The sequence below is a fragment of the Carcharodon carcharias genome, chromosome 11 (assembly GCF_017639515.1).
Source record: "Carcharodon carcharias isolate sCarCar2 chromosome 11, sCarCar2.pri, whole genome shotgun sequence".
Classification (NCBI taxonomy): Eukaryota; Metazoa; Chordata; class Chondrichthyes; order Lamniformes; family Lamnidae; genus Carcharodon; species Carcharodon carcharias.
The window spans coordinates 58402917-58547095 of record NC_054477.1 but is presented as its reverse complement, the minus strand read 5'-3'; the positions used below and the strand labels follow the sequence as shown (position 1 = coordinate 58547095).

General features: G+C 42.4%; 1 protein-coding gene across 1 annotated transcript; it reads right to left on the bottom strand.

Moving 5' to 3' along the window:
* Positions 1-33846: 33846 nt before the first annotated feature.
* cryl1 (crystallin, lambda 1) lies at positions 33847-133971 on the bottom strand. The gene is made up of 8 exons (XM_041199567.1): positions 133860-133971; positions 133625-133732; positions 97063-97189; positions 73246-73407; positions 60107-60301; positions 48212-48317; positions 42246-42352; positions 33847-34769 (listed from the first exon to the last, which is right to left on the bottom strand). Exons 1-8 carry the CDS (start codon positions 133898-133900, stop codon positions 34650-34652), a joined length of 966 nt encoding a protein of 321 aa, XP_041055501.1. The 5' UTR covers positions 133901-133971; the 3' UTR covers positions 33847-34649.
* Between the last annotated feature and the right edge of the window lie 10208 nt (positions 133972-144179).

Below are 144179 nucleotides of genomic sequence, written 5' to 3'. Positions count from 1 at the left end.
GATTGAAAGTTAGCAAATTTAAGAGAGCTGTTCAAAGAAGGAGGAAGGAGAAATAGGAAACTACAGGCCAGTTAGCCTGACATCGGTCATCAGGAAAGTACTAGAATCTATTATTAAGGAAGTCTTAACAATACTTAGAAAAACATAGGGCAGAATTTTACGTCCCGCGGGTGAGTACGTGCCCGACCCAATCGGGTGTAAAATTGCATGCAATGACAACGGGTGTGCGCCCCAATGTCATCACGTGATATTTTGGTCGGTGGACGTGCGCGGGTGCCAGAGCCACGTTCACCATTAATTAAGAGGCCACTTAAAGCCCTTAACAGTCGAATTGATAGCCATTTTTCCTTGCCTGTGCGATTTCACGCTCGTCGCAAGGGCAAAGCGGGCAGCCAGCCAGCATTTTCAAAAACCTCATCCACGAGTGGGGTAAAAAGGGTCAGCAGCATTGCCAGTGTAAGTAGTGAGGAGTTTTGGAGATACTTTGCTGCTGGTTGCTTCTTGGTATATGGCAGCCTCATCTCTGTTCAGAGCTTCATTCTTAGCATTTACAGGCTTCATTTCAGGACTTATTGGTGTCTCTAAGGCTCTGGAGGATTCAGACCATGATATCTTCCAGATATCAGACAGCCTTCCCTTACCCTAGTAATGGGGATTTTGGTCTCCACTGGATGCACCTCCTCTGAGGAGGAAGAGAGGGGAAGAAGGGAGAGGAGGCCAGGTATCTCAATGCAGCTTCCAGGGGAGGGACCTGTGGTTGGAGAGGCGCAGGCACAAGGGGCACAGGACCAGCAGGAACTCCAAGCTGGAAGGGGCTGCAGAAGACGCCACTATCCTGCTGCCAGTGTTACAGGCAGCAATGCAGCTATCTCTATATGTCCGAGGTGCAGTGCCGAATGAGGCTCTGCCTCTCAAGGGAGACTGTGACCTCCACTTGCCAGATGATCGGGCTTCCGATCAGTTCCGACTGTAGGGGGGAACACCCCATGCCAGTGGTTCTGAAGGTCACAATGGCCCTCAACTTCTTTGTCTCTGACTCTTTTCAGAGGTCAGCAGGGGATCTGTGTAGAGTATCCCAATCAGCTGTGCACAGTTGCATCAAGTTGGTGACAGAAGCTCCATTCAGGCGGGTCTTGACCTTTATTCTTTACCATACGGACAAGGCCAGCCAGGCTGAGTGAGCCAGAGATTTCGCAGCGCTTGCTGGGTTCCCCCCTGCTCAGGGTGCATTAAATTGCACACAAGTAGCCATCAAGGTGCCAGCAGGTCAGCCAGATGCCTTTGTCAGCAGGAAGGGATTCCACTCCATGAACGTGTGGGTAGTGTGTGACCACAGGATGCAGATTCTGCAAGTCTGCAAGGTATCCTGGCAGCTCCCATGATGCTTACATCCTCAGAAATTCCCAGATGCCGAGGCTCTTCAGTGCTCCATCCTGACTGCATGGGTGGCTGCTGGGTGACAAGGGCTATCCATTGAAGAAGTGGCTCATGATGCCTCTCCGCCCCCCCAAGAACAGAAGCAGAGAAGCATTACAATACGAGTCATGACACCACAAGGGCAGTCGTAGAGGGGACCATAGTTGTTCTCAAGATGCGTTTCCAATGCCTTGACCTTTCAGGGGGAGTACTACAATTCCCCCAGAGCAGGTGTTACTGATAGTGCTCTCCACAATCTGGCACTGGCAAGGGGACACTCAGTGGAGGAAGAGGATCTTGCCGCAGCTGCACAGGCCACAGATGATGAGTCCAGCAGGGAGTTCGAAGATGAGCATGGTGAGGAGAATGCCGAGGGCATGGAGCCAGGCCTTGGTAACTTGCAGAGCGGCAGAGACACCAGGGATGCCTTCATCTAACACTCCTTCAGCTAGGCTACCAAAGATCAGCTTCAGCCGCATGCCAGGGCTGCCGCCTCCATCCCAGATGTCTGAAATGACCTTATCATTTGAACATAAAGAATACTCAGTGCCTGTGCAATAAAGTTCAGAGCCACCTACATCCAGCATTACATATAGGCGTTCCCTGCACCAATGGAATAAAAAGGTGAAGCATACTCAGGCCATGACGACAAAAGCACAATTTACCTCATTCTGACAGTTCAATAATATTTACATAAACGTTTCTGGTCTTCAACCCCAGACCAGTATACATAAAGTCAACATAAATGAACATAAAATCACCCATGACCTGACCCTCTTGTGCTCATGGTGCCTTTAACTTACGTTTGCGAATGATACGTCTTGGTGCTCCCCACCTCACTGGCACCGGCATTGGAGACAGCCTGATGACCGTACTCTCTTGTTAGCCTTGATGGCCCTGGCGGTCATCCTCTGGCCAGTGGAGCCTGTGCTAGCCCCCCCTGGGAGGGATTGACCAGTGCCATGGCTAGCATCTCCCTAGTCGCCATGGCCTCATCAGATGCCATGGTCATTGGCAGAGAGGCGGAGGATCTGCTGTCGTCATCCAGAGCACCCTGAGGGGAGCTCACAGAGGCAACAAGCAGCTCGTGTGACAATGTGAGGTCTCTCTGGACCTCCCTGCTCACCATTGACAGGCACCTGGCTGGGATACTGAGTGCCTCATCCATCTCCCACACGGACACTGACCACCTGAGCTCATTGCTTTTGTGAGGGCTTGCAGGTCCAAGCGCAACCCCAGAAATCCCTGATTCTGTTCTTGGAGCTGCCTCTCCATGAGAGTCCCCACTCTCACAGTGGAGAAGGCAGTGCACTCGGTCATGATGATCAATGCAGTGCTGATGCTCCGCATGAAGTCCTCCATCAAGGAGATCATGGCATGCATACCCTCATGGATCTCTGCCAGATCCTCCCGCACATCTCGCTGGACATCCAGCATCTGCTGCCTAATGGATGACCCCAGCGGCTCATCATCATCCTCCGACTGCCGGCATCCTGGGCACCCTCTGCCTCTGCCTGCACCTCAAGCGAATGTGAAGTGCCCTTACCAATGCACACCAAGACACTAGCTGCTGATTTAATGCCCACCGAGGTGTTGGTATCTGCGCTGATGCCTGCTTTAGAGAATGGTTGTGACACAGGTGCAACAGAAGCTCCAGTGTCAGGGGTGACCCTTCGGGGTCCGCAGAGCAGAACGAATGCTGGTGAACCTAAAAGGGAGAACAAGGATGTGTCCTTAGTTAAAGTCATCACACTGTCACTGTGCATACTAGGCACCCTGGTGAGACCATGGAGATCTGCATCACTGTGCCCTCATCTTCCAATGATCAATGGGGACTCCAGGTTCAAGGCTCACATCAATGAAGCGTCTACACTAGAATCGTTGCACAATCTGCACTCTCATATTTGTCTGGCACCCCTGCCCATCCACGCCCTCTCCACATACCGACTCTCAAGCTCCAGGGCATCTTGCTCGTATCTGGAAAGGATTAGGAGGCCAGCGGGCCCTCCGCTGGCCCGCGACCTTTCAATATTGCTGTGGACCGTCTTCTCCTGAAACAACAGAAGAGCATTGATTAGTCCACTCTGTACCTGCATCTCCATTGCAGCCTGGCCAACTCCAGCTGAGGAGCTCCTGGCAGGGCACATCCAAGTTGTGCGCCTCGAGGCTGCAAGGCACTCAGTGCAAGCAGCCAGGGCTCACCCTCTTGGCCAGCTCTGGTGTCATTGACAGTTGGCACTCAGACTCTAGCACCCCTGAGGTCCACGGGGGAACGACCACACCTTAACGCTTCTGCATACTGACCCATGCCAACATAGCACACACCCTTCCTGAGGGCAGCAGGTCATTGAAGCACTTCCAGCGCTGGACCCAGGTGCGCCATACCACTTCATGGCTGCTCACCATTGCTGCAACCTCTTCCCATGCCATCTTTGTGAGTTGTGGTGGTCTCCTCTTCCCATCCCTGGGGACAAGGGTGACCCCCCCCGGCAGCCACTTCCTCCAGGAGAACAGCGAGGCAATCATCAGAAAATTGGCGGGGGCCGAGCACCCAGGTCACCATTCCCGGCCAGTGCAGAGCAGCATTTCAGGCTGGGTGGGCTTTAATTGGCCAGTGTGAAAACACGGTCGGGGCCCGATCGCAGGCAGCGGACCGTTTCCCAGCTGCTCGCGGGCCAGCTCACCGTGCCCGCACGACGACCTCAAAATTCTGGGCATAGTTTAAAAAATGTATTGTCTCTTGGGATGTGGGCAATGCTGGCTAGGCCAACGTTTATTGCTCATCTCTAATTGCCCTTGAGAAGGTGGTGGAACATGGTTTTATGAAAGGAAAATATCGTTTGACAAATCTATTAGAGTTTTTTGAGGTATAATTAGTAGGGTAGATAAAGGGGAAAAAGAGGTCTTGGGTTTCCAAAAAGCATTTGATAAAGTGACACACAAAAGGCTAAATACACAAGATAAAGTCTCATGGGGTTGGGAATGATGTATTAGCATGGATAGAAGATTGGTTAACGGACAGGAAGCAGTTAGTAGGATCAAATGGGGCATTTTCAAGTTGCCAGGCTGTGACCAGTGGCATGAAAGCAAGGATCAGTGGTAGGGCCTCAGCTAATTTCAAACTTTATCAATGACTTAGACAAAGGCCGGAATTTTCCAGCCCCTCAGGCCAGGGGGAATTTCAATGGCTCGCCGGCCCCACTGCAAGGGAACAAGCTGCGGCATGGCTGGAAAACTCCGGCCAAAGAGCTGAAGAGTAATATATCTAAATTTGCTGGCAATACAAAGCCAGGTGGGAAAGCACATAAAGAGGCCGCAAAGAGATACAGACAGGTTAAGTGAATGGGGAACATTGTGGTAGATGGAGTATAACGTGGGGAAGTGTGAGGTTATTCACTTTGGTTGTAAGAATGGAAAAGCAGAATCTTTATTCAAAGGTGTGAAACTTGTAAATGTGGATGTTGAGAAAGACTTGGGTTTGCTTGTATTAGGAACACAAAAAGTTAGCATTCAGGTCCATCAAGCAATTAGGGGTACAAATAGCTTGTTGGCTTTTATTGTAAGGGCATTGGAGTATAAGAATAAAGAAGTGTTACTAGAATTGTATGGGACTTTGGTGAGACAACACCTGGAATACTCTGTGCAATTTTGATCTCCAGGTTGTAGGAAGGATATACTTATGTTGGAGGCAGTACAGCAAAGGTTCACTAGCTTGGTCCCTGGGATGAAAGAGTTGTCCTATGACTAAAAGCTGAGTAAATTGGGTTTATATTCTCTGGAGTTTAGAAGAATGAGAGGTGACCTAACTGAAACATGCAAGGTTATTAAGGAGCTTGACAAGGTAGATACTGAGACATTGTTTTTCCCTGGCTGGGGAATCTAGAACAAGGAGGCACAGTTTCAAGATAAGGAGCCAATCATTTAGGACTAAGTTGAGGAGAAATTTCTTCTCTCAAAGGGTTGTGAATCTTTGGAATTCTCTACCCCAGCGGGTTGTGGATATATTTTTGAAGTGGAGATAGATGAATTTTTGGTCTCTCAGGGAATTAAGGGATATGGGGAGCAGGCGGGGAAGTGGAGTTGAAGCCCAAGATCAGTCATGACCATATTGAATGATGGAGCAGGCTTAATGAGCTGCAAGGTATTCCACTGCTCCAATTTTTTATCTTCTTATGTCCTACTTGGTGAAGTAAAAGCATATGACCTATTACTCCTCAGTTAGTCTAAGGTAGGAGAGATACTTCCTGAAGACCCACTGTGGGTATGACCTCCTCCACCATGCCCTTCCTCTCCCTCTTTTCCCACCTGTTCCTCCTTGCTCCTGTCTTCTTTGCTACTCCCCTCATTCTCTAACCCTTGTTCAGATTTCACAAACCCTGATGGCTGCATTAAAACTGTTTTGAATGCAGAAAAAAGCAGTCCAACGCTAGTAAATAATAGCAGAAATTACTTGTATGACAAGTAACTAGTAAGGCAAATGGAATTTTGGCCTTTATTGCAAATGCGATGGAGTTTTGGTCTTCTTACTTAGGGAGGGGCATATTTGCATTGGAAGCAGTTCAGAGAAGATTCACTAGGCTGATTCCTGGAAAATTAGGGTTGTCTTATCAGGAAATGTTGAGCAGGTTGGGCCTGTGCTCATTGGAGTTTAGAAGAATGAGAGGCGATCTTATTGAAACATATAAGATTCTGAGGGGACTTGACAAGGTAAATGCTGAAAGGGCTTTTACTCTGATGGGAGAATCGAAAGCTAGGGGACACAGTTGAAAAATAAAGGATCTCCCATTTAAGATGGTGATGAGGAGGAATTTCTTCTCTTGGAGGGTTATTAGTCATTGGAATTCTCTTCCACAGAGAACAGTAGAGGCTGGTTCATTGAATATATTCAAGGCTGAGCTCGACAGATTTTTGATCTACAAGGGTCAAGAGTTATTGTGGGGGGGGGGAGTCGGCAGGCAGGCAGGATATTTGAGTTAAGGCCATAATCAGATTAGCCATCATCTTATTGAATGGTAGAGGAGATTCGAAGGGCTGAATGGCCTACTTATGATCTTACTATCGAGGTAGAAAGTAGGATTTTTAAAAGCCCAGAAATTAACTAACAGTTTAAAAGGAAAAAGCAAGTATCTTGTATGGAGTGAATGAGCTCTTTAAATAGGGCTGCTGCAGGGTCCTAGATGCTATAAGTTGTTTAGCAAGTCCAGCATGTGGCAAATCAGATGCTGGGGCAGCCCAGTTTCACAAAACGGTGCTACAATAGGCGTAAGCCCTGTACTTAAGTATTTTAATGAGGTCTTTTAATACTACCAGTACGCATCCTGGAAGGCTTGGCCTAAATAGCCAAGTGGTTATGGTACTGGGCTTGTAACCCCAAGATCAAGAGTTTAAATCTCACCATGGCGAACTATGAAACAATGTAACTTCATCTGAATAGGAACAGATGGAAACGTGTTTGTACTCGAAAGAGTTACACGTCCTGGAAACCCTTGAAGGAGCACAATCCAAAATGGTAAGCAATTTACTTCTGGTGCAAAATGAGCCATTTTGAACCCTTTATGTGTACAAAATAGGTGCAGCATGATTGAATTTCTAGGTAATTGAATTTGATCTTATCTTCCTACTGAACACGCTATTTTTGTTTATTAGTGAATTTTCCCATTAACTTTGGGTGCTTAACTCACCTTTCTGCTACCCCTCTGTTAAGGCACAGATGATCTTGTTTGATTCATGGGAAAGAATTTCACAGTCATGATCAAAGCTTCTCATCAGGTGAATGCATTTTACTGAGATCAAAAAATGGCTTTTGTATATGTTGTGTAATATCCCAGACTTAGTTGGAAATTAATCTTATTAGTTAACAAAAGGCACATCTGAAAATCTGCATTTGGCAGACTTAGAGGGCTCAATCACAGTAGAACTGAAAACAAAGCTGCTTTTTAACATGTGGAATGAATGCAAGCATAGTACTACATCCAAATGTTAAATGGGTCATACTAAAAGACTTCTGTGATTTACTGAACAAATATTTAACTAAGCATTTGTTCTCTATGCCATCATATCTACAAAACAATGCTCTTGGCCTTTTTGAATAACTCTTCAGTCTTTACTTTCTCATTTGGTAAATAGTCAAACTTAACAGTTACATTTGGATTTTGTTAAATTTTGTAATTCAAATCTAATTGCTCCAGACTTAAAGTTGTAACCTGTTGCTTCATATATTAGCACAGCACTGAAATTCCTTTATGGATTTTGTCTGACTTCTAACACTGCTCCAAAACATCTAGACAACTGCTTTAATCCTACATTATGAATCTGCACTGATTGCATGGATCTTTTTTCTCTCCGGATACCATGCCCTTAGAGGGCATTGCCAACCATAGACATCCATGTGTTTGTCCATGGCTATGCTTGACAAGGTACTGCACTGGTTTGCCATCGCCTTCTGCAGGTTCTAGCTGACCAGGAGCCTCTCCCACTCTTACTGCCGGCCAGAGGCATATTGGAAGGATTTACCTGTTGATAATCAACCTGTTTGGCCACATCCTGAACACACCTTCCATGGCCATCAATCCCCAGAGTGGGTCTTGAACCTGGAGCTTCTGGCTCAGAGGAAGGGACAGTGCACCACAAAACTTCCATTGATCTACTAATGAAAGGTTAAAATGAACTCCAATGTGAATAATTTATAATAACTACAAATCAATTAGTTTCATTCATGGCATGAACGAATAATATGAAAAAGAGTAAAACCTTTGAGCTTTTAATTTGTGAGACATAACCATTAGAAACTACCTGAATATGATCTCCCAATAATAACACAATCTTAAATATGTCAGTTAACTCGTTTTTAGAAATATTTTATTTCTTCGTGGAGGGCTAAATGCTTAAGAGCACAGCTATTGTTTTCACGACATTAGTGACACTTATCTCTGTACCACATTAATCATATCCAAGTAATTAAATATTATACTCTGACTACTGTTTATAGTCACATAATATAAACAGAATTGTAAGCAGAAAGAAAATGTGATTAAATTCCTTATGACCTAATTAAGAGACCACAGAGCACTGATAAACTTTATAACGAACGCTGAGAAACATCCACATGTCAATGTCTTATTAATTACATTATTAAGAGTTAATAGCAATTACATTGTTTAACAGGTGAAGGGTATTTGTACACCTATAAATGGGGATGGGGATGGAGCACAGTTCACGGCCAGTGGCATCCACAGCCTTAGGACGGTTGTGCTCGGCCCCGGAGGTCATATTGGGTCTCGAGGTGGCACAGGTGTGCGGTGGTCTCCTGACCAAATGTATCCCTGTTCAGACAGAATTTTACATTGGCCCCAAGCCCTGAACCCTCCCTCAGGAGTTGGTGCCCCGCAACCTGAGTCGCCTCGTGGAAATGCCCTCCGTATCCTTTAGCACGGCGTGGAGGGGGTTCCTGTATGGGCTGCTGCTGCACACCCTTAAATCCTTGCCCTCGCCCGCTGCTTGGACACGCCCTGGCCTGCCTTGTTGCTGTCCAGCAGTGGAGGTCCTCTGTGGGGGGCTGTCTACAGGGCGTGTCCTCCCACTTTCCATCGGACTTCTGGGGTGAAAGGTGTTGCACGCAGCAGTCCCATACAACCATAGGTTGTGTCGGTTCATGGACTCCCAAGATACCTTCGTCTTTTGCGGCTTTGTGGAATCCGTGGACTACGTGTGTGTTCGTTGTTGTAGATTGCACCCCCTTTTCAGTTTCCTGAAAAATCTCTTACAGTTGTTTTGTTTGCACTTCAGTCCTACGTTCCTGATCTACAGGCAACCAGTGTAGATGGGGGCCAGGAGGAAGGAGGACCTCCTCATTAACCTGCTCCTGGGCCTGGCCAAGTTGGCCATTAACAGATCCAGGCAGCGGGCAATCAAGTGTGTCGTCCAACCCGACTGTCTGCCCCTCTTCCGCGGCTATGTTCTTAGCCGGTATCTCTGGAGAGGGAGCACGCGGTGTCCGCCGGCACTGTCGAGGCCTTCTGTGCTCAGTTGGGCACTGTAGGGACTGGTGTGTTTTATTGACCCTATGAATCAAATTTTGGTTTAATATTTGTAAGGTTCCATCAAATTTTGGCTTTGTTTCTGCAGTCTCCCTAATTTAACACTTTTGGGGTCAACCAATTAAACTGAATGAACAAAATGAGGGACAAAATAAACACAGCTCCTAAATTAAGGAACTACAAAACCAAAGACAAAATTTAAAGGAAACTTACAAACATCAAACCAAAATGTGATTAAGGGGGTCAATAAAACACACTAGTCCCTGTGGTGCCCACCGAGCACAGAAGGCCTTGATGGTGCCAGCAGACACTGTATGCTCCCTCTCCAGGGACACCCGGCCGCAAACATAGTCGTGGAAGAGAGGCAGACAGTCGGGTCGGACCCCCTCGATCGCCTGCTGTCTGGACCCGCAATCTCCCTAATTTAAGGGGCAGCTTTTCCATTGCCCCTGGTTTTGTTAATTTAGTTTAATTGATTTGACTCAAAAGAGTTATAAGCGGGGATAGGACGCAGTTCACGGCCAGTGGCACCCATGGCCTTAGGACGGTTGTGTTCGGCCCGACATCATACTGAGTCTCGAGGTTGTGCAGGTGCGTGGTGGTCTCCTGACTAAACATATCCCTGTTTGGACAGAATTCCACATTGGCCCCAAATCCAGAACCCTCCCTCGGGAGCCGGTGCCCTCACGGAAATGCCCTCCATGCCCTTTAGCACGGCGGAGACGGGTTTACTGTAGGGACTGCTGCTGCACACCCTTCACTTCCTTACCCTCACCCGCTGCCCAGATATTCCCTGGCGTGCCATGTTGCCATCCAGTACCAGAGATCCCCAGTTTGGGGCCCTCTACGGGGGTGTCCTCCCACTTCCCATCAGGGACCTGGGGTGCAGGGTGTTGCATGCAGCCGACCCATACAATTGTAGGATGTGTTGGTTCACGGACTCCAAAGATGTTTGCGTTTTTTGCGGCAGTGGACCACGCATATGTTACTTGTTGTAGGCTGCATCTCCTTTTTAGTTATTGGAAGAACCTTTTATTGTTATTTTGCTTGCACTTCAGTCCTTGCTTCTGATCTATGGACACCCAGTGCAGATGGGGACTGGGAGGGAGGACCTCCTCGTGAACCTATTCCTGGGCCTGGCCCATTAATTAGTCCAGGCAGTGGGCGATCAAGGGGGTCATCCAGCCCGACTGTCTGCCCCTCTTCTGCGGCTACGTTCACCGCCTGATATCCCTGGAGAGGGAGCATGCGGTGTCCAATGGCACTGTCAAGGCCTTCCATGCTCGATGGGCACCGTGGGGACTGGGGTGTTTTATTGACCCCTTTGATTACCTTTTGGTTTAATGTTTCTAAGTTTCCTTTAAATTTTGTCTTTTATTCCCTGATTTGTTAATTTAATTTATTTGATTTGACTCAAAAAAGAGTTACAAATGGGGGATATAAATGGGGATAGGGTGTAGTTTGCAGCAAATGCCATCCATGACCTTAGAACGGTCGTGCTTGGCTCTGACGCCATACTAGGTCTCGAGGAGGTGCAGATTTGTGATGGACTCCCGTCTGAGTGAACCACTGCTCGAATGGAATTTCACATTGGTCCCAAGCCCTGAACCTTCCCTCGGGAGCCAGAGGCCCGCAACCTGAGTCGCCTCACGGAAATGCCCTCTATGCACTTTAGCTTGGTGTGGAGGGGTTTCCTGTATGGGCTGCTGCTGCACACCCTTCACCTCCTTACCCTAGCCAGCTGTCCAGACAAGCCCTGACATGCCTTGTTGCCATCCAGTGGTGGAGGTCCCCACTGGAGGGCTCTCTACTTGGGAGTCCTTCCCCTTTTCATTGGGGACCTGGGGTGGAGGGTGTTGAAGGTAGCAGTCCCATACAATTGTGGGACGTGTCAGTTCACGGACGCCCAAGATGCTTGCATGTTGTGTGGCCTTGTGGACTCCGTGGACCACGCATATGTAGGCTGTACTGGGCTGCACACCCTTTTCAGTTATTTGAAGAACTTTTACTATTTTGTTTGCCCTTCAATCCCACACTACTGATATTTGGACACCCGGTGCGGAGAGGGGCAGGAAGGGAGGAGGACCTCCTCGTGCACGTGCTCCTTGGCCTGGCCAGTTTGGCCATTAGCAGGTCCAGGCAGCAGGTGATTGAGGGATGTCATCCGGCCCGATTGTCTGCCCCTCTTCCGCGGCTATGTTTGCGGCCGAATGTTCCTGGAGAGGGAGCACGCAATGTCCACTGGCACTGTCGAATCTTTACATGCTCAGTGGGCACTGTGGTTACTGGGTGCTTTATTTACCCCCTTAATCACATTTTGATTAAATGTTTACAAGTTTCCTTTAAGGTTTTTGTTTTTGTTTTATGCTATCCATTTAAGGGGCTGCTTTTTATTTTGTCCCTGATTTTGTTATTTAGTTTAATTGTTTAAATAAAAGAGTAATAAATGGGGAAAGCAGGGACACTGGGGAGGTGGAGGTGGTGGGAGTAGTGTTGACTATGAACTACATCAATAAACTCTCCGGCAAAGAAAGCAGCTGTGTCTTAGCTTTAACTTCGCCAGCTGGCATGGATCTGATTAACATTGGTAACAGAGAATAGTTAGCATAAAGGTGAAGATTGGAAATTAAGATACCTTTTCAGATGGAAGCTTGTTATTGGAGTTACTTTTGAGAAGAATGGCTGAAGCCAAGTATAAGCTATCAGACTTTGATTTTCCACTATGTTCTCTGAAGCTGAAACTTATGACCAATGAAAGAATGAAGTGGATATATGGACATGTCCTTACCAAAGGAAAAGCAAGGTATAGCTTTGGCACTTGTGTTTCCCACCAACAGCAGGATCAGGTGCAAAGTATTTTCAAAGCAAGAGGCAAATAATTTTGACACTGAAGGAGGTTTGGATAATCTCTTAAAATTTATGGACAAAATTTAAAAGAAAGATGACCTGTTAAATACATATGAGCTTTTGTGACACGGTCAGGTTTTGATAAACTTAGGATGGCTGGTTATTCCATAGAAGAATATATCATGGAGTTTAACAGGTTGTATAACAGATTTCAGAAATTCTATTTGGAGATCCCTAATTCAGTTCTTGCCTTCAAATTGTTGGATTGTGCTAAAGTGTTGAATATGGATAGGTTCCTGTCTTGACTGGAGTTAGATTCTCAGAAAGAGATACGCTTAGGAACAGATGTCTGAAGCTTAAAAAACTTTTTTAGGAAAGCATTCATGTCCAGCCACTTTCATGGCACCATTGGAACATTCAGTGGTAACACAAAAGACAGAGGATTCAATGCTGGCAACATTTTGACACTGTTTGGATATGGGGCGCAAGCATCAATATGAAAGGAGAGCCACAAACAAAAGGAGTGAAGATAGATACCCTTTTGGAAGCTCTAACAGACACAGGAATTGGGTAACAATGGCAGGAGAATGAACTCCAGGAATAACCAAGGAATGGTGAACAGATGCTTCATATGTGACTTGAAATATCATTAGGTGATAAACTGTCCAACACGGAATAACAGGGTTTCTGAAATTACACATGACAGGGTAGGATTGGAAGGGGAAAATGATGATATTGATCAGTCAGAAGGACTTGTTCCGGTCACCAGAAGTTTTAGTCCGGTGATGGGTGTTCTGGTGGCAGGCTCATTCAATTGTGCTGTGTTAGACAGTGGGGGAACATCCGCAGTATGTGGAATGAATTGGTTAAAGTGTTATCTGAACTCTCTAAATAGTAAAGGCTGAAGTAAGGTTAAGGAATATGAAAGTTCTAACTACTTCAGGTTCAGGGATGATAACATGTTAAAATCACTGAAGAGAGTGGTGATTCCACGTAACATAGCCGAGTAAACCATTATATCAACACAGATATAGTATCCAGTGAAAGACCCTTATTGTTGAGTAAGCTGTCTATGAAAAAGGCTCAATTGAATTTAGATATGGAACATGATATGACAATTTGTTTTTGGGAAATCTGTAGATTTACAGTTTACACAATCAGGACATTATTATATCCCCTTAACAAGACCTAACATTTCCAATAATAATGTTAAATAAGTATTGATGATGTCAGAGGTTGGGAATTTAAAGGAAAAATGTGAATTGGTTTAAAACCACATCTATGTGTCTGGCTATCTGTCCCCTTTGTTCCAGTCACTCCTGGCAGCTACTTTCAAAACCAAATGAACGTAAACAGCTTCCACATCAAACTGCTAGTTCTAGTTTCTTCTGTGTTTGTCTGTGGGAGGGAGCTGCCTCTCTGGACCCCGGTTGCTAGGCAACAGCCCAGGGTTCTCTACTCTTGTTTTTTTAACTTAGCTGCAACAGTCGTAAAACTCTCATTAGAAATGCAGGCACCTTTTAAAGTGAAACTAAAACTCCATTTGACCTTTTCTTAAAACACAGATACAGAAATACAACTCAAACTTAAACTTTAAAGCTAAAACTCAATCCTAACACCTACAAATACAAATATAACTTACTTAAACTCTATTTCCTAACAGTAGAAAACAAAACTTGCTTAAGGAAGGGGGAATGTGGGATCTAATAATGGTTGGCTTAATATAATGTGAGACATAAAATATGAAAAAACGTATTTCTTTTCGCTAAGTTTGTAAGATTATTCTTGAATTTTCAAAAGTTTTATTTTAAAAGGAAAGAGGGAAATCTGTCAATGTCTTATTACATTGTTAAGGTTTAATTGCAATTACATTGTTATTAAACAGGGGGAGATAGGCATTTTATTAAACAGGGGGAGATAGGCATTTGTACACCTATAAATGGGGAATAGCTAGGGCACTGGAGGATGGGAGTAGTGTTGACTGTGAACTAAGTCAAAACTCTCTCCAGCAAAGAAAGCAGCTGTATCTTAGTTTTAATTTCACTAACCAGTGTGGATCCAATAACACCACATATTGAAAAATGAACCAAGAAAGGAACGAATAAATAGCCAGGGCTGATTTTTAGCTGACTTTCAGAATTGGGTATCAGTAAAGCATCATATATATTATTATTATTATTAATCTAATCCTTAGATTTCTGGCAGCTGTGGGAAATTCCAGGTATCCCGGGCCATTTTAAAAATGTTTTCAGCCTGCATACAATGATTGTGAAATCTAAATATTAATCCTAATTAAACCACAGTATTGGTGTCCTTAATCGAAAAAGGATATAATTGCATTAGAAGCAGTTCAGGGAAGGTTCACTTGATTTATTCCTGGGACGAGGGGTTTATCTTATGAAGAAAGGTTGAAAGGTTGGGCCTATCCACATTGGAGTTTAGATGAATGGGAGGTGATCTTACTAAAACATATAAGATCCTGTGGGGGTTTCATAGGGTAGATACTGGGAGGATATTTCCATTCGTGAGAGAGACTAGAACCAGGGGACACAGTTTAAGAATAAGAGATCCACCGTTCCAGATAGGGATAAGGATAATTTTTTTCTCTCAAAAGGTCATTGGTATGTGGAATTCTCTTCCACAAATAGCAATGGATGCTGGGTCATTGAATTTATTCAAGGCAGAGTTAGACAGATTTTTGATAGTCAAGGGTTATGAGGGGCAGGGGGCAAAGCGTAGTTGAGACCGCAACCCGATCAGCCATGATCATGTTGAATGGTGGAGCAGGCTCAAAGGGCTGAATGACCTACTCCTGCTCCTAAGCCCTATGTTCCTTTCTAATTGTGCTAATAAATCTACGGATATGTCAAAATTAGCTTTATTATTTTAAATTTATTCACACTACTGAAAGAAATACTTATACACTAAGATGCCATAGTGTTACTCATGGTAAATCAGACAAATTAGTGATATTTTGTTTTTAGGAAAAAGTGGCAATATCTCCCACTCAGTCCAAAATCTTTCACTCAGTGCTAGGATGTTTCTCTCGGTGCCAGGGTTTCTCATTCAACACCAATGTCGGTCTCACTTAGTGATAGGGTCCCGCAAGCTCAAATTCAGCTCAGGGTTTCTCATTTAGTGTCAGTGCTAGGTTTCTCTCATTCAGTGCTTCCCATTCTGGGTTTTTGCCTGCACAACCCTACCCAGAGACTACTTCAGGCTATAAATGCCCTTTGGGTGAAGAAATGCCTCTTTACATCATCACTCCTATACTTTCTATTAATAGTTGGTACTTGAGTAATTTGTTGCACAGATATGATTTAATCTTATCTTCCAAACTTTGCAAAATATTCTATGTAGAAGTACCAAAATATTCCTAGTCCACAAATGTAACTTTTAAATGCAATTGGCAAAACCCCCATTCTTTAAGAAACATTACTAGCTGTCCCTGCCTTCCCAGCCATCATCTCAGTTCAGGATGATTCTACAGGAGCTCCTCAGGGCAGTATCCAAGGCCTGACTGCCTTCAGCTGCTTCATCATTGCCCTTCCCTCCATCATAAGGTCAGAAGTGGGCATGTTCACTGATAATCACACACTGTTCATTCCCATTACAATTCCTTGAATAATGAAGCGGTCTGTATCTGCATGCAGAAGACCTGGACAACATTTATGCTTGGACTGATAATTGGCAAGTGACATTCACGGCACACAAGTGCCAGGTAATGACCATCCCCAACAAAAGGGTCTAACCACTTCCTCTCTTCATACACTGACACTACCATTGTTGAATCCCCCACCATCAACATGCTGGGGTCATACTGAATATACAAGCATATGAATTAGGAACAGGAGTGGAGCCTGCTCCACCATTTAATCAGATCATGGCTGATCTGATTGTGGCCTCAACCTCCACTTCTCTTATACCCTTTGACTCCCTTGTTAGTTAAGAATCTATCTACCTATGCCTTAAAAATACTCAGTGACCCTGCCTCCACTGCTCTCTTGGAAAGAGAATTCCACAGATTCATGACCCTCAGAGAAAAAAATGTCTTCTCCTGTCTTAAATGGGAGATCCCTTATTTTTAAACTGTGTCCCCTAGTTCTAGTCTATCCAAAAAGGGGAAACATCCTCTCGGCATCCACCCTGCTGAGACCTCTTAGGATCTTATATGGTTCAATATTGTTCAGAAAAGTAACTGGATCAGCCAGATCAATATGCGATCAGGTCAGAGGCTGGGTATTCTGCAGAAAATCACTTATCTTCTGACTCCCCAAAGCTTTTCCACCATCTACAAGGTGCAATATAGGAATTTAATGGAATACTCTATATTTGTCTGTGTGTGTGCAGAATATTCTACCCAGGACTTGATTGGCATCTCATCTAGTAAGTGGCAGAGGCTGTCTCTTGTTTCAAGGATGACTTTTACTTGGGGTTGCAAGTTTCTGGCGTGAATCTTCATGCAACTGCACAGGCCATTTCTTGACCCCAGATCTTAGGGCACATGGGGCAGGATCCCACAAGGTGGTGGGATCTGGAGTGCAGGGTTTGCTTCCTTTTCTTTCCTTCTCTGCCACCTCTCTGCCTCATCATTAAGACTTTGTGACTCAAAGCCTGATTCAGCTTGATAGACAAATTGTTGCCATTCTGAATGATTGGTAGCAAGTTCCTTCCAGTCATTAAGGTCAATGCTTTTGTGTTTCAAAAAGAGCTTCAGAGAGTCTTTGAAACCTTTTCTTTATCCTCCCCTGGACTTTTGAGAGTTGGAAAAAAGAGGACCTGGCAGGAAGATTTTTACAGCCATCTAGGCACAGTAACCAGTCCATTGAAGTTGATTTTGCAGCCCATGCCACCTTAAGCATTCACTTCCTTCACCATCAATGCAAAGTGGTTGTAATGTGTGCCATTTATAAGATGCATTACAGCAACTTTCCAAGCTTCTTCGACAGAATCTCCTAAACCTGCAACTCTACCACACAGAAAAACAAGGGCAGCAGACGCATGAGAACAAAGACTTTCCAAATTTCCTCCAAATCACACACCATTCTGACTTGGAAATGTATCATTATTACTTTATCTTTGCTAGGTCAAAATCCTGGAATTCTCTACCTAATGGCAGTATGGCAGAATTTTCACGATAAGGGCTGCAGCAGTTCAAGGAGGCAGCTAACAACCACCTTCTCAGGGCAATTAAGGACGTGCAATAAATTCTGGCTTTACCAGCAATGTCTGAATCCCATGAATGAATAAATGCATTAAAAAAAAGATGCACCTAGTTTTAATGGTCAAGGTTAATGCTATAGCCAGAACCTTGGTCAAAATCACAAAATGCAGTGTGGATCCTGTTATAGGTATCTTTGACATTTAATAAGGGTTGCACATATTGGTAACATGTTGTCACAAAGAAGTCCCAAAACATGTTGGAAAATTAGTAGATTTCCTGACCCAGCCATTGCTCGTAAGCCCCATGCCATTGGCAGAACCTTATAAATTCAGCCCCATAAACTTTTACTACATGACAAGAATTGCAAATAGCATATGTTTATCACCTGATGAATTAATTGTATGTTTTATTTATCAAAATTTGATATTATTCTTTTCTCCCTTTCCTTTTCTTTTCCTCTGGATGAATACTTTCACATACCAGGTGAGCTTTAACAAGTTTTCAAATCTGTCACCACAGAGGTGTGAGGTTAAAGACTAGATCCTATAGCATGTGTTGATCTTTAAGTAGAGATTGTCTTGGTGCAGGACGTAGCAGTACTGTACATTTTTTGTTGGCATTACATAAAGTGAGCTTTATAAAAAGTATCTCAGCTACAAAGGACATGAATATGATATAAACAACTCTGGTCACGGCTTTAGAATAACACACTTCCATCACTACAAAACATTCAAGGAGACTGAAAATGTTCGAGAACAGATAGTCAGTCTGGAGAATGATCCTGGTGCCAAGAAATCTATTCCAAGTTCATTGTAAAGTCACATAGACAGATAAATTGACATAACTCACTTGCCAAATCAGTTTCAATCAATCCCAGGCAAGCCTACGAATGTAATGTATGGAATATGAAACTGCTATGCCACTCAATATTAGGTTATTCCAGTCAATAAACTATGTGTTAGGAGGGAGGGAGTTGAAAACACTTTAATTAGCAATTTTGTATACAGAAATGAAACAAACTTAGAATTATACACCTTTTAGTTCCTGTTCATCATTTTCTGTCCAATAAGACTATGTTTTTTCCAGGAAATTGATCTGAAGAAGCACATCATCAAAGCCTAAGACCATCATATGATTAAGGATACAATGTGCAATAATATTTCACAAACTAATAGACTATTATTCAGGAATCAAACGGAGCGAGTTTCTGAAATGCTTAATGTATTCATCTGAAGTTCCTCCCTGTGTTATTTTAACAGAGGTATTAAGCCAATTATTTTAAGCGGGTTAACATCTTCACTAAAGTAGCAAACAAAAATTTCAATAACTTACAACTGTTTGTACAGTAACATCACACAGAAATTTCAATAACTGATATAACTGTACAGTAACATCACAGTAATTTCAATGTCTTTGTCTTAGAAATTGCTTGCGCATAAGAATTACTTAATAGTATATGAACAATGGTGAATTCCTTTGCTGTTTGTCAAATTTTGCATAATATCTGATATTTTTAAATTTTGTATTTATTCATTCATGGGATGTGGGCATTGCTGACAAAGCTATCATTTATTACCCATCCTTAATTGCTCTTTGGAAGGTAGACGTGAACTACAGTGCATATAGTAAAAGTAATTACAGCACTGCTAGGTAGGGAATTCCAGGATTTTGACCCAGTCCAAAACAGATGACTTCACTTTTGCCTGCATTGAAATCTGATTGCCACAGTTTTACTCATTAACTTAACCTATCAGTATCTCTTTGCAATTTTATGCTTCCATCTACACTACTTACAATGCCTTCCATCTTTAAGTCATTGTCAAAGTTATATATGTAGCTTTCTATCCCATCATCTTAGTCGTTAATGAATGCTGTATATTTGTGTCAGGCATTTGCTTGACTAGCTTTGGGACAGCTTTCCCAATTTTGGCACAAGTCTCTAGATGTTCGTGAGGAGGACATTACAGGTTCGACTCAACTTGGTGTGTTGAATTTGCCTTGGCAAATGCTTGGTCGTCCATCCAGTATAGCTTTTCATAGCAATTTGATACAACCGAATGGCTCACTAGGCCATTTCAGAGGGCATTTAAGAGTCAACCATATTGCCGTGGGCTGCATCTATACAACATATGCAGATCAGCTTCCTGCAAAGAGCTGTGACAAACTGTAAAAGTGTGTACATTTGTACTCTTCAAAATTTCATACAAAGTGGTATATGGAGTTCCCTTTTGGAAATCTAATATCAATTTCATTTAGGAAAAGGATGCTTCATCAAAAAATTAAGTCTGCCCAAGCTGTATCAGTTTTACAATGTAGCCTTTATGTAGAGTTCAATGCTTGGCTTCAAACCCGATTTTTCTTTTTTAAATACTTGGCAGAAAATTCTTTGATTCTTCATGTTTGATATTTGTGACTATGTGAGGAGGAAGAAACTTGAGCTAATCCTCAATTTTCTGTAAAATGAGACACCTTCTCTGAATGAATCTTTTGTCACTTTAAAACATTCAATCAAAAAGGATTTCAATTTATTTTATGACTGTAATTGAAAGAAATGTATGAGAAACTTTTCATGTGATTGAACAACAGAAGCACACTATAGTTCTATGGCTAAAGAGCGAAGTTCAAACTTTAAAAATCATTATGCTGTTTCAAATTTTTAAGTTGGCTTTGGTGATTAATACCAGGATCTGACCTTTCATTGAACGGAAGGAAGAAGAGATGATTTACTGTAGAAGCCAAAGTTTGTTCTTTGACCAAGCTTTTGTTCACCTATCTTACTATTTCATTAACAAAAGCAAAATACTGCAGATAACGGGAGTCTAAGATTAAAACAGAAGACACTGGAAATACTCAGCAGATCAGGCAGCATCTGTGTCGAGAGAAAGAATTTCAGGTCAATGAGCTTTCATCAGAAGTTCATCCACTTAAAAGTCAACTGTGTTTCTGCACAGATGCTGCCTGACCTGTTGAGCATCTCCAGTAATTTCTGCTTTTATTTCTGATATCTCCTTATGTAGCTCAGAACCAAATTCTGCTTGATACAACTCCGGTGAAGCACCTTGGGAGGTTTTGCTGTGTTAAAGGTGCTGTACAAATGAAACTCATTGTTTTCTGAAGTGGGTCAATAAGTTGGAAGGTTTTTTGTTAAATAAAACAACAGAGCTAATGTGGAGGCTACCTCAGATATCAGATTTCTCAAACATACTGCAGATGAGTATTTGTCATTGGGTGAGTTACAGAACAGAAGGACACAAGATGATGTGGCACTGGAAGAGGAACTTGATTTTCAGGAGGTTTCGGAAAAATCCCTGACTCTAAGGCAGACGATGGGTCATGCTGTAAAGAGAAGTTATGAGTGAAAGCTGAGTAATATTTCACATGATGCAGCACATTTATTTTTATTCTTTCATGGGAAAGATGCCAAGGCCACCATTTGTTACCCAACTCTAATTGCCCTTGAACTGCGTAGCTTCAGAGGGTAGTTGAGTTTTTTTTACTCGTTAATAGGATGTGGGCGTCTCTGGCTAACCCAGCATTTTTTGCCCATCCCTAATTGCGCTTATTCAGGGGGCATTTAAGAGGTCAACTAGACCAATAAGGACAGCAGACTTCCCTCCCTAAAGGGCATTAGTGAACCAGATGGGGTTTTACAACAATCAACAATGGTTTGATGGTCATCATTAGACTTTTAATTCCAGATTTTTATTGAATTCAATTTTCACCATCTGCCATGGTGGGATTTGAACCCAGGTGCCCAGAGTATTACCCTGGGTCTCTGGAATACTACCACTATGCCACTGCCTTCCCTGTTAAGAGTTGATCACATTGCTGTGGGTCTGGAATCACAAGGGTGGCAGCTTTCCTTCCCTAAAGGACATTAGTGAACCAGATGGGTTTTTACAACAATCAATGATAGTTCCATTGCCACCATTAATGAGACTCTTCAGTTCCAGATTTATTAATTGAATTTAAATTCCACCAACTGGCAATGTGGAAGTTGAACCCATGTCCCCAAAGTATCAGCCTCGGCCTCTGGATTATCAGTTCAGGGGCCTTATCACTGTGCCACCACCTCCCCAATATGACATGGCAGAGTTTAATGTCTTGTGGCAAAATCAAACAGCGATATTGATTGATATAGTGCATTCTGAAATAAATGACAGCTGTAGGAGCATCTGCATATGTTTCTTCACAGGAAATCTACTGGGCCACTAATTACCTGCAATATGCAAGTATTTAGTTATGGTCTGCTGATCTTGAGACACCAAATGAAGACTTCAGTGATTACTAGATTTATATTTCTCCAGAGCACCGTCATGAATTGCTTCAGGATATCTTGTATACTCTCTCTCTCACACTCATTGATTTATGGATATTAGTGAGTCCATTAAGTCTGTTCAGTCAATCACCAACATTCTAACATTGCGTTCAGTGGAATAGCTACAACACTGGCATCTAACCTGACAAGGTGGAAAACTGCCCCCCAATCCTGTCAATTGCCACCTCCTCAGTCTACCCTCAATAATCAGCAAAGTAATGGAAGGTGTTATCGATAGTGCTATCAACAGCACTTACTCATCAATAATATCCTCACGTATGCTCAGTTTGGGTTCTGCCAGGATCACTCGGCTCCTGACTTCAGTACAGCTTTGATCCAAATACGAATAAAAGAGCTGAATTCCAGAGGTGAGGTGAGAGTGACTGTCCTCGACATCAAGGCAGCATTTGACCTAGCGTGGAATTGGGGGACCCAGTGATATTGAACTCAATGGGAGTCAGAGGGAACACTCTTCACTGGTTGGAGTGATACCTGGCACAAAGAAAGATGGTTGTAGTTGCTGTAGACCAAACATTTCAGCTCCGGGACATCGCAGCATGAGTCCTTAGGACACGGTCCTAAACCCAAACATCTTCAAGCTGCTTCATCAATGACCTTCCTGCCACAACAAGGTCAGAAATGGGGATGTTTGCTGATGATTGCACAATGTTCAGTTTCATCCGCAACTCCTCAGATAATGAAGTAGTCTGTGCCTGCATCCAGCAAGACCTGGACAACATTCAGGCTTGAACAGACAAGTGACAATTAACTTTCGTGACACACAAGTACCGGGCGATGACCATTTCCAATGAGAGAGAATCTAACATTGACATTCAATGTTGTTGTCGGGACATTGGTAGAAGCCTGTGCGGGAATTTGTTTAACATGGAGACCTTGAGACGCCATCATTTTTCTCGCGATCTTGATGGGTTGGTGGTCAGGTTTCGGTGATGAGTCAAACCATGATGACCAGACCACCTTGACATTCAACACCATTTTCTTGACTGAATCCCCCATCATCATCATTCTGAAGGGTTACCATTGACCAGAAACTCAATTAGACCAGGCACATAAATACTGTGGCTGCCAGAGCAGGTCAGAGGTTGGGAATTCAGCAGTAAATAACTCAAATCCTGACTCTCCAAAGCCTGCCCATTATCTGCAAAGCACAAGGAGGAGTGTGATGGAATACTCTTCACTTGCCTGGATGAGTGCCACTTGTTAGAGATGGACAATAAATGCTGGCCTTGTCAGTAAGTCCATGTCCATGAACAAATATTAAAAATGCTCCAAGATTCCTACTCACCCTCATAACCAGAGCACTGTTTGGCTCTCAGGATTGTCTCAGATGCCTTCACATTGGGAGATAGTCTATGGACCCAGACCACAGATAATTTACACCAGCCTAAGGGCTCAATAACCCTGAGTTCTGAGGCTTATTATACCAACTAACTATCCACATCACAGTCCCTTAACTAACACTTAGGAGTGTAAGAATAGGGAAAAAAAGATATTGTAAAGGCATAAGGAGTAAGCATGATGGTTTCTATTTATTGTTTTGAAATTTGTTCAAGACTCAGAATTAGGTACTTTAATTTATTTGTATTTCTACATTCCAATATAAACTGAAACTGAAATTGCTAATGTGGATTTCTTTCAGAGGTTCTTACATGTAAATCTAAGCAAATCCATTGAAAAGGGTTCCCAAGACAGTAATTGCCAGTAGCTCACTCAAATAACCCTTAGAAAAAAATTGTCCAGGTGTTACTTTCTCTTGTGTTGTGCAGCCTAACTTTATACTTGATGTAGTTTGGAGCTTGTCCTGCAGCAGAGTGCAAAGATCTTCCAGGGCTTTGGAAGTGGAAGGGGGGCTTTAAAGAGGAAAATCTAATGAGATAATTGGAAAAGGAGCAGAGTGGTCTATAGGTAATATTCTCAAGAAATCTTCACAAATATATAGCTTGTCTCTGGACCTGGTTGATTTGTCTCGCTTCACCATCAATCTTCCACTAATCACCCCCTTCTTCCTCCAAAATATACATCTTATGCACTGCAATTCCATGTTGTAGCCTTTGGTTACCTTTCCAGCAGAATTAAATCAGTGTGAAGTCCTGAAAAATACTCCAAAATAAGCCTAAAGCTCCCAAAGAGTAGATCCAAATTTATGTCTTGATTTACTTTTTCAACCAAAAATATCAACCCAAAGAGAGGTAACAATAGCAGAATGTTTTGAAGATGTTAGGATTGACTATTGCCTAGACCTTCTGAAGACAAAGTCTCATTTTCACAGAGAGGAAACTCTTCATTCTGTAAAATAGTACTACCACCATGTTAGGTGAGGCAGACTAAGCATCTATGCAGCACTATGGGCTATTAGCTGCAATAGCCTGGTACATTTCCCACTCTTCCACCACTGTCTAGACAGGAGACTGTCTTGGATTAATCTGCGATGTAAAAAGGTGTGGCAGCAGTACCAGGCATATTTTAGAATGCTGCATCAATCTAGTGAAGCTACAATACAAGGCTACCTGCCAAACATCAAAAGAAGCAGCCGACAGACACAGCTAAGTCGTTTCACCACCAATGTATCACGGCTAAGCTGTATAACATTATTACAGCCATTCAAAAATGGCAGTGGACAGCCAACTAAGGGAGACTCTATCAACAGCGTCATTGTTAAATATGGTGTAATATAAAATGAGTGCAAGATAAGGCTGATTGGTCCACTGCTGAGGTCTACACCATCATAATGTCAGTGTCCAGCAATGTGATTCATGCCATGTGATATTATGGGGAGAATTTTTCCCCGGGGGGTTGTGCGGCGGCGGACCGGATCGGCGCTCCTAATCGGGTCTGCACTGCCATTTTACGCATGCACGCGAAAGAGCACAGATATCTCCCTGAGCTGCCTCAAGGAGATAAGTTTTAAGTTTTAAATATTATAATAAAGAAAAAAATTTAAGACATGTCCCCTCACGTGACAATGTCACATGAGCTGGGACATGTCAATGAACCTTAATGATAAAATTTAATTAATTTAAAAACCCTTCATGAAACCTCATCCTGCCCGTGGATGAGGTTCCATGAGAAATGTGAAGGCTGCCTAGGCTCTTCGCCTGCCCGCCAATCTTAAGGTTGGATGGGCAGCTTTCTCAATTGCCTTAATTAGTTAAGCTGCGCACCCGCCGAACTGAAAATCTAAATGATACGCAGTGATGTCGGGACGCACGCCCCGCCCCCGCTCGCTGAGCCGAAAATTCTCCCCTATGAACTGCTGAGTACATGGGTCTTACCAAGGCCCATCCTGGCCATAGGGCTGAAGATCTGCACACCAAAAATAGCCAAGCTATTTCAATACAGAATAACACTGGCAGCTTTATTTTATCCATAAAAAAGGACCAATTTAATCTGGTTAATCACTGCCATATCAGCCTCCTCCCAATCATTAGCAAAATGATGGAAAAAGTAATCAATAACTCCATCAATCAACACCAACTTGCAGTTTGGATTCTGTCAGAATGAGAACATAAGAACTAGGAGCAGAAGTAGACCACATGGCCCCTTGAGCCTGCTCTTCCATCAAATGCAATCATAGCTGATTTTTGGCTTCAACTCCAGTTCCTGCCCATTTGTCATATTCCTTGATTCCCTGGAAGACCAAATATCTGTTCATCTCAGCCTTAAATAGATTCACCAATGGAACACCCACAATTCTCTGGGGTAGAGAATTCCAAACATTCACAACCCTTTGAGTGAAGAAATTTCTCATCTCAATCCTAAAGGATCAGCCTTTTAGCCTGAGATGGTGTCCTCATGTTCTAGACTCTCCAGCCAGAGGAAACAACTTCTCAGTGTCTACCCTGTCAAGAACATTTAGTATCTTGTGTTTCAATGAGATCATTTCTCATTCTTCTAAATTAACATACAAACATACGAATTAGGAGCAACAGTAGGCCACCCGGCCCCTCGAGCCTGCTCCGCCATTCAACAAGATCATGGCTGATCTGATTGTAATCTTAATCCCACATTCCTGCCTCCCCGATAACCTTTCACCCCCTTGTGAATCAAGATTCTATCTAGTTCTGCCTTAAAAATATTCAAAGACTCTGCTTCCAACGCCTTTTGAGGAAAAGAGTTCCAAAGACTCACGACCCTGAGAGAAAATTTCTCCTAATCTCTGCCTTATGTGAGTGACCCCTGATTTTTAAACAGTGATCCCTAATTCTAGATTCTCCCACAAGAGGAAACATCCTCTCTACATCAGCCCTGTCAAGACGCCTCAGGATCTTAAAGGTTTCAATCAAGTTGCCTCTTACTCTTCTAAATTCCAGTGGATACAAGCCTAAACTGCCCAACCTTTCCTCATAAGACAACCCGTCCATTCCTAGTAATTCTGAACTGCTTCTAATGCATTTACATCATTCCTTAAATAAGGAGACCAGTACTGTGCACAATACTCCAGATGTCTCACCAGTGCCCAGTACATCTGAAGAATAACCTCCCTACTTTTATAATCAATTCTCCTCACAAAAATGATAACATTCTGATGGCTTTCCTAACTATTTGCTGTACCTACAAACTAGCCTTTTGTCATTCATGCAGTAGGACACCCTGATCCCTCTGAATCTCAGAGCTCTGCAATCTCACCATTTAGATAATGCTTTTTTATTCTCGCTGCCAAAATGAACAATTTCACATTTGCCCAAATTATACACCATTCGCCAGATCTTTGCAACTCACTTAACCTATCCATGTCACTTTGTAGCCTCCTTATGTCCTCTTCACAAAGTACATTCCTACCTAGCTTTGTGTCATCAGCAAATTTAATAACCATTCCTTTGGTCCCTTCATCCAAGTCATTTATATAAATTGTAGAAAATTGAGACCCCAGCACTGATCCCGATGGATCATCACATCCTGCCAACCAGAAAAGACCCATTTATGCTAACTCTCTGCTTCCTGTTACCTAGCCAATCTTCTATCCATGCTAGTGTGTTACCCCCTGTACCATGAGCTTTTATTTTCCGCAATAACCTTTGATGTGACACTTTATCAAATGCCTTCTGGAAATCTAAGTGCAGTACATCCACTGGTTCCCCTTTATCCACTGCACATGCGACTCCTTCAAAGAACTCCAATAAATTGGTTAAACATGATTTCCCTTTCACAAAACCATGTTGACTCTGCCTGATTGCCTTGAATTTTTCGAAGTGACATCTTTAATGTAACATTTTCTCCATCACAGATGTTAGATTAACAGGCCTGCAGTTTCCTGCTTTCTGCCCCCACCCTTTTTGAATAAAGGAGTTATATTTGCCATTTTCCAATCTAATAGAACCTTCCCCGAATCTAAGGAATTTTGGAAAATTAAAATCGATGCATCAACTATCTCACTAGCCACTTCTTTAAAGACCTTAGGGTGAACCTAGGGAAGACCTGGGGATTTTCAGCCCACAGCCCTAACAATTTGCTCAATACCGCTTCCCTGGAGATTGTAGTTTTCTCAAGTTCCTCCCTCCCTTTCATCTCCTGATTTACAGCTATTTCCGGGATGTTACTCGAGTCCTCTATAGCGAAGACCAAAGCAAAATATCTGTTTAATTCATCTGCCATCTCCCTACTTTCCATTATCAATTCCCCAGGCGCATTTTCTATAGGGCCGATGCTCACTTTGTTAACTCTTTTCTTATTTAAATATCTATAGAAAGTCTTACTATCTGTCCTCATATCACTAGCTAGCTTTCTCTTGTCCTCTAATTTTTCCCCCCCTCACATTCCTTGGTGTTCTTTATATTCTTTCCAATCTTCTGAACTGCCACCATAATTATATGCTTTTTCTTTGGGCAGAATTCTCCCTTCGGTGAGCAGGAGCGGGGCCCGCTCGCCAATGTGTAAAATGACGTGCGGTGATGTCGGGCAGGTATCCCACTGTCACCGCACGTCATTTAGATTTTCAGTTCGGTGGGCTCGCAGCCGACTCAGCCGCACACCCGCCGAACTGTCAAAGGCCTATTAAGGCCTATTGAAAAGTAATTAAAATAGTTAAAGGAGCTGCCCAACCTTAAGGTTGGTGGGCAGGCGAAGAGCCCAGGCCTTCAGAAAAAACACGAAACCTCATCCATGGGTGGGATGTAGTTTCATGAGGGTTTTAAAATTTGTATAAAATGTTTAATTAAAAGAAATTGACATGTCCAGCATGAGGGGACATGTCAGGAATATTTTTTTCTGCCTTTGATGAACTTTTGAATCTTGAGCCGATCTCCCTGAGGGAGCACTTTCACATATGCGAAAGAGCGCACTCCTGGCTCAGGGATTTCTCACCTCCACACACCCCACGCACATGGAGCACACAGTGCTTCCAGGCGGACATCATGCTAGGCGGCCTTAATAGGCCCGCCCATGTAAAATGGCTGCACACCCCTGACCAGGGGCGCTGATTGGGAACCCGCCTGCTCCTGCACAATCCCCCTGACCAGGGAAAAATGCTGCCCTTTAAGTTTGATACTATCTTTAATTTTTTAGTTAACCATGGATGGTGGGCTCCGCCCTCTTGGAATTTTTCTTTTTCATTGGAATGTACCTATTCTGTCTATTCTAAAATATCCCTCCAAATGTCTGCCACTTAACCTCATTTGCCAATTCACTTTAGCTAGCTCTGCTTTTATGTTCTCATAATTACCCTTATTTAAGTTTAAGATGCTAGTCTTAAACACCCTCATTTCTCCCTCAAAATGAATGTAAAATTCAATCATATTATGATTGATGCTATGTGGGGTTGCCTTCACTGTGAAGTTATCAATTAATCCTATCTCGTTGCTCAATACCAGGTCTAGTATAGCCTAAAAATATAAAAACAAAAAAACTGCGGATGCTGGAAATCCAAAACAAAAACAGAATTACCTGGAAAAACTCAGCAGGTCTGGCAGCATCGGCGGAGAAGAAAAGAGTTGACGTTTCGAGTCCTCATGACCCTTCGACAGAACTTGAGTTCGAGTCCAGGAAAGAGCTGAAATATAAGCTGGTTTAAGGTGTGTGTGTGGGGGGCGGAGAGATAGAGAGACAGAGAGGTGGAGGGGGTTGGTGTGGTTGTAGGGACAAACAAGCAGTGATAGAAGCAGATCATCAAAAGATGTCAACGACAATAGTACAATAGAACACATAGGTGTTAAAGTTAAAGTTGGTGATATTATCTAAACGAATGTGCTAATTAAGAATGGATGGTAGGGCACTCAAGGTATAGCTCTAGTGGGGTTTTTTTTATATAATGGAAATAGGTGGGAAAAGGAAAATCTTTATAATTTATTGGAAAAAAAAAGGGGGAAACAGAAAGGGGGTGGGGATGGGGGAGGGAGCTCCCTCCCCCATCCCCACCCCCTTTCTGTTTCCCCCTTTTTTTTCCAATAAATTATAAAGATTTTCCTTTTCCCACCTATTTCCATTATATATAAAAAAAACCCCACTAGAGCTATACCTTGAGTGCCCTACCATCCATTCTTAATTAGCACATTCGTTTAGATAATATCACCAACTTTAACTTTAACACCTATGTGTTCTATTGTACTATTGTCGTTGACATCTTTTGATGATCTGCTTCTATCACTGCTTGTTTGTCCCTACAACCACACCAACCCCCTCCACCTCTCTGTCTCTCTATCTCTCCGCCCCCCACACACACACCTTAAACCAGCTTATATTTCAGCTCTTTCCTGGACTCGAACTCAAGTTCTGTCGAAGGGTCATGAGGACTCGAAACGTCAACTCTTTTCTTCTAGTATAGCCTGTTCTCTGGTTGGCTTCAGAATGTACTGTTCTATGAAACTATCCTGAAAACATTCTATAAACTCATCTACGCTATCTTCACCCATCTGATTTTTCCAGTCTATATGTAGATTAAAATCCCACATGATTATTGCTGAATCTTTCCAACAAGCTCCCATTATCTTTTCTATTATACTTTGTCCTACCCTGTAGTTACAATTAGGGGGCCTGTACACCACTCCAAGTGACTTCTTGCCTTTATCATTTCTCATCTCAATCCAAACCACTTCTATTTCCTGGTTTCCTAAACAACTCCAGGTTGTTCAGGTTCAGATGTAGACTTTGTCCCAACGGTACAGATCCCACTTTCCCCAATACTGGTGCCAGTGCCTCACAAAGCAGAACCCAAGTCTCCCACAAGCCTTTGAGCCACACATTAATTTCTCTAACCTTATCTGTTCTATGCCAATTTGCACCAGATTAGGCCCAATTTACTCCATCTCTCATCACAGAACAACACTTTCACCCCATGTTCCAACCTAGTGAACATTCGCTGCACCTCCTCCAATGCAAGTATATCCTTCACAAGTGAGTTGGGCTGGTCATGTAACCAGTATGCCTGATACCTACTTACCAAAGTGCATCTTCTATGAGAGCTTGAATCTGGGTTGCACTCTTAAGTCGGTCAAAGGATGCATTACCAGGACACTCTGATGGACTCACTTAGCAGTTTTGATATCAGCGTTGAGTCCTGGGAGAAGCTCACCCAGGATTGCTGCACCTGGTACAACCAAATAAAAAAGTGTTCCTTCAAATGCAAGTGCACATCAGAGGCAGAGAGAAAATCTCAAGCCAGCAACTCATCCAAAACTCAATTGTCTGCAGTATCCTGTTCTATTATTTGCAGTAGAACCTTACAGGTGCAGATCGGCTTTAGCAGTCACCTACGTACCCACCAGAAGCCTACCAGACACCCCAGATGATGAATGCGGTCATCTTCACCTCGAAAGACAAACAAGATCATCCTTTCTTAAATATGGAGACCAAAGCTGCACAGTACTCCAGGTGTGGTCTCACCAAAGACCTGTACCACAGTCGAAAGACTGCCTTATTCTTGAGCTCCAAGCCCCTCGCAATAAAGGCCAACATGCCATTTGCCTTCCTAATTGCTTGCTGTAAATGTGTGCCAACTTTACATTCCTTGAACGAGTACAACCAAGCACCTCTGAACATCAACATTTACAAGTTTTTGCCTTGTCAAAAATATTGTTTTTCTAAAGAATTTACTAAAAAGCATTTAGTCCCTGGCTGAGCTAGGTTAATATTTAACCAAGTATACCACCAAAATAGCCATAGCAGAAAGCCTTCCAATGGCCTCCATACTATCCAAATTTAGGCTGAAGACTGTGACCATGGTAAACTATCCCTTCTAGTCCTGCTGCAGCCTTTGAAATGGTTGACCACACCCTCCTCCTCCAACAGCTCTCCTCTGTCATTCAGCTGAGTGGGAATACAGTCACTGATTCCATTCTAATCCATCCAATTGTAGCCAGAAAATCACCTGCAATGGCTTCTCTTTTTGCTCCCACATTGTTGCCCTTGGAGACCCCAAGGAACCAACCCTTACCCCTGCCCCTTTCACATCTGGCCGAAGGAGAGTGACATCATCCGAAAACATGCCATGTTCCAAACGTACACTGAAAGCACTCAGCTCTACCTCAGCAATACCTTTCTTGGCCCTTTCACTGTCTCTAATTTGCCATATCGCTCACCCAATATCCAGTAATTGAAATTGCCTCCAACTAAATATTGGGAAGACCAAAGCCAATGTCATTGATTCCCAACAAAAACTCTGCTCCCTAACCACTGATTCACCCCTTTTCCTTGCAAGTGTCTGAGGCTGAACCAGACCGTTCGCAAACTTGGTATCATACTTCACTCTGAGCACCCGGCCACATTTCTGTTCCATCACCAAAACCACCTACTTGTTTTCTTAATATTGACAGGCTCTGTCCTGCTTCAGCTCATTTGCTGTTACAACACTCAGCGATGCCTTTGTTATCTCTAGAAGTGACAACTGCAATGCATTCCTGGCCAAACTCCCAGCTTCCATAAACCTGTACTCATCAAAAATTCTACTGCCCATATCCTAAGTCATACTAAGTCCCATTCATCCGCCACTCCTGTGCTCACTGACCCACAATTGCTCAACGCAGGAGCTTTGGAATTTTTAAATTCTCATCCTTGTTTTCAAATCCCACCAGAGCCTCAGTCCTCCCTATCATTGTAACTTCCTCCATCCTTTCAACGCTCCAAGGTATCTTCATTGCTCCATTCTGGTCTTGCTTACCCCCAATTTTCATTGCTCTACCACTAATAGCTATGCCTTCAGCTGCCTAGGCCCTGGAATTCCCTCCTTCAGACTCAGTTTCCTCCTTTAAGATGCTCCTTAAAACATGCCTCTTCCATCTTATCTCGTGTGGCTCATCTACCTGCTCATCGATCATCCTTCTGCTTGTTGACCTCTTTGTTCCTCTAGCATTTTGAATTTAAAGTACTCATCCTTGTGTTCAAAACCTTTGCCTCTCTACCTTTGTAACATTCAGCAGCCATTACAACCCTCTGAGAACTCTGAAACCTTCAATTCTGGTCTCTCACATCCCCAACTTTCATGACCTCATCAATGGCAGCATTACCTTCAGCTGTCTAGGTTCTACACTTTGGAATTTCCTCCATAAACCCCTCAGCCTCTCCTTTAAGACCCTCCTTAAAACCCATTTCTTTGAGCAAGCATTTAATTACCCATCTTATTCTCTCCTTCTTGGTTCAAAGGCAATTTTTAATTTGATTATGTTCCTGTGATGCAAATCATGTAATGCATTTACTTACATAGGATATGCTGCACAGAAACATTTGATCTGACCAGTCCATGCTGCATTTGAGTCTCCTCTCCTCCCATCTTCCCTCATCTAAATCTGTCATTACAATCTTCCATTCCCTTCTCCCTAATATGCTCGTTTAGCTTCCCCTTAAATGCCATTGAGATGACTCGCTTCAAGCACTCCCCATAGTAGCAAGTTTCACATTCTCATCACTCATTGGGTAAAGAAGTTTCTTCTGAATTCCTAATTGGATTTCTTGGTGACTCTCATGGAAATGCAGAGTCTATCAAAGATATTCGGACTAGATTTAACAAGGGTCTTGGCTTTGTGGACCCATTTAAAAAAATATGGTGTAGCCACAGCATCTTGATTACAGCGAAAATTCATCTTCTGAAAGACCTTGTGTGGTCGGTGACAATGTATGCCTGGCAAAAACTGCACCATGAAGAACAGTGATGAGGTTTGAATAAGAGCATTTGAAATGAAACGACTCAGATGGATATTATGTTTACAATGGATGGCCAAGCTGGCATTAAGAGGAACTTATTTGAGGCAACGACACCAAGGAAGCTCACGTATTTTGGACATGTGACGTGAACAGGAGGAGAGTGTTTGGAAAAAGAGGCAACGCAAGGAAAAACACCTGGAAAACATGCACAAGGGCCAAGATGGCATGATTGGATATCAGAATGTGGACTGGCCTCTCTATGGGACAGGCAATGAGGACAGCAGAGAACAGAAATCGGGGAGAAAGATTGTTCATAGAGCGGCCAACCCTCAGAATAAGGTCAGATGAAAAAGGCAAGGCTTGTATTGATGGTCTCTAGATATGGTCTTCCCCACAAGTGAAAGCATTATCTATGTCTCCACTTCATCAAAACATTTCATAATTTAAAAGACCTCTATAAGGTCACCCTGGTTACTGAACATGAGTGTACAAAGCAAAAATCCTGCGGTCATCACAGTTCTACCTGAGCATTAGTTACTCTAATTGCAACACCTGAATAGTTACAGCAAAATACACAGCTATCAGCTCTAAGGTTCAATCAAGGTGTTCAAGAGGAAATTGGATTGCTACCTGAAAAGAAATAATGTGCAAGGTTATGGGGTTCAGGCAGGGGAGTGGGACTAGGTGGAATGCTCTTTCAGAGAGCCAGTGCAGACTCGATGGGTCGAATGGCCTCCTTCTGCACTGTAAAGATTCTGTGATTACAACCCAAATAGAGAAAATTGCGCTTATAAATTTGTAGTAATGTTTGAACTAGCAAAATAAGACAAAGAACAAAGGGGATGAAGTGCTCTTCATGTAGACAGTGCCTTAAATGTAAGGGAAAATATTGTCCTTTTTTAAAAAAACACTTCTATTAAAATGCTATATATGCAAGTTGTTGTAAATTCTTAGAGAATGAGAATAAACAATGCTTGTACTCAGACAGAACATTTTATTGATGTTTCAATCATATTTAAGGGACTTCCTGAAATGGTATCCACCCAGATTGTGTAATAAGATGAACCATCATGACTTGCATTATTTAATCTATTAATTTAAAGATTTTCATTGGCTAGTAAGGCCATAGGAAAAAGAAACCTCTCACCTGAAAGAATCATCCTTCAACATGTTAGAGATAAAACATAATTGGGTATATTTTCCACAGTATGTTAATTTTAGAAAAATAGTAATTGAGCAAGGAGCAGAGTTCCCCAAATTACAGTCACGATTTTGTTCACTAATTTTAGCAAAAAGGAAGCTTATGGCATTCTGATACAAAAAGAACAAATTATACATCATCTCAATGCATGTTCTTATTTTGTACAACGTAGACAGTGCCAGTTTTGTCTTGTGAATGAAATTAATGTTTTTAACAAAAACAATTATAACTTGGTCTGGTCAAACAGATTTTGTTTTAGTAGAATAATTTAATGTTCAGGACTCGCTAAGTTTTTGTAGAGATTAATAAATCCATTTCTAAAAAGTTTAAAATATTTGTAATCTAAATACAGACAAATATATATTGACAGATATATAGCTCTTAAAACCAAGACTGTCTTTTAAAAAAGGTTAAATCTAATTGCAAATACTAAACACAAATGGTGCAAGTTATAAAGATATTAAATGAAGAGACAAGTCAAAATCAACAATAACTGAAATTGCATCTTTTATATTGCAATATATTTTAAGAGGGCTATATGTGAGATATAAATCTTGACAGAATCTCCAGGGACTTGTTTCATTTGCAATCCGACTTCATACACGTCTTCAACTTGGTAAGAGCAGCTAAACATGAGTCTCTCCATTGTCTTCTTGCATTGAGGTTTTCTGGATCAGGTGGAATCCTTTGAGACATTGCCTAGGTTGTTGAAATTATTCAAGATGATTACATACATGTCATTACATTCCATGTCGAATATGCAAACAAGTTTACTGAGTGCAGTGAGACAGAGTGATTAACTCTGGGCATTTGGTGCAGTGAGGCATTTGGCACAGTGAGGGCATTTGGCGCAGTGAGGGCATTTGGCGCAGTGAGGGCATTTGGCGCAGTGAGGGCATTTGGCGCAGTGAGGGCATTTGGCGCAGTGAGGGCATTTGGCGCAGTGAGGGCATTTGGCGCAGTGAGGGCATTTGGCGCAGTGAGGGATGTGCTGTTCAGTTTTATTTTTTTTAAAAAGGAATAATCCAAGAGAGGGAGACAGAGACGGCAAGGCCTGAGAGCTGAAGACCAGAGACATTAATTAAGTAAGTTGATTGGTTGTTGACATTTAAGTTTTTTTTTTAACTGGGTAGTTGTTCAAACTGGTGGGGAGATACAAGTATTGTATTAAATTTATAGTATAACTAGATAATCTCCATAATATAACTACGGATAATAATTGAGTGATATTTAAAACTTGAAACCTAATTAGTTAAATAAGACAAAATAAAGATGTCAGGGCACGTGATGTGTTGCAGCTGTGGCATGTGGGTGGCTGTGGATACCAGTGAAATCCACAGTAACCACATCTGCAGCAAATGTCCACAGCTCGAGAAACTTCAGTTTAGAGTTGATGAGCTGGAGTCCAAGTTTCAGATAATGTAATGTATCAGGGAGGCGGAAACTTACCCAGACACTTTGTTCCAGGAGACAGTCACACCTCTTAGACTAGGTTCTTCACATTTGGTCCAAGGTCAAGAACAGGAGGATGTGACCACAAGAGAGTCAGGTATCAGGATCCAGAAGGTCGCAATGGAGGAGTCTCAGCCCTTGCAATTGTCCAACAGGTTTGATGTTTTTCAGCTTGTGTGGACCAGAGCAGAGAATGCAGGGAGGATGAGCGCATTGACCACAATACTGTGGTGCTTCGGGCCATTCAAGTTGGGGGGAGTAAAACGGAATGTTGTAGGGGACAGTATGGTGAGGGGATTGGCACTGTCTCTGCAGCTGAGAACATCAGTGCAACAGGCCTGCCCCATGCCAGGGTCAAGGACACCTCATTAGGGCTGGAGAGGAACTTGGAGTGGGAGCAGAAGGATCCAGTCATAGTGGTCCATGTGGGTACCAATAACATTGGTTAAAGAGGCTCTGCTGAGGAAATATGAACAGCTAGGGGCAAAATTGATCAGCAGAACCACAAAGTAATCTCTGGATTACTACCTCAGCCTTGCACAAATTGGCATGGAGTAAACAAGATCAGAATGTAGAATACAAGGCTCGAAGACTGGCTTGGAAGAAATGGGTTTCGATTCAGGGAATACTGGCAGCAGTTCTGGGGGAAAGAGGGAGCTGTACCGTTGGGATGGGCTTCACCTTTATTTTTATTCATTTGTGGGATGTGGGCGTCGCTGGCTAGGCCAGCGTTTTATTGCCCAACCCTAATTGCCCCTGAGAAGGTGGTGGTGAGCTGCCTTCTTGAACTGCTGCAGTCCACGTGGTGTAGGTACATCCACTGTGTTGTTAGGGAGGGAGTTCCAGAATTTTGACCCAGCGACTGTGAAGGAACGATAATATATTTCCAAGTCAGGATGATGAATGGCTTGGATGGGAACTTCGAGGTGTTGGCGTTCCCATGTGTCAACTGCCCTTGTCCCTCTAGATGGTAATGGTAATGGGTTTGGAAGGTGCTGCCTAAGGAGCCTTGGTGTGTGTCTACAGTGCATCTTGTGGATGGTACAAACTGTTGCCACTGTGCATTGGTGGCAGAGGCGTTGAATATTTGTGGAAGGCCTGCCAATCAAGCGGGCTGTTTTGTCCTGGATGATTTCAAGCCTCGAGTGTTTGTGGAGCTGCACTCATCCAGGCAAGTGGAGAGTATTCCATCACACTCCTGGCTTGTGCCTTGTTGATGCTGGACAAGCTTTGGGGAATCAGGAGGTGAGTTACTCACTGCAAGATTCTTAGCCTCTGGCTTGGTCTTGTAACCACATTGATATGGCTAGTCTATTTCAGTTTGGTCAATGGTAACCCCAGGACGTTGATAGTGGGGGATTCAGCGATTGTAATGTCATTGAATGTCAAAGGCGATGATTAAATTCTCTCTTGTTGGAGATGGTCATTGCCTGACATTTGTGTGGCACTTATGCAGTGCGAATGTTACTTGCCACTTGTCAGCCTAAGCCTGGATATTGTCCAGATTTTGTTGCATGTGAACATGGGCTGCTTCAGTATCTGAGGAGTTGCGAATGGTGCTGAAATTGTGCAATCACCAGCGAACATCCCCACTTCTGACCTTATGTTGGAAGGAATGTAACCAAAGATGGTTAGGCCGAGGACACTTCTCTGAGAACTCCTGCAGTCATGTCCTGGAGCTGAGATGATTGACCTCCAACAACCACAACCATCTTCCTTTGTACTAGATATGACACCAAACAGCGGAGAGTTTTCCCTCTCATTCCCATTGAAGCTAGTTTTGCTAAGGCTCCTTGGTATCACACTCTGTCAAATGCGGCCTTGATGTCAAGGGCAGTCACTCTCACCTCACCTCTGGAGTTCAGCTGTTTTATCCATGTTTGAACCAAGGCTGTAATATGGTCAGAAGCTGAGTGACGCTGGCAGAACCCAAACTGAGCATCAGTGGGCACATTATTGCTAAGCAAGTGCCACTTGATAGCACCATTGATGATCCTTTCCATCAGTTTACTATCATCGAGGCTAGACTGATGGGGCGGTAATTGGCTGGGTTAGACTTGTCCTGTTTTTTGTATACAGGACATACTTGGGCAATTTTCCACATTGCCGGATAAGTGCCAGTGTTGCACCTGTATTGGAACCACCTGGCTAGGGGTGTGGCAAGTTCTTGAGCAAAAGTCAGTGCTATTGCCGGAATATTGTCAAGGCCCATAGGTTTTGCAGCATCCAGTGCCTTTAGCCGTTTCTTGATATCACGTGGCGTGATTTGAATTGGCTGAAGACTGTCATTTGTGTTGCGGGGGACCTCCGGAGAGGCCAAGTTGGATCAATCACTTGGGACTTCTGGCTAAAGATTGTTGCAAGAACTTCAATCTTATCTTTTGCACTGATGTGCTGGGCTCCTCCATCATTGAGGATGGGGATATTTGTGGAACCACCTCCTCCTTTTCCAGTGAATTGTTTAAATGTCTACCACCATTCGTGACTGGATGTGGCAGGACGTCTTGTTAATTCATTCATGGGATGTGGGCTTCATTGGTTGGCCAGCATTTGTTGCCCATGAGGTGGTGGTGGTGGTGAGCTGCCTTCTTGAACCACTGCAGCCCATGTGGAGTAGGTACACTCACAGTGCTGTTAGGGAGGGAGTCCCAGGATTTTGACCCAGCGACAGTGAAGGAATGGCGATATATTTCCAAGTCAGGATGGTGAGTGGCTTGGAGGGGAACTTCCAGGTAGTGATGATCCCATCAATCTGCTGCCCTTGTCCTTCTAGATGGTAGTGGTCGTGGGTTGGGAAGGTGCTGTCTAAGGAGTCTTGGTGAATTGCTGCAGTGCATCTTCTAGATGGTACATACTGTTGCTACTGTGTGTCGGTAGTGGAGGGAGTGAACGTTTGTGGATGTGGTGCTAATCAAATGGGCTGGTTTGTCATGGACGGTATCAAGCTTCTTCAGTGTCCTGGGGCCTGCTCTCATCCAGGCAAGTGGGCAGCATTCCAGCACACTCCTGACTTGTGCCTTGTAGACAGTGGACAAGCTTTGGGAAGTCAGGAGGTGAGTTCCTTGTCACAGGATTCCTAGCGTCTGACTTGCGCTTGTAGCCACAGTATTTATATGGCTAGTCCAGTTCAGTTTCTGGTCAATGGTAACCCCCAGGATGTTGATAGTGGGGGATTCAGTGATGGTAATGCCATTGAACATCAAGGGGCAATGATTAGATTCTCTCTTGCTGGAGATGGTCATAGCCTGGCACTTGTGTGGTGCAAATGTTACTTGCCACTTGTCAGCCCAAGCCTGGATATTATCCAGGTCTTGCTGCATTTGGATATGGACTGCTTCGTATTTGAGGAGTCGCACATGGTGCTGAACATTGTGCAATCATCAGCAAACATCCCCACTTCTGACCTTATGATGGAAGGAAGGTCATTGATGAAGCAGCTGAAGATGGTTGGGACGAGGACATTACCCTGAGGAACTGCTGCAGGGTTTAGATCTGATCCATTGGTTGTGAAAGCACTTAGCTCTGTCTATCACTTGCTGCTTATGCTGTTTGGCACGCATGTAGTCCTGTGCTGTAGCTTCACCAGGTTCACACCTCATTTTTAAGTATGTCTGGTGTTGCTCCCTGGCTTGGTGGTAATGGTAGAATGGGGGATATGCTGGGCCATGAGGTTACAGATTGTGGTCAAGTACAATTCTGCTGCTGCAGATAGCCCAAAGCACCTTATGAATGCCCAGTCTTGAGTTGCTAGATCTGTTCAAAATTTATCCCAGTTAGCAGGGTGGTAGTGCCACACAACACATTGGAGGGCATCCTCAATGTGAAGACAGGACCTCGTCTCCACAAAGACTGTCATGAACAGATGCATCTGCAGTAGGCAGGTTGGTGAGGATGAGGTCAAGTATGTTTTTCCCTCTCCACCAGTCTGTCCTGGGACTACCGAGATGGACATTGAAGTCCCCCACCCAGAGTACATTCTGTGCCCATGCCACCTCAGTGTTTCCTCCAAGTGGTGTTATTCATCAGCTGAGGGGGAACGGTACATATTTGACCTGATGCCATGAGACTTCATGGCAGCCACAGTGGATGTTGGCAACTGCCTCTCAAATGTATACAGTGGGGCAGGACATATCTAGGGAGGGTGATTGTGGTGTCTAGGACACAATCTGCAAGATTACGATTCTGTGAGTATGACTATGTTAGGCTGTTGCTTGACTAGTTTGTGAGACAGGTATCCCAATTTTGGCACCAGATGTTAGTAAGGAGGATTTTGTAGGGTCGTTTCTGGTGCCTTGGTCGATGCCAGGTGCTCCATTCCTTTTTAGCGGTTTGATACAACTGAGTGACTCACTAGGACATTTAAGAATCACATGTAGGACACACCAGGTGAGAGCGGCACATTTCCTTCCCTAAAGGGCATTAATGAACCAGATGGGTTTTTTCAGATTTTTATTGAATTCAAACTCTACCATCTGCTGTGGTGGGATTTGAACCTGGATCACTACCCTGGGCGTCTGGATTATCAGTCCAGTGACAATACCACTACACCACTGACTGAACCATGCTGGGACCAGTCTCGTATAATTAGGGCTGTAGAGAGGGCTTTAAGCAAAAGAGTGGCTGGGGGGGGTGCGGTTGGGAGGAAGAAGAGTGCACGTGAGGGGAGATTTGGAAAGTTAAAGAGAAAGGACAAGTCAATATTATAAGATAGCAAGATGAGTAATGATAACCAGAGTGTGACAGGAAGGCAGAGCATACAAACCTAAGAGTGCACCATTAAATAAGGTCAGAGTAGGGAAAAATCGTATAAAGAAAGAATTAAAGGCTCTTCATCTGAATCCACAATTTTTCATAACTAGTTGGATGAATTGATAGCACCAATACAAACAAACGAGTATATGATAGCCATTACAGAGACATGATTGGAAAGCGACCAAGACTGAAACCTGAATACTCAAGGGAAATTGGCATTCAGAAAGACAAAAAGCAAGGGAAAGGAAGTGAAGTACCGCTGTTAATAAAAGATGAGATCCCCTCTGTAGTGAGAAATGATCTTGGTTCAGGGATCAAGATGCATAATCAACTTGGATGGAGTTAAGAAATAGCGATAGAAAGAAGTCACTGGAGGGAGTAGTTTATAGGCACCCTAACAGTGGCTACACTGCTGGACAGAATACAAATCAACAAATATAATGGGAATTTGTAAGAAAGATACTGCAATAATTGTGGGTGATTTTAATCTTCATATAAATTGGACAAATCAAATTGGCAAAGGTAGCTGGGAGGATGAGTTCATAGAGTGTATTCAAGAAAATTTCTTAGAGCAATACGTTCTGGTTCTGGAACCAATCAGGGAACAGGATATTTTAGACCTGGTAATGTGTAATGAGACAGAAGTAATTAATGACTTCATAGTAAAGGATCCCCTAGTAAAGGGCGGTCAAAACATGATAGAATTTCATATTCAGTTTGAGGGTCAGCCTTTTTGGTCTGAAACATAGGAGCAGTAGTAGGCCATTAGGTCCCTTGAGCCCATTCTGCCATTTAACTAGGTCTGGCTGATCTCCTACCTCAATGCCATCTTCCCACACAATCCCTGTATCCCTTGATGTCATTGGTATCCAGAAATCTATTGACCTCTGCTTTGAATATACTCAACCATAAACTAGAATCTTAAACTTAAATAAAGGCAATTACAAGGATATGAAGACAAAGTTGGCTGAAGTGGATTGGGGAAATAGGTTAAAAGGTAATACAGTAGAGAACCAGTGGCAGATATTTAACGAGATATTTCATAACTCTCTTGACTTCAGAGTTAACCCCTATTTTCAGGGGAAGGATCTAATTATGTATTTTCCTAATGGAGCACTTCTTCCTGATGGAAGGACTGGCAGATAGGGAATTCTAACTTGTTTATCTATATAGTGCATTAAAATTGGTATGTCTGTCCCAAAGTATATTGAAAAGTACTATGCAAACATCTTCCTATAAACCTTCCCGTGTTAAATGTGTCCACATCAACCTTTTAAGTTTGGATATAACCCTTGTCTGTGACACCCATACATGGCACTTGAATAGGATTTGGTGTTAATCTGAGCCCTGAGGTGTAAGCCAGTTCCTGTCAAACTATTGAAATGCTTTGAAACTTTATTCTACAGTTACAGATCTTCCCCCCCACAGGTGTGCATGATTAGCCATCCTTGGACAAACAAGGACACTACATGAAAAGAGAAAGGGATATCCCCATCCCCAGTTCTTTGTGAAGTGCCATGTAAAAGCTAGCAGAAAGGAAGAATAATAAAGATAGATTTGGTGGAGGAGAAAAACCAAAAGGAGGTAAGCATAGCAAAATGAACTAACTCATAAAAGAAAAGTGCAGCCAAGGGCAGAAGAAATGGAAAATGTTATTGAAAGTTTACCATCTCCTGTTCAGAAAGCACACTGAACAGGCCACAATGGTAAAAGCCCCACTGCACTCAGTTTTCATGGCTTGTGCTATAGGTGGAGCCCAACTGAAATCTCAAAATCTAAAAGTCCTCCAGAACCTAATCTAAATATGACTTTAAGGCCTGGACATGCTGATGCCTCAAAAGGCTCCCAAAAGTGCTGTCGGAAAACCAGCGCATGGAACACATCCAACTAACAAAGGTGTGGCGTCTGATTTTCTGGTGCCACCAGCTATCACTGCCTCGTCACCAATTCAAACAATGGACTTTTACCTACCTGGTTAATTTTCTCCAAGGCTTCACCGGAAAATTCGGGAACAGGTCCAAAGGATGATGAAACTCTTTTCATACCCACGTCATAGCATTTGAAGTAATTCTTGAGACCTAGCAAATTAATAAACGAATTAAGATGACAATATTGGGGTGTTTCTGGTTGTTTCAATTTATGACATACTCTGAACAGGGAAAAGAGGAACAGGCGTAGAACATTCAGTCCCTCAAGCCCCTTCCACCATTCAATTAGATCATGGCTGACTTGTACCTTAATGACATTTGCCTGCCTATTACTCATATCCTGTGATGCCTTTACCTAATAATGTCAATCTCAGCCTTGAAAATTTCAATTGACCCTGTACCTACAGTCTTTTGGTGCACAGAATTCCACACATTTCTGTTACCCTCTTGGGTAAGAAGTGCAGCCTGATTTCACTTCTAAATGGTCTAACTCTTAAGATTGAGTCCCTTTGTTCTGGATTCCAAGAGGAAATAGCTTCTCTGTATCTAATTGACGATTTCTTTCTATCCTTTTAAACACTTTAATGTGATTACCCCTCAAACAACAAAGCTCAAGGGAATATGTCACCTGTCCTCATTCTTTAAGACACAGTATCATTCTGGTGAATATGTACTGTGCTCCCTCCACGGCAGTGCCCAGAGCATGATATTCCAGATGGTGTCAGATTAAGGATCTATAAAACTGAAGCATAACCTCCTCTCCTTTGTATTCCCATCCTCTTGAGATTCTATTAGCCTTTTTGATTACTTTTGACACCTGAGAACTCGTTTTTAGTAACCTGTTATACCCAGACACCCAAATTTCTTTCCTCCCAGTTTCTAATCTTTCACCATTTAAAAAAAAAATCTGATTTGTCTTTTTTGAATTCAAAGTGCAATTCCCCAAATTGATCTCCACCAGCCACAGTATTGCCAAGTCACTTAATCTATGTTGCTCTGTAACTTCCTGCTCCTAACTACACAACTTAATGTTCCTCCAATCATAAATTATGCATTACTGACCATCAAGCAGCTAAACGTAGTGTTACAAACAAAAAAACCAAAGCCAGTTTTGATTCAACTGGAATTGGTGGAGTGATGGACAGATTTAGGAGATGATTTTTTAAATTCATTTACGGGATGTGGGCTTTGCTGGCTGGGCCAGCATTTATTGCCCATCCCTAGTTGCCCTTGAAAAGGTGGGGATGAGCTGCCTTCTTGAACCACTGCAGTCTATGAGGTGTAGGTACACCCGCAGTGCTGTTAGGGAGTTCCCCAGGATTTTGACCCAGCGACAGTGAAGGAATGGTGGTACATTTCCAAGCCAGGGTGGTGAGTTGCTTGGAGGTGGTGGTGGTTCCAGGTGATGGTGTTCCCACCTATCTGCTGACCATGTTTCTCCAGATGGTGATAGGGTCCCCCTTGTCCTCACTTTTCACCCTACCAGCCACATCTTCCTTCTTCCTTAACTGAGGTTCCCCCCCACTGAGGTTGACAGGGCCCTCAGCCGTGTCTGACCCATCTCCCACGCCTCTGCCCTCACACCCAGAACCATGGTAGGGTTCCCCTTGTCCTCATTTTTCACCCCATCAGCCTCCACATTCAAAGGATCATCCCCCGCCATTTCTGCCAACTCCAGCATGATGCCACCGCCAAACACATCTTCTCCTCACCCCCCCTGTCAGCATTCCATAGGGACTGTTCCCTCTGGGACACCTTGGTCCACTCCTCCATCACCCCAACAGCTCATCCCCTTCCCAAGGCACTGTTCCATGCACCAGAAGGTGCAACACCTGCCCTTTTACCTTCTCCCTCCTCACCGTCCAAGGGCCCAAACACTCCTTTCACTTGCAGTAGACCAAATTGAAGGAGGTGCATCTGCTGCTCCCAGTGTGGACTCCTCTACAATTGGGAGATCAAATGCAGACTGGGTGACCGCTTTGCAGAATACCTCCGGTCTGTCTGCAAGCATAACCCAGACCTTCTGGTCGCTTGCCATTTCAACACACCATCCTAGTCTCACGCCCACATGTCCATCTTTGGCCTGCTGCAATGTTCCAGTGAAGCCCAACACAAACTGGAAGAACAGCACCTCATCTTCCAATTAGGCACTTTACAGCCTTCTGGGTTTAACAGTGAGTTCAATAACTTCAGACCGTGAATTCTCTCCTCCATCCCCACCTGCTTTTCTTAATCCCTCTTTTTCTACATTCAATTTTTTAATCCATTTATTTTTATTCATTTATCCGTGGTTTTATCCCCCCCTCTATTCCCTTTTTTATCCTCCCCTTTCCAATTTTTTATCCTTTTTTTCCCAACACCACCGCCCCCTCCCCATCCCCTACAAGGCCATCTGTTACTTGTTCCAGGTTGTTGGTTGTCCTTTCACAAAATCTTACCCTTGTTCTGCTATTATCACATTCTCCTTTCTTACCTTTAAGCCACTATCAGCAACTTTTCAAGCACTAACCACAAGCATTAACACTCCCTTTGTCCTTTAGTTCATGACATATTTGTCAATCCCTCCTTTGCCCCCATCTATTGCTGGCCTTCTATCCAGCTCCAACTGCCCCACCCCCCTTAAACAGTATAAATTTCATCACATTTCCACTTCTCTTCAGCTCTGAAGAAGGGTCACATGGACTCAAAACGTTAACTCTGTTTCTCTCTCTACAGATGCTGCTAGACCTGCTGAGTATTTCCAGCATTTTCAGTTTTTGTTTCAGGTTTCCAGCACCCACAGTATTTTGCTTTTATCTCTCTAGATGGTAGTGGTCATGGGTTTGGAAGGTGCTGTCTAAGGGGCCTTGGTGAATTCTTGCAGTGTATCTTGTAGATGGTACATACTATTGCAACTGTGTGTCAGTAGTGGAGGGAGTGAATGTTTGTGGACGTGGTGCCAATCCAGCAGGCTGCTTTGTCCTGGATGGTGTCGAGCTTCTTGAGTGTTGTGGGAATTTCACTCAAACAGGCAAGTGGGGAGTATTCCCTCACGCACCTGACTTGTGCCTTGTAGATGGTGGACTTGGGGACTCAGAAAGTGAGTTACTCACTGCAGGATTCCTTCTGACCTGCTCGTGTAGCCACAGTATTTATATGGCTAGTCCGGTTCAGGTTCTGGTCAATGGTAGCCCCAGGATGTTGACAGTGGGGGATTCAGTGATGGCAATGCCATTGAATGTCAAGGGGCGATGGTTAGATTGCCTCTTGTCGGAGATGGTCATTGCCTGACACTTGTGTGGCCCAAATGTTACTTGCCACTTGTCAGCCCAAGCCTGGATATTGTTCAGGTCTTGTTGTACTTGGACATGGACTGCTTCAGTATCTGAGGAGTCACAAATGGTGCTGAACATTATGCAATCATCAGCAAGCTTCCCCATTTCTGACCTTATTATGGAAGGAAGGTCATTGATGAAGCAGCTGAAGATGGTTGGGCTGAGGACATTACCCTGAGGAACTCCTGCAGTGATATCCTGGAGCTGAGATGATTGACCTCCAACAACCATCACCATCTTCCTTTGTGCTAGGTATGACTCCACCAGTGGATTGTTTTCCCCGATTCCCACTGACTCCAGTTTTGCGAGGGCTCCTTGATGCCACTGTTGGCCAAATGCAGCCTTGATGTCAAGGGCAGTCACTCTCACCACACTTCGGAAGTTCAGCTCTTTTGTCCATGTTTGAAACAAGGCTGCAATGAGGTCAGGAGCTGAATGGGCCTGGCAGAACCCAAACTGGGAGTCAGTGAGCAAGTTATTGCTAAGCAAGTGCCACTTGATAGCAGCATTCAATCAGGTTTTTACTATAATGATCAACATAGATACAGAGCTAATCGAGTGCCCAGAGACAATAGCTTGTCAGCTCTTCTGACAAAAGTTTGGTGTTATTGAGATATCTAAATAGCTCCATTTAGCATCATGAACAACAGTGCATTCCACATACTTTGCTATATTACAAAAGAGGGAAAATGAAGGACGTATAATGAGATAAGAACAATCTTTGTGAGGACTTTCAGCACATCGATTTGTAAATCTGACTGGATATCAAAATCTTTGGGTGTTTTGTATGAAAATGATAACAAAATGACTGATCCCATCTGCCACATCTTATACTAATGTCACTGGTGATGAGTAACTGCACTCAACTACTGGAGACCAAGGTGCTTATAAGGTAAATCCAGTAACATTTGGAAACTAAAGATAGGCTTCATTGATCAAACTTCAACAGGTCACTCATTATGCGAACAAGCCTCCAGGAATACGTCCAGAGTTGGCGACCTAAACAGATTTGGAATCCTACAGAGTATCTTCATTTAAAATGGCCACAATAGGTTTAGATGGAAACCTAGGTGATTAACATTAACCTGGATTGGTTGTCTTATAAACATGAGGGGAAATCAGATCTATTCCACAAAATTCGAAGTGAGGTATAGTACATTTGGCCTCCCCTAAAATAAGCACTCTCTTTCTCAAAAGTTCAATGTGGTATGCAAGTGTTCTTAGGAGGAAGGACAGAGAAGAGGGTTGGAAGAAGATATCTATATAATTTGGCAGGGAAGAAGGGTGGAAGATATTTGTATAATTTCAAATTAATTAATATTTTGCTCTTTTTCCTGAGAGTTTTAATTTCTGCTTAATTTTATTTTATGATGTTTCCAATTTATTCATCCTTTCTTGGGTTGTTTGAATGCAGATGACACAAAGATTGGCCGTATAGTGGATAGTGTACAGGACGGCCATAATCTCCAAAACAATATAGATGGGTTGGTAGAGTGGGCGGTAAACTGGCAGATGGATTTTAACATAGAGAAGTGTGAGGTCATACATTTAGGGAGGTCAAACAGTTACAGGGATTACAAAATAAATGGGAATATACTAAGAGGGGTAGATGAAGTGAGAGATCTTGGCATACAAGTACACAGGTCCCTGAAGGCACCAGTTCAAGTAGACAAGGTTGTAAAGAAGGCATATGGAGTGTTCTCCTTCATTGGCAGAAGTATTGAATATAAAAGTAAGGATATAATGTTGGAATTGTATAAAACACTGGTGAGGCCAAACTGGAGTAACGTGTACAGTTTTGGTCACCACATTACAGTAGCTACAAAGAGAGATTGGATAGGTTGGGGTTATTTTCCTTAGAACAAAGAAGGCTGAGAGGTGACTTGATTGAGGTGTACAAAACTATGAGGGGAATAGATAGAGTGGACAGAATAAAATTGTTTCCCTTGATGGAGAATTCTAGAACCGAGGACATAGATTCAGTGGCAGAAGGTGTAGGGGGGACATGAGGAAGAACTTTTTTACGCAGAGGGTAGTGGGTGTCTGAAATTCGCTGCCCAAGTTGGTGGTAGAAATTTTAAACTCTTAAAAAAAGTACCTGGATCTGCACCTAAAGTGCTGTAAACTGCAGGGCTATGGGCCGGGTGCAGAAAGGTAGGATTAGAAAGGGCACTTGGGTGTCCTCGGGCTGGCATGGACAAGATGGGCCGAATGGCCTCCTTTTGTGCTGTAACTTTTCTATCATTCTATGGTTCTAAAGGCAATCTTGAGACATTATTCAACTTGCTAATTATTTTTTTAAAATCTATTTTATTCCTTCTATTCTTTTTTTCCCTTTTCTTTCACTGTGGACCTCTGCTTCTGGCCTACTTTTTAGCATATTTTTTCAGTCATTCAAGATTTGCATTAGAACACAATCACTGATCCGACTCAAGGAAGGCAAAAAGGCAAACTAGACATGGCCAACCACCAACTTTCAACATTCTGGAAGGTCTTCACGCTGGTTCCAGCAATATGAGTATTTTTTTAAACATCACCAATATCAACATATAACCTGACCCATGTTCTTTAATGTTATCAAAACCTTGATCTGCTTAACGTTTTCTTCAGCTAGTAAGAATGATTTTAGTGTAATAGTACTTTGGTGATGTGGTAATATTTTGCCGCAATAAACTAGGCCACACCAAGCACTCACCGTTTGCATTGAGATGAATTGTTTCAAAAGGTCCCATAAACGCATAGCGCATTCCTAAACCTGCTGACATCACAAGGTCTACATCCTCGGGTGAAAGTACACCATCCTAATGGAAAACAAACAGAAAGTCTGTTATACAGATTGAGGATTAAGGGGTAACTTGCCAGCTGCATTGATGGCAAGAGCTCCGCTTGCTCAAAGTACATATTAGAAATTTGGGCATATGATCTTATGACCTTTAATGGTCAGCACAGCACAAGCTTGAATTTCCAAAATAAAAATAGAAACAGTCATCATGTCAGACAGCATCTGTGGACAGAGAAGCAGAGTTAACATTCCAGGTCATTGGAAATTCAAGTTCTGATGAGAGGTCAATGTATGCTTCCATAAGCAGGGCTCCATGTCAGCAGATTAAATTGGAAAAGTACTCCCATAAAGCCAACATCACCCTAATTCCAAGTTCCACTTGATAGCAGCATTCAATGCATATATCAAAAAATCAGTTATAACTGAGAACTCTGTTGTATCTGCCATCAAAGCTGCTGGTGAACTACTGTGTGATTTTTAAAACAAAAACAAAAATACCTGGAAAAACTCAGCAGGTCTGGCAGCATCTGCGGAGAGGAACACAGTTAACGTTTCGAGTCCGTATGACTCTTCAACAGAACTAAGTAAAAATAAAAAGCCTTTCTATTTTTACTTTGTTCTGTTGAAGAGTCATACGGACTCAAAACGTTAACTGTGTTCCTCTCCGTAGATGCTGCCAGTCCTGCTGAGTTTTTCCAGGTATTTTTGTTTTTGTTTTGGATTTCCAGCATCTGCAGTTTTTTGCTTTTATCTTAGTGTGATTTTTAAGTTTACTTGGTTCCAGTTGTGGAAATCACCTACTGAAAACTGTAGTGATTTTTTTACATTTTAAAATCAATGTCAAAAGTACTTACTTCATAAGGGGACAGTCCAAGACCCATTCATAGGACAAATGTTTTGCTTTGGCAAAATGACTTATCACCGGGACTGTTGATGCATAATTTTGGTACTGTTGCAGCAAATCACATTGCATGTTGCAAGTGTAGAAATTCGCAGATGTTAGGGTTGAAGTGGAGTCAAAGCATATCACATGCCCTATCCCAGATTGAGAGGTTTTTTGGAAGTTTGTAATGGAAATTGTGTGCATGTTACCAGAAGCTCTAGGTACTAATTCCAGCCCAGGTCTCCTCTGTATTGTCATGCAAAAAATAACCAGAACAATTTTCCCAGTCAAGGGGAGGCGGGTTTGCAAGCGTGTGGGGTGTTAAAATCCCTAAAATTGGCATTGGGTTGGGATTCTAACGTCATCCTGCTGTCTTCCAGGATTCACCAAGGCAGGATTGAAGGCAAGCAGCTGGCAGGTAAGTAATTAAGATACTTAAGCCAATTATTATTTTAATCCTAAATTCTCGATTTGCCAGCCAGGGCCACCTGACATGTCAACAACTTGCCAGTGCACAGCTACAAGAGCTTCTTTAGTGAGAGGCCTTCAGGGAAAACTTTACTCAGTGAAGCAGAAGAGCTCCAGCCATGGACAGGTGAGAGGCTGCTGTTCAAAGCACTTCTCTTTCTGCTACCATTGCTTGCCAACTTCTTGGAAGGCACTTCACTCACCTTCAGCTGATCTTCCTTGCTACCAGCCTTCACTGCAACACTGGAACAGTTTATACAGCTCTACTTGCACCTCTGGTGAGGACCAAGTGGAAGAGCAACAGCACCACCAACAGCACCAGCAACACCAGCACCAGCTGTCTTCTGCTTGCCCATTTCCCCCTCCATAAAGGGATAGACACCAAGAACCAGCTGGAAGAAAATGAGTCCCCAATACAGGGCCTATAGGTAAAGCATGAGTTTTCCCACCATTTCACACATGTGCCTTAGGAGCCTCAGGTTTTCATGGTAGGTTGCTGCTGACATCCTCTGCCTCCTGGAACAAGACTTCCTTCCCAGTGGAACAGGAGGGCACGCCTTGCCAGTGGCCAATAAGGTGCCTTTCACTGGAGACCCACACTCCATACTCACCAGTTGTGTCTCAACTCTCATTAAGTTGTGTGCTCTCTTCTCCTACAAGGAGAAATGATGCAGAGGTGTGTGTGTGTGTGTGTGTGTGTGTGTGTGTGTGTGTGTGTTTTCATAATGGCTTGTGCAGACAGGAGGGAAGGATAACATTTGTGGAGGCATGGCTGCAAGAGGGTAATATGATGAGGACGAGTGCGAGTGGAGCTGTAAGTTGTATTGTCCTCAGGAGTGCTTTGCAAGAAAATGCTGGGAAAGTCAAAGGGTGAAGCTTGAGACCTGAAAGTGTTATGCCATTCATCTATCATACCTCCTATGTCCTGAATCCTCTTGGTTCAGTCTTCAAACTGGAAGGATCACACTTCTGCTGCTGACTTCCTTAGTTACTTCCAACCACGCCTGCTTTGTTGGAGAGGCTGTCCTCTTCCTTCTGTGCTTGGGAGAGCTCAGCCCACTCCAGACCCACAGATTCTGCAGCAGAACCTCTAGGTAAGAGAGAGAGACAGCCATGCAGGGAGCAGCTTTCCCAGGTCTCCTCTCCATTTGTGTGGTTGCTGGAGCCTCAAAAATCAAAGAGATGATATCATTGTGACCCATTTTTGTGATTCCTTTAATTAAAAATCCTCCCTTGGATATATCATCCCACCTACCCTCCTTGCTTGTTTGGGGAACCTGAGATGGGTTAATAATGCCTTGGCTAAATTAAAGAATCTTGGCAAAACCTGCACCTTCACCATTCAAGCTCGTGACTCATAAATGACCCTGCCATTGTAGCAGGGACTAAGTCTGGAAAATTCAACCCAATGGCCAGGATTTTGATCCTATTAATGGAGTTCCCCCGCCACCCTCCACCAGTAGGAACTCCACATCACTTCCATGGGAGGAGGTCCAACACAATTAAGTGCCTCTTAAGCACTAAACTGGCTAGTGCGGACCTTCCATTGGATTTAGGACCCGAGGGGTAATGATCCCGTCCACCAAGAGCTGCCGGTCAATGAGAAGCCGGCAGCGCCAATGCTGCAGTGCTACCGGGAATGGTGGCTGCTGCCGGTAATACACCCAGGCCCAGCCCATGGCATTGGATCTCAGGTCACAGATTAATGTGATGGGGATCACAGGGTGGGGATCACTGGAAGAGGGGGCAGGGTGGCTTTCAGCAGCCCTCCCCCTTCCCAAAGATGGGTTCCTCTAATGGGCACTGATCGGCCGACTATAACCCCATCAAAAATACATAGGTTATAACCTATCAGCAACTATCCTCAAATTGTTCTAGATAGTCATCTTTGATAACTGTTTGCTTTGAAAGCTATAACATTTTACTCCTGCCAATCCATATCAGCATGTTTTGGTAAGATTTCACACATTTTTAGTTTTACAAGTGGAACTTGTGAGAAAGGCACCAAGTGGCAAAGTGAAATAAAGACTTATTAATGCAGACTATAAATCATAAACAGTAAAACAAATTGTTTACCAAGTTCTACATTCTAGTTGTAAAGAAAGTTTCAATTAAAGTTTTGCACCGTACATATTTCTGATGTTTGAACTATAAACAAACAACCCACAAATCCAATTAGTAAAGTTTTAAACTGAAATTACTGCAAAAACGTTACTGGATTAAGTTACTATGTATGAGATTATGATCACCAAATAATAATTAACCCGCAGCATTTGGGAAAGTCAGATCGTAATGCCTCTGTGATCCCTGTAACACTGCTTACATTGGAAAAATAGATTTAAAGCAGCAAAGCATACAATTGCTGCAATCATTTAGCCTGAATTCCAGTAAATCTCTCAGTTTATGCAGTTTGAAACAAGAAAGAATTCACCACTGGGAGTTTATTGTTTGAAACCTGTTTTAAAACTTCACCGCATTTAACTAATTTTTAAAATGCAGTATTTCTGGGACATTGTAGTTTTAAATATTCAGTAACATAACTTTTTCAAAAAGCCTGTTTTAGAAAAGGTCGAAGAATTAACTGGTAATTTTATCTTTATGATGAATTGTATGCTTTGCTGTGATTCATGTATTAAACAAGACATGCCCAAAAATGTATCATAACAAAGCCACAAGGAATTTTATTCAGTTGATACTTTAGGAGCTGAAACATTACTTTACAATTTTCTCTAATGATGTTGCCTGACCTGCTGGTTTTTGTTTCAAATTTCCAGCATCTGTAATATTTTGCTTTTGCTCCAACTACATACAACTCCATTTGTATTTTATTACATATAAAATGGGACCAAAAACAGAAAGTGTACATTTCAATGTATTCAAAACACAAAACTATTAGTTCTTAATTATGTAAATAAGGAATTACTGAGCTAGAGCAGTCACTTTTATTTATAGAAGGGTGTGACATCTTTGAATTTAATGCTGCCCCTAAGTTTCCACTTAGTTCCTCATCTATTTGTACATTCTCCAGTATGCTGCAAGTTGTGTCCTTCCGGACATACACTTCGAGTCAGCACTTTGATCATTTTTTGTCATCTTTTGAGAGATGTTAGTCCTGGAAAATTGGATACTTTCCCATTTCAGGCATCCAGTGTTAGCATCAACCACTCTTAGTTAAGGTATTTTCAGTCACCCCTCCTTGGTGCGGATTTTGGAGATCAGTCATCTCAAACCCAGGACATCGATGCATGAGTTCATCAGATTAGTGTACTAGGCCCAAACATCTTTAGCTGCTTCATCAAGAGCTTCCCTCCATCATAAGGTCAAAAGTGAGAATGTTTGCTCATGATTGCAGTGTTCAGTATCATTTGCAACTCCTCAGACACTGAAGCAGTCTGTGCCCACATGCAGCAAGATCTGGACAACATTCAGGCTTGGGCTGAGGAGTGGCAAGTAACATATGTGCCACACAAGTGCCAGGCAGTGACCATCTCCAACAAGAGAGATTCCAACCTTCTCCCCTTGATGTTCAGTTCACTGAATCCCTCAAACCCTGAGGATTATCATTGACCAGAAACTCAAGTGGACCAATCATAAAAACACTAATTGCAAGTGCAGATCAGAGGATGGGAATCCTGCAGCAAATAACTTACCTCTTGACTCCCTAAAGCCTGTCCACTATCTATAAAGGCACAAGTTAGAAGTGTGATGGAATAACTTCCACTTCCCTGGGTCAGTGCAGCTCCAACAACACTGAAGAAGCTCAACACCATTCAGGGCATAACAGCCCATTTGATTTATACCCCATCCCAGAATCAGAAAATTGTTACAACACAGAAAGTGGCCATTTGGCCCGTCATCTGCACCAGCTTTTTTAGGAGCAATTTATCTAGAGCTACTCCCACACATTCTCCCCGCAGCCCTACACATTCTTCCTTTTCAGATAATAATCCAATTCCCTCAGGAATGCCTCAATTGAACCTACCTCCACCACACTCTTAGACAGTGCATTCCAGATCCTGACCTAAGAGGATCCTCTTATGTCTGCTGAACTGGACTTCACCTGTCTGCTGGATGCTAACATGAGCACTCCCCTCAAGATATCTCTCAAGATCCTGGATTAGTTACCATCCGCCTCAATTTGAAGATTCGTCCTTGCCAAGTCAAGCTTTTTGACACAATTTTAACTCTGCTTGCCGCTTATACCCACAGACCCCATCGCCCTACCAATGCCCAAGTCCTGTTTTGTCTGTGACAAAATTAGGGTTTCAGTTTTGACTGATTTCCAACAATAAAATTCAATTTTATTGGAAGGTGGATCGGTAAAGACCAATTTCTTTCCAAGTTTGAGAGCCCTACCCCCTGAAATTTCCCATTGTCGCTTTACCAAAAATTGAGTCCAGAGATGTCCATGAAGTTAGTAGACATGTATGTTGCATGCAGTGTCATGCTAATGTCACTGCTGCAATATGAGCAGATTCTCAACTTGATTTGAGAGAGGAAAAGGAACGTTGGCTGTACAAATTGAAATGTTTTTAAGGGAAACTGATTCTTCTTTGGGTTTCACTGAGAGAACTATATCCTTCACACTACAGCAAATGACAGGCTTTCATTCCTGGTTAGGTATGTAACAAAGAGCAAGGACAGCAAAAAAAAAATGGTTGGGGTGGAGAACAGATTTGTTATTGTCCTTTGTGTGCTAGCACCTTTAACCAGCCACCACAAATACTATGGCAGGCTTTGATATTTTCAGTTATGAGGAGTGTTATTAAAGTCCAATATTTTCCCCAATGATTTTTAAAAAAAATATGGTTAAAATAAAACAGGAAAAAAACATTAAAATCATTTTTAATTTGGCAATAGAAACTGATTATAATGGTCCTGATCAACAGTGTGTGTAATTCAAAATCTCCTTCAGTGTCCACTCCAGAACCAAGTCCCCATGGCTTTTTTTGGGCTACTCCCTGGTCTTGTTTTTCTTCTCTTCCTCCTTGCTTCCTGCCATGCCCCCTTTTACCTATCCCTTCCTCAGTATCATGCCTTCCCCAATCCCACTCCCCACTTGGTAGTAGTCTTTTTCTGTCATGTTGTTGCCCCAGGCGCGAGTCCTCCTTGCTTAACCCTCTGCTCCTCCGATATTCATCTCCACATGTACAAGGAACACGAACTTTAGCATGCAGGTACTGCAACCAATTAGGAAGGCAAATGGCATGTTTGTCTTAATTGCAAGGGGATTGGAGTGCAAGAATAAGGAAATCTTCCTATAATTGTACAGGACTTTGGTGAGGCCCCACCTGGAGTATTATGCGCAGTTTTGGTCTCCATATTTAAAGGAGGATATACTTGCATTGGAGGCAGAACAGCAAAGGTTCACTAGATTGGTTCCCGGGATGGGAGGTTGCCCTATGATGAGGCTAAGTAAATTGGGCCGAAACACTCTGATGGTTAGAAGAAACTTGCAAGCTTAAGGGGCTTGACAGAGTAGGCATTGAGAGGCTGTTTCCCTTGGTTGGGGAATCTAGACATGGAGGCACACCCTCAGGAAAAGGGGTTGATTATTTAGGACTGAGATGAGGAAAAATTTCTTCGCTCAAAGGGTTGTGGATCTTTGGAATTCCCTACTCCATGGGGCTGTGAATGCTCCATCATTGTGTGTATTCAAGACTGCGATTGATAGGTTTTTGATCCCTCAGGGAATCAAGGGAGCCAGCAGGAAAGTGGAGTTGAGGTAGAAGGTCAGCCATGATTGCACTGAATGGCAGTCAGGTTCAAGGGGCCGAATGTTATACTCCTACTCCTATTTCTTACATTTCTTAAGCTTCAATACCATTCTACAAATTCTGGAGTTTAATGAGGTTGTATCGATTTATGCCGGAATGCAGTTTGAGGGTGTGGCATTGCTGTTAGACTTATTCAATCCAAGAGCCTTTTATCACTGACAACAATGTGGTAATGAAAGATCTATAATTCACTTGAATGGGGGTTAAAAGTATGCACTACATGGGATATTAGTACTTTTCACACAAATTCATAACCGGACAGGATTATATTAAAAATATGTAAAAACTACAGTTATACAAGATGGATGAACACATATCAAACATACAATGCTAACATTCACTGCTACAACAAAATTTTAATTCAGTCATTCCAGTACGTCATATACCATTAGATAAAGCAAAAACAATGAGACACAGTCTCCCGGTGCATTCTGGCAATGCACCATTGGTCACTTTTTAGTTCCAACTTCCATCACACAGTCTCCATATCCTGGAATCTGAACAGTGCAGCATTTTCAATTTAACTTTAACTTGGTCAGAAGGATTTTGTGATAATGATTAATTTGAAAAAAAAAAAGATTCTGGGCAAAAAGCTCAGCTAAGTGCAAGACTTTAGTTAGAGGGGTAAAGTTCAATAGGTGGGTTCAATTGGTTTGGTGACCTATTGCATTCCTTCTGCCTCAGTCAGCATTACACCTCTGCTGTCAGGTCAAAGTTTGGGAAAATGTGCACCTATTGAAATTTAAATTTTAGTACATATTAACATCTCATTGCAAGTTAACAATAAATTGAAAACACATTAAAAGCCTACTCCACAGGGTGCATTGAAATCCAATGTTGGAAGCCTGTCTCAGTTTGAAGAAGTTATGAGGGAGGAAAAGGATTACTTAGATGACACTTAATGGAGACAGCTAGATAGGGAATTTCAAAAAAAATCTTTAGTCCATATCTAAGCCTGGCATCGCCTAATCACTTAATTAACCAAGTCTTTTTCAATCTACTCTGTGGGGCATGTCTCTTCATTTGGGTTTCTTGGCTAATAAAATGTGTCTTTTATCCCTCACCACAAACTCCATATCCATGGCACTGATTCTATTTCCTTTTCCAACCACTGCCTCAGTTTCAGCCAGACTGTTTCCAACCTCAGTATCCTAATTGACTTTCGCATCCCATACATTCTTCATCATAAAGACTGCCAATTTTCAACTAACTAATATTATCCGCTTCAACCTCATCTCAGCTTAACTGCTGCTAAAACTCTCATTCACGCCACTGTCACCCCCAGACTCAACTACTACCATGCCTGGTTGGTTTACTATCCTCCATGCTCCGTAAACTCCAACTCATCCAAAGGCGGCCTACTCAAACCCCATTCCCCATCAGGTCCCACCTCCGTGCCAAAATACATTGGCTATTGATCCCCCAAGTCTCCAATTTAAAATTTTCATCCTTGTGTTTAAATTCCTTTATGGCCCTACCCTATCTTTGTAACCTCTGCCACTACCCCATGATCATATAAAAAAGAAATCTTTGCAGCAGTGTTTCGCTCCACAGTGTAAACATTCTCTAAGGACTTGAGCATCAACTTCCAAAAGCAACATTTTCTCAGAGCCTGCACTAGTAGCATGGTCTTGAATGCAACAAGTGGCTTAATGCAGTCACTTATTATGCAGACAAGCACAGCAAGGTCCCACGTTCAGTAAATGAGATAAATGACTAGGTTTCATGGTGTTGGCTGAGGGATTAATTATTAGCCAGGGATATTGGGAAATCTCTTCTTTCAATAGTTCCATCAGATTTTTATGTCCACATGAACACACAAGGAAGAGGCAGCAGGGGAGGAGGTGCTTTTGGTTTAACACCTCACCTAAATAAATGAATGAATGAGAAATCACAGACATTGCACCTGTGATTTTCTGATGAGCCATCCACTGCATATGAAACTCCTGTTAGTGGCACAGGAATTCAGAAATTGTCACCTTATGTTCCTGGTAGGCTGCAGCTGATATGGAGGTTCAACCAGATAGCAGACTACAACCTGCAGAATACAATTCGAGACTGTTATTTTCTACTCAAATTGGGAAGGACAGAAAGAAGGGGCATCCTTTCAAAAAGTAGTATGACATGCTCTGAAAACAGACTGTCTTGCTGCTGTTCACCAAAATACACTTCAGTTTGTCTAATCAGAAAATTGTGAAGTACATTCCCCTAGACAGAAATTGCTGATTGCAAACCAAATTCAGGAAAAACAATTGTCTTAAAATAGTTCTCTCAGATTCTCTTCTGCATTCCATCATTAAACAATTAAGTCCTGGAGTAAAACAGACTAGCAGACAATGGTCAGTGTTAATTTTAATCACTTGTTAGTATTCTCACCTCTGAATTAAAAGATTGCAGGGCCAAGCCCTATTCAAGATTTGGCAATACAATCTGGACTGACACTGCAGTGTAATATTGAAAAACGGTGCTTTGTCAGAGATGGCCCCTTTCAGATATTAAATCAGGTTGCTACCTGCCCGTTTGCCAGTTCCAGACTGGCACCATATCAGAAGGCCTGATGGCTGACATGGCCAAGAAACCGGTGGGTCTGGGGCAATGGAGATTGTGATCATGGGAGGGGCAGACTAGGACAGCAGCAACCTATATTATTATTGAGAGTTCTGGAGGCATTTACCTCTTCAGACTTGTCTGTTCTGCTGTAAGACATTTAAATGAGCATGGAATCCATGGCGGATGCTCCACCAAGTAGGGAAAGACAAGTCAGGAGCAGGAAAAACAGCCAACAACATATGGGACTGGATGAAGAAACAGGGAGGAGGAGGAAACCATTGTACATCTTACCCTGTCCAATCATTATACAGTGCTGGAAGTCTATGATGAGGGTAAAATCTGATATACAGGGGATAGTAACCATAGCAATGCCATACTACTAGTCTTTGCCCAGTGGGACAAAGGGAAGAAAAACAGGAAAGTTGGGGGAGATTCAATTATTTGAAAGACAAATAACAAAGCAGGTGGAAAAACTTTTAGAACATGAAGAAAAGCACCCAGAGGTACTTTAGGAATCAGTGACATCGCAAACAGTTGCATGGAGATCTTGAAGAGGTAGAATAAGGAGTTAAGAGCAAGACCTCATAGATGATAATCTCAGAATTATTTCTTGCATCATGCACTGGACGTGAGGTAATAGATTAGTTAAAGCAGGACTTGAGAGTCAGAGACAGAGAGAGCAAGAGGCCAGGGGTTCTGGGACAGGGGTGAACTGTTTAGAAGGGATGGAGTTCACCTGAACTGAAGGGAGATTAATCTGCTTACAGATTGACCCCATGGGTTGATTTAATGCATCCCCTCCACCTCAGTGATGAGTTTGCAGGGAACATTTAATAGGGCAGGAGGGTACGGGGTGGGTATCCACCTTCCCCCGATTAAGTCCGCGGTGGGAATGCTAGATGACCTTCCAGCCCAAACACTAATTGAGGCCCTTAAGTGGGCAATTAATATCTGGATCAGTGCAGCTCCAACACTCGAGAAGCTTGACACCATCCAGGACAAAGCAGCCTTCTTGACTGGCACCCCATCCCTCACTTTAAACATTCACTCCCTCCACCACCAGCCCACAGTGGCAATTGCATGTACCATCTGCACTGCAGCAACTTACCAAGGCTCCTTCAACATCTCTTTCAAAACCTGTGACCTCCTAGGAGAACAAGGGCAGCAGACACATTGGAACACCTCCATCTGCAAGATCTCCTCCAAGCCACATACTAACCTTACATGGAACCATATCATCATTCCTTCACTGTTGCTGGGTCAATACACTGTGGATGTAGCTACACCAGATGGACTGCAGCGATTCAAATAGGCAGCTCACCACCATCTTCTCAAGGGCAATTGAGGGTGGGCAATAAATGCTGTCCTTATCAGTGACACTCACATCAAATGAAAGAATATTTTTAAAATAACAACCCACTGCCACAACTTACACTTGTGGTTTTGAAGGTTAATTTTAGGGGACAGGAACAGAGTGCCTGAAAGATTAGAATCTGATGGGGAGCAGAGCCCAAGCAGTAATTCAAAACCTGAGGAATGGAGAATGCAGTGTAGGACATTTGACTGCAGAAGATTCTCTAAATAATCAAACTAAGGACATAAAAGGAGGTAATGATGAGGATCTTGGAACGTATTCTTTGAAATGACTCAATCACTGTAATAATAACTTTCTGAAGGAACAAAAGCAAATTAATTGAGTAAAACATTTATGCATTACAGCCACATTTATTTTTCCAAGCCACATACCAGTCCCTGCTGAAGAGGCAACCTGCTGTCAGCTACCTTGTACTGGCACACTAATGGACTTCTGGAGGCTGCACAAGACAGTCAAGTCTCAGGTTTTCTTTCTTTCCATGTCAGAAAGTGTCTGATCTCAGAAGCCTGCAAGAGGGAAAGCCTGCCATTTTGTGGCGCAGCATATTGGAGCACCAACCTGCTTTGTCATTAAATGTTTGTACTAATATCTTAATGTCAACATATTCAATACTTAACCATACACAGACCAGAATTTACCCCAGACACATGAGTAATTGCAGTATTCAACCGTTGTTTTCACTAGCTGTATAACTGCTCTGACACTCAAAAATCCTCATTAAATATGCAATAAATTGTAAAAGAGGTAATACATACATTAACAAGTCTCCATGATTCTCCAATGATCGCATACTGAATTCGATTCAAGGCAAATCCATCAATCTCTTTGGTCAGTTTGACTGGCAACTGGCCAATATCTTTCATTAGTGCATAGGTTTGTTCTAGTACAGCAGGATGTGTTTCAGGATGAGGAACTAGTTCAACCAGAGGTACATAGTACGTTGGATTCACCTGAGAACATAAACACAATTTTTCTTCAAACTTTTCTTACTAAAGCAATTTTGTCACATTGCAAAACTTGCAGATGGTGGCAAGTAAACAATTAAGATATCATATAATACCTGGTATATATTGGGATTATGCATCCACAACATCCCACTCTCAACCACATCAAAAATCTCTCCTCTTTGTTTTCTATATCTACACTTAAATATAGACTGCATGTCAATAAAATACTGCTGATGGCTTGAATTGAAGAGGTGCACACCTTCATCTAAGTGCTGCTGCATATTCAAGAGAGGCAATTCTGCAATTCCATGCTCTTAGTGGAATACCATACCTGTCGGAGTGCAAGTCAGGGGAGGTTATTTTACTAATGGTGCATCTTACATCTGTAAACAATCTATTTAAGACCTTGAGAGTAGATTCCACAAAACTTAGAGGAACTTTGTAGAAATGTTAGAGCCATCATTAGTTCAATCCTCAATTACAAATGAATGTCAACACAGTACAGGAAAAATAACTGTTTATGACTTAATGTTGAAGTCAACTTGGAGCACAATCTTTTGAGCTGTCAAAATGTACTGCAAAACTACGCAGAATACGCCATACAGCCCTTCTGCAAATATTGTTGCAAAAATTAGTTAGATATTGGCTAATATCATGAGAATACAATAATTTTCATAATATTGTGATTTATTGTAAAGGTAGGTTAATAATGGGGTTTGGATTGATTTGTCTGTGTGGATGTGTATGCGCAGGATTTAACTGAATTAGAGACAGGTAGTCTGGAGTTTTTGAGTGATAAAAAGAGAAGCTAGGTTTGAAATGCTAAATACATAAACATGGCTGAAGCTTTAGAATGTGAGGTGCAAGGAATATTTGCGTTTTTAGATAAACCATAGTATGAATTTCAAAGAGATGGTAAGATGTTATATTTAGCCATAAGAAGTTAAGCCAAACAGTATTTATTTTTCCTAAAGGTTACTGATAATATGAGTACTATGAAAGATTTATATTATGAGAAAAGTAAAGTTACAAAGGCATATTGGAACAATGGAGTTTACATTAAAAAGGGAGAAACATGTATAAAGGAGATGAGGTTGTGTGTAAGGAAGAAGGAATTCTAAGATCTAACACATGTGTGAAAAGCCTCCAGCCTCTATGCATCAAGTTGCTGTCTACAGGAACTGAAACTAAGTGAATTCACTTTGAATATCACTGTCCAGGGTATTGTGTGCTTGGCCTGGGTCTGTTGAAATGTTATTTTGCTTTATTGTTGCCTTAATGGAGGTGTAACTGGGAGCCAGATTAATCAGGGGGTTAGGAATTATTATAGTAGTAATTTGTAGACCTGTGTATGTGCTTAAAATCTTTTCTTTTATTAATAAATATTTAATTTAGTTTTGTAAATAAAACCTCTCAAGTCTTGGTGGACTTATTACTACTGAATTCAAGGCATGCATCTCGAAATAAAATACAAATTGCAAAACAGTTATGGCAACTGTTTCAAGTTTCCCTCTGGGATGAGCAGCACGGCATTTACCATCCGCTATGCCAAAACAGCTAATAACATGGCCATGGTGTGAATAGAATGAGTTCTAATTTATTCAAGGTTTTTGACAAGCTAAGGAACAAAAATATCCTACAGCCAATTTATGGTAACATTGATTGGTAATAGACTTAGCACTGTCTTATTACTGAAAAAAAGAGACATTTTGTGAAAGCCTGCAGTAGACCATGGTAGAGAACCCTGGCAGATTTCTCAACGAGTATGTCAAGGAAAGGGAATTCATCTGACTGCTCCATTTCAAAGGTGAATTTGAGGGCAGGATGGAGCCCATTAAGACATGTGAGGAAATTATTACATGTATTTTCAGATTTAAACACAGCAAATGTATCATCCACACTTTTTTAAAATAATTTTATGGGATGTGGGCATCGCTGGTTAGACCAGTATTTATTGCCCATCCCTAATTTCCCTCAAGAAGGTGGTGGAGAACTGCCTTCTTGAACCGCTGAAGTCCATGTGGTGTAGGTACACTCACAGTGCTGTTAGGGAGGGAGTTCCAGGATTTTGACCCAGTGACAATGAAGCAACAGCGATATATTTCCAAGTCAGAATGGTGAGTGGCTTGGAGAGGAACTTCCAGGTGGTGGTGTTCCCATGTGTCTACTGCACTTACCCTTCTAGGCGATAGTGGTCATGAGTTTGGAAGGTGCTGTTTAAAGGAGCCTTGGTTAATTCCTGCAGTGCATCTTGTAGATAGTACATACTGCTGCCACTGTGCATTGGTGTTGGAGGGAGTGAATGTTTGTGGATGGGGTGCCAATCAAGCAAGCTGCTTTGTCCTGGATGGTGTCAAGCTTCTTGAGTGTTGTGGGAGCTGCACTCATCCAGGCAAGTGGAGAATATTCCATCACACTCCTGACTTGTGCCTTGTAGATAGTGGAAAGGCTTTGAGGAGTCAGCAGGTGAGTTACTGGCTGCAGGATTCCTACCCTCTGACCTGCTCTTGTAGCCACAGTATTTATATGGCTAGTCCAGTTCAGTTTCTAGTCAATGGTAACCCCAGGACGTTGATAGTGAGGGATTCAGCGATGATAATACCATTGAATGTCAAGGGATGATAATTATATTCTCTCTTGCTGGAGATGGTCACTGCCTGGCACTTGTGTGGCGCAAATGTTACTTACCATTTGTCAGCCCAAGCCTGGATATGGTCCAGATTTTGCTGCATTTGGACATGGACTGCTTCAGTATCCAAGGTGTCGCGAATGATGTTGAACATTGTGCAATCATCAGTGAACATCCCCATTTCTGACCTTATGATGGAAGGAAGGTCATTGATGAAGCAGTTGAAGCTGGTTGGGTTGAGGACACTACCCTGAGGAACTCCTGCAGTGATGACTCCAACCACCAGAGTTTTCTCCTTGATTCCCACTGACTCCAGTTTTGCTTGGGCTCCTTGATGCCACATTTGGTCAAATGCAGCCTTGGTGCCAAGGACAGTCGCTCTCAACTTGCCTCTGGAATTCAGCTCTTTTGTCCATGTTTGAACCAAGGCTGTAAAGAGGTCAGGAGCTGAGTGGTCCTGGCAGAACCTAAACTGAGCGTCAGTGAGCAGGGTATTGTTAAGCAAGTGCCTCTTGATGGAACCGTTAATGATCCCTTCTATTACTTTACTGAGCATTGAGAGTAGACTGATGGGACGGTGATGGGCTGGGTTGGATTTGTCCTGCTTTTTTGTGGTCAGGACGTGCCTGTCCACATTGCCAGGTAGATGCCAGTGTTGTAGCTGTACTGGAACAACCTGGCCAGGAGCGTGGCAAGTTCTAGAGCACAAGTCTTCACTACAATCGCCGGAATATTGAGGGACCCATAGCCTTTACAGTATCCTGTGCCTTCAGCCATTTCTTGATATCACGTGGAATGAATCGAATTGGCTGAAGACTGGCATCTGTGATGTTGGGGACCTCCAGAGGACGCCGAGTTAGATCATCCACTTGGTATTTCTGGCTGAAGAATGTTGCAAATGCTTTAGCCTTATCTTTTGCATTGATGTGCTGGGGTCCTCCATCATTGAGGATGGGGATATTTGTGAAGCATCCTCCTCCAGTGAGTTGTTTAATTGTCCACCACCATTCATGACTGGATGTGGCAGGACTGCAGAGCTTAGATCTGATCCGTTGGTTGTGGGATCACTTAGCTCTGTCTATCACTTGCTGCTTAGGCTGTTTGACATGCAAGTAGTCCTGAGTTATAGGTTCATCAGCTTGACATCTCATTTTTAGGTAAGCTTGGTGCTGCTCCTGGCATGCCCTCATGCACTCTTCATTGAACCAGGGCTGATCCTCTGGCTTGATAATGGTAGAGTGGGGGATATGCCAGACCATGAGGTTACAGATTGTGGTTCAGTACAATTATGCTGCTGATGGCCCACAGTGCCTCATGGAAGCCCTGTCTTGAGTTGCTAGATCTGTTCGAAATCTGTTCCACTTAGTATTATGGTAGTGCCACACAATATGATGGAGGGTATCCTCAATGTGAAGACGGGACTTCATCCCCACAAGTACTGTGCTGTGGTCACTCCAACCAATGCTATCATGGACAGATGCATCTGCAACAGGCAGATTGGTGAGGATGATGTCTAGTATGTTTTTCCCTCTTGTTGGTTCCCTCACCACCTGAAGCAGGGTAAGTTTAGCAGCTATATCCTACAGCCAGCTCAGTCAGTAATGGTGCTACTAAGCCACTCTTGGTGATGGACATTGAAGTCCCCTTCCTGGATTACATTCTCCCTCCAAGTGGTGTTCAACATGGAGGAGTAATGACTCATCAGCTGAGTGGGGGTGTGGTGCAGTATATGGTAATCAGCAAGTGGTTTTCTTGTTTCCTTGTCCATGTTTGACCTGATGCCATGAGACTTCATGGGGTCCAGAGTTGATGTTGAGGACTCCCAAGGCAACTCCTCCCAAGTAGTGATTTAAATTTCAAACAATGCTTGGCAGCTGTCAGTCACCAACAGTTGGTACATTCTTAATGGCAACGCCTCTACCAATCGAGACCACTTGCCAACCAATCAGCACACTCTTCTCACACAGTATAAACTGTTGTTGCGTTTACATTTGGTATTCTTGTGAATTGTCCTGATGAGTGAAAGATTAAAAAGCTTCAACAAAAATGTCTCTTTCTTCAGCAATATTGCCTTATCACTCAACAAAACAAACCAATTAGAACAACTAGGTGTGGGCAATAATGTGGCCTTCTGATTAGTACATACATCCAGCTTTTATAATCTGTTGAAATTCTCATCCATGTTGTGTCACCTCCAGATGCTATTCCAGTGCTGTCCTAATCAGTCTCCCATTCACCCCAAACTTCAGCTCATTCCAAACTCTGCAGCCTGCATCCTATCCCACACCACTTCCTGCTCACCTACATCACTGTTCACATTTACTTACATTGGTGCCTGGTCATCCAATCTAAAATTCTCTTTGTGTTTAGATCCTTTCTTGGTCTTGATCATCTCTATCCTTATAACCTCCTCCAGTATTACATCCTCTAAGAACTCTGCATTCCTACAAAACTGCTCTCTTGCACATCTCCCTCCTTCCTTTGCCCTGAACAAGCTGCTAAGTTTTAGCCATCTCAGTCCTATACTAAAATTTCCTTCAAAAATGCTTCTTAAAACTCACCTCTCCGACCAAACTTGGCCATTTCTTTATCTGAATGTTGTAAAGCATGTTGAATCATTTTTCTATAATTAGAGGTATTATTATAAATACAATTGTTGTGGTTATTTAAATTCCTGAGAGAAGGTTTCCATATGAACGCAATCTTCCTTTGCCTTTCAGTTTGCATCTTTGTCTAAGTTATCTAACCATCTTCCTTCATTATTATGGGGCACCATCTGGCTATTTGTTCATTCTCAAAATCTCTTCACAGATCTGCTTAGCATTCCCCTTTTTCCTACTTTAATATATTCAATAACCCCATTATCTTGCGTTTTCTCAACATGTTTCTCCTTTTCTTAGTGAATCTGTATTTTGCTATATTTATCCCCACTTCAAATGCCAACTAGCTTGCTCACTGTAGAGATTCAGTGCTCATCACTTCACTGGCCTTCGCCAAGTTTAGTACTATACAATTTTCTTTTGTAATCATTTATCCTACCCTGTGGGTACTCTTGTATGGGTAAGCCTTTCCTTTAAATTTTGATCAAGTTTTCTCATTTTTTCTCAAATATATTGTGCCTAACTTTCTAATGTATATGCTCCAACATTCATACCTCATGACTTGTCCATCCCACATTATCCTACTCAAAACTTGAGACAATCTTCTATATTTTTGCACTGGAAGATAACCTCACCTTTTAGATAGAAAATCCTAAAGTAAGCACTAATGGAGTTTTAAGCTGTTAACGGCTTCTTCAACAAAATCTCCTTCTTGCTTGACAGTTGCACTCATGTTATTCTTTCAAATACATCCTATTTAATACTTTCATACCTCTCAGATGTTCCCTTTTTAAAACTTTACTTTTCTTATGTTATTCTCATTCGATTTTACTTCCATTGGATGCTCCCTTTTAAATATCCTTCTGTCTTTTGGTTATCTTTTGTTAACTGTTCCCTTTTTAATTCTGCTGCTTTCACTTTAAATACCTTGACAGATGTTGCTCCCTCATGCCACCCATTGAGAACCAGGAGGGTGAAGCTGTCCCAAGATAAGTTATGCCTTTCATTAAAAAGAACATTCGCCTTTAAATACTGATGGCTCTTGACAGTTTGGATTTCCTCAGTCAATTTGCTATTGCTTGTTCATCAGTACCTGTGCATGGATGCCATTGAATTTATTTTGAAATTTACGGCTCTCAAGAAGCACCCAGGCAATATAAGCCCTTTCCAGTTACATACAGCAATACAAAGCCTTTCAGGGTTTACTGCATATAAGCAGCATATGGAGTAGGCCATTGAGCCCCTCAAGCCTCTCAGTATTCAATTCAATCATGGCTGATCCGTACCTTAACTCCATTAATCCACCTTGTTTCCATGTCCTTCAATAAGGGTATCTAACAAAAATCTATCAATCTCAGTTTTGCATTTTCAATTGTCCTCCAAAAAGTTGTTCAAGGTGGGAAAAGAGTTCCAGATTTCTCTACAATTTGTGAGAATTACAGAATCGTTATGATGCAGAAGGAAGCCATTCGGCCATCGTGTCTGCACCAGCTCTTCGAGCATTTTAACTCAGTGCCAATCTCTTGCTTTTTCCTCACAACCCTGCTTCTAATTAAATAATCAGCTAATGCCCTCTTGAATGCTTCAATCTGCCGCCACCACACTTCCAGGCAAAACATTCCAAACCCTAACTATTTGCTGTGTGAAAAAGCTTTTTTTTACCTTTCATTTGCATCTTTTGCAAAACACTTTAAACCTGTGCCCTCTCGATCCGTTTACAAGTGGGAACAGTTTCTCCCCATCTACTCTGTCCAGACCCTTCATGATTTTGAAAACTTCTATCAAGTCTCTTCTTAGCCTTCTCCTCTCCAAGGAAAACAGTCCCAACTTCTCCAATCTTTCCTCATAACTGAAGTGTCTCATGAACCTCTTCTGCACTCTTTCCAATGCGAACACATCCTGACATTGACCATTACAGGCAAGCTGAACTAAACAGACTTGGAAACTGTGTTTCATTTTGACAGTCCCTCAGAGCCAGGAAAATACTGTCACAGAGTCCTAGAGTAGAGAGAGGGGGAGAGAGCAGGAGAGAGGGGGGCAGAGAGGGAGAGGCGCTGTAAGAGATAGGGGTGAAGTCAGTGCAGGTGGAAAAGAAAGTGGAAGAGGGAAAGTAAAAGGCTAGGGGAGAAACAACAAAATAAAAAAAAAATCCAAAATTCACATTCCACATCAGCAGTTAGTCATTACTCAGTAAGTTGGTCAGTTTGCGGTCGATGAGGGGTTGTGCCGTCTTCTTGCTCTCATGTCTTCGGCCTTCATCATACATCCTGCTTTAAAACTAGCTATGCCTTGGTGAAGCAGGGCTCACTATAGTGCCCTCTCTTCCCAGCTGTTGAGGTCAAAGTCGATCTTCAAGTAGGCTTTCAGGGTATCTTTGAAACATTTTCTTTGACCAGTCCCAAACTGAGAGTAGAGAGTGCAACTCATAAGGCAAATGTTCGGCATTCTGATAAAGTGACCTGTCTAGTGCAGATGCCACACGAGAATAGTCAGCTCCTTCTCAAGGTCAACTAGGTATAGGCAATAAATGCTGGCCCAGCCAGCGAAGCCCATCCCATGAATGAATAAAAAACAATGTTCAGGATGCTGTATCCTGGAGGATGCTTGTGTTTGTATGGTGATCCATCCAGGTGATGCGTAGGATCTTCTATAAGTAGCACTGAAGGAATGTCTCGAGCTTTCTCAGCTGTCAGCAATATGCCGAGGTTTCGCAGAGGGATGACAGGAGGACGACTGCCTTGCAGACTGCAAACTTTGTGTCCATCTACAGGTGATGGTTAGTGAAGACTCATCTGAACAGCTTTTTTTTCAAACTCATTCATGGAATGCGGGCATTGCTGGCAAGACCAGCATTTGTTGGCCTTGAGAAGGTGGTGGAGCTGCCTTCTTGAACTGCTGAAGTCCATCTGGTGTAGTACACCCATAGTGCTGTTAAGAAGGGAGCTCCAGGACTTTGACCCAGCAACAGTGAAGGAACAGCAATATAGTTCTAAGTCAGGATGGTGTGTGGGTTGGAGGGGAACTTGCAGATGGTGGTGTTCCCATGCATCTGCTGAACTTGTCCTTCTAGGTGGTAGAGGTCATGGGTTTTCAAGGTGCTGTCAAAGGAGCCTTGGTGAGTTGCTGCCATGCATCTTGTAGGTGGTACACACTGCTGCCACTGTGCGCTGGTGGTGGAGGAAGTGAATGTGGAAGGTGGTGGGTGAGATACCAATCAAGTGGGCTGCTTTGTCCTGGGTGGTGCTGAGCTTCTTCAGTGTTCTTGGAGCTGCACTCATCCATGTAAGCAGAGAGCATTCCATCACACTCCTGACTTGTGTCTTGTAGTTGGTGGACTGTCTTTGGAGAGTCAGTGAGTGAGTTACTCGCCACATAATTCCCAGTCCCTGAGCTGCTGTTGTGGCCACAGTATTTATATTTCTGGTCCAGTTGAGTTTCTGGTCAATGGTAACCCCCGGGATGTTGATAATGGGGGCTTCCGCAATGGTAATGCCATTGAATGTCAAGGGACATGGTTACATTCTCTCATCACAGATGGTCATTGCCTGGCACTTGTGTGGTGCGAATGTCACTTGCCTATCAGTCCAATCTTGAATGTTGTACAGGTCTTGCTGCATATGGACATGGACTGCTTCAGTATCTGAGGAGTTGTGAATGGTGTTGAACATTGTGCGATCATCAGCGAATATCCTCACTTCTGACCTTATGATGATGGGAAGGTCATTGATGAAGCAGCTGAAGATGGTTAGGCCTAGCTTTCCAAAGCAGGAGCTCACACACTGTGCAGGATCTCAAGTTTCTGGTCACTGACTGGGACACTTGGTTACCAGGCCACAAAAGCCATCTGCAGTCCGTGCCCATCTGGCTCACACTAGTCCTAGCTGCTACGAGGTCTACCCTGTTCACAGACAGCAACTCCATCAGGACCAGGTGGAGAGAGTATTCAGAGGTTCTTCTCAACTGCGACTTGATGGTCTTGGACACCACTCTTGACTTTGTACGTCAGCATCAACGGATGAGTCCCTAGCCAAATCTCTCTCTCTGAACAAAATTCAGTAAGCCATTGCACAAGCTAAAAACAAAACGGCTGACAGCCCGGATGGTATACCAGCTGAGCTGTAAAAGTTTGGCAGGGTCTCAGTTTTGCAGATCCTATTCTTACTTTTCCGGAAAATCTGGCATAAAGCGAGTCTCCCAGAAGAACCAAGGGGTACCAAGATTGTATAAATCTTCAAGGGAAACAGGGCTGCATCTCCCAACTACAAAGGCAGAGCTCTACCGTCCACTGCAGGCAAGACCCTTGCCAGAATAGGACTGGAATGCCTACTCCCACTTGCAGAAGCTGTTTTGCCAGAATCTCAATGTGGTTTCATAGCATCACCAGGGAAGTTTCTAGCTTTCTTCTTCCTGAGATTTCTTGCCTTACTTCATGTCATCAAGCTTGAACAGATTCTTTTGGGTGTCATTACGGCCTGTTTTATTTGGATGGAAGAAGAGATGGAGCAAAAGGGGGGTGTGGGGCACCAGTTGTACCACCCAGCATGTGGGCCTCAGGCATGAGGGGGTTGATTGCTTAATGGATGCTCACCTAGAACACAGCATGCAGGGTCTATTAAACCAGTTTCTTGCACCTATGAGATACAGTGCAGGAGGGGGATGTGATTCCCCAGGCAGGCTGTAGCAGAACACTGAAGCCTCCAGGTAACAAGACCTGATGATTGCCAATAGCTGCCAAGTCAGCACAGCTCCTCACTTGATTGACTCTATTACTCTACTACCTTTAGAGGCATTCTCCTAGCGTCCTCAGCAAACCTTTTCTGAGACCCCAGTGATGCTCCTGACTGGAACCTTTGAGCTGCTCAAGGCTGTGAAGAAAGAAAAAAGCAAAATGCCGCGGATGCTGGAAATCTGAAACAAAAACAGAAAATATTGGAAAAACTCAGCAGGTCTTCTTCAGCTCTGAAGAAGGGTCATACGGACATAGGAGCTGATAGACCTGCTGAGTTTTTCCAGCATTTTCTGGTTTTGCTTCAAGGCCATGAAGGCTTGGTTGCAGATTACTTCCATTCAGTTGCTATCTTGGCTGACCTTCCTGGCACTATGGTAGGTGTAGATTCAAGGAGTGGAGAAGGGGCAGACATGCTGACTTCCTGAGAGAAGTCAACAAACACCGCTCCCTAATCATTACTGCCATTCCTGTTGCTGGGAAGCTCCTGTAGCTTTCCTGGGGCTCACCACTGATCTGCAGGGATTAGACTGCAGAAAATGAGTGACTCCTTGAAAATCGCTATTCACGTGATCTATCACACTCCCCAATGTGGTGCCCAAAGCCTTTGTGACAGCTGTTTGGACTTCTACCAAAGATACAAATGTTATGAACATTCTGTCATATTTTGAGGACCTTGTTGCTGCATTCCTGGAGGTGGTCCCATCAAGACAGACTGGGCCACTTTAGATTATGCCACCTGGATTGAAAGTGAATTCCTCAATGCTTTCAGTCATAATGTTGAAACTCCTTGGCAGGACTTCCAATACACATGCGAGACAAGCAGGTTTCTTTCCATAGCTGAATCCCTGAAATCCTCAACTCTGTCTGCTAAACAGAGCTGGCAATCTCATTTGAGCTGTCACGGCCACCAGTGCCTGCGGCTGCTCATGGGTGTGGATGTTTCACAAATCACAGACACTAATGCCAATCTCTGTGCTCACGATTTGCAAGGATGAAGAGCATGATGATGCATTCTCAAAGGGATTGTCCTTTTCTGTGTGGCTTTCTGCTGAGGACTTAGAAGAATGCGAAAAGGGATAGAAGTTACCACTTCACTGACAGGTGGGAGTCCTCGTATTGCAGTCTGAAGTTGTCAAGCTGGCTGAACATGCAATTTGCTGAAATGCATGAACAGTGACAAGCAATAAGCAGGTGTCCTGATCAGAAATGCCTCCAGGCATGATCCTTCCCAATGCTCATGGCTTTTGCTGCATCATTAATCTCCAAGAAGCCCTGCTCCATTTGGGTGATGACAATGATGTCAGATAATGCTCCCCTGGTCTTTCTCTCCCCGGTATTGTGTGCACCATTAACCTGCATAACAAGAGGGCAAGAGTTAGTGAGTGACTATTGAAAAGGAAAGTGGAGATGTGTACGTCTTACACATATAAAGCTTCTGCTAAGAGCTTGTTAAGAAATGAGATAGAATGAAGATTGCAAGTGATGAATGGAAAGGAAAAGTATGTGGCATGTGAAGTGAGAAATGAGTCCTGAGAGCAGTTGCTAGTTCTCTAAGTGCTAGGATGCTATAAGAGACTATTGGTTAGTGTCAGGTGTGAAGGCAGAAACATGTCGCAGAAAGAGGAAAAGAAGTGGTTCAGTGTATTTTGCCGCTTGTGTAAGATCATTGAACTCGAATCTAAGATTCCCTGTTGGGATTCCCTGTCAGCTGACATTGTTGTCATTGTTGGCAGCATTGACATTCATAGTCATATTTGTCCAGACCTGCTGGATAATAGGCCTAGGGACCTTCCTGAAAGTGCTGAGTAGTATCTCCCCTCTTTGTTACAAAGACTTCCACAGGAGTATCAGTAAACCTGGTGAAACCCTGCACTCAGGATTATTGAGGATTGTGTCAAGTGTTGTCACAAAATCTGACTGCAAGGAATGCAACCTTCCTTTAAGAGGTGCATTCCTGCTTTAAATAGGCCTTGGGGTAGCTGCCCAATATTGTGCTGTCAAAATGGGTCAAAACTGCCCATTTACCAATATGACTCGGTGGGCATCCTTTAATCACATTAAAATTAGACACAAGAGAGAAAATCACTTAAGCCTGACATTGGTATCACATGGGATGGTTTGATGCTCCCCAGCTGCCCGATTCTTCCCCAGGTTAAAATCTGGGCTACAGTTGATTATTTTTTCTGATTCAGTAGTAAGGATGCGAGTTCAGATTTAGCATTTTTGAAACCCAAGTCAGAATGCAAATAAGGCTTTCTTCATATCTACTTTAAAAATACAGAATTCCTGTTGATAAGCATTAGAAACAGGAGACTTTTGCTGCTCAAAGGTCAACTTGTGAAGTATTAATACTCACGGCGGCAGCAATGGATTAGGTCCACTGCAATTTCTACAGTATACAGTTTTAGGGCTTCCTGTACATTTTATATACACATGCTTTGCATCTAAAATGACATTTATGTAATGGAATAATTTTCACCTTGGTTTTTTGTTGGCATAAGTCAGGAGTGCCCACCACAAAGTTTCACACCCACTATTGTGTGTCTTTTGGTCTCTTCATTTTAACGAACTGGAAAATTTAGATTTTTTAACTTCACAATAGCAGCAAGGACTTCCATTTTGCAAATCATCAACTTGATTTATTTAGTTTCAACTCAGCATTCTAATGCATTGTTCTGTAATCAAAACCTCTATTTTCACAATTTTAGATGCTATCATTTATATGATAGCCTAATATGTACACAAGATAAAGATTTTCAAACAATCTTAAAACTATCCTGTTAAATCTTAAATCTGAAAGGAATTAAAAATAACATGTTTTTGCATGGCAGCACATTTTCTACATATTCTTAGATGCATAATCCTGATAAGTGCATGTAAACTGAAAGAGTGGTAACCATGCACTGTAGATTTTCAACCAATTCCAATCTTTGAACAACTAGACACAAACGCTAAGTATATCATTATTACGCACTGCATAAATACTTACAGGATGGGCCACAATGCACTGTTTTACATGCTTAAGACCACTGAACAATTTTGAAGGCAAAAGACATGAGGTAGAACTGCCGAGAATCACATGGTCATTCATGAGCTCATCGAGGTCTTGAAAAAGCTTCCTCTTCAGTTCCAAGTTTTCAGGAATACATTCCTGCATCATAAAGACATGAAATACAATCAAAACCATTTCCTATTATGCATGCTGCAGTTAAGTAAGCTAGAAAGCTGTACAGCAAAATAATCTAATGAACACTATGAGTGAAGACATCATTGAGGGTATACTATGGAAACCATCCTGAATCAATAGAAAATCAGATTTGTTCCACTTATCCTGTTAATTTATTATTTGCTCCGCCATTCAATCATGGCTGATAAGTTTCTCAACCCCATTCTCCCGCCTTCTCCCCGTAACCTTTGATCCCCTTACCAATCAAGTACCTATCTATCTCAGTCTTAAATACACTCAATGACCTGGCCTCCACAGCCTTCTGTGGCAATGAATTCCATAGATTCACCACTCTCTGGCTAAAGAAGTTTCTCCTCAACTCTGTTCTAAAAGGTCTTCCCTTTACCCTGAGGCTGTGCCCTCGGGTCCTAGTCTCTCCTACTAATGGAAACATCTTCCCCACGTCCACTCTATCCAGCTCTTTCAATATTCTGTAAGTTTCAATCAGATCACCCATCATTCTTCTAAACTCCATCGAGTAGAGACCCAGAGTGCTCAAACGTTCCTCATATGTTAAGCCTTTCATTCCTGGGATCGTTCTCGTGAACCTCCTCTGGACCCTCTCCAGGACCAGAACATCCTTCCTGAGATACGGGGCCCAAAATTGCTCACAATATTCTAAATGTGGTCTGACCAAAGCCCTATAAAGCCTCAGCAGCAGATCCCTGCTGTTATATTCTAGTCCTCTCGAAATAAATGCCAACATTACATTTGCCTTCCTAACTACCGACTCAACCTGCAAGTTAACCTCAAGAGAATCCTGGACTAGGACTCCCAAGTCCCTTTGCACTCCAGATTTCTGAATTCTCTCCCCATTTAGAAAATAGTCTATGCCTCTATTCTTCCTAACAAAGTGCAAGACCTCACACTTCCCCACGTTGTATTCCATCTTTGCCCATTCTCTTAACCTGTCCAAATCCTTCTGCAGCCTCCCCGCCTCCTCAATACTACCTGTCCCTCCACCTATCTTTGTATCATCTGCAAACTTAGCCAGGATGCCCTCAGTTCCTTCATCTGGATCATTAATGTATAAAGTGAAAAGTTGAGGTCCCAACACTGAGGCATAGTAACAAGACTAGGCATTGTAAGAGGAGGAAGAACAAAATGAAGATGAGGGAGAACTACAAGGAGGGGCAGGAGAAGGCAATGTCCTGCATTTAGCGATCTTCTCAAACCCATGACCTGAGGTGTCAAAAAATGCCTTCAAGTATGAACCAATGTTTTCCCCTTCATCAATTTCTTGATTCTGCATTGAACATTGAAACCATTCATCTGTACACCAATGCGTTTCTGTTCAGACTAAGAAGCTGTCATTCAAAGAAACTATGGATCAAAGGTGCAAATATAATAAAGGTATTGGCTTTGCTTCCAAGCACAATAATGTAACTTTACTACTCCAAGGAAGTGCTCCCTCATTGACTTCAGCAAAGCCAATGAAAGTTTGCTGTTGCCTTTATGGGAAACAGAGTCCAAGGCTGGGAAGTTAAGTCACTGAGCACCTGACTGCATACTGCAGCACTTCATCTATTGCCAAAGCAGTCTTTCTGGCATTTCATTTAGTATTGGTTCAGGAGAATGCCATATAAGTATCAGGAGAGTGGAAGCTACATGCCAATTCCAAAATGCCACTGCCAAACTCATAGGGCTAGGGCTCAACACTTTCACACATCTGTGGCAGAGTAGACTGCAGAATATAAGTGATGTCTTCAAAGCCCATGTCTATTTGCTGCATCAATCTATTCAAGGGGGATGTTTGCTTGTCTAGGTGAAATTCAGGTTTGAGCCCAGAACCCACACGGCAACTGAACCAGAGACATTAAATGAATATGTTCTACTTGGTCTTCACTGTAGAAGAGCAAACAAAAAAATCCAGAAGGATTGAGGAACCAAGGGGGTTGTGAAAATGAGGGACTTAGGGATATTAGCATTAGTGAAGAAATGGTACTGGATAAACTAATGGAACTAAAAGCTGACCCTTGGATCTGATAGCCTATTCCACCCCAGGACTTTAAAAGAGGTAGCTACAGAGATAGTGGATGCATTGGTTTTGACCTTCCAAAATTCCCTGGACTCCGGAATGGTCTCTGTGGATTGGAAGATAGCAAACATAAGGGGGGGAGGGCTGCAGGTAGAGAGAAAATAGAACTACAAAGAGGCTGCAAAAGGATTTAGACAGGTTAAGTTGGTGGGCAAGAACATGGAGAAATGTGAAGCTATCGGCTTTGGTAGGAAAAATAGACAAGAATATTTTTTAAGTCATGAGCGACTAAGAAATGTTAGTATTCAGAGTGACCTTGTACACAAATCAAAAGAAGTTAACAAGTAGGTACAGCATGCATTAAGGAAAACAAATGATATGTTAACCTTTATTACAAAGGGTTGACGTATAAGCATAAAGAAATCTTACTGCAATAGCATTAGACCTTGGTGAGATGACACCTGGAGTACTGTGTACAGCTTTGGTCTCCTTACCCAAGGAAGGTCATATTTGCCTTAGAGGAAGTGCAACAAAATTTCACTAGGCTGATTCCTGGGATGAGAGTATTGTTCTATGAGAAGAGATTGAGTAGACCAGGTCTACATCTAGACCAGGTAGATTTGAAAAGAATGAGAGGTTATCTATGGAAACATATAACATTTTTAAGAGGCTGGACAGGGCAGATGCTGGGAAGATGTTTCCCCCAACTGGGGAGTCTAGAATTAGGATACACAGTTTCAGAATAAAGAGTGAGCCATTTAGGACTAAGATGAGGAGAAGTTTCTTCAAAGGGTTGTGAATCTTTAGAATGCTCTACCACAGATGCTTAGTTTTTTTTAAGGAATTTTTGGACACTAAGGGAATCAAGGGATATGGGTATAGTTTAGGATGCTACAGCTGAGATAGATCAGTCATAATCCTAATGAATAGAGGAGCAGGCTCAAGAGGCTATAGATTTTTTTAATCTCTCATGAATTCAAGGGATATAAAGAGTGGGCAGGAAAGTGGAGTTAAGGCAGATTACCGGTAGCCATGATCATATTGGATGACGAAGCAGGGTCAAGGGCTAACTGGTCTACTGCTCCTATTTCCTATGTTCTTTTGTGCTACATTAAAGTGGCTAGAACAAGTCAGATTTCATTTAAAGGTTAACTGTTACAATTAACTGCTTCAAAGCCTAAGCCTATTGTTTTTGCTGAGAGAATCTGAAGCTAAAGTGAAGTGCTAAGGAACTTTCCAAAGTGTGACCTTGCGTTTCAGAAGTTGATTAAAAACTAATGTTATAAACACGCCCAAAGCATAACTGAGAACTGGCAGTCCTACAAGGGTGAACTGTGACGTTCATCTGGTAAAATGCTGTGTGCGTCAGAGCAAGCAGAGGTTGTAGTTTATCTGGTATTAAAAATGTATCTTGAAAAACGAGGCTACAATGTAACAAGGTGAAACATTTACATTACACCATTGTTAACCACTAAATGAGCTCTATAAATCAACCATTAGGTTTTTCTCTCCAATAACAGTTCTGCAACTTGAAAAGGATCACAATTTCATTACTTGTGTTTTTCTCTTTCTCACACTTATTGCTTAGGTAGGATAGTGCCTTGCATGGCTGCATTTGGATAAGAGTACATATTTTATTAATTTCCCTAAAATATTTCACTAATTGAGACATTTAACCTAAAATAAGCATTCACTCGAGGCTGTAGTGAATAAGTGTACAGACTGGCGTGACAACGAAGCAAAGGAACTAATAAGGGAATGTTGTCTTTTTCACATAAGCAGTAATCTGCAAAAGTAGATCATCAACTATATGGAAGCTGTCCAATTTTCTTTCCATTTAAAGTATTGTTGGGAAGGCCAATAGTTACAGTTGCCTTTTTACAATAAAGTGTGAGCATGAGCTGGTCACCTGCAACATGGTTTTCTGCCCAGTGGAGTCCTGGATGTACCCTTGATCAGATTCCGTTTCCAATCAATGACAGGTAATGTAACCCTCAAAACTGCAGCACTGCATGAAGCAATACACTAGACCATAATATGATGTACACCAAATCATTACTAAGGATGCAACCACATTGTTAAAAAGCTGTCTCGAAGCCGATGAAGTGATAAATATGAAGTGAATGAACAATCCAAACAACAACTGTTTCAAAGCCTAAGCTTTAATAGAAATATGTCACCAGGCACTTTAGGATGAAGGGAAGGGTGAGAGAGAAAGAGACAAGAGCAGTAAGTTAAAGAAATGGACAATATGATAGGGGAGTTTGGAGAGGTTACCCAAATGCTTTAACAAAAAGATTAATTTTAAAACAACTTTTATAGGTGGAGATATTGAGGATTTTGGAGACAGTTCCAGAGAAAGGGCTAAGGTGGCAGAAGGCTCTGCAGTCAATGACAGGGTGGGAGGGTATAAAGGAATTCACCTAGGAGACAGGATTTAGGTGCCTGAGCCTTAGATAAGTTGGAGTTTATAGAAAATAGAAGATGAGGAAGCAGAACAGTGTGCATTAGAGGGGTCAAATCTAATGGTAATAGAAGCACCATGGCTTTAGCACCATGGATGCTGATGTCAAAATGAACACCAAGGTATCTTGGTGGCTGCAACTGGCTGAACTAATAACTGTAATGTGTGGAGAACCAGTGGGAAGAGTGTAGAGTTTATGCTGGGGATGAAAAATTATAATTTCAGTCTTCCCAGTATTCAGCTGGAAGAAATTCTGGCTCATCATGACAATGTCAGGCAGGCAGTCTGACAACATGGAAGTAGTTGTAGAGGCATGGAATGAGGAGCGGGGGGAAAGAACCAGGTATCACTAGCTTAACTGTGGAAGCTGGTCCAATTCCCCAGATGATATAAACAGCACATAAGCAATGAAGAGGAGCGTGGCAAGGTCAGATCCTTCAACAACTCTTGAAGAAGTCAATGCTATAGGTGCACCGACTGCTTTCAGATAGTTAAGAGTGGAACAACGGTAAATGTAAGTAACGGACGAGGTTAAACAATTGATGGTGTCAAAATGCAGTTGAGGTCAAGGACGAAATAGAGGGATATACCACCATGGTCACAGCTATAGTTGATGTCATTCATAATTTTAGTCAAGGCAGCCTTAGCGCTGCATGGCAAAAGCCAAAATGAAGAAATTCAAACCGGGCAGCCGAGGGGAAATGAAAGAGCTGGGCAGACGGGTTGAAGGTGGATTTTCTGAAAGTGGTGCACCAATAATCGTATTAAAGGGAGAGACACTCTACCAGAGCAAAGGAAGCCACTAATGATGCTGCTGAACATAGGGGTAAGGGAAGAATAACTTAGTGGGAAAAGAGTCAGGAGAGAAGGTGTAGTTCTCAGAAGAGATGAGCTTAGAAAGTCAGGAGGTGAGATGGAAAAATTCAGGGACTTGAGCTCGAGTGAATGGGAAAATAGGAAAGGTCAACATAAGAAAACCCACTGGGGTCCTAACAGTTCTCATGTTGATGGCATTGTAAGGGTTTCCTCAACACCTTATATGGTGAAGTGGGATTTCCCAACTGAGATTGTGACTTTTTTTTCCACAGAGCTGAACTCAAGACTCCTGCTATAGTGGGAGCCCGATAAACAAGGGAAGGAAATTCAACCCCACTATTCTACTTGCCATAGCACGACACAACGAAGGATGAATGAAAACATTACTGTGAGACTCTCGCTGCAGCTCAGGAACCACAGGAAAATTAATGCAGCACAGGAATAGATATTGTGCTAAATAGGTTATTCAGAAAAACACAAAAGGATGGGGGAAAACAACTTCAGATTTAAAGACAGACCTGAGAAAAGCTGACAACTTGATGTGTGTAGAGCGTCATAATAAAAATTGTAAAGCTGAAAGAATTTTAAGCTCAAAAAGTAATCCATTCATCAGGAAGATTTCTAGAGCCAAAACTGATTAAGGGCAGAGGCAAATGAAACAACTGACAAAGAATGGTGTTGGACAAACTCAATTACCTGTCACCAGCAGGTTAATGACACAGCAAAGTGTTGGATTCTCAAATGTAAATATTCCCTAGATTATAAAAATCGACTTATTGCAAAAGGGTTAATTGAAAGTGTGGATTCCAAGGAACACACATAACACTAGCTGTTCTCTGATGGCCAATTCTATAATTACCCCTTCACAGAAGATTTCTGTTTTGAGGCAACATTTTTAGAACCCATTTCTGATAATAGAGGGTAATACGAGATGATGTTACACTTTTGTTTTAACGCATCACAAAAGAACTAAGATTCATGACACTGGCACTCTTCATTCATTTCGTGTAGTAGAATGCAATCTAACATTTTCCTTATGAATTTACCCTCCAAATATTCATAAATTGCAGCAAAGTGGTTTAAAAAAAAAGGTGTGATTCTCTACAATTTAATGCTAAAGTCATACTGGAGCACCGCAACAAAGTGCTTACTGTCACGAGTTGTCAGATAAAGACACTAGTGCTTTGTGAAAGCATGTAAAATACACCATGTAGATGCTTTGCAGGTGTTACAAGAAAGAACTGTTGCATATTGGCCAATGATATGGCCAAAACACGAGCACATAAATTAACTTTTTCCTGGTATGCCAGTCAAATAACTGTAACAAGTTCTAATAGTCAATCATCTAACCTCTTCTTATTCATTATCAGTTTACCCAAGATTTTGCTATCAAACAAGGCAGCTGCTTAGATTACCAAAAACTTCCGTTGTAGTGACAATTCATATGGCAGCAGAATTGCTATTGTTATTGTAGTGTAAAGGGTTAAAAGATAGGATATGCTAATATATGATGTAGATGATGACGTACCACTGAGACTAGTCAGTCATGTGTTAGACTTGAGAGAGAGCGAGAGAGAGAGGGAGAGAGAGAGAGAGTTTGGGGGAGGGGTTGGAATCACATCTAAGTGTTGCGTACCTACACTGTAACCACACACACACACAGACACACACTAAAAAGTTGGTCGGGAGGAGACCCATGAGAAAGCTGGCTCCTCCACTGCCATTTTACACTCAAGGGGACATTAATTGGCTCAGGATGAGACAACCGCCCCAATCTGAGGAGAAAGTCCCACATTAGAGAGCTGCCAGCCAAATTGATTGGTTGGCTGCTCTGTAGTTCCAGCAGCGCCAGGTTTGGGTGGTGGCCACTGCCAGTCCCCAAAGGAGGAGATTATGGAGTTCCAGTTGAAGGCAAATCCAGAGTATTGGTGGGGCCTGTCTGGCAGGCCCAAGTGAGGGGGGTGGAGGGGAGGGGTGGATCTGAGGCACCATGGGTGGAGGGTTAAAGGTGTGTTGGGGGGTGGGGGGTGTACCTCCGCTGGGCACAGAGCCACCCCAAAGAGGTCCCCCCTCCTTGCCCGACAACAGCCTGACCAGTAAAAGCTGTGGGCTACCCACTTGCATAGGCCTCCCCTGCTGCAAGTTAAATTGCAGCTGGAGGTGGGGAGGCGAACAGGATGACACACTCAAATGCCATTAATTGGTCACTTAAGAGCCTCAATAGGCCCAAAGATAGGCAGGATGCCCAAAGCTTCCACTCCCCTCTAAAGTTTGAGGCAGGTCAAGGGTAGGTGGGAAACCAGCAGCAGGCCATGTGCTGGGTTTTACAAGCCCTCCGGCCTTCAAACACGCCAGCAGGGGAACGTAAATTCCAGTCCTGAATTTTTCTTTTGCTTGGAATTATGAATGTGCATATTGCAAGACGTTGAACTAAATTTGTTGTCAAAAGCTAGAAACAGGCTGCATTTGCCATCATGTGAATAACCAATAAACAAGATAACTGATTCACAAATGTTTTCAGTGCAAACATTCTTATAGGTCCTCACAACTCATGAGATTTGCATTCTGGCATCAATATGTCTGATTATCTGCAAGAATTTAGAAGCTGTTAATTTAAAACCTTTTACAGGGGAGTGTTAAATTGCATAAGCCTTTGCAAAAACAAACATAACTTGGCTATCAATGTTCAGAAGCAAGTGCTTATAACCTCTAGCTACCAATGAGAGAATCGATTGATATCTTTCCACCAGTATAGAATTCATACAACCACTTACCACATTATTAGGGCAAGGGTTCCTAGAAAAAGATAAAGGAAATATTAAGTTGCACCATTTGAACCTTTAACAAGCAACAACAGTGGTGCTTGTGTGTGTATGTTGCAGAAGCAATTTAAAATAAAAAATCACAGTGACACAAATTTAACAAATTTACATATTTTGGGGCAAAACAACATTTCCTTACCATTGTTCACATGATTATTTTTCTGCTTTTACAACTTAAAGAAATTTGCAGTCAGACAAATAGATTTGAGTGGATAGAAAAACTCCAGTAGATTTTTACCTGCAGTTTTGTTGTGATTTAAATGTTACAAGTATCAATCACAATGTACAACACCATTTATCACTGATCATTTCATATGGAGTGCAGCAGAGCTGGCCATTCATTCATTCATTGCAAGTAGCATTTCCAACTAAAGTAGATTTTGCCCCCAGGTAATTTTTAACAAAATATGATAGACAATGTGTTATGACACAGCAGTTGGTAAATGCTGATTTGTTCAAATCCCAGAGGGAAACTTGAACAACTGTCATAACCTATATTTTCAATTGGTATGTTTGAGATGCAGCTCTGAATTCAAATGTAAAACCACCAAGCCTCAAGGTTTTTTATATAAAACTAAATTAAACTTCATTAATTTAACAAATATGAACACATACACGTCTACAAATTACTACCAATAATAACTTTTAAACAAATTCCCAAATTAATCACTCCCAGGTAAATATTCACCAAGGCAACAATAACCCATAGGCTTTAAACAGACACCAGGCAAAGCACATTTCACGTTACAAATTCAAAGTGAGGTTCCTTTGCAGACACAGTCCTAGGCTTACAGGCTGGTTAGATCTTGAATGCCTCTGACTCAAACTACTTTCGATTTATACCTAGCTTTACCTTTGAATATAACTTTTCCATTGTATTACTAAGTTTTAAAAAATTTTACTCTCCTAACAATAATCCTTTTATTAGTAACATAAACACGTTGCTTGGTGTCTCCCAGCTAGGTGCAAGATTTTATCCATTCTTTTGAATGGTTTATTCAACAAATGCAAATGCACTCTTTACCTTCTATCCTTAAGTTTATCTAATTAACATCTCAAACTACTATACGTCAAAGCACCCAGGCAAGCTGGCTTTAATCCAATTAAGCCACAAACAGACACACACACACACACACAGACACAGAACCTACAAGAAGTCCAATTTAAGAATAATTTCCAATGACATTATCGACATTAATTTCTTCATGACACAATGTCAGCTACCATGGGCTTTCAATTAATGTTTTTCAGTTTATGGCCTCAGTTTGCCTGTACAAGATTTTGACAGCACCATTTGGAAATTGTTTCCACTCAATGCTTCCCAATGCAATAAGTATCACACCTAACAAAGGTATACTAAACAATACTCTTCATTAACCAATAAACATTGCCATTGAAGGCAGGCATTTGGAAATGCTTTCCTGGTTCCATTCCTGAAAATCCTTGCCATGTTATTTTTGTTTAGTATTGTAAGCTTTTGGGCTCTGCAATATCCTTGCCCTATTAAAACATCCAAGAAAAGAACAAAATCAAATAACTTGACTGGCCTTTTCAACAGTCAATAAGATAGGCTTTTGCGATCGCTGCATTGTTTCTGATTCTTCAGAGACAAAGTTAATGCCTACATGAAATCTATCATGGATCAAAATTCAGTTCCAAGAAGTCCAACAAATCACTTTTCCTCTTTCAGTACTGAACTCATCAGAATTGCTGCTCTCTTCACTGTTCAGTGCAGGCTACATGAGGAAAAGGTGGAAAAGCATGAATGAAAACATTCAAAATGGAGAGTAAGCCACAGGAGAACATCCAAAACTAAGAAGCGACTGTCTTAGCTCCGGTAGCATTTAGAATTGTTCATGATTGATTACTAGAGAGTGTCACTCGGTTGGCCCTCATCCCTGTGTTCAAGTTTGCTGCATATCAGCATAAATTGTATGAAACACTGCAGAATACAATTGAGGCTCCGAAAAATACTAAAGCAATATCTCAGGTACTAAATGAATACTTTGCATCTGTCCTTACCAAGGAAGAAGATGCTGGTCAAGTCATGATGAAAGACGGTGTTGGTCAAGTCAGTTGATACACTCGATGGGTTAAAAATTTATTTAAAAAAAAAAGGATGAGATATTAGATAGGTTGGCTGTGTTTAATAAGTCACCAGGACCGTGTGAGATGCATCCAGGGATACCGAGGGAAGTAAGGATGGAAACTGTGGAGGCACTGGCCATAATTTTCCAAAATAAGAATAGAAAATACCGAAAATACTCAGTTCTAACAGCATCTGTAGAGAGAGAAACTGAGTTAACATTTCGAATTCTGTAGAACTGATTTTCCAATCCTCCTTAAATACGAGAGGACTGGAGAATTGCAAATGCTTGCTCAAAGAACGGTGTGAGGATAAGTTCAGCAACAACAAGTCAGTCAGTTTAACCTCGGTGATAGGGAAGCTTTTAGAAAGAGTTAATACAGGACAAAATTAACAGTCACTCGGACAAATGTGAATTAATTAAGGAAAGCCAGCGTAGATTTGTTAAGGCTATATCATATTTAACTAAATTAATCTAGTTTGTTGATGAGGGTGCCAGCTGTGGTAGTTCATGGAGGCCTGCCTCCTCACCTTGCCCCATGGTTACAGAGCAGCCCCTTCAAGCTAAATATAACCAATTATCTGTCTCCTGCTAGCGGAGAGAGATGCCTATGGCCCTTTGTGGACTATGGCTAATTAGTTACTTACTAAAAGAGGGTTTATGAAGGTCATGCAACTATGTGGTATACATGGCCCTCCAAAAGCCATAATAAAGCGCACACAATGGACTTGTGAGCAAAGTTAGAGTTGATGGAATAAAAGGAACAGTAGCAATTGGCTGAGTGACAGAATAAAGAGTGGTGGTGAACAGTTGTATTTTGGACTGGAGGAAGATTTATGGTGGAGTTCCCCAGGGGTCAGTGTTTGGACCCCTGCTATTCTTGATATAATGACCTAGACTTTGGTGTACAAGGCACAATTTTAAAAGTTGCAGATGACAAAACTTGGAAGTACTGAGTACTGTGTGGAGGATAGTGTTAAAAGTTCAAAAGGACACAGACAGGTTGGTGGAACAGGCAGACTAATGGCAGATCAAATTTAATGCAGAGATAGAAACATAGAAAATAGGAGTAAACCATTCAGTCCTTCGAGCCTGCTCCGCCATTCATTATGATCATGGCTGATCATCCAACTCAATAGCCTGCTCCCGCTTTCTCCCCATATCTTTTGATCCCCTTCGCCCCAAGAGCTATATCTAACTTCTTCTTGAAAACATACAATGTTTTGGCCTCAACTACTTTCAGTGATAGCTAATTCCACAGGCGCACGCTCTCTGGGTGAAGAAATTTCTCATCTCAGTCCTAAATGGTCTACCCCGTATCCTCAGACGGTGACCCATGGTTCTGGACTCCCCCACCATCAGGAACATCCATCCTGCATCAACCCTGTCTAGTCCTGTTAGAATTTTATAGGTTTCTATGAGATCCCCCCTCATTCTTCTGAACTCCAGCAAATATAATCCTAACCAACTCAATCACTCCTCAATATGTCAGTCCCACCATCCCAGGAATCAGTCTGGTAAACCTTCGCTGCACTCCCTCTATAGCAAGAACCTCCTTCCTCAGTTAAGGAGACCAAAACTGCACTCAATATTCCTGGTGCGGTCTCACCAAGGCCCTGTATAATTGCAGCAAGACGTCCCTGCTCCTGTATTCGAATTCTTTCGCTATGATCTGGACCTCCCTCTAGGTGCCTCTTCTCAGGGTGACAGGGAGGTGCCATTGAGCAACCAGTTGAAGGAGTAGCTGTGCCAGTTGCCCCAGGGGACTTTGTCTCAAGGCTTGCCCAGGATGAGAATCCTCTCATCCCCTCTGCCACTGTGTAGCCAAGGAGATTGCCCCTGCAGCCCCAATAGGACAGAGCCCTCAAGGCCCCAGATATCCGAGGATGCACACCAAAGCCATCGCAGGAAACGGTGCATCACACTTAGAAGCTTGCCTTCACCTCAGTTACTGATGTCTGGCTCATACTAAGGCATAGTGGTAGGAAAAGAAAATTTAAGAATTTGAGAGCACAAAGGTGGCACTGGTGTTTTTATGCAATTCACTTTGTCACATGTAAATGTTGCACAATGTATTGTTTTTATTTTATTCATTTGTGCATCATTATCCTTTTTGGGACCTAACTATATTGTTATGCCTCATGGTTGGCACTCATTAAAGGCTGCAGAGGAATGTTATTCATCCCTGTATCATGTAGAAGACTATGGTGATATGTGTTTGCAATCTACCTTTATTCAATGATTGTGTGTCCACTTAAATGTTTGCCAGTTTGTGGGACCCAGAGGAACGTGCGGGCTCTGCAGACACTCCAATACGCATAGTGTCAGGGACAACTGAACTGCCTTGTGAGTTCAAGGACCTGGAGCAGGTTCTGAAATCTTGACCAATGCAGGCTGCTTGATTTATGACCATTGATGGATCAGTTGTCTTGCGTAACAGCCTTCTAAAAATGTGTGAGACAGAGGCCCACTCCCCTAGCTATTCTAGGTGGTAGAGAATGCAGGTTCAGAGGTAGCTCCTCAGGGGAGGCTGGCAGGGGTTGGTAGACACCTCAAGCAGGAAAACCTGCCCCAGCAATGGAATAATGGTCATATAGGTTACTCAATGTTGGACAAATCTCATGCATATGAGATTGTCCCTGGGCTCCCTGGCATTTCTCTCTATAGCACTGGCAACCATTAAAGGTTCATGCACATTCATATCCACTTCCTCAGGCTCATCCCACTCATCCTCATCCAAGGAGTGTTGCTCCTCCCAGACATTCTGATGCAAGGGTTCATTGCATTGCATGGCCACGTTGTGCTGTGCAGTGCAGTGCACAGCGTGTCACGACTATCTGTGAAACCCTGTGTGGTTTGTATTTCTAAGGCCCTCTAGACTTGACAAGGCAGCAGAAGCTCATTTCCAACATGCCAACGGTCTGTTTGATGATGGCTTTAGTGGAGGTCTGAGCTTCGTTGTAGTGCTTTTCCGCTGCACTGTGGGTTGCCTCACTGGTACCCTCAACCAGGTCCAGAGCTGCAAAGTTCCAGTGAAGCTCAACACAAACTGGAAGAACAGCACCTCATCTTCCAATTAGGCACTTTACAGCCTTCTGGACTTAACATTGAGTTCAACAACTTCAGATCATGAATTTTCTCCTCCGCCCCCACCCCTTTCTTCATATATTTATTTTTAAATTTTTATATATGCATTTTTTCCCATCTATTTCTATTATTTTAAAAATTTATTTCCATTCATTGTTTTATCCCCACCTTTTAGCCTATTTTGATCTTTTCTCCCACACTGTCCCCTCCCCACACCCACTAGGGCCATCTCTCACTTGCTCATCCTGCTTTCTACTCTTAATGTCACCATTAGCACCTCCTTTAGCCAGTATCACCACCATCAACACCCCTTCGATTTTTTATTTATGACATCTTGTGCAATCTCTCCTTTGCCTCCACCTATCACTGGCCTTCTATCCAACATCATCTATTCCACCCCTCTTACACAGTATATATTTCACCACATTCCTACTGCTCTTTAGTTCTGAAGAGTCATCTGGACTCAAAACTTTAACTCCGTCTTTCTGTCCACAGATGCTATCAGACCTGCTGAGTTTTTCCAGCAATTTTTGTTTCAGTTCCAGAGGGGATAGCCCTTGTCACCTAGGGTCTAGTTGTCAATCTGGGCTGGGGCCTTGAAAAAACTCTGGAAGGTGCAAGATCTGCAAGATATAGCGAGTCATGAGAGTTCCTTGGGAAACAAACACAAACTTGCATGTTCCTTTGCCTGTGGTTGCAAACCAATTGCATGTTTAGAAAGTGGAATCCCTTACAATTCATGTATGCTGCTGGCTGTTCCCAGGAAGATCTAATGGCAGCGAATGCAGTCAATTACTCCTTGCACTCTAGGGAAACGAGCGGTGGCCACAAAGCCCATTGCACCCTGGCTCTCATCATCTGTGATGAACTTGATGAACCCATTAGCACGATGAAGAGGGCACTGGTCACTTCTATGATGCACCTGTGTGTGGCAGCCTGCAAGATGCCACATGTTGCTTGTGGAGCCCAGGAAGCAGCCAGTGGCGAAAATGTTGAGCGCTTGAGGGCCACAGGCATGGGGTTACCACCAAATCCATGTGGCTGCAGGACTTGCTGCAGGATCCAGCAATCACAGTGACTGCACCCAGGGCTTCCCTAGCCCATTACCTCTCTGACATATGGAGGTAGTTTGTTCGTGTCCTGAAGACACGCTGCTGAGCCAGTGACCATGTTCTCCTTTGCCTTCCCTACCTTCTGACCACTCCCCTCCTCTGGTGCTGCCTTGTGCCTCAGTTGACGACCAGCAAAAGCCTTCTGTTGTTGCATCTACCCCTCCTGCTCTCAAGGTTGTAAGAATATTGAGCGCATGAGACCCATAAGTACTCAACCAAGCAAACGGTGTGAAAAACACCATGAGATTCAACCATACAATTGCTGAGCAGAGGGAACTTCTACTCCTCTCTACCCACCCCACACTGGCCTACTCCCAATTGGATCTGAGCAGTTACAAATAAGTTTTTAGACATGGCCAGTAACGCTCGATTTGCAACCAGTGATCCTCCACCCTCTGCGCCACTGTCAACTTTGTCCCCTTCAATCTCAACGCTCCCACTGTGTACCTTCCCTCTAATTCTTGAACCTCCCCCATCACCTTGGACCCTGTCATCATTGAATGAACATGCCATCTCTCTCCTGAGCATATCCCTATCGCCATCAAGATTCCTCTTCTGATCTTAGACCCTCCCCCCATCATCCTTAGAGATTCCATTAGATCCCATGACTGGTTCTACAAAACTTTCGAATATTCCTACCTCAGACTGGACCTGCCCTTAATCTCCCCAACTCCCACCTCCCAACTGAATCAAAATTCCCCGTGACTGTAAATGCTCTCTCTGCCAACCAGTATCCTGAGTTTGACTCAGAGAACCCAAATGTTGATGGTCATTTTTTCTTTCTTCCATGGGCAGTGAGCATCACTGGGGAAGCCAGCATTTGTTGCCCATTCCTAATTGCCCTTGAACTGAGTGGCTTGCTAGGCCATTTCAGAGGGCAGATAAGAGTCAATCACATTGTGGGGGTCTGGAGTCACACGTAGGCCAGACCAGGTAAGGATGGCAGATTTCCTTCCCTAAAGGATATTAGTGAACCAGATGAGTTTTTTTTTTTACAACAACTGATGATAGTTTAATGATCACTATTACTAAGTCTAGTTTTATATTCCAAATTTATTGATTGATTTTATTGAATGACTTTGGGTGCCGCTGTGTTAAAAATTTACACCCACTTTAAACCAACAAATTCTTGGTTTCCGGTCCTTCACATGAGGAAGGACCTATATTCATGAGCAGGGCAGAATCTCCATGTGTGTTTCAAAGTACCGGCACAGAGTATCAAGGAAATTTGGGCATTGAGTGAAAATAGAAGTCATTTATGCCTGAATCTTCTCAACATTATGTGCCAAAAACCAGCACTGGGTTCCTATTATGCATTTCTTTGGGTGAAAATTTATAGGAAATTCTGAAAAAACTCCAAAGGGGTATACTACAGACCGCAAAGTTAGAAGTAAAACTGAAGATATGAGTGGCATATGAAAACAGTTATTTTACCCAGAGAATTCAAATCACCTAAATCTAAATTGAGAATATCAAAGTTTTAAGAGTTGGGTTTGGTAAATGAAATGCAGGACTGTTTCATGATCCTGGGCATCAGTGAAGCCATTGGAGGCAGTGCTTTTCTAGATCAGGTATTTTTAATCACTTAAAATACAGGAAACCGAACTTGTGATTAGGCGAGTTTGTTCAACAACAATCTAGTAGAGGACAAGTGGGACACCTTTAAAAGCATTAAGTTGTACTTGCAATATGAATACATATCTAGATGCAAATACAATCAGCAGGCATTAACTGAACAAGCATAAGCATAAATGGATTATTAACTTAATCTGGGGATTTGTGACAATATTAGGAGAGCTGTCCAACAGGCTAATAAAGCAACAGCCTGACACAGTCATACAAAGGGAATTATACATTTCAGCCAACATCCCTATGGATATCCTGTCTCACCAGCAGGACAGACCCACCAAAAGTGGCAGCAGTATGGCATACAGTCACGAAAGAGTGGCCCTGGGAGTCCTCAACATTGATGCTGGTTGGGGCTGCATTACAGTGCCTAAATTGGAGTTTGGTGACAGAGGGACTTTTAAGGGTTAACTCCCATCTAAAGTCTAATCTTTCTTTAATTTGGCAACTAACTAAAAGTTGTTCTTTGGGTTGGGAGAAGGTTGCAAATGTAACTTCAACACCTAAAAAAAAGGAGGGAGAAAACAGGGAATTACAGGCCGGTTAGCCTAACATCAGTAGTAGGGAAAATGCTAGAGTTTATTATAAAAGGGTGTGATACAGGACATACAAAAAAAAAGCAATGGGATTAAGCAAAGTTAACATGAATTTATGAAAGGGAAAATGATGTTTGACAAATCCACTGGAGTTCTTTTGGGGTGTTATGATCCCCAGTTGACGCTACCACTAAACAAGCCTGATCCCAGGGTGGAGCCCAGCCTGATAAATCCTAATTTTTATTTGTTCATTTAGATATGTGGAGAGGGGCTACCGAACAGAGTCACCTGAGTCAGATAATGAGCTTTTAACAAAAGCATAAAACATGTATTAAGCAAGAAAAAATGAACTATATTACAATACTCCCTCACTCAAAACTATACATTTACAGATACATACAGATTTGTAAGGATAATACAAGTCACAAAATCTATCTTATACTCTAATGCTCACCTTAAGTACAGTCCATGTAAACCAATAGGCAACCTGTGGTCAGGCACACCACATTCTGAAACCAAGTGACAGATGCCACCCCAGACAGATGCTTTGGATCTCTCCTCAACTCCCCCCAGACGCTTGTCATACCGTGAGCCAACCAGTCTCACTGAACTCCCTCTTTCACACGAGGGTTTCCAATATTCATTCTCGAAGGATTCGCTTTGGAATCTTCTCCTAAACTGACGCTTTCTCTCAGACGCCTTTCTCAAGAGTTCACCTCCAGGGTTTCGAACTCGCCTTCCAACGTTCCTCTCCCCTGGCCACCACATGCATTCAAGCTTTCTTTTTCACACACTCTCTCACCGACTCAACTGTCAACAGTACACCACTGCCTCACATGCCCATAGAGTTACAGACCTTCAGCCTTTGGACTTTCTGGCTTCTTGCAAGCTGTTCTCACTTTAAATCTGCTTTCTGCAGTTTTTTTCTCTTTAAATCTGCAGCTTGGGAGGCTTCTCTCTGCCCCTCACTCTTAACGTCACTTAACAGGACCTTTTCCCAGTTCTTTTGCTTCCTTTGAGTAGAAGGTCTTCTTGGGACTTTCTCCTGTTCCACTACCCTAGGTTCTTTTCTTTAGCTTGGGACTGGCTATCTGTCCCCTTTGCTCCAGTCTCTCCTGGCAGTTACTTTCAAAACCAACTGAACTCAAACAGCTTCCAAATCAAACTATTGTTTCTAATTTCTTCTGTGTCTGTGGGAGGGACCTACCTCTCTGGATCCCTGTTGCTAGGCAACAGCCCAGTTTTTCTACTCTTGTTTGTTTAACTTAGCTGCAACAGTCATAAACTCTCATTAGAAATGCAGGCACCTTTTAAAGTGAAACTAAAACTCAATTTGACCTTTTCTTAACACACACATACAGAAATACAAGTCAAACTTAAACATTAAAGCTAAAACTCATTCCTAACGCCCACAGACTAATTCCAGGGATGGTAGGATTATCTAATGGAGAGAGATTGGGCCAACTAGGCCTGTATTCACTGGAGTTTAGAAGAACGAGAGGGGATCTCATTGAAACGTATACAATTCTGACAGGGTTGGACAGACTGGATGCAGAAATGATGTTTCCTTTGGCTGGGGGCTCTGGAAGAAAGGGTCACAGTCTCAGGATACAAGGTAGGCCATTTAGGACTAAGATGAGGAGAAACTTCTATGGACAGAGCTAAGCAGTCCCACAACCAATGAATCAGATCAAAGAACAGCAGTCCTGCCACATGCAGTCATGAATGGTATTGGGTGGTGAACCTATGGAATTCTCTATCACAGAATACTGTGGTGGCTAAGTCACTGAATATATTTAAGAAGGAAACAGATAGATTTATGGACTCAAAAGATGTCAAGGAGTACGGCGAGAGAGCAGGAGTATGGCGTTGAGATAGAGGATCAGCCTTGATCATATTGAATGGAGGAGCAGGCTCGAAGTCCTGAATGACCTACTCCTATTTTCTCTTTCTATGAACTGTCATGGCATCAGGTCAAATGTGGGCAGGGAAACACTTGTTGGTAATCACCTACCACCTTCCCTCAGCTGATGAATCAATACTCTTCCATGTTGATGAACACCATTTGGAACAGCATCAAGGGTATCAAGTGCTAAGAATGTACTCTGGGTGGAGGCTCAATGTCCAGTACAGAGTGACTTGATAGGATCACCACTGAGCAAGCTGGCTGAGTCCTGAAGGACACAGCTACCTGACTGAGCTTACCGCTGGGCAGGTGATGTGAGAACCATTGAAGGGAAAAACCTACTTGACCTCATCCTCTACCTATCATGGGTGCATCTGTCCAAGGCAGTATTGGTAGGAATGATCAATGCACAGTCATTGTGGAGTTAAAGTTCCTTCTTCACACTGCGGACACTCTTCCCGTTGTGTGGCACCACCACCGTGCTTAATGGGAAACCGATCCAGTAGCTCAAGACTTAGCATCCATGAGGTACTGTGGGCCATCAGCAGCAGCTGATTCCACATAATCTGTAACCTCAGCCTAACAAATCCATCACTCCATCATTACTATCGAGTCAGAGGACCAACCCTGGTTTAATGAGGAGTGTAGAAGAGCGTGCCAGGAGCTTCACCAGGCATACCTAAAAATGAGGCGCCAACTTTGTGCAGCTACAGCACAGGGCCACAGGTGGAAGTAGCATGCTATGGACAGAGCTAAGCAGTCCCACAACCAATGAATCAGATAAAAGAACAGCAGTCCTGCCACATGCAGTTATGAATGCTATTGGACAATTACACAACTAACAGGAGAAAGTGGCTCCATGAATATCTCATCCCCAATGCTGGTGGAGTGTAGCAAGTAAATGCAAAAGACAAAGTTGTTTTGCATCTGCAACCATCTTCAGTCAGAAGTGTCAAGTCGATAATTTATCTTGCCTCTTCTTAATGACAGATGCCAGTCTTCAGCCAATCTGATACACTCCAACTGATATTAAAAAATGGCTCTGCGCACCGTATGCAATGCCTATAGGTCCCAACAACATTCCATCTGTTGTGCTTAAGGGCTTGCACTCCAGAACTAGCCTTGCCTCCAGCAAAGCTGTTCCAATGCAGCTACATCACTAGCATCTAACAAAAAAGTGAATTACTGCCCAGGTATGTCCTCTCCACAAAAAGGAGAAACCCGATCTGCTCAATAACAGCCACATCAGTCTACCGTCAATCAGCAAAGTGACAGAAGGTGTCGTCAACAGTGCTAACAAACAGCATTTCCTCATCGTTAACATGCTTGCCATTACTCAATTTGTGTTCCACCAGGACCAGCTTCAGATCTAATTACAGCCTTGATCCAAATATGGAAAAAGAGCAGAATTCCCGAATTGAGGTGAAAGTGAATATCCTTAACATCAAGGCAACATTTGGCCAAGTATGACATCAAGGAGCCACAGTAAAATTGAAGTCAGTGGAAATCAGGGAGAAAAAACTCTCCACTGGCTAGAGTCATACCAAGCTCAAAGGAAGACTGTGGTTGTTAGTGGCCAATCAACTCAGTCCCAGGACATGGCTGCAGGAATTCCTCAGGGTAGTGCCCTACTTCCAAGCATCTCCACAAAGGAGAGGGGTGATGCATACTTAATGAGTGTGTAATATTCCATACAATAAGGGTAATTAAAGAGGAAGTACTGGAAGGGCTGGCATCCTTGATGATGAATAAATCACCAGGGCCAGATGGATTGTATCCCAGGCTGTTAAAGGAAGCCAGGAAGGAAACAGTGGATGCCCCGAGGATCATTTTCCAATACTCACTAGATACAGGTGAGGTACAAGAGGATTGGAGGTCTGTGAACATCGTACCATTGTTTACAAAGTGTGCGAGGGATAGGCCAAATAATTATAGGCTGGTGGGCAAGTTATTAGAATCAATTCTGAGAACTAGGATAAAGTGTCATTTAAGAAGGCACGGATTGATCAGGGATAATCAGCATGGCTTTAAGGGAACGTTGTGTCTTACTAACTTAATTGAATTTTTTGAGGAATTAACAAGGAGGATTAATGAGGGAAGTGCAATGGATGTAGTTTACATGGGTTTTAGTAAGGCATTTGACAAGGTCCACATGGCAGAGTAGTCAGAAAAGTAAAAATCCATGGGATACAGGGGAATGTGGCAAGTTGTATCCAAAATTAGCTCAGTTATGAGAATCAAAGGGTAATGATCAACCGATATCTTGCGAATGGAAAGCATTTGAGTGGTGCTCCACACGGCTGAGTGTTGGGTACCCTGTTGTTTGTGATATATATTAACAAATTAGACTTAAATGTGGGAGGCATGATTGGGAAAATTGCAGATGACACAAAAATCAGCCGTGTAGTTGATAGTGAAGAGGATAGAATGACATCAATGGTTTGGTTAAGTAGATGACAAAGCGGCAAACGGAATTCAATCTGGAGAAGTGCGAGGTAATGCATTTTTGGAGGGCAAAAAAGCAAGGGGATACTCAGTATACAAGATGATATTGGAGAGGGGTAGAGTGAGAGACCTTGGAGTGCATGTCCACAGGTCCCTGAAGGTGGTAGATCAGGTGGTAAGAAAGGCATATGGAATGCTTTCCTTTATTGGATTAGGTATAGAATACCAAAGCAGAGATGTAATGCTGGAACTGTATAAAACGCTGGTTAGGCCGCAGCTGGAGTTTTGTGTACAGTTGTGGTCACCACATTAAGGAAGGACATAATTGCTCATTGAGTCATTGAGATCTATACCACAGAAAAAGGCCCTTCGGCCCATTGTGCCTGCACCAGTCAAACATGTACCTAACTATTCTAATCACATTTTCCAGCACAAGGCCCATAGCCTTATACACTATGGCATCACAAGTGCACATCCAAATACTTCTTAAATGTTATGAGGGTTTCTGCCTCTACCACCTTTTCAGGCAGTGAGTTCCAGATTCCCACCACCCTTTGGGTGAAAAAATTCTTCCTCACATCCCCTCTAAACCTCCTGCCCCTTACCTTAAATCTATGCCCCCTGGTTATTGATCCCTCCACCAAGGGGAAAAGTTCCTTCCTGTCTACCCTATCTATGCCCCTCAATTTTATACACGTCAATCATGTCCCCCCCCCTCAATCTCCTCTGCTCCAGGGAAAATAGCCCCAGTCTATCCAATCTCTCCTCATAACTAAAACTCTCCAGCCCAAGCAACATCTGGTAAATCTCCTCTGCACTTACTCTCTCTAGTGCAATCACATCCTTCCTATAATGCGGATCCTAGAATTGCACGCAATAATCTAGCTGTGGCCTAACCAACGTTTTATACAATTCTAGCAAACCTTTCTGCCTCGGCTAATAAAGGCAAGTATCCCATATGCCTTCTTAACCACCTTATCTACCAGTCCCGTTACCTTAAGGGACCGGTGGATATGTACACCAAGGTCCCTCTGATCCTCGGTACTTCCCAGGGTCCTACCATTCATCATGTATTCCCATGCCTTGTTTGTCCTGTCCAAGTGCATCATCTCACACTTATCCAGATTAAATTCCATTTGCCACTGATCAGCCCATCTGACTAGCCCGTCTATATCCTCCTGTAATCTAAGGCTATCCTCCTCACTATTTACCACCCCACCAATTTTCGTGTCATCCACGAACTTACTGATCAACCCTCCTACATTCAAGTTTAAATCATTTATATATACAACAAACAGCAAGGGGCTCAACACTGAACCCTGTGGAACTCCACTGGACACACCCATCCAGTCACAAAAACACCCCTCCACCATCACCCTCTGCTTCCTGCCACTCAGCCAATTCTGGATCCAATTTGCCTTAGATCCCATGGGCTCATATCTTCGTTATCAGTCTCCCATGCAGGACTTTATCAAAAGCCTTGCTGAAGTCCAAGGAGACGACGTCAAATGCATTGCCCTCATCTACACACCTGGTCACCTCTTCGAAAAATTCAATCAAATTGGTCAGACATGACCTCCCCCCTTATCAAAACCATGCTGACTGTCCTTGATTAATCCCTGCCTCTCCAAGTGTAGATTAATTCTGTCCCTCAGAATTGGTTCCAATAGTTTCCTCACCACTGAGGTTAGAATGACTGGCCTGTAGTTCCCTGGTTTATCCCTTCCTCCCTTCTTGAATAACAATACCACATTGGCTATCCTCCAGTCCCCTAGCACCTCTCCTGGGGCCAGAGAGGTATTGAAAATTATTGCCAGCACCCCTGCTATCTCCTTCCTTGCCTCACTCAACACCCTGGGATACATTTCATCTGGGCCTGGAAATTTATCTACTTTTAAGCCTGCCAGACCGCTTAGAATCTCCTCCCTTTCTATGCTAATTTTTAAAAATTATATCACAGTTCTTCTGCCTGATTTCCATACCCATGTCTTCCCTCTCACTTGTGAACACCGAGAGAATACAGAGGAGATTTACAAGAATGTTGCCAGGGCTTGAAAATTGTAGCTATGAGGAAAGATTGGGTAGGCTAGGGTTGTTCTCTTTAGAACAGAGAAGGCTGAGGGGTGATTTGATTAAGGTGTACAAAATTATAAGGGGCCTAAATGGAGTAGACAGGAAAGACTTGCATCCCCTAGCAGAGAGGCCAATTACCAGGAGGCACAGATTTAAGGTGACTGGTAGAAGGGCTAGAGGGGATATCAGGAAAAACCTTTTCACCCAGAGGGTGGTACGTGTCTGGAATTCACTGCCCAGATCGTTGGTTGAGACAGAAACGCTCAACTCATTTAAGTGGTACCTAGATCTGTACCTGAAATGCTATAATCTGCAAGGCCACAGACCAGGTGCTGGAAGTTGGGATTAGAATGAGCGGTTAGGCTCTTTAGCCAGCGCAGACGCAATGGGCTGAATGATCTCTTTCTGTGCTAACATTTCTATAGTCAGCCACTGGAAATTCACATTTTTTTGTTACAAGTTTTCAGACTATAGCCATTATAACATTTCACATACAAAATCTTACTGCATTTAATAAACCCAAGTGAGTATTAAATGTTCTTAGCATATGTCTACATTGATGGCTTAGAGTGAGCTGAATCAAATATTCGCTTGTGGAAAACCATTGCAACCCAGCGGAAACACTGACCTGGATGTGAATGGCACCCTCTACTGCTTGTGCAAGGTCATTACAGGCACCGATCAGCAGCATTTGGTCCTCGGAATTGAAGGTTCCTCTCAGCATGCCAGTCTTCTCAAGTTCAGTCAGCTGTTTTCTAAATTAAGAACAGAATGTATGTTACTATCTCTGTAACAAATAGAAAGTTTCTTCACCTTACAGATCCTAATACTTTTAATGTCTATCACCTCAAGGGTCTACAGGATCTGGATTCCATCATTTAAATTTTTCTTCCTACAATATTTGGATGACAAAGTTTCAGAAGTTTTAATAAGATGAAGGCTTGATTGTCTAAAGCAGACAAGGTCTCAGGATTGCGATCAGTTAAGTCAAATAAATTATGAAAATAGATGGCAAATGGATTGGTTTCCAATACCTGCTGACAATATGGGACACAGTTCTGAGAACTGCAATTTCCAAATGGGTAGATCTTCACTGTGTGGTAATGTACAACAGGTATTTTTCCATTTAATGGTTCTAAACAGGGAGCAGGTTAGAAAGTGCATTGGGAAGATTCCTAATAGAGAACATTATGCCAGTTTCACAGCAGGCTGAGGCCTGCAACTAGAGCTGGAAGCAATGGCAACCTGACAAATTGATAATGGATGTTTCACTGCAGATTAGATTGTAGGTAGCCATTAGTGAAAGCGCAGAAATAATTTACGAGAATGGTTTGTAGGATGAGGGACTTCAGTTACGTGGACAGGTTAGAGAAGCTGAGGGCTGTTCTCCTTAGAGTAGAGAAGATTAAGAGGCAATCTGATAGATTTTCAAAATGATGAGGGGTCTGGACAGATAAAGAGAAGCCATTCCTGCTGGCAGAAGGTCAAAGAACCAGAAGACACCAATTTAAGATAATTGGCAAAAGAACCAACGGCCACATGAGAGAACTTTTTTTTAATGCAGTGACTGGTTAGGATCAGGGACACACTGCTTGAGACTGTGGTGGAGGCAGGTTCAACTGTGCTTTTCAAAATGGAACTGGATCAATCGCTGAAGAGAAAATTGCAGGTCTACGGGGAAAGGCAGGAGAGTGGGTCCAGCCAATTTGCTCTTGCAGAGAGCTGGCAAGAGCACGATGGCTGAATGGCCTCCTTCCCTCTGTAACTATTCTATTCTCTGATAGCTTAAGTTAAATCTCAACGACTAGACACTGGGCAGAAGGCCACATAACAGACAGAAGATCAAATAATGGGTGAGGAAACATTTGGAGAAGACACCATAGCTCAGGTTTCAGGCAAATGGTTGAAATGGGCTGCTGTTGCTAAGCCAGTGAAAATGATGACTAAAGTTCTGAAAATTAGGCAGCTCAAAGCAGTTGGCTAAGCAGGATAAAGGGCAGGGAGAGATCTTAGATCAGGTTACAAGCAAGCAACAGTCACCTTGGATTATTTCTCACAGGGAATTGCCGTGTACCTTGCCCTTCTCTTAAAAGGATGAGGAGGTTCAACAGAAGTTGGTTGAGTAGTACTGGAACAGCACCACCTCCTGGTACTGCTGCTATATAGGTAAAGCTTGCTGCATTTATGAAGGTTTTACTTGGCTGATTAGGCGTTACTGAATTACATCACAAGGGATAGAGACACATAACCCACCTTCACCACAAGCAGCACACTGGCAACGACTATTAAAATTACAAGTGCACTTAACTTTTACCCTACAGGATCAGTCTGGGCTGCTACTGGAGATGTCAATCAGTTCTGTAGGTATATTAAGCATATTATGGGTGCAGTGCTTGCTAACGCAAGTCATTTCATTTCCTTTCCCCAGATAATACAACTGACAGCTGATCTCATGCTCTTGAAAAGAAACATACCAATACAACCTCGGTCCTATCCTGTTCAGGCCTGGAAAGGAACTTGCAGAGGGAGGGGGGAGGATCCAGTTACCATAGTCTATGTAGGTGCCAACAACATACGCAGGACAAGGAAAGAGGTTCTACATAATCAGTATGAGGAGCTAGGTACCAAATTAAGCAGAACCTCAAAGGTAATAATCTCTGGATCATTACCTGAGCCACATGAAAATTGGCATAGAGCAAATAAGATTAGAGAGATGAATGCATGGCTCAAAGACTGGAGTGGGAGAAGTGGATTCTAGTTCGTGGGCCATTGGCATCAGTACTGGGGAAAGTAGGGGCTATACCGTTGGAATGGTCTACACCTGAACTGTGCTCGGACCAATGTTCTAGCGAGCCACATAACTAGGAAATTAGGGAGGGCATTAAACTAAACAAGGAGGGCGAGGGATTAAGCTTGGGTAGATATAGTAAATCAAGAGCAGGAGAGCAAAATAATAATATGGGAAATGAGGGTCAGAGAATGGCAGGAAGGGATGGAGAGAAAGAAACCTAAAAATACACCAACAGTCAACAAAACACAAAACCAAAGACTCTGTCTCTGAATGCGCGTAGCATTCATAACAAAGTAAATGAATTGCTACATTGAAGTAAATAAATATGGTCCAATAGCCACTACGGAGACATGACTGCAGCGTGATAAGGATTGGGTCCTGAATATTGAGGGGTATATGACATTCAAGAAGAATAGGAAGCTAGCTAAAGGTGGAAGGGTAACATTGTTAATCAAGGATGGCACTGATGCAATAGTTAGAGATGACCTTGGTTCAGGAGATCAGAGTGTGGAATCAGTTTGGGCGGAGATGAGGAAAAGTAGGAGAAAGAAGTCACTAGTGGGAGTGGTCTACAGGCCCCCAAACAGTAACCACAATGTAGGACAAAATATACAAGAAGAAATATTGGGTGCATGTGATAAAGGGACAGCAATAATCATGGGTGACTTTAATCTACATATGAACTGGAAAAATCAGATCAGCAGTAGTAGCCTGGACGAGGAGTTCATAGAATGCTTTTGAGATAGTTTCTTAGAGAAGCATGTTCTGGAACCAAGCAGAGAGCAGGTTACATTAAGGCTTGGTATTGTGTAGTGTGACAGGATTAATTAATGGCCTCAGGGTAAAGGCACCCAGCAATGACCACAATATGATTGAACTTTACTTCCAGTTTGAAAGGGAGAACAGTGGGTCTAAGACTAGTATTTTAAACTTTAATAAGGGTAGCTGTGTGGGCACAAAAGCCCAGCTGGCTGAAGTGAACTGAGACACTAGGCTAGAGGATAGGTCAATAAAGATGGAGTCGTTGACACTTAAGGATATATTTCAAAATACTCAGTAAATATATTCCTAGGACAAAGAACAATTCTAAAGGGAGGACCCACCATCTGTGGTTAACTAAAGAAGTTAAGGAAAGCACCAAACTTAAGGAAAATGCATATAACTGCACAAAGATGAGTCACCTGTCAGATGACTGGTCAGAATATAAAGAAAGGCAGAGGATGACTATAAGGTTAATCAGGAGAAAGAAATTGGAGTATGAGAGGAAGCTATCTAGAAATGTAAAAATGGATAGCAAGAGTTTCTACAGGTATTTAAAAAGGGACAGAGTAAGTAAAGTGAGTATCAGTCCTCTAGAGAGTGAGAAGGGGAAGTTAATAGTAGATTATAAGGATATGGCAGATGAAATGAACAAATATTTTGCTCTGTCTTCACTATAGACAATACAATAAACATTCCAGTAATCGTTGTATATCAGAAGGTGGGAGAGAGAATGGAACTTGGTGAAATTACAATCACTAGGCAAACAGTACTAAGCAAACTGATGGAGCTGCGGGCTGACAAGTCTCCAGTCTTGATGGACTTCATCCTAGGGTCTTAAAAGAGTGGCTCATGGAGGACATAGGTGCATTGGTGTTACTTTTCCAAAATTTGCTGGATTCTGAAAAGGTTCCATCAGATTGGAAAGTAGCAAATATAATCCCTGTATTCAAGAAGGGAGGGAAGCAAAAAACAGGAAACTTGGCATCTGTTTTGGGGAAGGTATTAGAATTGATCATTCAGAGAGGTTATAGCCAGATACTTAGAAAAACTCAAGATAATTGGGAAGAGTCAGAATGGTTTTGTAAAAGGGAAATCATGTTTAACCAATTTATTGGAGTTCTTTGAAGGAGTAATATGTGCCATGGATAAAGCGGAGCCTGCAGGCATACTGCACTTTCCAGGAGGCATTTAGTGAGGTGCCAAATCAAAGGTTATTGTGGAAAATAAAAGCTCATCGTGTAGGGGGTAACATGTTAGCGTGAACAGAAGATTGGCTAGCTGGCAGGCAGAAAATAGGGTATGCATAAATGGGTCTTTTTCTGATTGGCAGGATATGAAGAGGGCCTCAATTTTTTACAATTTATATCAATGACTTAGACAAGGGGAGCAAAGTGGCATGGTAGCTAAATTTGCAGATAGCACAAAGATAGGTAGGAAAATATGTTGTGAAGAGGACATAAGGAGGCTGCAGACATATAGGTAGGTTGATTGAATGGGCAAAAATCTGGCACATGGAATATAATATAGTAAAATGTGAAGTTGTTCACTTTGGCAGGAAGAATAAGAAAGCAGAGTATTACTTAAATGGAGAATAACTGCAGAATTCCAAGATGCAGAGGGATCTAGGTGTTCTTTTGCACAAGTCACAACATGTTAGTATGCACGTAAAGCAAGTAATTAAGGTGGCTAATGGAATGCTATCCTTTATTACAAGAGGAATTGAACATAAAAGTAAGGATTCTTATGCTTTAGTTATACAAGACATTGATGAGACCACATCTCGAATACTATGCGCAGTTTTGGTCTCCTTATTTAAAGGAGGGTGTAAATGCGTTGGAGGTGGTTCACAGGAGGTTTACTAGATTGATACCTGGAATGAGTGGCTTGTCTTATGAGGAAAGGTTGGACAGACTGGGTTTGCTCCATTGGAGTTTAGAAGAGTGAGGGGTGACTTGATTGAAGTATGTAAGATCCTGAATGATCTTGACAAGATGGATGTGGAAAGGATGTTTCCTCTTGTGAGAGAGTGTCCAGGATTAGGCGGCACTGTTTTAAAATTAGAGGTCACCCTTATCGGACAGAGATGGGGGGGAATTTATTTCTCTCTGAGGGTCGTGCGACTTTGGAACTCTGCCTCAGAAGGCGGTGGAGGCAAGGACATTGAATGTTTTTAAGGCAGAGGTAGGTAGATTCTTGTTAGGCAAGGAAGTCAAAAGTTAAAGTCTAGATGGGAATGTGGAACTCAAATCACAAACAGATCAGCCAAGATCTTATTGAATGGCAGAGCAGGCTTGAGGGTCTGAATGGCCTACTTTTGCTCTTATTTCATATGTTCGAATGTTATCTGAGTGGCTGATCCTAGCTAGCAGCCATTACTGATGCAGGCAGCTGCTTCCCAAACTCTGGAAGTCTCCACCCCATTTCCTGTAATCAATGCCCAAGAACATACATTCTTGAGCACTGATCATAGGAAAACCTATTCCATTTCTTAAATGCTCCTGCATTTATCAACTTTGCTGAAGCTCTAGCAAAGGTAGCAGTTCTTCAGCATTGGCCTAAATATTATAATTTTCTTCAAGGCATTCCAGACCTCTATATTCTATCTGCATGCCCTCATCTGAGAATATAATTAATTATGTAGCACCACCACTGTTTCAGATATATTTTCAGAGCTGTACATCAGACCAAGCTAAACAGTAGAAACTGTGTTTCTTTATCTTATAGTATGCATCATTTGCATCCTTACTGAGCACATGCCTCATATTTTGTTTGAACTGTGGATAATGGATTTCAGACAAAAGTCAGGAATCTGACTCAAGATAATCCATTTGGAAGATATACATTAAGAAATACTAATTGCATAGTAACTACTGTACTTTAAATGAGCTAATGCTGCTTCCGTCTGTATCTATAGATCATGCATCTACTTGCATGAATTGGTGCTAATGTTGACATTCATCCTGATTCTAATGATTGATAGGTACTCCTTCCTATTCAATAAGTGCTTTAATATTGTTTAAGTGAAGCCCCTATGACCACATTGGTTTCATCCATGAATCATGCATATGTGGCCATCTAAAAAAAAACGCAGAACTTACTGCTGTTATCTCCCCATAGATAAGCAGCAAAAGTTATTCACATGTGTATACAAATAAATCAGTGGCTTGGTGTATGCAATGAGTCACTGCAGAACTGGCTGATTTGACAGATCTCACCCAAAACAGCCTAAAAAAGGGAGTCATTGGTGTAAACCTTCAAGTCAGTGATAACTTTGAAATACAAGCAGATAAGTCCCAATCATGGGTGATGTTTGTAGGGCTGACTGCAAGAAATGGCAAGGTCTAAGACTATACTCCTGCTAAATTGTAGGCACACTTTCTTAGACATGCCACTACATCTCTGACAGGGTCAGCAAGCCACTTTCCTTGAGTAATTGTGGGCCAGGAAAGGACATTTTCGATGCATTCTTATGGATCTCTTTATCTTCTATTTCAGGGGAGAAAACTTCCCAGGATATGCCATTTTCCACTCGGGCATAATCCTGACTGGAAGTATAAAGAAGTACAACTCGCATATGTCTGACTCACATCAGCTCAACAAAAGTGGCCTGAACAATTTCCAAGGTCAAGATAATGTTAAGTGTCAGTGAGCTCTCTACATTATGAATGCTGGTCATTGCAAAGTTATTTGGGCAACACCCTTAGTTTGCACTCCCAACTAAAGGCTTGTAGCATCTTAACTGGGTAATGTCGGTAAAAATAAACTTTAGAAGCAAAACTTAAATTCCTTTATCCAAGAACATAGGTCAGCACTGCAAAATCTGAAGCTGGGCCCAGAACCCCAGTGTCCTTGATAAAGGCACAATGTCACTTTGCACATGCTTGGGAGGAGGAGAGAAGCAGAGCCTGCACCGAACACTGCACAGCAGCAGGTGGTGGCCAGGAATGAGTGCCAATTCAACCACCCTATGCAGTAATGGTGGATGGACTATAATAACTACAAGGCAGTCATGAGAACACAAGTCCATGTAGTGTCCTTTACATACAACCCAATCTCTATCTGCATGCATCCTTCACTTATGCATTAGCTCCATTAAAAACCTCCTGATATGTAATTACTGCTGTACATACTGGTCATCATCTCAACAACTAGTATTTATATAATGCTTTAAAGGTTTAAAGAGCCAAGGAGAGGCAATTAGGGCAATTGATCAAAGCTTAGTTAAAAAGGGAGGTTTTAAGTATCTTAAAGGAGGAGAAAGAACTCGAACAGTGGGGAGGTTTAGGAAGGGAATTCGAGAGCTTAGGGCCCAAGCAACTGAAAGCATCACCAATGATTAAAATTAGGAATAAGCAAGATTGCAAAAGCAACACAATGTTTTCAAAAGCTTGTGGGGCTGGAGTTGGTTATGAAGATAGGGAGGGCAAGGCCAAGAAGGGATTTGAAAACAAGAATTATGATTTTAAAATCTGAGGCACTGTTGGATTAGAAGCCAGTGTAGATCAGCAAGCATAGGTGAACAGGACGTGGTGTGAATTAAGATACAGGCAGCATTCAGATGACAAGTTCATGTAGAGTTAAAATGGGAGGTCTGCCAGAAGAATTGGAATAGTAAAGTCTAGAAGAGGCATCAATGAGGATTTCAGCAGAATCGCCATTATGGCCTACATGCTGACAACTAGGTTTTATTGGATATTATCAGTATGATATGTTCTTATTTGTGAGAAAGAAGATCTTAAGAGAAAGGAACAGGAGTGGATCATTCGGCCCCTCGAGCCTGCTTTGCCATTCGATAAGCTTATGGCAGATCTTCTTGCGTGTTGATTTCCACATTCCCACCTAACCCCAATAACCTTTGATTCCCTTGTCTAACAAGGATCTATGTACTGCTGCCTTAAAAAAGTTCATTAACCCCACCTCCACCACCTTCTGAAGCAGACAGTTCCAAAGCCACCCAACCCTCTGAGAGAAAACATTTCTCCACATCTCTGTCAATGGCCATTGCAGAGATAGTACTACTGGGATTTCAGAGTAGGGATTTACTGAAACATGGCTACAGAATAATCAGAATTGGGAATCAAACATTGCAGAGTATGACGTATTTAGAAAAGATAGAGAGAAAGTAGGGAGATGAGTAACTACTTATGCGAGATAACATAATGGCTATAGAAAAAAGGTACGCAGCTATCAGCGAGACAAAAATAGAATCCATATGAATAAAGGTAATATAGGACCAATCAGACTAATAGGTATAGTCTAGAGACCAGCTAACAGTGGAAGGTCATGGAAGAAAAGATATGCAGGCAAATTAGGGGGAACGGAGTAAAAAAACAAAATAGTTATGGGGGATTTTAACCACCCTGATAATAATTGGACAAAAGAGGCAGGTAAAGGGGATAAGCAAATACAGTTCCCTACAATGTATACAGGACTCCTTTCTAACCCAATATGTAAAAAGACCAGAGAAAATTTTCTATGGGATCTAGCAATGGGAATGAATCAGAGCAGATAAGAAAGTAGGGGAGCATCTAGGCAATCATGACCATAATGATTTAAGATGATTATACAAAAGGACATAACCTGGTTTTCAGCATACTATTAGACTGGAGAAAAGCTGAGTTTGAGGGGCTGAGACAGAAATTGGGAAAACAAAATGGGCAACTATATTGGCAAACAACGATGTAGAACAACAATGGGAAACATTTAAAAAGATGTTCTGAGTTTAGGGAAAATATATTCTGCTAAACTGAAACTGGAGAATACCTGGCAGCTGATCCCTGTTGCGAACGACTAGGTAATTCATTCTTTCAGTATTGCGCATGGGACAAGGAGAGCAGGGAAGGGACCCAAGACCCCTCAAAGACTCATTTGGCCTCCACAATTCCTGCTCCCCACCTGCCCCCACTCCCGATCACAATCCCAATCTCCACCCTCCCCAATTCCCGATATCAAACCTCCTGCAATCCTTCCCCAGTCCCTAACTCCATCCTGTAAATCGCAGGGGGTGAGGGTGGTGAAGTGGTGGGGGTGGGGGGGGGTGTCGCAGTGTAAATCGGGAGGGGGCATGTATATCAGTGGGGTGTGTAAATTTGTGGAAGTTAAATTGAATGGTGTTTAAAAAGCATAGCTTGTAAATTGGACTGGGGGATACAATGGTTGGGTGTAAACGACTTTGTGCAATTGCAAAGATTAGTTTTCTCCAATGAAAATTGCAATAAAATGTGTTATAATTTTTAAGAGAGATTTTACACACTTTGAAATGTAACTTATTTTCAGTCATACTCTGTAGATGAGCCATGAGGTGAAAACATTTAGATTTAAGTCTGTGATTTCCTCAGTCTGTGACATTTTATTTGAATAGATACCAATGTACATTGATTCTTTTGACAGACTTGAACTATATTGACACTCCTGATCTTTAGTGTGAAAGCATCACACTAAATTTGTATTTTCTCATTCCAGTCACTTAGCCAAATTTTCATCAGTAATGTGAAGCATGTGTGGTACAATATTAAATATTAAAAAACACTGCAACACAGCTTGTAGAATGTGGTAACAGGATAAAAATACTGAACTGTTGTTTTAACTCATGAAGGTTGAGCCCAGAGAAAAGATACTTGAAGAAGTCACCAAACACAAATGTGACTGAACAGATGGTGTAGGAGGGAGGGTTTCTGATATCTGGATCATTGGGGTTTCTTCCGGGGCAGGTGGGACCTGTACAAGGAGGATGGGTTGCATCTAAACTGGAGGGGCACCAATATCCTGGCTGCGAGGTTTCCTAGTGTCACTCGGGAGGGTTTAAACCAGTTTGGCAGGGGGGTGGGAGCCAGAGCAATAGGTCAGCAGGTGAAATAAATGACTGGGAACTAGTGAATATGGCCAATAGGACTAAGAGGAAGAGCAGACAGGGAGAAATTACTGAACATAGTGGGACTGGGGGTCTGGAATGCATTTGTTTCAATGCGATAAGTATAACAGGCGAGGCAGATGAGCTTAGAGCTTGGATTAGTACTTGGGACTATGGTGTTATTGCTATCACAGAAACTTGGTTGAAGGATGGACAGGATTGACAGAATAAACGTTCCAGGATTTAGATGTTTCAGGCAGGATAGAGAGGGATGTAGAAGAGGTTGGGGAGTTTCACCACTGGTTAAGGAGAACATCACAGCTGTACAACAGGAGGACACCTCGGAGGGCTCATGCAGCGAGGCAATATGGGTAGAGCTCCAGAATAGGAAGGGTGCAGTCACAATGTTGGGGTTTACTATAGGCTTCCCAATTTCTGGCGGGAGATTGAGGAACAGTTATGTAGGCAGATTTTGGAAAGATGTAAAAGCAATAGGGTTGTTGTGGCGGGTAATTTTAACTTTCCCTATATTGACTGGGAATCACTTGGCGCTAGGGGTTTGGATGGTGCAGAATCTGTAAGCTGCCTCCAGGAGGGCTACCTGAGACAATATGTAGATAGTCCAACTAGGGAAGGGGCAATTCTGGACTTGGTATTAGGGAATGAACCCAGCCAGGTGGTCAAAGTTTCAGTAGAGGAACATTTCGGGAAAAGTGACCATAATTCAGTAAGATTCAAGGTATTGGTGGATAAGGATAACAGGAATCCTCAGGTTAAGGTGCTTAATTGGGGGAAGGCTGTTTATAACAATATTAGGCAGGAACTGAGGAATCTAGACTGGAGGCGGATGTTTGAGGGCAAATCAACAACTGACATGTGGGGGGCTTTCAAACGTCAGTTGATAAGAATTCAGGACCGGCATGTTCCTGCTAGGATGAAGGATAAGCATGGCAAGTTTCAGGAACCTTGGATAATGAAGGATATTGTGAGATTAGTCAAAAAGAAAAGGGAAGCATTTGTAAGGGCCAGAAGGCTGGGAACAGATTAAGCCCGTGGAGAATATAAAGAAAGTAGGAAGAAACTTAAGCAAGGAGTCAGGAGGGCTAAAAGGGGTCATGAAAAGTCATTGGCAACCAGGATTAAGGAAAATCCCAAAGCCTTTTATACATATGTAAAAAACAAGAGGGTAGCCAGGGAAAGGGTAGGCCCACTCAGGGACAGAGGTGGGAATGTGTGTGTGGAGCCAGAAGAAATGGGAGAGATACTAAATGAGTACTTCTCATCAGTATTCACCAAAGAGAAGGACTTAGTGGTCGATTTGTCTAGAGAAGAGTGTGTAGATAGCCTGGATCATGTTGAGATCAAAAAAGAGGTGTTGGGCATCTTGAAGAATATTAAGGTGGATAAGTCCCCAGGGCCAGATGGGATCTACCCCAGAGTACGGAGGGAGGCAAGGGAGGAGATTGCTGGGGCCTTGACAGAAATCTTTGTATCCTCATTGGCTATGGGTGAGGTCCCAGAGGACTGGAGAATGGCCAATGTTGTTCCATTGTTTAAGAAGGGTAGTAGGGATAATCCAGGAAATTACAGACCGGTGAGCCTTACATCAGTGGTAGGGAAATTATTGGAGAAGTTTCTTCGTGACAGGATTTACTATCATTTGGAAGCAAATGGGCGTATTAGTGAGAGGCAGCATGGTTTTGTGAAGGGGAGGTCATGTCTCACTAACTTGATCGAGTTTTTCGAGGAAGTGACAAAGATGATTGATGATGGAAGGGCAGTGGATGTTATATACATGGATTTCAGTAAGGCCTTTGACAAGGTCCCTCATGGCAGACTGGTACAGAAGGTAAAGTCGCATGGGATCAGAGGTGAGCTGGCAAGATGAATACAGAATTGGCTTGGTCATAGAAGACAGAGGGTAGCAGTGGAAGGGTGCTTTTCTGAATGGAGAGCTGTGACTAGTGGTGTTCCGCAGGGATCAGTGCTGGGACCTTTGCTGTTTGTAGTATACGTAAATGATTTGGAGGAAAATGTAACTGGGCTAATTAGTAAGTTTGCTAAGGTTGGAGGAGTTGCAGATAGTGAAGAGGATTGTCAAAGGATACAACGGGATATAGATCAGCTGGAAACTTGGGCGGAGAAATGGCAGATGGAGTTTAATCCGGACAAATGTGAGGTAATGCATTTTGGAAGGTCTAATACAGGTAGGAATTATACAGTAAATGGCAAAGTGCATCGAAGGGCAGAGGGATCTGGGTGTATAGGTCCACAGATCACTGAAAGTGGCAACGCAGGTGGATAAGGTAGTCAGGAAGGCATATGGCATGCTTGCCTTCATTGGCAGGGGTATTGAGTATAAAAGCTCGGAAGTCATGCTGCAGCTGTATAGAACCTTGGTTAGGCTACACTTGGAATATTGCGTGCAATTCTGGTTGCCACAATACCAGAAGGATATGGAGGTGTTGGAGAGGGTGCAGAGGAGGTTTACCAGGATGCTGCCTGGTCTGTAGGTAATTAGCTATGAGGAGAGGCTGGAGAAACTCGGATTGTTCTCACTAGAGCGATGGAGATTGAGGGGAGACTTGATAGAAGTTTACAAAATTATGAGCGGCACGGACAGAGTAGATAGTCAGAAGCTTTTTCCCAGGGTGGAAGAGTCAATTACTAGGGGACATAGATTTAAGGTGAGAGGAGAAAACTTTAGAGATGATGTGCGGGGCAAGTTTTTTTTACGCAGAGGGTAGTGAGTGTCTGGAATTTGCTGTCAGAGGAGGTGGTGGAAGCAGGTACGATAGTGGTGTTTAAGAGGTAGCTTGACAAATACATGAATAGGATGGGAATAGAGGGATACGAACCCTGGAAGTGCAAAATGTTTTAGTTTGACAGGCAGTATGATCGGCACTGGCTTGGAGGGCCGAAGGGCCTGTTCCTGTGCTGTACTTTTCTTTGTTCTTTGTCCTAAAAGAACAAACTAAACACTAGTGGAACTTCAGGGATGAATAAAGATGAGAACGATTGAGGGTTAGAAAAGAGGTACACATTAAGTAGATAGACTGCAGAGAAAAAAAGTGAAAAGATTGGGAGATAAGTCAAAAAAAAACAATTAGGAAGGCAAAGAGAAACTATAAAATTAAATTATCAAGTACCATTAAAGAAAATAGTAAAATCTTTTACAGGCACATCAATAACAAAGGAGGGGTCTGATGGGAATAGGACCCTTTGTGGACACATAGGATCATGCTGGAGGTAACTATAGAGAGTTGGCAGAAATATTTAAACAATTAATTCAAATCAGTATTTACTACAGAGATAGAACAGGTAGACATTACATTGAATGATGAGATGAGTAATGAGATAAGTGCACTTAAAATTAAAAATAAGGAGCTGCTGAATAAACTAAACAAACTTGAAGAGGATAAAACTTCTGGTCCTGATAGATTACATCCACATATTTTAAAAGCATCTAGGGAAGAGATAACAGAAGCATTAACACTCATTTAATAATTTGTTAGACAAAAGGTCTAGTGCTAGAAGAGTGTTGAATTGCTAATGCAATTTCTATATTTAAGGGGGACAGAACACTTTCAGAGGATTATAAACCAGTCAGCTCCATAGCAGTGGAAGGAAAAATAAATTGAATCATTGTTAAAAGAGAGACTTGAAGAACATCTAGAAATGAGCTATAATAATGACTAGTCAGCATGGATTTCAGAAAGGAACATCTTGACCAATCTTATTAATATTAAGTAACAGAGAGAGTAGACAATGGTAATATAGTACCGTAGATCATGGCTTACAAATCGATTTTTGAAACCTTGATAAACCCTTCCAAAAAATGGTAGTCAGTTTAGATGCAGAGTTTCAAATGTGAACTGCTGGTGCAGGTGGTTGCTATTTTGAAATGGGAAAAAAAATAAACATAACACTAGTAAATTAAATCAATGTGACACGTTTTATTGAATGAATTATTTCTACAAGCATCCCTTTAACCACAATCAAAACATTTTAAAAATTGTCAAATTCATTGTCTTCAGCATCCGATGCAAAGAGTTCATTGAATTCATTGAGTCATCTTGGCAAAGCACCAGATTTGGTGCTTTCACTTTCAGACTCATCCATCCACAATAAATCAACTTCCTCTCCATCCACTGAAGTGGATATTCCACATATTTCTGAACAATCTGACGGTTTTTGCACAGTAGCATCCCATGATTTGATGTTTCGTGTGGTTTTGTCATCATGTGGGGAAACGCACATTTTCACACTCTTTTGAGAAGGATTTTTCTCCATCAACCATCCACCTATTCCATTTGGCGCAAACATGATCTTTTAATGGCTTGTTTTGGCATATATCTAAAAAAGTTGAAATACAGTGGGTGTTATTTCTTTGCAGGCACTTGATCTCATCGGTTATGTGAGATCTGACCACGTGCCACTCTATCAGCTTAGTTTTGTATGGGCCACCAGGACACCTATTCCACACGCTATCGACCACAACAACCACCGGTTTTCATTCCTGCAGGGAACTTTATATTCAGCATGGTTTTACGTTTGAAAATCACCATAGGCTTTAATTTCGTTCTGTTGGCTATAGTGGTTTTCACTAGAATTGTTTTCAAACCTCCTCAGTCCAATTTGGTTGCTGGGCATATCAAGATTCATGGGCATTTCATCCTTGTTCCCCATGTGACATATTGGAAACTCATGTGCTTGTATCTGTCTAACGATGAATTGTTGGAAATTGGTCATTTTGGCATCCAAGGTCTTTTGGTAGTCTGAGCGATCTTGGTCTTCTGCCGCAACGCTGGACATTTTTGTTCCATAAAGCAGCTATACCAACTAGCTGTTGCCCTGAAATATTTGCTGGACTCAGGGTTTAATTTGCCCCACTTAAGTGTGTAGATACTCATTGCATTTCTGATGACAACGTAACCATTCTGGCAATTTGAGAACCCATTCTGAGATCAGGTCCTGGTTTTCATGGTGCATGTGATCTTGAGCATTTTCTTCAAGGCAGATTCTTCCTTCTTCATTCTTGTACCAGTTTTTCACTAACCAGATTCTCTTGCTGCAGCACAGATATTTGACAAGTTAGCAAATGTTATGACTTTTAGCTTGAAACCAGCTTCATACTTCATTCCTTTTGCCAGAGGACCCGTTTGTTCGTCATTTGCCACACACGTTCTGCTCTGTGTGGGTGTTTTAAATTCACAGGCATCTTCTTGACAACACAGACTGCATTGACTGCTTGATCCCATCAATGATTGTTGTGGTTGTTGGAGGTCAGTCATCTCAGTCCCAGGACATTGTTGCAGGAGCTGCTTCATCAATGGCCTCCTTCATAAGGTCAGAAGTGGAGATGGTCACTAATGATTGCACAATGTTCAGTACCATTCGTGACCCCTCAGATACTGAAGCAGTCCGTGTTCATGGACAATATTCAAGCTTGGGCTGATAAATAACATTCACGCCACACAAGTGCCAGGCACTGACCATCTCCAACAAGAGATAATCTAACCATCTGCCCATGGCATTCAATGGCATTACTACTGCTAAAATCCCCCACTATCAACATCCTGGGGGTTTACCACTAACCAGAAATACTGTGGCTACAAGCAGGTCAGAGGCTGGGAATTCTGTGACGAGTAACTTACCTCCTGCCTCCCCAAAGCCTGGCTACAAAGCACAAGTCAGGAGCATGATGGAATGCCAGCCATTTGTCTGCATTAACACAGTTCCAACACTTGAAGCTCGGCAGCATCCAGGCCAAAGCATCTTGCTTGATTGGCACCACATCCACAACCTTAAACATTCACTCCCTCCACCACCAATGCAACTGGGTGTGTCATCTACAAGATGCACTGCAGCAACTCAACAAGGGTCCTTTGACAGCAACTTCCAAACCCACAATCTCTACCACTTAGAAGGACAAGGGCAGCAAATACACCACCAGCTGAAAGATCCCCTCCACACCGCACACCATCCTGACTTGGAACTATATCGCCGTTCGTTCACTGTCACTGGGTCAAAATCCTGGAACTCCCTCCCTAACAGCACAATGGGTGTATCTACACCTCATGGACCACAACAGCTCAAGGCGGCAACTCGCCACCCCCTTCTCAATGGCAACTAGGGATGGGCAATAAATGCTAGCCCAGCCAGCATTACCCACATTGAGAGGAAGAATTATAAAAATTCATGAATTTTGGTGCTGAAAAATTGTGTCATTTTATACACCAGTCAACTTTTATACCATGATCTACAGTAGATGTACTTCATCTGGATTTTCAAAAGGCCTTCAATAAGGTAACTCATAATAGACAAATAAATAAGGTTAAAGAAAGTGCAGTCAGGAGACAAATAGCACAATAGATTGCTAGCTGGCTCCAAGACAGAGAGCGGGAAGGCAACATAGAGGGTAAAGAGAGTGAGAATAGTTCAGAGTGGCAGAAGGTGGGGAGTGGTGTTCCACAATGATCAGTCCTGGGACCACTGCTGTTTACAATTTACATTACAATTTGGACTTTCAAATCAAAGGCACAATTTCTGAATTTGTGGATGACAAATTATGGGATGTTTGGGGGGGGAGTCAATGCTGAGGAGGACTGCAACAAATTACAGGGGGACATTAATAAACTTACAGAATTGGCAAATGAAGTTCAATGCAGGTTATGCAAGATAGAACATTTTGGTAGGAAGCTGGGAGTCCAGATGGGGGAAAAACATCAATCACAAAGTTGCGGCACAGGTTAACAAGGCCATAATAAAAAAAGCAAATCGAGCATTATATAGGGTGAAAGAACTGAAAAGTGGGGAAGTAGTACTAAACATGTATCAAACCTTGGGTGGACCACACCTAGACTATTACATGGTTGCCATATTATAAAAAGCATTCAGAGGCACTGGGGGTTGGGGTGCAGAGAAGATTTACAAAGGGGATATCAGAAATGTATGAGTATGCATATTAGGAACGTATTGACAGACTGGGTCTCTTTTCTCTTGAAAAAGGCAGCTGAGGGATGACCTAGTACAGGTCTATAAAATTATAGACGTTTTTGATAGCCTGGATAAAGAGAATGTTTCCTGTTGTTGGCAAGAGCGTAACAAGAGGCATCAATATAAGATGGTCACCAAGAAATCCAATCGGGAATTCAGAAGAAACTTGCTACAAAGGGGAATTGTTGAATCAAGTAGTATAGATGCAATTAAAGGGAAACTAGACAATCATATGAGAGAGATGGGAACAGATGGTAATGATGGGAGGTTTAGAGGAGAAAATGTAGGAGGCAGCTCCAGTGGAGTACAAATATCAGCATGGACTGGTTAGGCCTGGCCCATTCTGTGTGTATACCTTATGTAAAGCAAACTATCAGTAGATGAAAGCAAGTTTTGGTGAGAAGGGAGATGATGTTGAAAGAATTGTTTGTGCAGTGACAGTACAAGGTATCCAAAAAAATATCACCTATATCAGATTGACACGAATATTTCTTTCGACCACCAATGGGCTGTAATCCCCTACTCCAGCCTACTGTTCATCGTTGATCCATTGGGAGCTGTGGTTTTCAAGGGCCTCCATGTGAAGACATTTTTGGAAGGCAAAATTGTACAGCATACCAGCACATCCTCTAGAACCTTAACGTGTTGCAAGATCCAGGAACTTGGAGTGCATCTTTAACAAACTGATGTTTGGTGTTAAATTGAACTAATTGTGTTAGCATTCAAAGGGGTTATGTTCAATTATAGTCAGCATTTAATCATGTTAATATTCCATAAGAACATAAGAAATAGGAAGAGTAGGCCACTTGGCCCCTGGAGCCTGCTTCGCCATTCAATAAGATCATGGCTGATATGATTGTGGCCTTAACTCCATTTTGCCTGCCCCCATAATCCTTGATTTTCATCATCAAAAATCTTTCTAACTCAGCCTTGAATTTATTCAATGACATAGCCCCCACTGTTCTTTGGGGAACAGAATTCCAAACACTAACACTCAAGGAGAAATTCTCCTTATCTCAGTCTTAAATGGGTGACCCCTCATTTTTAAACTGTGCTCTCTAGAATCTAGTTCTAGATTTCCCCCCATGAGGGGAAACATCCTCTCAGCATCTATCACCTCTCATCCTTCTAAACTCCAGTAGGTGTAGGTCCAATCTGCTCAACCTTTCCTCATAAGACAAACACCTCAATTACAGGAATCAGCCTACTGAATGTTCTCTGAAATGCTTCCATGCATGTATATCTCTCCTTAAGTAAGGTGACCAAAACTGTTGTTACAACCAAGTCCAGAGGGGTGAATAAATTCCTCTTTTCCACTCCTGAGGTTGGCTATAACAGTTTGAATTTTTAAAAAGGTGTGTTTTTTTTCAATCCTATATGTATTTGACTGTATGTAAACCTATATGAAGGAATAAGCCAGCAAGATCTTGAATTAACAAGTGAGGATTTAGTTTTATTGTTAAAAATTCATTCACGTAAAAATAAGACCTATTAAAAAGATAAAAACATGTCCTGAATCCCACAACACACACACAGACACAAATCAGAACAAGTGGGTGGAGGAGGTGAAATTGATAAGAGTCAAAGTCCTTAAGAAAATAAAGAATTATACATTCCGATGTTCCTCAATGGTCTTGAAATTTCAGGTTTTGCAGCTGATGCAAGCTGGTTGGCTTTCTGGAGACTGTCTCTTTTAAACTGTAATCCATATTTTTCCAAAGTGGGTGTCATTATGCTTGAAATTCCTTTTGCTTAAAATTCTGTGATGTTTTCCAAAATGTAGCAGAAATAGGGCTTCAAACTTGTGAAAAGCAGAGAGAAAGATGTTGTCACAGGTCCATTCTGCAGACTTCTCCTCTGATTTTAGCAGCTTGTGTTGTCTTTTACTACACTTGGCAGTAAAGATGGCTGCTGTCATGTGACTGGCTATCAAATTGCACGGTGTCCCCTCTGGCACCGGGATTCTCTCTTATCTGTTGTTAGCTCTATCGATCAATAGTGGCCTTCAACAAGTTGGACAATTAATTCCTTGTATTCGTTTAGCCATCGTGCTAGCCAAAGGTAATTGAATATGTTACAAACTCAGAGACTACAGTCTTTCTAATGTAATACCTGTATTGAACTGAATGTATCATGGTTGCCTCCGGACATTCTCTCATGGCAGAGTTCAACTGACTACAGCAAGCCAGGTTGGACATTTTGTTATGACTGCATTTTAAAACCAAAACTGAATATTAATGTTTCAGCTATTAACTTCATGAATGGCCCACTTCTCCCTTGGTAATGTAGAAAGGGCACTTTTACACTTCCAAGGGCAAGCCTTTGTCTGAGGGTTCTGCAAACTTGACATGATGGGGAAGGTGACTTTCACCACTGCAAATTAGCAGCCATTTTAGTCAGTGTCTTTTCTTGGCCAAGTCCTTTTAAAGAAGTTCAATATATATCTAACCAGTCGATGAAATTAAAAGTTTATATTCCACACTGCTCTTGACACATCGTCATGACACTGTACACAGTACTCTAGCTGCAGTCTCACCAATGCCCTGTACTGCTGTAGCGAGACTTTTATATCCCCCCTGCAATAAAGGCCAACATTGTTTGCCTTAAATGCTTACTGTACCTGCACGCTGACTTTGTGATTCATGTACAAGAACACCCAGGTTCCTCTGTACCACAGCATTCTGCAGTCTCTCTCCATTTAAGTAATATTCTGCTTTTCTATTCTTCATGCAAAAGTGGACTAGCTCACAGTTTCCCACTGTACTCCATCTACCAAATTTTTGCCCCTAACTTAACATAAATACCTTTGCAGACTCTTTGCATCCTCCTCACAACTTGCTTTCCTACCTATCTTTATATCAGCAGCAAACTGGTTACAATACAGTCAATTTATCCAAGTCATTAATATAGATCATAAATAGTTGAGGCCCCAGCACTGATCCCTGTGCACTCCACTAGTTACAGTTAGCCATTCTGAAAATGATCCATTTATCCTGATTTCATTTCCCATTAGTTAGCTAGTCCTATCCATGCTAATGTATCACCCCCAACATCATAAGCTCTTACCTTGTGCAGTAACTTTCTGTGGTGCCTTATTGAATGCCTCTTGGAAATCAAAATACACTGGTTTCCCTTTATCCACCCTGCTTGTTATATCCTCAAAGAATTCTAATAAATTTGTCAAACACAATTTCTCTTTCACAAAAACCATATTAGAAAATCATCAGGTATTGTCAATGTCCTGCCACCATTTCTTCAATAAATGGATTGTAGCATTTTTCAATGACAGACTGGCTACGGTTTCCAGCTTTGTCCCCCTTTCTTAAAAGGAGGTGTAACTTTGTGGTTTTCCGATCTGTTGTGATCCTTCCAGAATCTAGGGAATTTTGGAAGATTTAGAACCAATGCAAACACCAGCTCTGCAGCCACTTCATTTAGAATCCTAGGATGCAAGCCATAAGGTCCATGGGGCTTTTCACCTTTAAATTCCATTAGTTTTCCCATTGCTTTTTCTTTGGCGGTAGCGGTTGTTTCAAGTTCCTCCCTCCCATTTGCCTCTTAATTTTCTATTATTCATGGGAGACTTTTTGTGCCTTCTACTGTGGAAAATAATGCAAAATGCTTTGTAACCATTTCATAACTACTGAGAATCATTGTGAGGAAATCAATAATGTGGGATTTTTCTGTGGGTTTTCCAGGCCATGGCTGAGGACTACAAATCCCAACGTACCTGGAAGTTTCAGCGCAAGCACATTGAGCAGCAAGCAGGACAGGCCACACGTGCGCAAAAGATAGCTTAAACCAAAGCATGGGACCAGGGTTTTGGCATGAAAAGAAGAGTGACCAGGTAACCGGGTATTTTGGCAGCATGAAAAGTGAGCCCATATAAACAATGAGGAAATAAATTGTCTTTTGATGAGGTTTGTACCTGTGGAAATCAGGTGCAGCTCTTCAAAAGATAAAAGCTGAAATCCCTGAAGAAAACAGTTTTAAAGGGTTTTGTTGACTCAGTGATTACCAACATCTGGGGAGGTTGCTGAGAAATTCGTGGAACCCGTCTTCTTTGTGCCTGGCATTTGTGTGCAGTTTGTGGTTTGTGTTCGGCCACAGTTTGCCTGTTAATTCATGTTTATCTCATGTTAATTCTGGACGTTAAGCATATAGAGTGTTGATTGTTTGCTTTGCTGACTTTCGTATAATAAAGGTTCTGTTTGCTTAAAATCATGGAATTTTTTTTTTTAAATTCTCCTAGTAAATGCCTGGGAATTCAAATTTTGTCTACCTTACAAAAGTTATTAATCCCTAACCGGATTGTAAAAAAATTGTAGGTCTTGTCCTAGATCATAACAATGTTAACATTCCATTCTGTGATTGAGGCCACTAAGGGACCTCAGGCTGATTAGTTATATACAGACATGAACAGTTCAAAAATGCACAACGAACTCAAGTAGCCATAAAAACAAAGCACTGGTTTGGACTATAATTGCTAAAAGCATGATTGCAAACCTCATTAACTCTTGATCTTAAATCAAGAAGCAATGTGGACTCTGCTTGTAACCTTTGAATACCCAGGACTGCTGACACAGGAGAACAGCTCAAATTAATCAAAATACCTTATAAAGAAAGTTTACGTGCTCATAAGATAACAGTATGCGAGTGTCAGTCACATGGACAGAGCTATGCTGACTTGGACCAATAACAGAACTATTACATGCTTTCAGAACCAATCAGGTAGAAACAGATCGTGCACAAAGGAACCCTCACATCCAAAACAAGATAAAGGAGCAAAGCCAAGAACCAGGCTTTACGACAGAGGAGGAACACCACAGCAGACAACTTCACAACCACCTGAAGATATCACAGCAAGACAAAGAGAAGCAGCAACAAGGTCCAGGCAGAGTAGCATGCTCCATATCCAAGGGTACAATGGGAAGCAAAGCCCGTAGCAGCCTTTAAACTACTACTGCCTGGTTTGTTAAGTCTTATATTTTTATACTTAATAAATTCTCCCAAATTGATCAATTTGCTTTGTCAAGTCCAAGAGTCCTTACACACTGTATTCAAATTATGATTCTAATTGATGAATGGAGCTGACTATAGTGCTGTTCTGTTGAAGTCCTGGGAAAGCACACTGGTGTTATCTGCCAAGGCTGTTGAGCAAGCCTTAACCTTCCAGGAGTCAGACTTGCCTCTCTGGTTAAAGATCACTGGAATTATGAAAGTTCCTTCAAGTCAAGCTACTACCAGTTACAATGGTCAGAAACAAGCTACATAGAGAGACTGGTACCCTACGTACATCATACTATTGATGAAAGAGCATTAGGTCCAAATTGAATAGCTGCCATTTATGATCGCTTTAACTTTGGAAAATGCTATCAATTTGGTAAAATTGCAGCGCTCTGCCATGTTGCCAGTTTTTTTTTATTCATTCAAGGGGTGTGGGCATTGCTGGCAAGGCCAGCATTTATTTCCCATCCCTAATTGCTCTTTAGAAGGTGGTGGTGAGCTGCCTTCATGAACCTCTACAGTCCATGTGGTGTAGGTACACCCACAGTGCTGTTAAGGATGGAGTTCCAGGATTTTGACCCAGTGACAGTGAAGGAGTGGCAATATAGTTCCAAGTCAGGATGGTGAGTTGTCATGGTGAAGCCAATTAAATTACGAGAACACGATGCACCCATGAATTATTTGATGCACCTCTGCACAGCTGTTAGGCTATTACAATTTTCTCTAGTAGCAGATAGTGTGATACTTTAGTACATAAGTTAAAGAACAATGGTGGCTTTAACAGCCACTGTCAAATCAGTGAATACAATAAAGGTGACCTGCAGAGGTCTGCTTGCAGATTGTGTATAATTCTGTGAAAGTTTCCTTTAATATTTCTGAAAAAAGAGACATGTTGCCAAAGCTTCAGCAACATATGTCTCTATCATTTGAAATTTGGCATTTTGTTTGTCCTGAAGATTGCAAGGCAAAAAGCTTTGACCTGGTGTCTCTCTTTTCAGTAATTTAAGTAAAGCTTTCTTTGTGAAGTGATGCTGACACAAGCATTATTCAGCAATATTCAAATATAGTTTTCCTAGTGAAGTGATGCCAACACAGGCATAATTTTTGGGTCAACTGGAGGTAGAAATGCCTGGTGTAATGGTTTGGTGGTCGAAGTATGTACAACCATGCTGTGGCAATCTCACCAGTCTGGACTCCCTCTGTTGTTTAGAAGAAGAATAGCAACAAAAAAAAAAGGAAATTCTCCATGAGATCCAATGTAACCTTTTTGAAATGGTGGGCTGGGGGGGGGGGGGGGGGTGGGGGTGGAATGGAGACAGAAATAACAGACCAACAGTAAACAGGCTGATTGTAAAGAAATTCATAAACTGAAAACACTAAAATACAGAATTGGAGGAGAATTAAGTATTCAGTGGGCCTGTGAAACAGTGAAATAAAAACAAAAAGCTGAAAATACTCAGTAGGTCAAGCATGCTGAGAAGAGAGGAACAGCTCTTAACATGCTTAACCTGAATACTTCCAGCATTTTCTGTTTTGATTTCAGATTTCTAACATCCTTTAGAAATTGTGGTGCTTGCTCCATAAATTTACTTTCCTTTCCCCCTCTGTACCAAGCAACCCAGGATACTTGTTTTTATACGGGTGCAATTATTGCTGAGCATAAATGATGTAGAAACGAAAGGATGAGAAGATATCATTACTGTCTTAATTGATGCCCCCACTCAAAAAACAGATGGGCACAACTACCAGAAGTGATCGTTAAAAATAAGATGGCCACCAAACAGGCCAAGATAGAGTGTAATGATCCCTACTCCATTTCCCCCTTCCACGCACCTGATTACTGCCCTAAAATTGGCCAGAAAATAATGGGATATCGAAGATATATCCTGCCTGAACGGATTAACTCTGGGTCAACAAATACTCGTACTTCTGAAAAGTACAGTTTACTCAGAGAAGTTTTTCATCATGGTCTTCTTTGATTGGACCATGAAAAATGGGAACTGTTACAAATGTTTCAATTGTTTGTGTTTTTAAGTTAGATAACATATTGCTTTGTTTCACTGACTGGTGGAATCAATTCACTGACTGGTGGAATTGTCAAATGTCAGTATTTTACTAAAGACAAAAACAGGTTTATACAAAGTCCAACTGCTGTCTTCTTTCACACTTCCATAAAGCATACTTTATAAATCTGTTAATTTTCTCCAAAAAGTTTTATTGAAAAGACAGGGCAGGAGTGAAATTTAAACTCAAAGTGGTTAAAAGCTGAAGTTCACATCAGATTAAGAATTCATCTAAATTCTGCTATGTAATCAAATGACTATCATGTAAAATATTCCTTTAAAACATCAATCGTCCCTCACGCTAGGCAGCAAAGATTTCATCCATCATATATGCTTATATAATGTAACCATTTTAACGTGATTCAACCTATCATCTCCAGGGAAACTGTAGCAGGGCTCTCACAATTAAAGTTATGTTGGTAGGCTTTGTAGTTTTAATAGTAGCCATTCAGGCTCTGGGCATCATGGAAAGATTGGTGAATCAAAATAATAGGAGCTTTGAAGGAATAACTTATCTTCTGCAGTATGCTCTCCTGCGAATCAGTGGAAGTGCTGAGCCCCAGACCCAGAGTGGCAGTGGCAGATGGATTTTTTGGACAGCCCTTCAACCAAGTCAGCTGGCAGCAGCCAGGTGCAGTGCTCTGTGGGAAGGACTTCATGAAAAATAGCAGGCTTCCATCAGCTTTATTGACTACAGTAGGGGAGCAACTTGTAGGAACAGTAGACTTAGGAAGTCAAAGTTTTAAAAAAATAGATTACTGTTTGATCACTTGGGTGAGAAATGAATGGAAGGCAATTATGAATGCCATCAATCAAGTTTATCACATTTGGCCCATAAGCCTACACTATCATTCTTCCTGATTTTCCTTGTCTGCAAGAACTGTTCCTGCTGCTGCTCTTCTGCCTCTTCCAAATGCAGGACTTTCTATACCATAAGTTTTTGCATATGCAGCACAAGTTAGCTCCTTGAACAGTTGAAACATCTGAATCTCTGCTTCAGCTCCCCTATGGAGTGTTCTATTATGATCCTGGTGCTCCCTTGCTTTGGTTGTGTGTAAATGGGGTCTGGTGGTTTGAGCAGGAATGTTGGTAGCCATGATAGGCAATATCCCTGACCCCCTGAAATGGATTGAATATTGCAGAGAGGGGAGAAATGACAGACTGCCTCAGGATAATTGCATCTTGGCAACCCCAAGGCCTGAATAACAATGTTTCTGTGCTTGCCCACTAGCTGGACATCAATGGCATGCAGTCAATGAAAACCTGAACATAAAGGCAGTTAGTCACTGCAGCAAATCTGCTTGATGCAGTTGTCCAATATAGACTGTGATATGCAGCAGATTTCCCTTGCAGTAGTGCAAAATGATCCAGTAGCAAAAAAAAAATAAGGGCTGTAGTGACTGGCAAAGCACACCAATCAGTCCAGCAGTTCCTGGTTTCAATAGCCTGCCTGAAGTAAAGCTTCCTCCTGCACTGTTCTTCAGATAGATCCAATAAAATTACTCTTGGTCCATACACCCTGAAATGGCCCACTACAGGCAGCCCCTATCATCTGTTTTCTTCAAAGGCCCAGCTAAGGACGGTGATTGCTGATGCTGCTCTTTGTCCTCCCACTGTTTACTGTTCTAGATTGAGGGGCAACAACAGCCCTGCATACTTGCAGGTAAAGCTCATCGCGGGTGATAACAACAGAAAATTGTGGATATATTAAAAAAATACAATTTGTATACTGGATTATCTACTAAACCAGACAGCAAAAAGATCTGATTCAACAGGTGCAGTTCATACACCTTTATATACACCTTCAAAAATCTCTCGGAAGATAAGGAAACATGTAGGTAAACCACAATTGCAAACTAATATTGGCCAGGCAACTCAGGAAACAAAAAAACCCAAGAGATATTAAACCATCAACATTATTCCTTATAAATGGTTGAATACATTCACTGTGTCACATTTCTGATTCATTATTGATCGCTTGTTGAGAACCGTTATTTATTACTGGGACAAGATACCAATTAAAAATACTGATTAGTTAACATAGAAAGTCAATGTGTCGCTGTATAGGTGTCCAGAATGAGAACTTCAGGGATGGTCTATTTCAGTAGATGAGACTAGGTTGTAATTAAATGTTTGACTGCAGGGTGACATAGGAGAGCACATTTTAAAGACAAGGGACTCAATATTAACCGGTCCACGATGGGCAGGGGTTGGGGTTAAAGACTTAAATACAAGCAATGCACCCCTGTGCATATGCCCAGTGCCTTTTCTTTTTACAGTGCCTGGTGTCATGCTGTCTTTGTATCCTGCCATGAAGAGGTGAGGCACTTACCATATTTAAATTGGGTTCCAAAACAGCCAGATTTTAAATTCACTTTTGTAGAAAGCATTTTCCAGGAGTTGGAAAAACCTAGCAGCGATAGGGGGCATTAGCTACCAGCTCCACAGGCAAGTGGTTTTTCAGCACTCGTGAGCCCAGAGGATCAGAAGTTCCCCCACCGGTCCAAGAAAACTCTCCTCTGCTGATCACTGTTTCTCTTCCCACCACCCCCTCCCAATAGGGAACCTGCCCCCTTCATCCCAATCCTCCCTACACTCCCTACTGCACCACACCTCTTCCCCACCCACCAAGTTGCAATGTCTGACCATCCAGTACCACTTAATGACCTTCTTCACTCCCACAAGCTGACGCACTCCTTCAAAAATCCCAGGTTGGGATATTCCCCCTCAGCCACCAGCCAGGCATCAGCTGCTAAGCAGGAAAGGGATTAAACAATAATAATGAGGTCCTATTTGTTCTAAGTGGGCAGACTTGCCTTGGTTTAAAAGGGCTCCATTACAACCAATTTTTGCTGGGGGGCGGGGTGCGAGTGGGATAGAGTCAGCACAAATTTCAAATGGTCCTGCTGAGTTTGGGTTTCCTGCCTACGTGATTTATGCCCTGATCCCTTTCCCACTAGCAAAAATGGGGTGGGATTTCTGCCCACCATTTTTAAATTCTCTGGAGTCAGCACAAATCTGGTCCTATATGTTACATATTTTCAAGTTTCAATAAAACAATTATTCAATCTAGCATTTAAGGAATTTTACAAAATTAATTGACTTTTTTTTTTACTATTTTCCCTTAAGTTTTTCCTTACTTCCCTTTGATACTGCAAAAAAAAAACCTTGGAAGTATTGTGTTTAAAGAATGTCCCTGAAATCTGAGTAGTCTGATGAATTACACATTATCGCAACCATTTTATTCAAAAGCCAGACCATGTAGAGTGCTGGTTTTTACTTGTGGTTCCTTTTCTAGAACCAAAACTGCTGATCTAAAGTTGTTTCAACAAAACCCGACAGATGTTTCCTGACTAAACTGACCTCATTATTATATAGCAATCCCTACTGACAAAGAATTTAAAGCTGAAATGCCAATCAATTTATAATCCAAAATGGTACAGTGAAATATGAAATTTAGCAAGTCAAATCCTTTTATTTTAAAATATACAAGTTCGTAAAATAAACTACACTTTAAAAGTCAGAAATATCACACCAGTACCAGCAAAGCAAGGCTACTAGAAAATATAAACTTCTGGAATTGCAGAATTATTTTCTGAGAAGTATCTTGTAAAAGAAGCAACTAAGTGCAAGATGACAATTTCTCAAGATTAGAAACTCTTAGCAGCCAACTATTACTTTTAACCACCTCTGAATTCACCATTTGATTGTTTAAGGTTGGCCTGGTGTTTTTTCTGGTTTGAGCTCTGGGGTTTTTTTCTAGTCATGATACTGCACACATAGGGTGTAGCAGGCTTGATGAACCAGCTAGTTTTTTCCTCACATTTTTATAGGTTCGTAAAGCTCCACCAGAGCTACATTCAAAAGCCAATGAACACAAATTTATCAATAGCTTGATGGCACAGTGATTTGACATAAGTGGTAAAGAAGCACTTTATGGGAAATCCCAGGCACCACAGTAAACCTTCCATTTCTGCTGAGCCAGTGAAAATACTTGATAGGAAGAGAATGAAATATTAGACGGTGAATCATTTCAGTCTATTAGGGGATCTATTTGATAAACCAACTAGTATTTGCTGCCCTTTGCTGTTTCTTAGCATCATCCAAACTGATTCTACATCTTGATTTTCCAAGCCAAGATCCTTTCCTCTCTAATGCTCAGTCTATGATCTGCTCAAATAGCATACAAAGAGTTAATTCTGAACTCCATCCTATTATTTCCTCTATTCTCCATTTACTATACCAACAGACCAGATCTTCCAGTCTCCAGATGGTCGACACTAGGGCTCCACTGAAATTGCCTGGGAAGTTTTAATTTCTGATTGGCATTTCCCCTGCTCCCCGGAACCCTCCAAAAAGTTTCCAACTCTGAGTTAGTGTCAGAGACTTCAGGGGATTTCGACTCACTTACCTGGATAGTTACCTAGGTAACATTAGACTGGAAAAATACCCGCGTCTAACTCCTGGATAACAATACAATTGCAACCCCCCCCACACCCACACCCACACCCACACACACACAAAAACAACCTTCTGACCTGACCACTACCCACTTATCTCACTCACACTCATTAAACACACTGAAAAGCTATCTAAATGTCCCAAAACTTCACTGTGTAAGTGAATAAAGACTTAGCAAAATATGGCAGCTAGTGCCATAAAGGGGGCCAAATCCCCCAACGATCCTGCAGTATGTGGAAGAACTCAGAATAGGTACGCTCCACATTTCTGAAGAGCCCCAGTTCAGAAGTCCAGGCCAGAAATGCAGAGCTCTGGCATTGGGGAAGAAAATAAAGGCAGAGGGGTAATCTGATGGTGACTGCCACTTCTCGGAAGATTCAGCACAATATATTTACCCCTAAATATTGCTACCTAAATCAGACCTATGCGAGTTTTCCTCATCTCCATTTGGGTTTTGGCTGCTAGTCTGGGCCCGACCCCATCATTGCTTTTTATACTTTTTTTGACTCCTTAATTCTCTTCTTTCAACTCCCTCAAGTCTTCAGCCCTTCTTTCATTTCCCCTTCCCATAAAATATATCTTTCTGCTCGCCTTCCACCATCCCAAGCTCTACACCCTTGGATAAGCCAGCAGCTTCCCTCTCTTGGCAGCCTTCAAAGGGTCAATTGAGGCACTTGTCACTGCCTCCTTGTGACGAGCAAGCCCAACTACCGCATCCTATCCTCTCACCGGGTTCCTGTCTAACATGCTGGCTGCAGGCTAATCTTGTCAATCTCCTTCCCACGCAACTCACCACCCCCACCCCCTTGTCACCTCTCATTCTTGTTCACTATGACTCACCCAAGTACCGTAAAAATTCTCACAAATGTCTTCACTTCTTTTCTCATTCAACCTCTGCACCAAGCGATTTTTCATCCTCGGTGATTTTAACCCATCTCATCTGCTCATTCTCTCTCTCCACTGACTGCACTGCTCTATAATCCTACCTTGAATTACTCCCTCCATGTAAACTCCCAACCTATATTTACGATTGGCCCCTTGACCTGATCCTCTTACGTGGCCTCATTACTCTCATCATGTCAATCACAGATAAGGTTTTGATCACTTCCTTGTATCGTTGTCACCCACATTCCCCCTTCAAACCATGTTTTCTTCTGTGACTGGCCCAGGGGGGGATAAAAAATCTCCCGATTCACTTACTATCATTTTTAAAATCCGAACTGTACTAAGGCAGGGGCCATTTTGGCCATTTCTCTGCCTAGCCCTCACCTCCACTCTCTTAAGTTCAAGGAATGCAGACTAACATATATAGCAGACCACCGATTTGGCCAATCACTGCCAGATTGGGCTGGGCCACAAAGTGATTTGGATCCAGTTTTCATCTGCAACTGTTCATTATGCGTCCTGGTTTCCTTTCTCCATTGCAAACCATCGTCTCAAACATCCTCTCCCACACCTCCAAGTGTGAAGAGCTCATGAACTTTTGTCGCTAAGACCAAATTCACCTAATCAGTTGCCTCTGCCGCTTCCCTCCCTCCATTTAGCCCACCTGGCAAGACTTCTATGCTTCCCCCCTGCTCAAGCCCCAAACTCATCTTTTTCTAGTTCTCACCCATTTCCCTTCATGCACTCTCTGAACTCATCTTGTCCATGAGATCCACTTTCTCCCTTGATCCTATTCACACTAAACTGATCATCCAACTTCCTTTTCTGGTTCCCATGTTAACTATGTTGTAAATGAGTCTCTCTCCTCAGTACTGTCCCCTCTCTCTCAATCTATCATCCCTCTCCTCAAAAGAAAACTATTAATCCCTCCATCCTTACTAATTATCACTGCATCTCCAACCTCACTTTCCTCTCAAAAGTACTTGAACATGTTGTCATCTTCCAAATCTTCCCTGGAACTCCAAGTTTGAATCCCTCTAATCAGGATTCCGCCCCTGCCTTAGTACAGGAACAGAGCTTATCGAAGTGACAAATGACATCCTACATGACTGTGACAAAGGTAAATTATTCATCCATATCAACCTGTCTATAGGCTTTGATACGATTAACCACACCACCTGCCTCCAATACCTCACCACTGTTGTCCAGCTGGGTAGGACTGCACTTGTCTGGTTCCATCCTTATTCAATTATAGCCGAGTCACATGCAATGGCATCACTTCCTGCTCCCACAAGGTAACTCTGATCTCCAGCAATAATCTCCTTAGCCCCTTCCTATTTCTCATCTGTATGCCACCACCCAGCAACATTATCCAAAAACACAGTCAGTTTCCACATGTATTCCATAGGGTTTGCGTGAAGAGAGGTTTAGAAATCCAAGAGGAGGGGTGAGGCATTGGAACAGTATAGCAATGTGGGTAAAGACAAGTGGGACAGGAAGGGACAAATTTCAACAAAAATTGTACATCAGCAAATAAGGTAATTGCAGAGAGGTTCTTGATCTGAATAAATGAAACATCTGTAATAAGACAGGTGAATGAGTAGCATAAACAGAGGTAAATCATTTAGACCTAATCACCATTATATAGGCATAGTTGCAAGGTGATCAAGGTTGGGTAAATAAAGATTCCAGGGTACACAATATTTCAGAAAGACAGACAGAATGGCAAAGGAGGGGTAGGTTTGATAGTAAAGGATGATAGAAGGACATTAGTGAGAAAGGATCTGCCTCAGAAGATCATGAAGTAGAATCAGTACGAGTGGAAATTAGGAATAGCTGGACTCAGAAACCAAGTGGGAGAAGTTTATAGGCCTTTACCTCTGGGAAGAGCATTAAACAAGAAATTATTGGAGCTTGTAACAAAGGAGGTGTCATAATTGTGGGGGACTTTAAACCTCATATAGACCCAGACAGTCAACTGGCAAGAGTGGTCTAGATGATGAGTTTGTGGAATGTTTTTGTGACTGATTCCTGGAGCAATACGTTGCAGAGCCGACTAGGGATAAAGTTATTAGATCTGTGTAAAGAAACAGGGTTAATTAGTAATGATATAGTTTTGTAAAAATTAATTTACAGGATATGGGAGTCGCTGGCTAGGCCAGCATTTATCGCCCATCCCTAATTGCCCTTGAGGTGGTGGTGGTGAGTTGCCTTCTTGAATCGCTGCAGCCCATGTGGTGTAGTTACATCCACAGTGCTGTTAGAAAGGGCATTCCAGGATTTTGACCCAGAGACAGTGAATGAACGGCAATACGTTCCAAGTCAAGCGGTGTGTGGCTTGGAGGGGAACTTGCAGGTTGTGGCGTTCCCATGCGTCTGCTGATTTTGTCTTTCTAGGTGGTAAGGGTCGCAAGTTTGGAAGGTGCCATTAAAGGAGCTTTGGTGAGTTACTGTTATGCATCTTGCATATGGTACATACTGGTGCCACTGTGCATCGTTGGTGGAGGGAGTGAATATTTAAGGTGGTGGATGGGATACCAATCAAGTGGACCATTTTGTCTTGGAAGGTGTTGAGCTTCTTAAACATTGTTGGAGCCGAATGCATACAAGCAAGTGAAGAATATTCCATCACAGTACGGATTTGTACCTTGTAGATGGTCTTTGGGGAGTCAGGTGAGTCACTCATCTCAGAATTCCCAGTCTCTGGCCTGCTCTTGTATTTAAAATGACTCGTCCAGTTCATTTTCTGGTCAATGTTGACAGTAGGGGGTTTTGTAATGGTAATCCCATTAAATATCAAGCTGAGATAATTTGATTCTCTCTTGTTGGAGATGGGCACTGCCTGGCACTTGTGTGACGCAAATGTTTCTTACCACTTACCAGCCCAAGCCCAAATGTTGTCCAGGACTTGCAGCATATCAACACGCATGGATTCAGTATCAGAGGTGTTCCAAATGGTACTGAACATTGTACAGTCATCAACAAACATCTCCACTTCTAACCTTACGATGAAGGGTAGGTCATTGATGAAGTAACTGAAGATAATTAGGTATCAGACAGGACATACCCAAGGTATGTTCATAGTGATGTGTGGGACATTGGCTGTAAGGTATGGTTGTGTATATATGACCATGTCAGGCTGTTGCTTGACTAGTCTGCGGGACAGCTCTCTCAATTTTGGCACAAGCCTCCAACTGTTAATTGAGCTTTGCAGGTTTGGGTGTGTTGTTATGTCGTCTGGTGTCTAAGTCAATGTCAGGTGGTGCATCCAGTTCTATTCCTTTCTGTAGCTTCTCCAAACTAGCCATGCAACTGAAGCTCCTCAACCTTGGAAGCATTCTCGTAAATCTTTTCTGCATCCTCTAAAGCTTTCACACCCTTCCAAAATGCGGTGTTCAGAATTGCACGCTATACAACAGTTGAGGTCATAGCATGTTTTATAAAGGTTCATCATAATCATAGAAAAGTTACAGCAAAGAAAGAGACCATTCAACCAATCATGTCTGCACCGGCCAAAAAACCTAGCTGCCCATTCTAATTTCTCCTTCCAGCACCAGGTCCATAGCCTTGCAGGTCACAGGCTTCTTGAACCGCTGCAGTCCTGTGGTGTAGGTACACCCACAGTGCTGTTAGGGAGGGAGCTCGAGGACTTTGACCCAGTGACAGTGAAAGAACAGTGAAACATTTCAAAGTCAGGATGGCGAGTGGCTTGGAAGGAAACTTGCAGGTGGCGGTGTTCTGAAAGATCTACTGCCCTTGTCCTTCTAGATGGTAGGGGTCATGGGTTTGGAAGGTGCTGCCTTAGGAGCCTTGGTGAGTTTCTGCAGTGCATCTTGTAGATGGTACACAGTGTTGCCACTGTTCGTCAGTGGTGGAGGGAGTGAATGTTTGTGGAAGGGGTGCCAATCAAGCAGGCTGCTTTGTCCTGGATGGTGTCAAGCTTCTCGAGTGTTGTTGAAGCTGCACTCATCCAGGCAAGTGGAGAGTATTCCATCACACGCCTGACTTGCGCCTTGTAGATGGTGAACAATCTTTGGAGACTCAGGTGGTGAGATACTCACTGTAGGATTCCTAGCCTCTGACCTGCTCGTGGAGCCACAATATTTATTTGGCTAGTCCAATTCAGTAAAAGATCTACTGGGAAATAGTGATCATACCATTCAATTCCACGTTAAGTTTGAAAGTGACATATTCCAATAACAAACAAGAATCTTAAAAATAAACAAAGCCAATTACATATGTATGAGAAGAACAACTGGCTAAGGTTAATTGGGTAAATATACTAAAAGGCATGGAGGTAAATGAACATTTTGAATTATTTCTTTGAAAGTTTCCCAATGTTCAACAAAAATACATTCCACTGAAAAAAAACTCAGCAAGGAAAACCCATCCTACCTCACTCAGGAAATTAAGGATAGTATTAGACCAAAGAAGAGGCTTACAACATTGTAAAAAAACATTAGCAAGTCTGAGGATTGGCAGTGTTTTAGAAACAAAAGGGCCACCAAAAAGTTGATAAAAAGGGAAAAAAATAGAACGAGTGTAAACTAGCCAGAAATATTAAAACAGATGGTAAGAGCTTTTATAAGTATGTAAAAACAAAGAGAATAGCTGAAGTGAACATTGGTCCATTAGAAGCAGAGACAGGAGAAATTATCACGGGGAAAGAGGAAATGGTAGAGGCAATGAAGAAGTATTTTGTGTCTGTCTTCACAGACCATTTCATACCAGAAATAGGTGGTAACCTAGGGCCTAAAAAGTGATAAATTAAGAAAATTAATGTCAGAGAAAAAGTATTGGAGAAACCTACGGGACTAAAATCCAATAAATCCTCAGGGCTTGATGGCCTACACCCTAGAATACTAAAAGATAGCTAGCCCGTCCGCTATCTCTGCTGCTCTATGATTTTCCAAAATTCCTTAGATTCGGGAACAGTGCCATTAGATTAGAAGTTGGCAAATGTTGCTCTCCTTTCATAAAAAGCAGTTAAAGAGAAAACAGTGAACCAAAGACCAGTTAGCCTATCAGCCATTGGAAAAATGCTGGAATCTATTATTAAGAAAGTCTTAACAATGCAATTAGAAAAGCATAGTATGATTAGAACAAGTCAACATGGTTTTACAAAAGGGAAATCCTGTTTGACAAATTTGTTTTTTTTTGAGGATGTAACTAGCAGGGTACATTAAAGGGGAACCATTAATTGTAGTATACCTGGGTTTCCAAAAAGCATGCAATATAGTAGCACAGAAAAGATTAATGGGCAAGATACGGGCTCAGAGTTGGGGATAACATATTAACATGGATAGAGGATTGGCTAACAGATAGAAAGGAAAGTGGGCATAAATAGGCATTTTTAAGTTGGCAATGAATAGTGGAGTGCCGCAATGATCAGTGCTGGGGCCCCAGCTATTTATAATCTATATTAATCTCTGAAGAGGCAGAAAGTAATGTTTCTAAATTTGAATATACCAAGTTAGGTGGAAAGGTAAGTTGTGGGGAGAACACAAAGGCTGCAAGGACATATAGACAGGTTAAGTGAGTGGACAACAAGATGGCAGATGGAGTATAATGTAAGGAACTGTGAAGTTATTCACTTCGGTCACAAGATTAGAAAAGCAAAATATTTTTCAAGGAGGTGAGAAACTTGTGTTATGTTCAAAGAGACTCGGTTGTGATCATACAAAGTTAGCATGCAGATGCAACAAGTAATCAGGAAGGCAAATAGCATGTTGGCCTTTACTGCAAGGGCACTGGAGTACAAGAATGAAGAAGTATTGCTATAATTGTACAGGGTTTTGATGGGACCACAACTGGAATACTGTACAGTTTTGGTCTCCACATTTAAGAAAGGATATTCTTGTATTGGAGTTGGTGCAGCTAAGGTTCACTAAATTGGTACCTCGGATTAGAGACCGAGTAAACTGGGTTTATGTTCCCTAGTATTAAGAAGAATAAAAGGCAATCTCATTGACACACAAAATTCTGAATAGGCTTGATAGGGTGGACAGATTGTTTCCATTGGTGAGGGAGTCTAAACCATGGGGATGCAGTCTCAGGATAAGGGGCCGATCATTTATGACTGAGATGAGAAGAAATTACTCCAGTCAAAGGGTTGTGAATCTTTGGAATTCTCTACCCCAGTGGTTTGTGGATATTCCATCACTGCACATGTTTTAAGGTTGGGATCGACAGATTTTGTCTCCCAGTGAATTAAGGGATCCAAAAGCTGGCAGGAAAACGGTGCTGAAGCCTGAGAACAGCCGTATTGATCGATCAAGAACGATCGTATTGAACAGCAGAGCTGGCTCGATAGGCCTTATGGTCTACTCCTGCTCCTATGTCTTATGAATGCTGACAACACCCAGCTCTGCCTCATCCTCTCCTCTCTCAATCCTCCCAATAGTCCAGCATCCAGTACTAGATCACCTTAGCTCAAATGTTGCTGAAACCCCAATCCAGGACTTTGCTACATTTACACTTGACTATTTCAATTCACTCCTGGCTGGCATCTCATGTCCTACCCTCTGTAAACTTGAGGCATCCAAAACTCTGTTGTCCATGCCTGAACTTGCAAGAAGCCCCATTCACCCATCACCCATGCTCGCTGACCTATACTGACTCTTGGTTAAACAATGCCTCAATTTTAAATTAGCCATCCTTGATTTCAAATCCCTCCCTGTCCTTTTCCATCCTAACTAGATTGGATAGGTTGGGGTTATTTTCCTTAGAACAAAGAAGGCTGAGAGGTGACTTGATTGAGGTGTACAAAATTATGATGGGAATGGATAGAGTGGACAGGATAAAATTGTTTCCCTTGGTGCAGAATTCTAGAACCAGGGGACATCGATTCAAGTTAAGTGGCAGAAGGTATACCAGGGACATGAGGAAGAACTTTTTTTACGCAGAGGGTAGTGGGTGTCAGGAATTTGCTGCCCAAGTTGGTAGTAGAGGCAGTGACTCTAAAATCTTTTAAAAAGTACCTGGATCTTCACCTTAAGTGCTGTAAACTGCAGGGCTATGGGCTGGGTGCAGGAAGGTGGGATTAGAAAGGGCACCTGGGTTTCCTCAGGCTGGCATGGACAAGATGGGCAGAATGGCCTCCTTCTGTGCTGTAACTTTTCTATGGTTCTAACTCTGAAATCTTCTCCAGCTCTACAGGTCCTCAATTATCCATACTCTAATTCTCACTTCTTGAGCATCCCTGATTTTAACCTCTCTACAAGTGAGAGCCATTTCTTCAGCTATGTTATAAATCCTCCATCTTTTGGTTCATGTTTAAAATTATGTATATTAAAAATACAGGTAATAGTCTAAGAATGAAAGTAAATTGGAAGATGTTATTGTGAATTTCGTGCGTTGTATCATACTTTACCTTATATTTTCAATTGCGCAGGTGACCTGTTGCTGAACAGTATCATAAAGAGTGACTTTGTAGCCCGCACTTGAAAACAACATGGCCCAGCTCCGACCAACGATTCCACTAATAAAAACAATATTTTAAAAACGAATATATTGTATTAGTCGAATTGCAACTTTACAAACCAATACACAATATTATTTTAACGAACGACATATACACCCACTGTAACTTTAGACAAGATAATTACCTTCCCACGATTAAAATGCTGGCATTTTTACAGTCAGTCATATTTGCTTTTCTGAGCTCTACACCAAACGTTCTGCAACCCGGACGCGCGACGCCTACAACTCGCCTATCCCGGGGAGGGTCCGAGCTCTCAACGCGCCAGCGTGCAAGCCCATTGGCTCAAGACTCCTAATTACGGGCGCACTCGGTTGTCAGCAACGTGAACCACAGAGTGAAAAACCAATGTAGTTCAACAGATAGCAATGTTTAGTTTTTCCCATTTTCCTTTCCAGATAGTACAGCCTTTACATACTTGCATTTATGAAGGAAAGTAGTAAAAGAACGTGCATTTATACAACACTTTTCAGTCAGGACCTCCCAAAGTATACAAAGTGCTTATGAAGTTTTATCACTGTTATAATATAGAAAGCAGAGCAACCAATTTGCTCACAGCACGGCCCCACAAACAACAATATTTATAAAGACCAGATAACCTGATTTGGTAGGGTGGCCAGATGGCCAATTTTCCGTATTCGGCACCAGATGGTCCGGTATTTTGACCCTTAGTCCACTCAGCTCAGCAAAGCACCGGCAGGGGGCTGTGCTTATTCCTTTTCCCCGTCTCCAGTAGCGTCAATGTGTCGTGAACGCAGAAAACAGGATGTTTTTTTCATACTCCCACCCCAACTATTGGATAGCGCTAAATCTCCAAACACGATTATGCCACAACATTGGTAAACTATACATACAAACCTACAAACCCAGATAGAATCTGGTTCTCCTCGATTAGCTACAGATAGAACCCAGGTAAATTATTTGATCTGTAGCAAAGCGCCCTCGCAGATCTTAGTTAAGTTGTTCTTTCACAGCTATGGCATTGGCATCTATCCAACAATGTAGAAATTTCTTGTCCTGTCAATAAAAGGCAGGACAAATCCAACCTTGTCAATTACTGTTCCAGCAGCGTCCTCCCAATCACCAGTTAAGTGATGGAGGGAGGAATCAACAATGCTATCAAATAAAGCATACCCACCAATAACCAGCTGTCTGAAACTCTGTTTGGATTCCACCTGTTCAATCAGTCGCTGACATTATTACAGGCTTGGTCCAAACAGGAACGTAAACTGAATTCCAGAAATAATACAGCATTTAACTGATTGGAGGATTGGATATAGGAGGCCTCGTAAAATTGAAGTCAATTGGAAAATGCTCCAATGGTCGGAGTCATACTTGATGCAAAGCAAGATGGTTTTAGTCACTGAAGACCAATCACCTCAGCCCTAGAACATTGCTGCAGGGGTTCATCGATCATTGTGGATCTTCAAATGCTTCATCAATTACACTGCCTCTTTTATAAAGTCAGGAGTGGGACAGTTAGCACAGTATTCAGCTCCATTCGCAACTGCTCATTTGTCCATGTTCGCATTCAGCAACAGCTGGACAACATGAAGGCTGGTGTGACAAACAACATTTGTTTTGTGCCACAAAAGTGCCAGGCAATGGCTATCTCTAACAAGAGACTGCATAACTACCTTCCCTTGACACTCAATTGCCATTGTCTAGTACTCCATCAACAACCTGGAGGTCACCATTTCCTGGAAATTGAAATTGACCAGTTATATAAATGCCTTGGTTACTGAAACAGGTCAGAGGCTGAGTATTCTGTAATGAGTGGCATGTCAAGGGTATAATGGTATGGTCTCCACTTGCCTGAATTAATGCAGCACCAACAACATTCAAGAAGCTCAACACTATCTAGGACAAAGCAGTTCACTTGATCACCGCTCCATTAATGGCTTAAACATCCACTCCCTGCACCATCACCATACTGCAGTGTGCACAACCTACAGAATGCACGCCATCAACCTGCCAAGACTTCTTCGGCAGTAGCTCCCTAGAAGGACAAAAACAGCAGATGCAAGGGAACTCAGATACTTCCAAATACCCTGCAATGTAACACAAAATTTCTTCACTGTCGCCAGGTCAAAATCCAGGAACTGCCTGCGTAAGACATCTTCACCACACAGATTGTAGCAATGCAAGAAGGCCCACCACTGCCTTCACAGGGCAACTTAGGATGGGAAAGAATTGCCAGCATTGCCAATGATGCCCACATCCTAAGAAATCAATTTTAAACAAAATAAGCCAGGATGCTTGAAAAACTAAAAATTGATAAAGCTCCCAAAAAACCGACGAAAGTCGCTAACAAGTAAACACAATAATCTACAAAGGTTTTGCAACTTAAGAAGTAGGTTTACACAATTTTAATATAAAAAAAGAAAAAACTAACTTTTGGGCTTTAACCAGACAACCAAACTATCACCAAACATTGCCCTAACAATCACTTTCTCACCTCCAACTCCCAAGACCTTAATCACAAAGACACTCTTTTTTTAAATTCATTCATGGGATGTGAGTTTCGCTGGCTGGGCCAGCATTTATCGTCCAGCCTTAGTTGCCCTGGAGAAGGTGGTGGTAAGCTGCCTTCTTGAATTGCTGCAGTCAATGTGGCATAGGTACATCCACAGTGCTGTTAGGAAGGGAATTCCAGGATTTTGACCCAGCGGCAGTGAAGGAACAGTGATATATTTCCAAGTCAGGATGGTGAGTGACTTGCAGGGAAACTTCCAGGTGGTGGAGTTCTCATCTATTTGCTACCCTTGTCCTTCCAGATGGCAGTGATTGTGGGTTTGGAAGATGCTGTCTAAAGAGCCTTGGTGAATTCCTATGGTGAACCTTGTAGATGGTACACACTGCTACTGTGCAATGGTGGTGGAGAGAGTGAATGTTTATGGATAGGTGCCAATCAAGCTTGTGGGAGCTGCATTTATCCAGGCAAGTGGAGAGTATTCCATCACACTCCTGACTTGTGCCTTGTAGATGTTGGACAGGCTTTGGGGAGTCAGGAGGTGAGTTACTTGTTGCATGATTCCTAGCCTCTGACCTGCACTTGTAGCCACAGTATTTATATGGCTAGTCCAGTTCAGTTTCTGGTCAATGGTAACCCCTAGAATGTTGATAGTGGGGGATTCAGTGATGGTAATACCATTGAACATCAAGGGGCGATGGTTAGGTTCTCTCTTGTTGGAGATGGTCATTGCTTAACACTTGTGTGGTGCGAATTTCACTTGCCACTTGTCAGTCCAAGCCTGGATATTGTCCAGGTCTTGCTGCATTTGGACATGGACTGTTTCAGTATGTGAGGAGTCGTGAATGGTGCTGAACATTGTGCAGTCATCAGTGAACATCCCCACTTCTGACCTGATGATGGAAGGAAGGTCATTGATGAAGCAGCTGAAGATGGTTGGGCCATGACACCACCCTGAGGAATTCCTGCAGTGATGTCCTGGAGCTGAGATGACTGACCTCCAACAACGACAACCATCTTCCTTTGTGCTAGGTATGACTCCGGCCAGCGGAGAGTTTTCCCTCTGATTCCCATTGATTCTAGTTTTGCTAGGGTTCCTTGATGTCACACTCGGTAAAATGCGACCTTGATATCAAGGGCAGTCACTCACACCACACCTTGAGAGTTCAGCTCTTTTGTCCATCTTCGAACCAAGGCTGTGATGAGGTCAGGGGCTAAGTGGCCCTGGCGGAGCCCAAAATGGGCGTCGGTGAGCAGGTTATTGCGAAGCAAGTGCTGCTTGATAGCACTGTTAATGACCCCCTCCATTACCCCATTCAATGATGATGGAGAGTAGACTGATGGGGCGGTAATTGGTCGGGTTGGATTTGTTCTGCTTTTTGGTGCACAGGACATACCTGGGCAATTTTCCACATGGTCGGGTAGATGCCAGTGTTGAAGCTGTACGAGAACAGCTTGTCTAGGGGCACGGCAAGTTCTGGAGCACAAATCTTCAGTACTATTGTCAGGACTCATAGCCTTTGCAGTACCCAGTGCCTTCAGCCGTTTCTTGATATCATGTGGACTGGTATCCACCTACCCCTTGGGATCCAGTTTAAAGTGACTGTCAAATTCTCACAAAGGCCCCGGACTGGATGTAACCTGGGGGTGACTTATGTGTAAAGGTGTTTTTGTGAGTTCAGGAAACCAGTAAGAACGGTTTTCCAGAACATCTGACAGAGTTTAACTGTCAGGCTGCCATCCACAAGCAGTCTGATTGGGCAGGTAGGAGTATAGGAGGAGCGAGAGAAATCATGGGCGGGGTGGTCCCAATTATGGCGGTAGGGAGTATATTATTGTGTTGTTGGTTTGGAGTAGATCAATAACTCCTTAAGACTGCCAGCTGCAAACACTCTAACTTTATTGTAACGTATTTCCAGTTATGAGAGCACTCCTTTACATTAACTTCTTTCCATGCTGCTTTCTTCTAAACTCTCAGATCACATGAGTACATGTCACTTCCTTCTATGACATCACAGATTATTACCGTTAACCCTTTGCAGGACCTAGTCTAACATATGTCATTATACTATGTCTTCCCCCAAGTCTCTGTTCAGACTTCAATGTTCTCTGATGTTGCTGGAAACCCAATACTTCAGTCTCCTACTCATTCTGAACATTTCAGTGCTTTGAAGTCTTGAAGGAAACGTAGTGTCTTTTGCTCTCTTAGGTAAAATGCTTTTCTTTTTTTCTCCATGTTCTCTTCTTGTTCTCTCTTCTCTCTACTTCACCGGTCTTTTTGAGATTCTCGCCTTCTCTTGTACAGATAAGCATTGTGGTGTCTTCATTGTCTACCATACCTCGTTCTCCTCTTGATTGTAGGAAATAAAACCTTCTGAATTTGCTTTTCATCCTGTGGATGCTGTTGAAAGGAATTCAAATTAGGAGATGGTTCGAGATCACCTGCTTCAGTGTTTTCTTTCATTTCTGTTGATTGTGACCGCTCTGGTCTCTGATTTTCACTCTGTTGTTCAAGTGCAATCAAGGTTCTTCTGTTTCTGCTTACTATGCTTTGTTCTGTCTGGACAATGTAAGTCTTGGTAAAAACAAAAAAACTGCGGATGCTGGAAATCCAAAACAAAAACAGAATTACCTGGAAAAACTCAGCAGGTCTGGCAGCATCGACGGAGAAGAAAAGAGTTGACGTTTCGAGTCCTCATGACCCTTCGACAGAACTTGAGTTCGAGTCCAAGAAAGAGTTGAAATATAAGCTGGTTTAAGATGTGTGGGGGGGGCAGAGAGAGAGAGAGAAGTGGAGGGGGGGTGTGGTTGTTCGGACAAACAAGCAGTGATAGAAGCAGATCATCAAAAGATGTCAAGATTGACATCTTTTGATGATCTGCTTCTATCACTGCTTGTTTGTCCGAACAACCACACCCCCCCTCCACTTCTCTCTCTCTCTCTCTCTCTCTGCCGCCCCCCACACATCTTAAACCAGCTTATATTTCAACTCTTTCTTGGACTCGAACTCAAGTCCTGTCAAAGGGTCATGAGGACTCGAAACGTCAACTCTTTTCTTCTCCGCCAGTAATGTAAGTCTTGGGTTTGGTGATTTCTCCACTATTTGTCCAAATCTCAATTGATCGCTGATCCAAAATTGTTCTCCTTGTCAAAAATTTGATAATGCCCTTGCTCTGTGATGACTATCATAGTATTTCATCTCAACACAAAAACAAAAATACCTCGAAAAACTCAGCAGGTCTGACAGCATCTGCGGAGAGGAACACAATTAATGTTTTGAGTCTGTATGACTCTTCAACATAACTAAGGAAAAATAGAAAAGAGGTGAAATATAAGCTGGTTTAAGGGGGGGTGGGACAGGTAGAGCTGGATAGAGGGCCAGTGATAGGTGGAGATAACCAAAAGATGTCATAGACAAAAGGACAAAGAGGTTTGAAGCTGGTAATATTATCTAAGGAATGTGATAATAAAGGTACAGACAGCCCTCCCTAGTGGGGGTGGGGTGGGGAGAAGGGATCGAAATAGGCTAAAAGGCAGAGATAAAACAATGGATGGAAATACATTTAAAAATAATGGAAATAGGTGGGAAAAGAAAAATCTATATAAATATTTGGAAAAAAGGGGGATCAGAAAGTGGGTGGGGATGGAGGAGAGAGCTCATGATCTAAAATTGTTGAACTCAATATTCAGTCCGGAAGGCTGTAAAGTGCCTAGTTGGAAGATGAGGTGCTGTTCCTCCAGTTTGTGTTGACCTTCACTGGAACAGTGCAGCAGGCCAAGGATGGACATGTGGGCATGAAAGCAGGGTGGAGTGTTGAAATGGCAAGCAACAGGGAGGTCTGGGTCATGCTTGCGGACAGATCAAAGGTGTTCCGCAAATCGGTCACCCAGTCTGTGTTTGATCTCTCCAATATAGAGGAAACCGCGTTGGGAGCAGCGAATGCAGTAGAATAAATTGAGGGAAGTGCAAGTGAAATGCTGCTTCACTTGAAAGGAATGTTTGGGGCCTTGGACATTGAGGAGAGGGGAAGTAAAGGGGCAGGTGTTGCACCTTCTGCGGTTGCATGGGCAGGTGCCGTGGGAGGGGGTTGAGGTGTAGGGGGTTTGGAGGAGTGGACCAAGGTGTCCCGGAGGGAACGATCCCTGTGGAATGCTGCCGGGGGGGGTGAAGGAAAAATGTATTTGGTGGTGGCATCATGCTGGAGTTGACAGAAATGGCGGAGGATGATCCTTTGAATGCTAAGGCTGGTGGGGACAAGGGGGACCCTACCATGGTTCTGGGAGGGAGAGGAAGGTGTGAGGGCGGATGCGCGGGGTTGGGGGCGGGTTGGGGGGGGGGGGGTGGTGGGGTGTAAATTGGACCAGAGTGCACAGAGGTAAGATTGTTAATGATATTGGTAAACAAAAACGGACATTATTATGGTGTACATAGGGGGACTCAAGACAAAATGTAGCATCTAGATCATGCAATGTTAGGGATTAGGGAGATAACTTGGTCAAGGATGAAGAGGAAGGGGGGAAAAAAGGAGGGAGAGGTGGGTGAAAAGGTATTAGGAGATGAATAGAGGAAGGGTTGGAGAAGAGGGAAGGGGAGGGGAAAAGGAAGATGAAGATGTAGGGAGAGTTGAGGGAAGGGAGAGAAGCAGATGAGAGGAAGGAGAGAGGGGATGGGATAGAAAGGGGGAGAAAAAGAGGGGTGAGATGGCATCAGGAAGGGAGTGAGTGGGGGGAAGGCCAAGGAAGGTGGATGGTTGAGGGATAGGTGAGAAGGAATGGGAATAAAGGACAAGAATGGGGAAGGGTGAAAGGGGCAGAGCTGTCAAAATCTGTTTGGGGAATAGGCCACGGACAGAAGTCATTCTGCGGGTTAGAGCAATGGTTGTTTTCAGTGCTGTTCAGATTTTCTGCCAGATTGCAGTAGTACAACACTCTGACTTGTAGCTTGTTAGGGATGGGGGCATTAGCTTGATATTTCAACAGCAGAATTTACAAAATATTAATGGAGGTGGTATGCTTGTCAGAACTACTGGCATCAGAGAAGAATATTTCTTCAATTAATGTTTGTTATTAGGACCTTTCCTTGCTGTGAGAGGTAATCTGATGGCTGGTGCGGAAGATGTGAAAAAATTTCAGTTACTAACATATAAAATAGGAGCAGGGGTAGGCCATTCAGCACCTCAGGCCTGCTTCGCCAAACAATAGGATTATGGCTGATCTTTTTGTGTTTTGAATTCCACGTTCCCATCGACCCCCGATCCCCTTTGGTTCCCTTGCCTAACAAGAATCTATCTATGTCCATCTTAAAAATATTCAATGACCACCCCCCACCGCCTCCACGGCCTTTTGTGGCAGAGTTCCAAAGTCACACAACCCTCAGAGAAAAAAATTCTTCTCACCTCTGTCCTAAAAGGGTAACCCCTAATTTTAAAACCATGCCCCCTAGTTCTGGATTCACCCACAGGAGGAAATATTCTTTCCATGGCCACCTTGTCAAGACCATTCAAAATCTTATATACTTCAATCAAGTCACCTCTCATTCTTCTAAATTCCAGTGGAACCAAGCCCAATCTGTCTAACCTTTCCTCATAAGACAGCCCGCTCATTCCAGGTATCAATCTAGTAAACCTCCTCTGAACCGCTTCCAACACATTTACATCCCTCCTTAAACGAGGCCAAAACTGCACAGAATATTCAAGATTGTAGTCTCACCAATGCCTTGTATAACTGAAGCATAACATCCTTACTTGTATTTCAATTCCTCTCATGATAAAGGATATCATTCCATTAACCTTCTTAATTGCTTGCTTACTTGAATATTAACTTTTTGTGACTCATGCACTAGAACACCGTGATCCCTCAGCACCTTGGAATTCTGCAGTCATTCTCTGTTTAAGTAATAATCTGTTTTTTTATTCTTCCTGCCAAAGTGAACAACTTCACATTTTCCTACAGCATATTATATCTGCCAGATTTTTGACCACTTACTCAACCTATCTATATCTGCCTGCAACCTCTTTATGTCCTCTTCACAAAATACTTTCCTATCTTTGTGTCATCTGCAAATTTAGCTACCATGCCTTCACTCCTCTCATTTAAGTCATTGATATAAATTGTAAAAAGCTGAGGCCCTAGCACAGACCCCTGCAGGACTCCACTCGTCACATTCTGCCAATTAGAAAAAGACCCATTTATACATACTCACTATTTCCTGCCAGCCAGCCAATCTTCTGTTCACAACATGTTATCCCTGCACCAGCTTTTATTTTCCGCAATAACCTTTGATGTGGCATCTTATTAAATGCCTTCTGGAAATTCAAGTACTGTACGTCTACAGGCTCCCCTTTATCCACAGTGCATGTTATTCCTTCAAAGAACTCCAATAAATTGGTTAAACATGATTCCTCTTTCACAAAACCATGCTGAATTTTCCCAATTACCTTGAGCTTTTGTAGGTGCCTAGCTATAACCTCCTTAATGAACAATTCTAACACTTTCCCCAAGACAGCCGCCAAGCTAACTGGCCTATAGTTTCCGGTTTTCTGCCTCCCTCCCTTCCTTCTATACAGAGAGGTTATATTTGCTACTTTCCAGTCTGATGGAAACTTTCCAGAAGCTAGCGATATTTTGGCAAATTAACACCAACGTACCTACCTCCTCATGAGCCTCTTTTAAGGCCCTAGGATGAAGTCCATCAGGACCCGGAGATTTGTCAGCCCGCAGATCCATCCGTTTGTTCAGTACCACTTCCCTGGCGATTATAATTTCACCAAGTTCCTCTCTCCCTTCCACCTCTTCATTTACAGCTATTAGTGGAATGTTTTTGTCTCCTCTATGGTGGAGACAGAAGCAAAATATTTGTCATTTGATCTTATATTTCTTTATTATCTACTATTAACTCTCCCTTCTCACCCTCTAGAGGACTTACACTCACTTTACTTAATCTTTTCCTTTCTAAATACCCGTAGAAACTCTTGCTATCAGTTTTTACATTTATTGGTAGTTTCCTCATACTCTAATTTCTTTCCCCTGGTTAATCTTTTAGTCACTGTTATGTTCTTTAAATTCTAACCATCATCTGGCCTGCCACTCAAGTTTGCGCAGTTATGTGCTTTTTCCTTAAGTTTGATACTTTCCTTAACTTCTTTAGTTAATCATGGATGGTGGGTCCTCCCCATAAGAATTTTCTTTACAGGGGGAATATACTTATTCTGAGTATTTTGAAACATATCCTTAAATGTTTACTACTGCTTCTCTATTGATCTATCCCCTAGCCTAGTATCCCAGTTCACTTCAGCTTACTCAGCTTTCATGCCCACATAGTTTATTACCCTTATTTAAGTTTAAAATACTAGTCTTAGACTCTCTCTTCTTCCTTTCAAACTGGATGTAAAATATTGTGGTCGCTGCTACCTAGGGGTCTCTTTACTCGGAGGTCATTAATTACTCCTGTCACATTTCACAATACCAAGTCTAATATAACCTGCTCTCTGGTTGGTTCCAGAATGTGCTGATCTAAGAAACTATCTTGAAAGCATTATATGAACTCCTCATCCTCATACTACTGCCAATCTGATTTTTCCAGTTTATTTGTAAATTAAAATCGCGCATGATTATTGCCATCCCTTTATCACAAGCACTGAATATTTATTCTTGTATACTTTGTCCTACATTGTGGTTACTATTAGGGGCCTGTAGACCACTCCCACTAGTGACTTGTTTCCCCTATGATTCCACATCTCCACCAAATCGATTTTATATCTTGATCTCTTGAACCAAGGTCATCTCTAATTATTGCACAAATGCCTTTGTTGATTAACAGTGCTACCCCTCTATCTTTACCTAGCTTCCTATTCTTCTTGAATGTCATATACTCCTCAATATTCAGGAGCCAATGCTTATCATATTGCAGCCATATCTCTGTAATGGCTATCAGACCATATTTATTTACTTCAATGTGCACTATCAATTCACTTA

Excerpts from the sequence above, each read along its gene's own strand:
- cryl1 (XM_041199567.1), bottom strand. The coding sequence starts at position 133,900 with ATGACTGACTGTAAAAATGCCAGCATTTTAATCGTGGGAAG. Across the intron at positions 133,733-133,859 it reads AGCATTTTAATCGTGGGAAG|TGGAATCGTTGGTCGGAGCT; the intron begins GTAATTATCTTG and ends TGTTTTTATTAG. Across the intron at positions 97,190-133,624 it reads TGCGCAATTGAAAATATAAG|AAAACAGCTGACTGAACTTG; the intron begins GTAAAGTATGAT and ends TTCTTAATTTAG.